General features: G+C 44.0%; 1 protein-coding gene and 1 non-coding gene across 2 annotated transcripts; one reads left to right on the top strand and one right to left on the bottom strand.

Moving 5' to 3' along the window:
• Window positions 1-39,433: 39,433 nt before the first annotated feature.
• LOC129406654 (small nucleolar RNA SNORA16B/SNORA16A family) lies at window positions 39,434-39,566 on the bottom strand. The gene has a single exon (XR_008631134.1). It is a non-coding gene; the product is annotated as a small nucleolar RNA SNORA16B/SNORA16A family (small nucleolar RNA).
• A 2,558-nt stretch (window positions 39,567-42,124) lies between these two features.
• EDNRA (endothelin receptor type A) lies at window positions 42,125-116,864 on the top strand. Its single transcript, XM_004606189.2, has 8 exons — window positions 42,125-42,288; window positions 47,843-48,327; window positions 85,015-85,142; window positions 102,728-102,926; window positions 106,429-106,581; window positions 112,007-112,140; window positions 112,557-112,665; window positions 114,109-116,864. The coding sequence occupies exons 2-8, from the start codon at window positions 47,905-47,907 to the stop codon at window positions 114,247-114,249; spliced, it is 1,287 nt and encodes a 428-aa protein (XP_004606246.1). The 5' UTR covers window positions 42,125-42,288; window positions 47,843-47,904; the 3' UTR covers window positions 114,250-116,864.
• Window positions 116,865-144,179: the final 27,315 nt, after the last annotated feature.

The raw sequence follows: 144,179 nt of genomic DNA, 5'->3' as shown, positions 1-144,179 counted from the left end.
ATGTGAATATTTAGCCAACTGGCATGTCTGAAACATTTATTCTCAAGAGCTACAGAATCATCACTTCAAGGAGACAAATATCATTACACTATTACAAAAATCATTAACACCACTGAGAACTGAATTAGAAATCAATTAAAATGCTGCATCTAGATACTTGAAGATCAAGAAATCCAAGGAAAGATCATCAGGAGCATGAGATGAGGAGAAGAATGACAATGATGATGACAACGGCTCATTTTATCTCTCAACCCAACTCCGTTATCAGTTTACTTTACAGAGGAGAAACCTGGGCCCTAAAATCTTCAATGACTTGTCTGGGTCTACAGCCAACACACACCAGCATCCAATTCATATCCAGCCAGCCAAATGTTTTTCTTCAGCTGCTAGACTGTTCCCCAAAGCTATTGTAGTTGGTAGGTCTGATAGACATAAAGGTACTAACTATAGCTAAGTTATAGTACAGTAGTTTGCCTATAGATGTCAGCTTTGGCTGCCTCTGACATATACATTCAACATTGGATTTTTCTTCTAGCTCTTTGCTTTGAAAGAACTGTTAATTCTATGACCCCTGAATATCCTTCTCACATTCAGAGCTGCAGCATCACAGCAGGGCCTGTAAAGAAAGTGGGTACAGTCCCCATTCATACCCCCAACCACCCCTCATGCCACAACTTCTAGTCTGTTGCTGCAGCTCTCTCTCATGCCTGTAAGAGGTGCCACTCTGCTGCCACTTTCCAAAGGGGATTTGTTTTCCTCTGAACCTGAAATTCTCACCAACTTCCCCCAAAATAGAAACAAAAAATCTGAGCAGGAATCTCAGAAACCTTAACCTTCAGTTTTCCCTTCTGTGCCTTCTTCATCCCCCACCGACCTAACCCCATGGCAGGCCTTGTAACAGCGGAAGCAGCAATGAACTGTCCAGTGTGTGTATGAAGAGAAAGGGAGCTATGAGAGAGCAGAGAGGTAACACAGCAGGAAAGGCATGTGCCTTACATGAGGCCGCCCCTGGGTCCACCTCTGGTACTGCTTATGGTCTCCCAAAACCTCCAGGATTGTCCCAGGCAGAGAGCTGGGAGGAAAAGGAGAAAGAGGAGATGGAGGAGGAGGAGGAGGAGGAGGTGAAGAGAAGGAGGAAGAGGAGGGGGGGGAGGAGGAGAAGGTGAGAAGGTGGAGGAAGAAGAGAAGGAGGAGGAAGAGAAGGAGGAAGAGGAGGAGGAAGAGGAGAAGGAGGAAAAGGAGAAGGTGAGAAGGTGGAGGAAGAAAAGAAGGAGGAGGAGGCAGAGGGGGAAGAGGAGGAGGAGGAAAGGGAGAAGGTGAGAAGGTAGAGGAAGAAGAGAAGGAGGAGGAAGAGGAGGAGGAGGAGGAAAAGGAGGAGAAGGTGCAGGAGGAGGAGAAACAAGAGGAGGAGGAGGAGGAAGAGAGGAGGAGAAGAGGAAGAAGAGGAGGAAGAGAAGAAAGAGTCGCTTTATCCTCTGCCTCTGCAACTTGAAACTCACCTCAGATCAACAGCCTCCTCACTCTAACCTCACGGCAGATGTTAGGGTTTCAGACACTGAGACCAGTGAAATACAGCTCGGCCATAAGAATCGATGAAATCATGCTTATGGCTACGTGGATGGATGCGGAGGGCACCCTGGTGGGTGAAGTGAGTCGAGGGAGATGCACAGACACCGAATGACCCCTCTCAGATGCAAGGTACCAAGAATCCTAGGAGGCGGGTAACAGATGCCCGGGGACAATGGGGAAGACCCTGAGAACTGGCCTCGGTAGGAAGCGGGGCACTGGCTTGGGGCAGAGGGCGGGAGGGTGGGATGGGGAACGCTACAGCGGTGCAGGGAAGTGGCCGCTCCAGAGGAAGGGGGAGCTGGAAGGTGGAATGTGGCGTGCCTGGAACCACACCAGTGACAGTATTGTCACCATAGAGACAGGCTGGGGAACAGGAGGGAAACTGAGGACACTGGTGGAGGGAAGTGGACACTGGTGTAGGAATGGGTGCAGGGACATTGCATGCCTGAAACCCCGTCACAAATAACTCTGTAAATCACAGTGCCTCCGTTTTTAAAAGGGAAGAAAAATGAAGGAACTCCTCTCAAGAACTAGCAAGTTAAATTTTTTTTTAAGCATCTCTTTCAAATGCTTTCCTGACCCCTCCCGCACCAAAGCGCAGCATTCTGTCCTCCACTGGTCAGGAAAACCTGGGTTCAGAAAAACCCTTTTTAAGTATTCATAAGCGAGAAAAGAACTCATCCGCCACTGCTAAGGACGTGAGCAAGAAATCCCACCAAAGGAGAAAGGATGACTCAGAAGGTTACATAATGTCCTCGAATCCCCGGAGGCTCCGACAGCCCGAAGCCTTTGCCCTCCTCGTGCTTCTCATTCCAGCCCAGACCATGAGCGTCCCGCCCGCCTTGGTGTGCGGCCACCCCTTGGGGCGAGAGATAACGGGCTGCCGCCTGGGCCACAGCTAACCAGGCAAGAAAAAAAAAAAAAACAAAAAAAAACGAACCTGGGCTGGGCGCCTAGCGTGGACTGGAGCTTGCACCCCACGATGCACAGTGCACAGGCAGAAGAAGGGGCAGCAGGCGGCTCGCGGTTGGACTCCCCACTCCCCCTCTGCTTAGCTGCGCGGCTTGAGCAAGCTGCCTACCCACCCCGCGGTGCCCTCTGCTCGGCTGTTACGTGGAACGGCTCATGTCATAAAGATGAACGTGAGGAGAGATGGAGCAGGGGGCAGGACACTTGCCTTGGCTGCAGCCCACTCCTGTGTGATCCCTGGCACCCCGCAGAGTCCCCTAAGGACCCTAAGGAGTGGTTCCTGAGCTCAGTCAGGAGTAAGCCCTGAGCACCACCGCGTGTGGCCCCCAAACAAATAAATAAAGGCCAGCTTGAGGAAGGCGTTCTGGGGGAGAATTCTGGTACAGGGGAAACGGCCCTTGCTTTGTGCACTGCCGACTCTGGTCCGGTCCTCAGCGCTGTGTATGGCCCTGAGCACCAGCAGGAGAGATCCCTGGCACAGCCAGGTGTGGCCCAAAAAACAAGTAATGACGATGATGAGAATAATGATAATAATGATGGTGGTGGTGATGATGATGATGATGATGATGATGATGATGATGGTGGTGGTGATGATGATGATGATGATGATGGTGGTGGTGGTGATGATGATGATGATGATGATGATGGTAGAGATGATGATGATGATGATGATGATGATGATGATGATGATGGTGGTGGTGGTGGTGGTGATGTGGCCTGCCAACAGGAAGTATCTCAGTGGTCACTAGGGCTCAGCACTCTGCTGTGTCCTTTACCTCAGCAATCTCTGCTCTAGAGTGGTCAAGACATGAGTCTCTTGGTTCTTTCCCTTCCAGCATTGTCGATGCTGTTATTGCTCTTGTTATGATGCTTGGGGGCGGCTCACATACCCAGGTGTGGTGTTCACACGTACCCAGGTGTGGTGCTCACACATACCCAGGTGTGGTGCTCACACATACCCAGGTGTGGTGCTCACACGTACCCAGGTGTGGCGCTCACACGTACCCAGGTGTGGCGCTCACACATACCCAGGTGTGGTGCTCACACGTGCCCAGGTGTGGTGCTCACATGTACCCAGGTGTGGTGCTCACACGTACCCAGGTGTGGCGCTCACATACACCAGGTGTGGTGCTCACACATACCCAGGTGTGGTGCTCACACGTACCCAGGTGTGGTGCTCACACATACCCAGGTGTGGCGCTCACACATACCCAGATGTGGTGCTCACACATACCCAGGTGGGGCGCTCACATACACCAGCTGTGGTGCTCACACATACCTAGCTGTAGTGTTCACATGTACCCATGTGTGCTCATATATCCAGGTATACTCACACATATCCAGCTGTGGTGCCCACGTATATCCAGGTGTGCTCACACATAATCAGCTGTGGCACTCACATATATCCAACTGTGCTCACACATATTCAGCAGTGACGCTCACATATATCCAAGTGTACTCACACATATTCATCTATAGTGCTCACACATTTTAGCTGTGGAGCTCATCAGGGGTTGCACACCGGGCTAGGGTGCTCAGGCACTCAGCCACAGTTGTACTCCGTGGGTTGTGGAGTGTGCTCACCACGGGTCCCACCTCCCGGCTGTGGCACGGGTGTATCTCTTTAGTTGTGGTGTTCATCGGGGACCCTGCCCCTTTCTGTAGGGTTTACATACAGCCGGCTGTGCTGTCCTCGGGAAACACTTGTCGCGGCAGTGACGGCATTCAGCAATGCTGCCAAGTTCAAATATCAAAGCTGCTGTGTTCATGCCACACACGTGTAGGATGCCAGGGATTTGAACTCATGACCACATGCTTGCAAGGCAGGAGCAGCATTCTTCAAGGACCTTCAGAGTTCTCTCCAACTGGAGTCGTGAAGACGGGATTCAGCCCCAATGTCAACTGTGTCGTGTTGCTGCGACTGTCTGTGAAGCAGTCAGGGCTGATGATAAGTGAGTCACTACCCACTCGCGGCTGAAAGGTCTGGCTCCCTCCTGCTGAGGGTCTGTACCACCTCTGCATGGGTGAAGAGCCACCGTTAGCATGGCTCACCAATGATGGGGCAGCTGAAATTCGGGCCCATTTTTAGAACAAAATTGAATCGGCCTTTGATGGTGGTTCAAAAGCAGACCGATAGTATCTACAATTATTTGCTTCTTTGCATTTACGGAATTGCAGCTCCCCAAAGCAGGTGGCCTGAAGCAAACTATGCCAGCTGCTTCCAGAATGATCCATATTTGTACATTCACTCTCCACATGTTATCCTCCACCCTCACCCCCCCAAAAAAAATCCTAGCAGAATCTAAACAGATGCGGAAACATGCCCAGAATAGGTCTGTGATATGTGCACTTTGGTCCATAGTAAGCCTAATTTCTGTTATTCCTTTTGTTTAATGAAATGGATGAAAAATATTTTTAGGGGTGGGGCAGTGGGGGTTTGTCTCACAGCCATCAGTGCTCAGGACTTACTCCTTGCTCAGGGATTACCCCTGGAGGGGCTCAAGAGACCATATGGGGTGCCTGGGATCGAACCCAGGTCATTTGCGTGCAAGGCAAGTGCCCTACTAGCACTCCAGCCCTCAGTGGACGACTTTTCATTCTCATCTTACTTGACTATTTTATGCTTTCTGGAGCAGTTCCAGGGCTCTGCAGTGGAATCTTTGCAGCATTCATGTAAACGGCCTTATCCTTGGTCCCCTATGTACCTGCTCCTGAGTTTTCTGGCACCTGTTAGCTCCTCAGTCTCTACCTCTGGTGGGTGCCTTTACTCTCCCTTGCACTTGTCCTGTGGGTCTTCTGGAAGGACCACCTTTAAGCCCCTCTCCTCCTTCTGTTCAGTACTTAGGAGATAGAATCTGAGTAATGCATTCTTTTCAGTAGGAGATCTTTAAACATATCTTTTAAAATCAGATATAAGCTTATGTTATTTCAAAGGCATTTGTATCCCCAAAATAAAGGGATTTAAGGTAAAGCCTTGAGATTGTGTCCCGTTCGCAGGAAGGCAGGGGAAGAGATGCAGACTGAACAAGTCAGGAACAGATGTCTGGGGGCTGGAGAGATAGTGCAGGGCTAAGTCATTTGCCTTGCATAGAGCTTATCCAGATTTGATTCCCCAGAACCACATATGGTTTTTCCCGAACCTCACAAGGAATGATCTCTGAGCAACACCAGATGTGATCCAAACCTTACCCAAGTTAAAAAAAAATCAGGAATTCAAAAAATAACTCAAGTGTTGTGGCATGTATAAAGCCATGAGTTTGATCTGGCCCTCTAAGTTCCATGGGTGTGGCCCAATTTTTTAAAAAGGAAAAAAGAAAAGGCAGAATGGAACAGGGGGCGGGGGGCAGGGAATTAGGGGAGTATGAGTGGATCTGTGCTGACACCTTGACCTCTGCCCTCTGATCTCCAGACTGTAAGAAACTTGTTTTGCCTCTAAACCACCCAGTCCCTGGGGTCTCACCAATGCAACCTTGACACACGATTATGTGCCTCTTTTCAGAGATGCTATTTACCCCAACACTCATGTGGCATGTTGGCTGAACTGAGAGACTTGCTTCCAAAGACTACAGAAGAGAAGGACTCTGCACTGCAGATCACTGGCAAGCACCACCCGAACACAGAGCTGGAGGTTAAGTCACACGGAGACCATGCCCCTAGGAGGCGTTGGTGGGAAGGGCATCTCACTGCTACACGGTTCTCCCAATGCCCCATCATCACAGTTAAAAGAGGAGCAAACACTGACCAAAGTCAAAGAGAGGGATACTCTGAAAATAGCTGCCAGTCCAACCAAAATTGTCAAGGTCAAAGAAGACAAAGACAGAATCTGTCTCATGCCATGCAAGACTAGAGAAGCATGATGATTAGGTACAGAGTGGTTCCCAGAATTACAGAGGTTTTTGCTTTAGGCTGGTTTTTTTTTTTTTTGGGGGGGGGGGGTGTTTTGTTTTTGTTTTTGACTTTTGGGCCATACCCAGCTCAGGGCTTACTCCTGACTCTGCTCTAAGAATTCACGCCTGGCAGACTGGGGCGACCATTTGAGGTGTCAGGGATTAAACCCAGGAAGGCTGTGCACAAGATAAGGGTCGTACTCACTGTACTATGACTCCGGCGCCACTGAATTGGATTTTAAAACAGAACCAGAGGACTGGAGGATAGGCCATTTCCCTTGCACACCGCCAACTCAAGGGTCAATTCCAGCACCCTGTGTTCAACCAAGCACCACCAGGAGGCGCCCCAGAGCACCCACGTCTGGTATGGCCCCAGAATCTTAAAACGTGTTTAAATCAATTAAATGAATGTTAAATATATGTTTAAAAAAACTATTATACTAAGAATACAGGGGGCTGGAGTGATAGCACAGCGGGTAGGGAATTTGCCTTGCACGCGGGAGACCCAGGTTCGATTCCCAGCGTCCCATATGGTCCCCTGAGCACCACCAGGAGTAATTCCTGAGTGCAGAGCCAGGAGTAACCCCTATGCATCGCCGGGTGTGACCCAAAAAAACAAAAAACAAAACAAAAAAGAATATAGAATCAGATTCTTATATTCCAAGTACATCTGACCTACCAAGGTTCCTTAGACCTTTTGTAAAATAGTCAGAGCTACTTGACTTCACCTGTGCGTATAAGTAGATTCATTATATGCTTGACCTCCAGAATTCTAGGTATGACCATTCAGCTGGTTCTCTTCCTTGGAAGATGCCCCATACATTTGGGCGAAAACAAACATGGCTATATAAGGATATGGAGACAAATGTCCAAGGACAGATGGTTAGATGTAGAAACTCTGGCATACATTCTTAATGGAGTGTTATTCCTGAGGGGAATAAAATTTGGACTTTTCTGCAACTTAGATGGAATTCGCAGACATTGTGAAAAGTGGAATAAGTCAGAGGGAGAAGGACAAACGCCACATGATCTCACTCACTGGTCACATAGAGAGATAGAGAAAAAAAAAGAAATATTATCTAATGACAACAAGCAACAGGGGTGAGAGAGATATGGGAAGAGGTGAAGTAGAAGTAACACCAGAACTTTGGTGGAGGGTTTGGACAATTTGGGGTAGTCGGGTGTAGTAACCCTGGCAACAAAATCATAAACATTAACTGTATTATAACTATGTTGGCGAAGCTATAATAGCAATTAATAATAGTAATCAGTATTACTAAGTATTACTTTTATTAATAATAATCAATAAGACCAAAAGAAATATTGCTATTTATTTTTAATTAAGTAGGATTTAAAATTCAGTTCCTCAGCTACATTAGCAATATCTTAAGTCCTTACAGCCCCATGTGGGCCAACAGCCACCTTACTGGAGAGTATGGGAGAGCCTCCCCATTACCATGGGAGTTCTAAGGAACTGCTCTGGACTGGAACTTGTATTGTCATCAAACAAAAATTTGAAGAATAAGGGATCCTTCACTTTGAATTAGTCAAAAGGCGCAATCTTAAGTTATTATGTAAAATTCTAGTCCCCTGTACTCAGTAAAGCAAAGAAGGTCACGACAACATAATACCCATTAGTAGACACTTACATTCCTTCTTCCCAGCAAAGTTCAGTACTGCTCAACCTCAAACTGAGCTTGACATTAACGGGCACAAAGGGAACAGAGAGTAACAGAGAACATCGACACTCAACAGAAGAGCCCCACGTTCCCAACACTTCATTCCAAAACCAGTTCCTAGTTCCCTTGGTTTCCATCTGAGAAACGGATCTGTCAGGAAAGTGAGGGAGGCTCACTCCACCTTTAGTGTCTACCTGAAATACTCCACTCTGACTCTTCAGTAGAACCAACACCAAAACAAGAAAAACAAAAGACCAGGTATTCCAGAACAACCGGGCTGGTCAGCCATACATGGATATAGATACAGAGATTTGAATTTATTGTAATAAATTGGCTCATGCAACTTTGAGGGTTGATGTTTGGACAGACATGTTGGCATTCCAGGGCAGAATCATATTGTGCTTTTTTTGTCTGAATTCTTTTATTAAAAATGCTTTATTTTTTCCATTATTGTTTATAACACCATGTATAAGTTCACTCTCCATTTCTGAATATACTTTGATTGTTCAAATACACACTGAATATGATGATTTCCAGTTCAGACCTATTTTTAAAAATTTTTTATTAGTGAATCTCCATGGGGTACAGTTACAGATTTACAAACTTTCGTGCTTGCGTTTCAGTGATACAATGATCCAGTATCCATCCCTCTACCAGTGCCCATTCTCCTCCACCAACGATCCCAGTATCCCTCCCAGCACCCCCTTTACTTCCCCCACCCCACCCTGCCTCTGTGGCAGGGCATTCCCTTTTGTTCTCTCTTTCCTTTTGGGTGTTGTAGTTTGCACTAGAAGCGTTGAGTGGCCATTGTGTTACATCTATAGTCTATATTCGGTTTGCATCTCCCAACCCGAACTGGTCCTCCAAATACCCTTTACTTGATGTTCCCTTCTCTATCTGAGCTGCCTTTTCCCCCAGCATGTGAGGCCAGCTTTCAAGCCATGGAGTAAACCTCCTGGTCCTTATCTCTACTATTCTTGGGTGTTGGTCTCCCATTCTGTTACTTTATATTTCACAGATGAGTTCAGTCTTTCTATATCTCTCCCTCTCTTTCTGACTCACTTAACATGATACTTTCCATGTTGATCCATTTATATATAAATTTCATGACTTCATCTTTTCTAACAGCTGCATAGTATTCCATTGTGTAGATATACCAAAGTTTCTTTAACCAGTCATCTGTTCTTGGGCGCTCAGGTTTTTTCCAGATTATAAACAGTGCAGCAATGAAGTTCAGACCTATTACAATTTAAACTGTCAAAACATCCTCATGCAAGAACTTTTACAACATAGATTTTTTAAACAGAGAAGAACTTAGGAGGAGAGTTGTTAGATTATAGATTTAATATTTGCTAACATAGGCTTAATGGCCATGATCCCAGAGACACATAAGCGAATCTCAGAACCCAGCAGCTTTTGGCAGAAATGCATCTGGACTTTGCATTAGGTTACCGGCACCAGGCCACCCCAGGTGGGAAAAGGTGCCATACCTCTGCCTATTCCCCCTGGCGTCTTGGTGGTCTTGGTGGCCACCACCTTCCAGAGGCCATTGGACAGTCAGGTATGGGCCTGTAGTGAAGAGAACAGTCCCTCCGGCGACTGATCAAGCTGCTTAATGGCCATGATCCAAGAGACACACAAGTGAATCTTGGAACCAGCAACTTTTGGCAGAAATCCCTCCAGATTTAATCATTAAAATTTCAGAATTTCCACAGCCATGCTACATCCTATGCTATTCATAATCATCAGTAGAAAACAAACTGTTTAATGTTGCCTTTTCAGCAGGTCTGAGTGTTGGGGGAAAATCCCAAATAATAATAGTGGGTCTGGTGTCAAAATATTGAATGTAATCAAAGTAGAGAGTGAACAGTGTGGAAATCATCTGCCACACAGGTGGGGGGAAGGTGCAGGGTGGGGGGCATGCGGGTTTTTGGTGTTGGAAAAGGTGCACTGGTGAAGGGATGGGTGTTTCATCATTGTATGACCAAGACTTAAACCCAAAAGCTTTGTAACTGTTCTCACGGTGATTCAATAAATAAGTTTATAAAAATAAAGAAATGAAAATATTTGCTAACATATTTTTAAAATCCTAGATGTTTGCCAAGGTGGTCATGCAGTATTTCATTACCATATGTACATGAATTATTTAGATCTTAGTTATTTTTTTTTTAGTTTTAACCTCTAGAGGGGTTATAGACTTAGTTGTTGCTCTATTGGTTTGGTTTTTTCTACCGATTTCCATTGTCACCAGGGTCGGGTGTTTTTATAGACTAATTAACATTGATTTGTCATGTGACGTTACCCATTTCTTTGCTTTTTGTTTATTGATTTGTTCAGCAGTGTTCATAACAGACAATACAAAATATATTCTTTCATTTGTGTTTTGGGACAGGGCTTGGGGCTTGGAATGGAAACAGCCCAAATTTGGTGGTGGGAAGGTGTAATGGTGGTGCGATTGGTGTTCGAATATTGAATGTAATTAAATATTGTAAAGCAACTTATAAAATAAAAAAATAAAACAAAATGTATATTCTAGTTTTAGTTTAGGTAACATAGTTACAATTGCATTATGATTTATGGTATTTATGTATAGTCACTGCACATTCTGCCACCACCGATGTACCTACGACCCCTACCACCATCTTTATGGGGCCACTAGTCCATCCTTCCCGTTCTCATGCCCTTTCCCACTGCTGGATAATCTCAGCTCTGCTGAGGGTTTGACATGGTTCAATCCTGCCTAACCCTTCCATGACTTGAGATTAATAGAAATTTCCTATAGGATATTAAAATAACACAATACACTGGGCTTTAGGATAATCAAAAATTATTGTTTATGGTTATGAACATTCAACGCCCAACAGAGATGAGAAGAAAGTATTTGAAACAGTCTTAAGAAGAATAGAGTAACATCATATTGTACTTTTGAGTCTGGGATAAAGTTCTACAGTCTGGAGGTAAAATTCCTCCTCTCAGGTGCCTCTGGCTGTGGGCAAGCACCAAGTCTCTGTGTGTTTTGACAACGGGGAGTTCATGTCAGTACCAAGATTGTTCTGGGATGAGCAGGGAGCAGAAAGCGTTGGTCTTTCTCTCCTGCCAAATTCCCCAGGTTGTGAAGTTTATCAACTTCTTAGAGCATCTCAAAAAACTAAAACAAACACTACTGGAGGAAAAGGAGTTGATATTGAGTCATTCCAGACATCTAAACTTAGTTTGAATGTCCCCCTGGGTCTGGTACATAAAAGAGATTTGCTTATTTTCTAGAGAAACAATTCTTTCAGGTCATGGTCTTCATGGTCCATGAAAGGAATCAATTTATGCTTCCCCATAAAAAGTTCCTTCTGCCTTTGGCTATTCCTAATTCTACATGCATAACTGGTGAATATATAGCCTGCAGTGGTGTTAACTTGAACAAGAAGAAATTAAACTACAAAGCTACAGAAAGTTTTCCTCCCATCACGGTATTAAATATTCAGGTAGCAGGCTGTGTGCTGATTTACTTTGCCACTGATTTCAAAGTCTAACCATGAACTTTGTAAATCACAAGAAGAGGAGACAACTACTACTTTCTCCCTTTGTCTTGGCAGGGTCCTTGGGGGCATCTTTTCCCTAAGCATCAGATACCAACTCCTGTTTTGTAATATAACACCCCCCAACCCACAGTCCTGCACACCCTACACCCAACAGTCTGGCAGTTAATAATTACCAGCAACTCTCGGGTCGTCACCAGAAATAATTTATTAAAAGTACAGTTACTTATATGGTCTTTAGTGGAAGCATATAATCATGGGGGTGTGGGGTAGGAGATGATGAGGGGGGACACAGGGATAAAGGTGGAGGGGAACAGAAACTGGGGTGAGGGGTGGTGCTGGAATGTGTCATGTATGAAACCCTACCATTAACAGTATCATAAATCACAGTGCCTAATTTTTTTTAATTTTAAGATAGCCATTTAAGGTACACTAATTAATCTTTTAAAAATGTAAATCTAGACTTGACATGTTCCCTATTATTTTTTCTGTTTCTAAAATAAAACCGAAAAATTATATAGCTATTCAAATCCATAGATTGAAGTGGTTATTGAAATTCATAAGATTATTTACACTTTCAATGTATATGCTTTCGATGCATAACTGGGATTTGATCTCATAACTGAGTTTCACAGGAAATATCATAACTGAGTTTCATAAAAATGTATAAGTTTTATGTACAACTAAAGTGACTTCGTTACTGTTAGTGTAAATTCAGATATGGACCTAGAAGACTTATTCAGATTGGGTGGAAAAACTAAAATCTGAACACATCCTATTGAAAAATAAATTAATAATATAGCTTGTTTATAGGGCTGGAGCCATAGCACAGCGGTAGGGCATTTGATTCCTCTGCCCCTCTTGGAGAGCCCAGCAAGCTACCGAGAGTATCTCGCCTGCACAGCAACGTCTGGCAAGCTACCCGTGGAGTATTCAATATGCCAAAAACAGTAACAACAAGTCTCACAATGGAGACGTTACTGGTACCCACTTGAGCAAATCGATGAGCAACGGAATGACAGTGACCTTGTTTATAAATAATTAATATACCTTATCCGCCTTAACACACCTCCTGCATTTCTCAGCTACCCTGTCTTACATCCCACCTGCTCAAATGCATTCCTTCCCTAAATCCAGTTTCCAGACCAATCAAAAGTCTTATCTTCAAAGTATTTACAACTCACCTCCCTCATCTTCCAAAAGTCTTGCCAGAGTTCATCACTTTGCCCCTCTCTGGACTTTCAGAATTCACTGTCTCTACCCTAATTAAAACCTTGATCACATTTTAGGTTGGGGGTACTGGAGTTTCCTGTAATTTGTGAGATGTGACTCAAACATTTATTTATTGTAGATCATTTTTCTTTCCCTGCTTTCTTTCTCTGCCAGAATCTAACACATACCACATGCCCAAATAAATGTTTAAAGTGAAACAGGGTGGAAAGGAATGGAAGTATCTCCCAGAGGAACCGTTTCAGCTGCAAGCAGAACTCTCTGAAGGTCTCCTGGTCCTGTAAGGGGCACTGCACCCAGTCCATGCAGGACAGGAAGTCCTAAGAGAAATTACTGGAGAAGTAGAAAAGCCAATGGGACATGTTACCATGAACCACTTTAGCTGCCCCTCTCCCAAATTTCAATGAAAATGTCAAGTTTTGGACAATATTAGGTTGGTTATGTTGTTGGGGTTTTTTTTTGGGGGGGGGCTTTTGGGTTTTTGTTTTGTTTTATTTTGATAATCTAGGCATCATGGCTATGATGGTGTTGATGTTACTGGTTTTGATGTGCAACATTACCACATCTTCATCACTACCAGAGTTCCCAAGGCCCTCGACCACTGACTTCATAAGTCACTTCTTGGACTACATCGACTTTTTAAGTGAGTTAATATTGACTGCCATCAATGCGTATATTTCAGGAGGCTTCCCACACCTCTCCAAAAGAGACTTGTCACAGCACACTCACCAGCATAGTACCAATACCCTGCCACCACAGACAGGGACCGGGACCCTGCCACTGTCTCAGCATTGCCAAGGCAGCCACACTCCCACCTTTGTCTACTGAGATTCCAGGCATAACTGCTCATTATTTCTACTGCAAACAAGCTGGGTTGAAGGTAGAAAAGGCAACAAACAGCTCCAGATGTAAACGCCAGGAAAAACTCAAGCAAAGCAAAGAGCAAGGCAGTGGGGAGAGACATAAGACCGGGGTGTTGGGTATCCTGTGTCAGAGGAATCCAGAAGCTTAGAACGTTTCCCTCTAAAAGCAGAAACTTTAAGATTTTAAAACAAGTCCTTCAAGTAGGGTGAGGAAAGCAAGTATTTAACATCATTCACAAATCCTGGAAACTGCCGCCCTAAGTTAGATGCTGTTTATTTAATAACAACGATGTTGCTCTGTTTCGTGTCACCTGGGGTTGCTTTTTCTCATCTTTGTTCTGAGGAAGTGATGTTAAGTACAATGGCAAGATTATCGATAGCACAGCGGGTAGGGCATTTGCCTTGCACGCTGCTGACCCGGGTTCGATCCCCGGCATCCCATATGGTCCCCCAAGCACCGCCAGGAGTAATTCCTGAGTACAGAGCCAGGAGTAACCCCTGAGCATCGCTGGGTGTGACCCAAAAAGCAAAAAAAAAAAAAAAAAAGATTTGAGGGGCCCCTCTGTTAACACTTTTTCGGGGGTGTAGAGAAGAGTGCATCCCCAGAAACTCCCCAGGACTCATTATCCAGCAAGGGCAGAGAATAGATGGTCAGTTCTTAGATAGGAAAAAGACACCATAGTTCTTCAAACTTGCATTTGGTCTCCAGAGAAACCCCCTCCTTGACTAAAGCTCCCAATTTTCCGCCACAGCCATCTCCCATGGACAAAATTCCTCTGACAAGTCTGATTGATTCAATGCAATGCTATGATATTTTGTGGGAATTACCCAAATCCAATGGTTCTATGCTAATGACAGACGTATCAGGAAGAACGTTTCAAAATGCAAGGCAAGGGGGGTTGAGAAATTTTTTTTTTTACTCAGAGATGACTCATTGGGCTGAGTACATGCTTTGTGTACTGGAGGTCAGACTTCAATTCCTACAATGCAGGGTCCCCAAAAGCCATCAGGAGTGACCTCTGAGCACAGAGTGGGGAGTAGCCCTAAGCACTACCCAGTGTATAAAGGAAAAATAAAACAACTTTTTAACTCTAGCATCTGGCTAGTACAGGAGGGGCAGGAGAAACCCACATACACTAAGCTCACCTGGAACAAAAATAAGTGATTCATCTGATGATGAGAGAACATTATTTCCACATAAAATTTCTATAGTATTGTTTCTATAGTATTCCTCCTGTGTAAGTGAAGGAAATGGAAATAAACTGAAAGAAGAACTCAAGAAATCCCCATGTTGACAGAAATTAAAAATCAAGACCAAATGATAAAGTTGAATAAAAACTGGAACAGAAAAAAGTTGCACTCTAAAAACTTCATCATTAACTGTCGCACTATCATCCTGTTGTTCATCGATTTGCTGCAGTGGTCACTTGTAAAGTCTCCACTGTAAGACTTGTTGTTACTATTTTTGGCATATAGAATACAACACAGGTAGCTTGCCAGCTCCACTGTGCGAACAGGATACTCTGGGTAGCTTGCTGAGCTCTCCAAGAGGGATGGAGGAATTGAACCCGGGTCTGCTGCGGGCAAGGCAAACGCCCTGCCCGCTCCAGCCCATTTTTATTATATTTAACGTAGGTAATAAAAGCATACTGTCATATATTTATTTTAAATATTCTTCCAATTTGTTTCAGTTTCCCTAAAATACACCAAAAATTTGATTTTTAAGTAACAAATACTAACATATATTTTAAGTATTTTACACACACACATACATTGAGATGTGAGGCTGTAAGCAATATTTAAATTTAGATTACTATAATATCATCTGATCATTCTAATAATGTTTGTACTTTTATATATAAAGATCTTATGTGTAAATTGAGATGCAAGGCAATGAAAAACTTTGAAGTTTAGATAACAGTGCTCTTTGGAATATGTATGATGAGTGTATCTTAGCTATATGTATGTAATGCATAGCATATAAATGCATACCACATACTTTATATAAGTAAAAATATAAACATACCTTCTATAAGAATACTAGAAAAGGGCCAGACAAATAGAAGAGATAGTAGAGCAACTAGAGAAATTGCCTTTCATGTAGCAGACATTGGGGATCAGGTTAGATCCCCAATACTACATATGGTCCCCTGAACACCACCAAAGGTGATCCTGAGCACCGAGCTGGGAATAAGCCCTCAACACCACTGAGTGTGGTAAGTATATATAAACTCACAACCTTAAGCAAGTTGTGAATTTGGCATTCACTCAGCTCAGTAGGATAACTTAGCTGAAGAGATCAATTGTTGAGAAGAATAAGAGACTAGGTTGCTAGGAGTATTTTCTCCAGGCGAGGTCAGAATGAAAGATTTAGAGGATAATAGGAATTGGAATTTTGTCTTCACCCTCTCCCACCCAGCTATTCCCTGTCCCTACCACAAGCTGTCAGGCACTAGTAAGGGACCTAGTAAGATTCCATCCTTTTGACTCTGAAGAGGAGATCATGGAAGGCTAGAGACCATGGTTAACTAAAGAGCCAGGAATAAAAACCACTAGCTCCTCTCTGAGAAAGCAAGCAATCAAAGACTTGGTGACACGATTACTATGTCCAGCTATATTTTAACGCAGAATTCAATTACTAGGGCCAGAAAGATAGAACAGTAGGCAGGGCACTTGCCTTGCATGCGACTAACCAGAGTTCGTCCCCTGGCACCACATTTGGCTCCCCAAAAACTTCCAGGAGTAATCCCTCAGCACAGAGCCAGGAGTATGACCTGAGCACAGCCAGGTGTGGCCCCAGAACAAAACTAAACCCCAAAAATTCAATTGCTGGAAGATAAGTAGAAGCCACAAGCAAATTTTTGAGTCTGAACAAAAGCCCAAGTGAAACTATTCTTTATGTGAAGTAAATCCTCCAATATTTATTTAATATCACTTCTTGCCTATTTGAAAAAGGGAAAAATGGGATTCTATAGAGCTTTCTGTTAAAACTGAGTATAAAGTAAGAGTGTGGAGCTAGAAATTAAAAATCAACAGAGGAGAAAAAAATATCCCAACCACAAAAGATAATACAGTTACTATGATTGAGCTGTACCCTTAGTCCTGAGCTAGTTGGCACTTAAGCCCAAAAAGAAAGCATGGTGGATTATATAATGTCAATGAAATAAACCTTCAGGGGGGAAAAAAAACCTTTGTTTCTGGTAATAAATTTCCCAGAAAGCATTCATCACTAGGTTGAACAGTAATTGATAACAGCTGAGGTCTCACAAGAGTTGCTTACATTTTTACTTCTTAAAAAGTATTCTATTGCATTTTGGTATGAATTTGTTATTAAACTCTTACTTATGGAAAGTTATACGTATGTAAAGGATGTTACCATTACACTCTTGACTGCTTGTGAGTGCATAACAAAAACGTATAGGAACATAGACAATAGGTTACTTTAATTTCCAATAGTTTTACTTTCTAATAGTTATTTATAAGCAAGCTTTACCATTTTAATCGAAGCCAGATCTCTCTTCAGAGAGGCATCCAGCAAAATCGGTTTTAATCTTCAAAGCTGTTAAGGGATATGAGGCATTAGCCCTATATTTATAAATAAGTGAGAATTCTCCTAAGAATAATAGTGCCAGTGGGATTTAAAGAGAGCTGGGTTATTTTCTGTATCCCAAAGCTTTTTGGAGTTCTGTGAGTTAGTTTCCATTGAAGTATCAGAAGTAGGATGATTTTTATTCTTCTTTCTTGGAATAATGGTGAGACTGTCTGAAAAAGTATCACACTGGTTCATAGACAAAGGTTATAAAAAGATTAAGAAGTGGAAGTTCAAATATTTTACATAGATATAAAAAAGGTATGAAGAGAATATGCATCAATAAACATTTATACAAGGCACAAGAAAATACGTGTGAGTTTTCAAGGGAAAAATGAGCTTTCTAAACAAACTGCTGAAAATACTGCTTTAAAAGCAAGACTTAGGAGGAAATAGGAGGGAAAAAGGACTACAGAAATTCTGGAGACTCAGGGGTCACTTAGAGTTCAAAAAAAGTGCGTAATTTTAAAACATATATCAACCTTAGGTAATATAAGAACAGAATAATTGTATCCACATGAGGATTCAAAGCCTGTGACTACTGCTACCATACCCCAAGAAAAAGAGGAGAAAATCACACGGTGGGCTAGCCATACAGATACAAGGAAAGACGGGAAAGGGGCTAAAAACAGCTGCAGAGATAGAGCTTCATTTGGGAGCTAAAGTCATTTGATGGTAATTCCTGCTTACTACTCACTGGCTGTGATGTGAAACACATTGCAGAGCTTCTCTGAGTCTGCCCTTTTTTCTATAGTAAAATAAAGATACCATCAGAATTGAAATGTGAACTGGAAAGTGAAATGAAATTACCTAAAAAAAAAGTAGCACAGTTCCTTTCATAATGAATATTGATGCATCGATAATACACTAGAGGAAGGAAGGGAGGAAGGGAGGGAGGAAGGAAGGAAGGAAGGAAGGAAGGAAGGAAGGAAGGAAGGAAGGAAGGAAGGAAGGAAGGAAGGAAGGAAGGAAGGAAGGAAGGAAGGAAGGAAGGAAGGAGGGATGGAAGGAGGGAGGGAGGGAGGGAGGGAGGGAGGGAGGGAGGGAGGGAGGGAGGGAGGGAGGGAGGGAGGGAGGGAGGGAGCAGGGCAGGAAAGCAAATCTAAGGACTGGGAAAAAAGGGAAAGGTAGGGAGCGCAGGAAAGAGTTGGGAGGGCAAGAAAGAAAAGGGGAAGGGATGGTGGGCAGGAGAGGGTAGAGAAAGAAAGGGGAATAGAGGGAGGGAGTTGAGAGCAAATGAGAGGGGAGAGAAGAAAAGAGAGAGGAATTTCTGCTTAGGGAGACTGTGAAAAAATATCAACAATAAAGTATAGTAGAGGAGAAACCCCAAGCTGCTATAAACTATTAGTTGTCTTATAGCGAAAATCCTCTTCAAGATAGATTATGGAATGCCACTCCAGCTGTATGGTAATTAAACTGAGATCCAGAATGAATCGGACTCCTGTTCACAGTGCAAATTTATAATAGATCCATTCTCTAGGAAGAAGGGGAAGAATTTGTTATGACTATTTTAGAAAAGAAAATTATTTAGAAAAGAAAGTCACCCAAGCAAGATTGGGTGATTTAATTATGGCCACGAATAAAAGATGAGTATTAGTCCTGGCTAACTTAAGTTTTGTAAAGACATAACTAAAATTTTTACTTGCCTGTGGCCTAGTCACTTGAAGGCACGCTCTTCAATTAATGTCTAGTGTTTCATTTTCTACTTCAATATAAGCCTAAAGAATCTATTGAACATTTTATGCATTGTAGGCTGCCAAGACTGAGCATGTAGCTCTTTGGAGTAAATAATTATTACCTCGCTGTTGCTTTAACCACTGACTCTGAAGGCAGTTCAGTCCAGACATGTCAATTAGGACCAGAATCATTAGTTCTTGGCAGCCAGAACTTCTTGATACCTTCGCCCTGCTTCTAGCCAAATCCTAGCAGCTATAATCACAAAGATCCTTTTCAATGCCCTACAACCTGGTTGTTATTTTTAAATTGTAGCCAGAAAAAAAAGAGTTTCTCAAAGGAAAATTGTTTTCCTCTGAGGGAAAAAAACTAAGTGTTCTGGCCAAAGAGGCATATTGTTGCATATTTGTAGAGTATAAGAGTATGTTTTAATTTTTTTCTTTCTTTCTTTCATGTTCAATTCTCATATGCACACATGCACACACACACAGCTTGGAATGGGATTTTTTTTTCATTTGCTTATTTTTTCAAATTCATATATGGCACAGAGTCATCATAAGAAAATAGGGGCAAAGAACAGCAGGTAGGACACTTATCTTTTATGCTACTGACCCAAGTTTGAGCCCCAGAACCTCATATGGCTCATCAAACCCATAAGAAGTGATCCTGAGCACAGAGTCAGGAGTAAGTCCTGAACACCGCCAGGAGTGGCCCAAAAATCCAAAAATAAAATGATGGAGATATAAATTTAGTGACTTCTCACTAGCAATCTCATTTCAGCCCACAAGTACTAGCTTCGAGATGTCTTCTACAGCTTTTTAAGTTTTCATAGAGGAGTGTCAGGAAGATTTTTCTATTCTGAAGAGCTGTAGCATCTAAAAGAGAAGATAATACTAAGTATAATATAAATATAACAAAGAAACCATTCTACCAACTACCAAATGAGTAATTTCGTCAATAAGGGTTTTAAGATAAGAGGATCTACAAGAGAGAGGATCGGGGAAGAACTGTATCATCACATAACATCAGATAAATACACCCTTATATCAACTATATCATCACCCTCACCACCAGCACCATCCCTATCACAACCACCACCATCAACATTGTCATTATCACCACCACCAACACCACCATCATTATTATTATCAGCCCCACTTACCTCTATTATATACCATATATAAAATTCTTATCATGTGCCACAGACCGTATCACTGTATCACTGTCATCCTGTTGTTCGTCGATTTACTCAAGCACCAGCAACATCTCTATTACACTCAGCCCTGAGATTCTAGAAGCCTCTCCTTACTCTTCTTTCCCAGTGATTGGAGGCTTTTTCAGGGTCAAGGGGAGAGACCCATCATTACTGTTTTTGGCATATTGAATACATCACGGGTAGCTTGCCAGGCTCTGCCGTGCGGGTGGAATACTCTCGGTAGCTTGCCGGGCTCTCTGAGAGGTATGCACACGTCTTCTACTTCACTTGAGACATGAATACGCCATGGGGAGCCTGCAAGGCTCTCCTTGTGGGCAATAGACTCTCAGTAGCTTGTCAGGTTCTCAAAGAAGGAGAACAAGGCTATTAGATGTCACACGGCCGCTTTGCGGCGGCATGCTTCTGGGAGCTTGGTGCTATAATCTCTGGATGCTCTAGTCTCTGTAGTCCCATTGGTGGGACTACACAGCACCAGGGGCAGTTTGTGAGTGGCTGCCAGACTACTGGAAAATGGGGCTTCTGGATGGAGAAGGCTCAGTCCCAATCTGAGCAGGCTTGGAGATCTCAGCCCTGGGTCCTGCACACCTGGGTTCCTCTGCTGGTCCCTTCATGCATGAGGCTCGTCCAGATGTGTGGAGAGTGGCCTTGAGCATGGCTGGTGCCACAGACTAGTTTAATTTTTGGTGGTTGTTTTTGGACCACACCTGGCAGTACACAGAGCTTACTTTTGGCTCTGAAGTCAGAGCCCATTCCTGGCGGGACTCAGGGGATCATATGCAGTGCCAGGGATTGAATGCCCATCAGCAGCGCGCAAGGTAAGTGCTTTATTTGCTGTACTGCTACACAATCTTTCTGGCCCTACTTTTAGTACATTTAATGCAGTAACTCATTTAATATTTACAAGACCTGTGATGTTTACAAAGTAACTTTATTGAAGTAACTCATTTAATGTTAACAAAAATGTACTTATTCTCATTTATACATGAGGACATTGAAACATTAAGTAACTTTTCAAATACCCTGTATAATACAGAGCTGAAATTTGAAACCACACGTTCTAGTTTCATAGAATAAATTCAAAGAAGGATTGTCACTGTCACTGTCATCCCGTTGCTCATCAATTCGCTCGAGAGGGAACCTGTAACATCTCAATTGTAAGGCTTGTTGTTACTGTTTTTGGCATATCGAATACTCCACAGGTAGATTGCCAGGCTCTGCCGTGAGGGTGAGATACTCTCGGTAGTTTGCTGGGCTCTTCAAGAAGGATGGAGGAATCAAACCCCAGTCGGCCGCATGCATGATAGCACCCGCTGTGCTATCACTCCAGCCAAAGAAGGACTAAAGGAAGAGAATTTTATCTGGGACTAAAAAGATGGATAACAGTTTATAGATGCAGAGAATATTGGTGGAAGATTCTGAGTAAAAACCAAAATCTGAAAGAAAAATTCACTATTTTCCTGGACTGAAAAATTATAAAATTAGAACATTGACTGTATATGAGAAAAACAAAACCACTGTGACTTGTTAGCCCGAAAAGAACAAATCAAAATTATATTTTAGGAAGATGAAACTGACAATAATATACAAAATGAATTCAAACAGCCAGAGGACTGCCTAGTAGATCTTCATAATAAACCAGGTTTGCACATATAAACTCTAAAACAAGTGATAATGGAAATAAAAAGGAGAAATGTCACAAATGTGATCTCAGCCACAAGGGTCAGGAAAAATTGAGAACCAAAAACAGCTCTGTATGATCCAGAAATAAGCCATGGATAGACATATATTTAAATATGAAAACAAATCTGAAAAGAATACAAATATGTGTCTCTGTGTGTAGCGCATTTGCCTTGCACTCGGCCAACCCGGATTTGATTTCTCCTTCCCTCTCAGAGTGCCCAACAAGCTACCGAGAGTATCCGCCCGCATGGCAGAGCCTGGCAAGCTAACCGTGGCATAGTCAATATGCCAAAAATAGTAACAAGTCTCACAATGGAGACGCTACTGGTGCCCACTCGAGCAAATTGATGAACAGTGGGATGACAGTGTTATAGTGCTTTATGTTCACAGAACTATTACTGACAATAGTTAAGTTATGAAAAAAAGCTAAATTCCCACCCATGGATGACTGGATAAACAAGATTTGGCTTATGTGTGGAATACTACTACTCAGATACTTAAAATGCTAAAATAGTGCCTCTTGAGACAATATGGATGGAACTTCCTTTGATTACACTAAATTAAGTAAGTCAAGAAATAAAAGCCAATTACCACATTTGGAATGTAAATAATCAACACAAATGAAACCAAATCCACACAAAAATTATTCTTAGATTCTGAAAACAGACAGTGGTTACTAAATAAGAACAGAATGAGCAGAGGGTTCAGCTGATAATCGGAACAGCACTGGGACATTGGTGATAGGTGCTTCAGAAATACACAAAGTGTGAAATTGCACTTCCAAATGTATAGCGTATTGTCAGCCAATGTAAAGAAATTCCATTTAGTAAAGTAAACAAGCTTTGGAAAATGAACAAAATAAATTATAGTCTGCAAAAGCATATTATCATCTTAAAATTTAAAATCTACATGCAATTTTTAAATGCCAGTGTATCTGAAATAAAATACAAAATTGTCAATGCATTTGTAGTTTACACGAGATTTTGGTTGAATTTTCTATTTGTTTAACTATGCTTCCAAGTTTTCTACTGCAATCCTGGGTAACTTATAGAAATATTAAAACATATATACACATATATAGCTGAAGTTATAAAATTAAATTTAATTTAAAATGAAGTAAACTGGACAAGAAAATATCACTATTGGCAGAAATTTTAGAGTTGATTTTGTAAGACAATAAATTTAATTGATTGCTTTTCTGAAATTATCAATTCTCCTAAAATGATCCTTCACTTCCTCTTGTTTCGCACAGCTTAGTCTCTTTGTGCTTTTCCATCCTTTATCCTACAGAGATCACCTTCATTCTCACGACTCCTGTGTCAAATTTCTATGTTCATCATTCCGAAATTCCTTATCAATCTCCAGCCTCAGCCTGTGAGTTTAATCTCTGTTTTTGTGAGCTAAGTTTTCCCCAGGAAGACACATCCACCATTCATACTTGCACACCCCCAAATAGTAAAGAAGGCAATGATGCTGAAAGGCAAGACTATACCAATTCATACAGACAATAGATTTTGATCTTAGAATATAAAACTAAACCAATTAGCAGCATTGAAACTGTACCCGTGGTCATCCCATACTCCTGAGCCTCTTGCAGAGGGTCATGACCTTCTGCATTTAAAAGCTTCCATCTGTCCTTCTGCTGGTAACCAAGGTTGAGAATTATTGAACAGCTTTAAGCTTGAGTAGCAGAACTGTAACTCAAGGTCTGTAAAATGAAATAAAACATTTGAAGTCAGATTGCAGATCAGGGCTTATATTTTTTGGATGAAGCAAATATGAGGTGGTGAAGAATAGCGAACTTCCCATATATAGAAATGGGCTATCAAGTCCAATTCTTTGTTGCATCAGGCAACAAAGTAATGAGAAAAAGAAGAGGCATTATGCTGGTCCGGGTTAAATCCCAGACATCGTTTATGGTTCCCAGGAGTAATCCCCAAGTGAGATCCAGGAGTAAGCCCTAAGTACAATCAGGTGCTTAGGTATGGCCCAAATCCTCCAGCCCTCCAAAAAAAAAAAAAGACTTCACACATAAATAACATATCTATTTTCCTAAGTTTACCAAAATTAACTTGAGATATAAAACTTAATATGCCACCTAACAGAAGGGGATACATCAGTAGGAATTCCATCCTTATGCGAACATCTCTTGCCCGAGCGCCTGTCCTGGCTGTCTTCCCCAGGGCCCCTCGGAGGGTGTGAGCCCCAACTTCCCTCCCTGCCCCAAGCATAACTCCAGTGGCTGAAGACCTCCAGAGCCTAGCCACAACCATGCTCAAGGCCCCTCTCCACAGTTCAGATGAGCCTCACGCATGAAGGTACTGGCAGAGGAATCCAGGTATGTGGGACCCAGGGCTGAGACCTCCAAGCCTGCTCGGATTGGGACTGAGCCTCTTCCGCCCAGATTTTCCATTTTCCAGTAGTTAGGTGGTCACACCCAGGGACTGCCCCCGGAACCGTGTAATCCCACCAATGGCCAACATCCAGAGACTTAAAGTCAAGCTCTCAGAAGACATCTTATAGCCCACTTCTCCCTCTGGGAGAACCTGGAAAGCTACTGAGAGTTTCCTGCCCACATGGGAGAGCCTCACAAACTCCCTATGGCGTATTCATATGCCAAAATGAAAACAATGCTGGGTCTCATTCCCCTGACCCTAAAAGAGCCTCCAATGCAGCATCGTTGGGAAGGACAAGTAAAGAAAGGCTTCTAAAATCTCAGGGCTAGGACAAATGGAGACATTACTGAGACCACTCAAGAAATTCAATGATCAACGGGATGATGGCATATATTTCAGAAATCTAGAGGATGTAGCAGAATACACGCCTGGGCAATATATAAGGATCATACTTCTGTATGTGGTTTACAGTCGACAAAGCATATGACTTATAAGCTTACAATCATAATAACAAGGATTCTAAAAGAGAACCTCAGGCTAGAAATAATATCATTTGGGAATTTGTTAGAAATGCAGATTCTCAGGGTTGGAGAGATAGTACAGCAGGTAGAGAGCTCTTTTCTTGCATGCAGCTGACCTGGGTTCAATCTCCAGCATCCCAAATGGTCCTTCAAGCACCACCAGGAGTAATTCCAAGAGTGTAGAGTCAAAAGTAACCCCTGAGCATCACCAACTGGGACCCAAACACAAAGCCCCCAAAATGCAGATTCTCAAGCCCCACTCATCCTTCCTGAATCAAACACTCTGGAGAAAGGTATAACAATCCCTCGTTTAACATATCCTTCATATGATAAAGTCCATACTATATAGGAGGCAGGCACTATTTCAGTTGTTTGACTCTCAGACTAAGACCAAAGTCCTTGCCGATAATGTAAACACGAATGACCTGCATAAGTGATGTTAGTAATAGTTATAGCCCTATGGTTTGTCTACACTAGCTCATTCTCACTTGTCTGAGCTATGGTATATCAGTCAAGTTTGCCGTAAAAATTGTACACTAGAGGAAAACAACCTTATCAAGATGTCAAATGGGTTCTGTGTTATGTTTAGAATGCAGGTGATTTGAAAGAAACTTCTACAATATGTTCACGTTTGACAGTTGGGCTCCTTTCTATGCCCTCTTGTTAGCTCATAAGGTGAGCATTTGCTCTGAAACTTCCTGTCCTTATAACAATGTGGTAGTGAGGAGGCAGAGGAATTCCAGACCCAAACTCGCCTCTCTTGGTAGCCACTTTAACTGCCATGAGGAATTTGGGCTGAGCTAGTTGATAGCAAGTGGATTTAAGAAAGAATGGGGAGTTCCCACCTCCATCCCAGCTGCCTTTTCCCCCAGCATGTGAGACCAGCTTCCAAGCTTAGGATGGGAGATATGTGCTGAAAGTCAACTATATAGAACAAACATGATGGCCACTTACTACCTGTATTAAAAACCATAACACCCAAAAGGAGAGAGTAAAACGAACTGTGCCTGCCACAGAGGCAGGGGTCAGGGGGCAACGGGGTGGGGGTGGCAGGAGAGTTACTGGGAACATTGGTGGTGGAGAATGGGCACTGGTGGAGGGATGGGTATTTGATCATTGTATGACTGAAACACAAGCACGAAAGTTCATAAGGCTGCAACTATCTCACAGTGATTCATTAAAAAATAAATAAATAAAATAAAAAGAAAGAATGGGGAAGAGGAAAAGGCAGTGGAGACAATGAGTAAGGACAAGGCTTTCAAGAAATTTCGTAAATGAGAAGAGATATTCTGATCCAGAACTGGTGGGGGGAAGAAGTTAACAGGATTTTTCCATTCTTGTCTCTAAGTAGTCAACAGAATAATCCTCCTATCTCCTTTCCTGTTATCTTTCAAATATTCTTCCAATACGTTGAAAATATCCCAAAGGAAGAAAAACTAGAATGTGTATGCTCAAATAAAACAGATCAAGGTGTTTCAAATTAATTCACATTCTTAATCTATTAGAGTCTATGTCTGAATGTTGCACACATGCAATCTATTTACCAACCCTAAGAGCTTGGCAAATTAGGAAGCACATTTAGACTAATAAAATCAGTTTTTAAATGGTTAGCATTTTAGCCACTGGAAAACAGGATGGTCTTTCCATCCAGCATCTGTTATTCTGTTCCACTTCTGTGAACACCTCCCCTTCAACCTCTACAAACAAACTTTCAACAGTATTTGTTCTTTGAAATGTTTTTTTTTCCCCATAACTGAAGGTCACAGGGAGGTTGGATAGAAGAGATGGGATTATTGTAAAGAATCCTACTCTTTTCCCAAGGCTTAATCCTGATCCATTAGAATGTTTAATTCTCTTCTGCAAGAATATACCCCAAGGTTATTTTCCTTGCTGAATTAGCCGGGCACAAATGATTCCTGAGTTTTCATGGCCTGACTTCAACATTTTTTTGTTTTATAATTCCCTGCCTGGTAGAATTCTCAAATTGAAGACTGACTCACATGTACTGCCAGATTCTGATTAAAAAACGAATCTCTTCAACTGACACAGATTATTCTCAAGCACAACCACAGCAAGGTGAATCCTAAATACCTATTCTACAGGACAGACTTAGCTAGCCAAAACGAATTAGGTGCACTAAGACCCAGCAGATTCTCAGTATTTCCGACCCACTCTCCAGATGTTTTTCTGAAAACATCTCCAAATTGGTTCTTCTTGGGGAAACATAATTTGGGAACACTGGTGAACACCACCCTGTATTTTCATCAGATTAAATGAATTGTCCTACTTTATTGAAGAATTGGCTCTTCTGCCTTTGTCATTTGCTCATACAAAAAGAAAGCCCTCGTTTCAATTATATAAATGACAAATATTTAAATTCAAATTGCCAGCATCTCTAAGGAAGTCAAAAAGTCTACAGAGTTTCATTTCTTCTCATTTTCATTCAAAACAGGTCACTGAAAAAGTATGAACTTACTTACCATTAATTTCCCTAATTTTTTTTCTTCTTAAAGGGTCTTCTATTTTTGTTATCTCAAAGCCTGAGAGAATAGGCCAGCCAGGTTTTCTTGCTGTAATTTTGCAGGTGAGGAAGGTGAGTTCAGAGATTTAAGGTCAACAGATAGTAAGTTCTAGAGATAAAACCAATCACTGGACCCCAAAGTCCAAACCCAATCTATCACTGACATTGAGTCCGAAGCAGCAGAAAACAATGTATCTATAAAATGTGTCTCTACCTCCAAAAATGTCCCTATTCATCCTTTCCCAGTTGATTTTGTAAGGGAGAAAAAATGTGCCAACGCCAAAATATGTTTTTGGCAGAAAGTGAATTTCGAGGTAGGGGCTCTAATAGCAGATGAAGAACTTGGAAGAAAGTGACGTGCACTCCTCTCATTAGAGGACCCTCCCGAAAGAGCAAATCCATGGAAAAGCAGAGCTTTTGGTTTACCACGCCTTCCTTTGGTGGTAGTCCTAAATGGCCTTCCCTACCTTCTTCCTGATGTCTTCTGGTTGACTAACCCCCTCAAAGACAGTGTCTCAGACCCAGTGGTGAGTTCCTCAACGTTGGTGAAAATATTGCTAGAGATTTTTAGGGACTGTTAGGACACTATAGAAGGAGGCAGTCTCTATGATGGGTGTGATGTTCCAATGATGCGTGCATGAAAAGTAGGATTAGTTGTATTTTAAATCCTACTACCTCAATAAAAATGGTTTTAAACAATAAGGCTTTGTAACTGAATAGGGCATACCCTGGCTTATCATTAAAAAATTAATTCAAGAATTAACAATATCAATACTTAAGAATCATTCAATAAATGGTTGTACATGCACACTGAAAAATTAAATCCATTTCCGATTCTTTTGTAAGTCTAGCTAATTAAGTATGAGAAGCAAGTGTCTTAACTTGTTAACGAGAATATATCTGAAACATAATACAAAAACTATTCTTAAGGATTAAAGTTAAGAAGGAATTAAGTCAAATTAACTTCACTGTTCAAAATTATGACGGTGAGAGAGAAAGAAGAAAAGTGCCTGCCACAGAGGTGGGCGGGGTAGGGGAAACTGGGGACATTGGTGGCGGGAAATATACACTGGTGAAGGGATGGGTGTCAGACATTATGTAAGTGACACCAAATCATTAACAACCTTGTAAATGTGTTTCTCACTGGATTCAATTTAAATTTTTTTTCATTATGATGGAGTTCCTAGATACTTTAATAAGACCAAAAACGTGGTTCAAGATTACCCATTGAAAATTTTTGTAATAAACAAATTTCCTGAGCTCAGAATGCTACTATCACAAAATAATTGTACAAATACTCCTTATAATTATCATTTAACATTATGTGTGCTTTAAGAATGATCAATCAAGGAATGTCTAAGAAAATTATGCAATATTTCTGAAAAGCCTTTTCAAAAACATGAGTGAATATAAAAATTTACGACAATGTTAATATTTCTAGAGTAAAACATGATTTACAAGTGTTTAATGTGATGTAAGACATTGTACACCTAAAATATTCACATTAACACTGCTGCAAATCCTGTTACCCTGGTCATAATTTTTAAATGATTTTTAATTTTTTTGAAGGAAAACTCTGAGAGTGTGTGTGGTCTCTTGCTGGCTGGCGCTGGATACTGCCACCACAAGTCTCTGCCGGTTCCTCTCTGCTGTCTGGCATTTTAACCACGCTCAAGCCAATCCCTCTCCCACCCCAGACACAGGACTAAAGACAATGGATTCACTCAAACATCCATCTTCAATTTCTGCTGAGGGCTTTGCTTGCTATTTCATTGAGAAAACAGGGGCAATCCGAAACCAGCTCCTCCATCTTTCCACCACATCTCCCCACATGCTTTCACTCTCTCCTCCTGCTGCAGTGAGCCACACCTCTGGCTATATTTGCACAATGATATTGAAAACACACATTACTTTTATTTTTTAAATTTATTTATTTTGTTTTTTGAGTCACATCAGGCGATGCACGGGGGATACTCCTGGCTCTGCACTCAGGAATTACTCCTGGCGGTGCTCGGGGGACCATGTGGGATACTGGGAATCGAACCTGGGTCAGCCGTTTGCAAGGTAAACGCCCTACCTGCTGTGCTAACACTCAAGCCCTGCACATATGCCCTCCATTTACAAAGAAATTCTGAATGTTAAGATTAGGGTCGGGGCAGAGAGCTAGTACAGTAGGCAAGACTCTTGCCTTGCATTCACCAACCCTGGGCTGATCCCTGGCACCACATATAGTCCCCAAAGTCCCACCAGAAGTGATCCCTGAACACAGAGTCAGGACTAAGCTTTAAGCACTACCAGATGTATCCCCAGAAGGAAACAAATAGCCAATGAAGCTATGGTCGTGGGGTTATAGAGATACTATAGGGGTTAAGATACTTGGCTTTGTGTGTGGCTGACCGGGATTGGATCCTGACACCATGTATGGTCCCCCTAAGCACTGCCAGGAGTGATGCCTGAGCTCAGGGCCAGTAGTAAGTCCTGAGCACTAAAAACCAATCACCAGAAAAAAATGGTACAATCAAATTGAAATTTTAAAAATAACCACAAGTTGTGGTCTATATGCACTATGGGCTACTATCAGTCATTCATAAGCAAAAATGAAATCTTGCCTTTTGCTATAACACGGATGAAGCGGTGGGGGAGGAAATGTCATGTTAAAGAATATAGGCCAAAAGAAGAACAAATACGTAATGACCTCATGCCTAAGTACTATATAAGAAGCAACGCAAGGGAAGAGACGATATCTTATCATGACAACCCCTTAGCATATGACAATAAAACTGAGGTTACTAAGCAGTGGTGGAAGAAGCTTGGGATGGAGCCAAGCATCACACTGGTATGAGGATGGTGGTGGAAGATCTTCAGCACATTGGCGGTAGTGAAGGCGTAGTAACTTCATCCACCACGAGCATGAACATCAACACCATAATCAGCATCTTTAACTACAACTAGAAAAGCAAAAAAAGGCTCCATGAAGTCTCAGGAGGAGAAGTCTAATGTAGCGCATGCTTGCTGAAGATGATGTCGATTTTTTCCTGCATGTTATAAAAATATAATTTTAGCAAAAAAAAAATATTTCCACTCACTACTCAGCAATGTTTCTGCATGTCTTTTTTGCCCTGTTTCTAATTACCAAGTTATTTGAATGTAAGTAAAGCAGAAGGTTCTGCCTCGGGGCCAGGCTCAGCATTCTCAGAACAATACACTCTCTATTGCTCCTCCGTGTCCCCTGCTATCACTCTGCATTCCCTTTGACCTCTCGTGACCACTCATTCCTGTAAGTCCCTTCTTTCTTAGTGTCCCCAGGCCAGCCTCTAGTGGCTCCTTCTCTAAGGGAATGCTTAGCACAAAGCTACTTCTGGTTCCTTTACACTTTCCTTTTCCACATTTTGTCACCCAATAAAATGCATCCCACTCATGGCTACCGTTAGTCTTGTTTTTAACGGAGTACCATTATTCCTGTGCTCCTGTTTCGGACCTAAAGCTTTCAGCCATCACTCCAGACCTTATAACAGTTCCATCTCACCAGGAGATCTCAGTCAGATCCTTATGAATATTTCCCAGTAGTTTAAAATTGAATGCCTCTTCTTTTCAAGATGCTCCTCTTGTCCCCAACCCTGGCCTCCCTGTCCAGGGACCTAAATGGATTCACTATTAACTTGTTTACCTGGCCACTTGGCTCATACAGTGTCTCTGGCCCATTTTGTGCTGACAACTGGCAAGCGTAGTAGTTGTGTCAGAGACTGAATGGTCCAGAGTCACTAATATTTACTAGACAGTCCTTTATACAAATATTGCCTCACCCGCATCTGGCAGATAGCTCTCTCCTCTCACTTCATGGGCAGGTTGTTTTAAAACAGCTTGCCTATCTCTTCCAGTATTTGACTCCAGTTTTCTTTCGGAGAGGATTATATAATATTCTTTGGGGTATTTTATCTGTACATCATAATACAGATCTGGCACCCGGTATCCACTCATAAAATTAGCAAACAGTTTGATACTTCCTTCAGGATATTTTCTATTAATTTTTTAAATTTTTTCCAGGATTTTTATTTATTTGCAGTTTGGGGGCCACAGCCGTTAATTTCCAGGGCTTAATCCTGGCTCTGTGCTCAGAGAATTTTCCTGGCAAGGCTCCGGGTGGTGTCAGTCACTGAATATAGGTTAAACACAAGCAAGGCAGATGTCTTACCCCTGTACTCTCTCTCCAGCTCCTTTCCAGGACATTTTAGAGACTTCTTTTTTTTTTTTTTTTTGGTTCTCATTACCTCATCTCTAGTCTAATCTACCCTAATCACAAAACAATTCTTGATTACATTAGACTCTTTGCACAAAAGTTTACGATAGTTCCCTCTCTCTCTTCCTTTGCTCCTGGTTAGTCCCCTCCAGAACTGACTCCGGGCTTGATCATGTTACTTGCTTTGTCTAACAGTCTGAGAACAAATGCAATGCACGTAGATACTCTAAAAGTCCTTGGTCACTAGAATTTGCCCTTCCTTGCTGCACTTAGATGACTGATACCAATAAGGAATGAGCCAGGCTCACCTGCTAGATCATGAAAGATGCATACTCTGATAACCCTTTATTCCAGCCAAAAAAAAACAGATACATGAATGGATATTGAATTTCATATTAAGTTGAATGCTAGATGACTTCAGACACATGAAAAAAACTCTATGCAGGAATGAATCTAGCCAAGACCAAGAAACAAACCAACGAGCTAAGTCTAGTCCAAATTGCCTAGATTATTTTTTAAGCTAGTAAATTGTAAGATATTTAGGGGTGGGAGCAGTAATATTACACAGCATTAACTAACTGGTATGTTGATTGTTTGTATTCTAAATCACTCTAGGATTTGTGCCTTAAATTTTATCTTAAAATCATCAACACAGTGGGGCTGGAGTGATAGTACAGCGGGGAGGGTGTTTGCCTTGCACGCGGCCGACCTGGGTTCAATTTCCAGCATCTCATATGGTCCCCTGAGCACTGCCGGGAGTAATTCCTGAGTTCAAAGCCAGGAATAACCCCTGTGCACTGCTGAGTATGACCCAAAAAGAAAAAAAAATCATCAACATAGTGCCCCTTACCACTTCATTCTTTACAATTTCATAGTAAGATAACATAGCCATCTATCCTTCTGCCCTAATTTCTATTCAAAGTCTTCCTTCAGATACATAGGTCCTTATGGCTACAAACTATAGGCCTTCTCAGAGTTGGGGTGGGCAACCTCTCCCCACCTCCCTCTACTTCCAGAAGCCCCAGTAGCCACATCTACATCCCACCATTGCACCACATACGCTCATCAACCGCCCTTGTTCCAGAGACTCAAATCTTGAAAGAGATCACCTAGCCTCAAAAATTTCTTGGACATCTGTTCCCAGCTGAGACCTCTGGGAAGCTCTTAAAGTGGGGAGGTCCAGCTTCCTTCCAAACAAAGCTCTAGCAGCTGCTCCCACACCCCAAAAGCCATCTCCCAGTGAAAAATTTAATTCCAGCTGGACTGTCCAGTTAAGAATTATAGATTTTCTGGAGCATGTGGCCACATTTGCAGCTGTTGGGATAGCTCCAATATCTACAACACTGACACCACAGTAGCAGCTGGATGGGATGTAGCATAGAAAGCAAGCAATCCCAACTAACAAAAACATTACCACAGAGTTTAACTTGCAACACGGCTTAGTAAAATCTCCGGTAAGGACTTCCTGTCCCCATGGTGAGATACAACAATTTTCACAAATGCTCCTCTACAGAAACATTTTTTGATTATTCTTTTAGTCATTTAGTGGTAACAAGCAATATAAAATAAATTATTGTCAGCCTGCCTCAGGGACAGACTTGAATGGTGGTTGGGAAAATGGAGACAATGGTGGAGAGAAGGTAACAGTGGTGGTGGGATTAGTGTTGGAATATTGGATACCTATGACAAATCATCATGAGCAACTTTGTAAACCACGGTGCTTAAATAAAGTGGAGAAAAATAAAAACAATGTTTTCCTAAAACTTTTCTTTCACTATATCCTTATCAGTGGTAGATAAAGACACCTTGTTTACTAAATATAAAGTCAATTCTCTTTCCTAAATCACTGTCATTGTCACTGACACTGTTCATCGATTTGCTGGAGCAGTCACCAATAACATCTCCATTGTGAGACTTGTTGTTACTTGTTGCTGTTTTTGGCATATAAAATACACCTCGGGTAGCTTGCCAGGCTCTGCCGTGCGGGCAGGATACTCTTGGTAGCTTGCCGGGCTCTCCGCGAGGGATAGAGGAATCAAACCCGGTCAGCCACGTGCAAGGCAAACACCCTACCCGCTGTGCATTTCCTAAGTATCTAGCTTATATCTAAAATATCCATTATGATCCTAAAACATTGTAAAGCAAACTCCATGAAAGATGAATCGTGGAGTCATAAAACATAATAAAGCCCGCAGATATATAATCTTACAACTTCCTCTTACAACACAGGGGAAAACTGCCTCTCCTGTGTCTGCTCACCATTGTACTTTGGAAGCACACCACTTGTCTGGTTCCACAGGTTCTCTGCCGAAGAATCCAGCCTCCGGATGAATCAGCCTGTAGATTTCTCCCAGGTCTGATTTAGATGACACTTAAATGAGACTTTGGATTGTAGACTTTAGAGTTAATGATGGAATAAGCGAAGTATAAGTCTTGAGTAGTTGGGCTACATGAATGTATTTTCATGCAAAAAGGATATAAATTGGGGGGGGGAAAACCAAAGGCAGCATTATATGGACTGAATATTTAGCTTTCCAAAAAAATTATAGGTCGAAGATTTAACCTCCAGTGTGACAGTGTCTGGAAATGGGAGCCTTTGGTAGGCAGTGCGCATAGTTAGAATTAGATGAGGCTAAGGTTTTCCTGATGGAATTATGAGGGAAAATACCAGGAATGACCTGTGCATGGTATATGTTCTCCCTATATTATCCATCCATCATGTATACCTACCCGTCATCTATTCATTCATTTATGTATGAATCCCTCTATCCTTTCACCCACCCATTGATCATTTTTATCTACCCATTCATCCCGTCTATCCTCTCTATCTCTCATCTCGCTGTTTTCTTCTGCCGTGTGAAGACACAGCAAGAAGTCAGCCATCTGCAAGACAGGAAGAGAGCCCTTCCCGGAACCTGAGAAACTGGTGGCCCAGATGTCCAACTTCCAGATCTGGGAGGAAAGGAATTTCTGTTGAGTAAATCACCAGCTGGTGGTATTTTATTATGGCAGCCTGACCTGACTCAGAGAACTGGTCAATGTCCACAAGACAAAGATCATTTATATGTCTAGCAGTGGAAACTGATTTTTCTGTCAGTGGATAAGAACTGCTTGTGCTGCCGTCCATTCCCTATTGTGTAATAGCTTCACGATGAGGGAAAGCACAGCTACCCCAAAGGAACGTATTAGCAAGAACTTCTAGTAATTATCCTGCCAGCTTCAACGTCTCTCAGAAGTCTCCCTGACTTACCTGAACAAGCACCTTCCATGTGCTCCTTTCTTAACCTCCCCAGCTCTGCAGTCACACCACACACAGCAAACCTGCTCACCTCTCAGCTTGCTTCTCTGTTATTCAAGTTGAGACTCTTTGTGCTTCATCACTGAATATGCAGCCAAACCCCTTCCAGCCTAAGGACCATTCGACAGGCACAGATACCCTGATGTTCTCTTCCCACCCATCCTCGCGTCTCATGAGCAAACTCTGGAATCCTTGGGCTCCCGCTCTCAGATAAAAGGCTCCCAGCTGTCATGGTCCCAAAGCTGTGTCATGCATGACTGTCCTGACAGGTCAATGCAAGGCCTCAGATCCACTATAGCTTTTACCCGGCAGCTCTTTGAATGTCACTGATCTCCTGACCTTGGGCATAATGCTGTGACACCTTCCTGTGGTCACCCCAATTGTCATGTGAAAGTGTTAGAGCCTCTTTGATGAGTCAGTCACCTCACTGACCACAGGGACAAATGAAAGTATAAAGCTATCATTGATGAAGCTGATATTGTGTGCTTAATAACAAGCTTTGGGGTACTTTTCCCTTTCTTTCAAATTCATGTCATTTTTGTTTCTGCCTTGATAAGTAAACTATATCACCCTCACAAGAAAATCTTTAAAAATATAAAACCACTCTCCTATAGGTCCCGAGTAATCGCACTAAATTAATTACGAATTTAACCAAATTGCTCATCCAAATCTGAATTTTCCCAATTGTCCAGAAACTTTCATTAACAGTTAGTTTACATAAACCACCTTCTGGTCTAGAACCTTGCAGCTGTTTGTTGAACTCCCACAGAACTAAAGAAATATCACTTTGCTGACTTATGGGAGAACCAGAACAAGTTGTTCTATAGCATACCTAATATCTTGTTGGTTTGCTTCTTCAGGTTTTAAAGGTACTTATGACGGGGACGTGAAGAATGATTAATTTTTCAGCCTTTCCACTAAAACTATCAGCAATTTACAAGAGCTTTTACTACATTTTGTCTTAAGATGTTTTGATGAGAGATACCTTGTAGTTTTGACCACTATAAAGTAAGAAAACATTTCAGAACCCTCTGCACCCCATCTACATGTTACCATTATAGAATGCAGATTTGTTCCCTGATGTTTGAAAATAGGAGACACCCATAAAACCTTCCATAAGCTGACTGGAATAAAGCAAAGAAATAATCACATTTGTTCACAAAAAAAAATAAAATAAAACGAGCATTCGCACACCTAAAACATAACCTACCAGATAATATCTAATAAGTTAGCATTCCTAAAATCCCATTCACAGAGAATCAAAACAGGGATGATCAAATAAATACTCGGCCTGCAGAAAGGAACTTGGTGGAGCTTCTGTCACTCCCTCTGGAACAGCTGCTGCAAAACAAATGCTGGTACAGTTTCTCTCTAGTTTCTTTTCATAAATGAAATCAAAGTTGTGGTCAGGGGGGCTGGAGCAAATGTTTTGCATGTGGACGCCAAAGGTACCCAAAACCCAAACACCATAGAAAGTGGACAAAAGTAAAAACAAAGAAAGACTCCCCCCAAAGCAAGAAAGTTTCTCTGGGTGTCTCAGTTACTAACCATGGGTGCCAATAGAAAGCTTTCCAAAAATATATAAATAAATAAAATACATGACAAAAAAATTTCACAAAGCAGGGGGCTACCAAACTTCCTTCTGGAAAAATAAAACTACCTATGGTGAATTGTAATGCTTTCAAAACCGACATTCAAGGGCTGGAGAGATAGTATAGCAGGGAAGTTACTTGCCTTGCACACCGCCAACCCACATTCAACCACTGGCTTCTCGTTGGTCCCCTGAACACCTCTAGAAGTGATTCCTGAGTGCTGGAAGTAAGCCTTGAGCACCACCAGGGGTGGTCCAGAAGCCAAATAAATTAATTAATAAACAAGTAAATAAATAAACAGACCTTCAGGGTTGTGCTAGGGATTGTAGCTTAGTGATAGACCGACCACATGTGATGCTTGTATGAGGCTCTGGGTTTGATTCATGGCATGTGTACACACGCACATGCGCATGCATGCACATGTGCGCACGCTATCACGTGCACACATACAAAATGAAAGAAGATTTTCAACTCTCAGAGTCAGTTTCGTCCTTCCCCTTAAAGGCCTGGGCCCCAGCATCCCCAGATTCAGTCTCTGGTGTAACATGCCCCACACTCTCCACCTTTCCTGTTAGGCCAACCAGAGCTTCAGGCTTTCTTATCATTTCTGTTCTTCTCTGAACCCTTCATGGTTCTTTCCCCTGGGGAGCTCAAAAATGAACACAAACACAACATTCCTCATGAATGCTGGGAGACGCCAGTGCCTTATGGCATTTCAAGTTTGAGGATCTTAAGCATTCTTGATTGCAAAAATGGACTTGCAACTTTGAGTCAAGAAGTCAAAATTCATAAGCACATTTACCCAAAGGATGCAATGAAAAGCTGGCTTTTAAGTGCTATCTGGAGTAGTGCTCAGTCTTTAGTGATTATTGTTCAAGAAATCAATAATGATAATACGTTGATGAGAAAACTCCCTGTAAATTACCATTACAGTAATGTTCCCCTTAATGAAAGCTGAAACCACAAGTCATGTGTGATCTTCAGCACCCCACATGGTCCCCTGGGACCCTCCAGGAGCGATCTCTGAGCGCAGAGTCAGGAGTGAACCCTGAACTGCTCTGCCCCTCCACTCCTCCACTGACACCCCCCAAAAAACTCCCTTAAGCCCTGAGATGCTGTGTCCAATTCATCTTTCAGGGGAAGAAATATCCCTGGGAGTCAAGCTGATAAACATAAATCAGATCTCTTTATTCCACACTCATTTAAAATATAAAGCAGGGATTATCGAGGTGGCGATGTACAGCCTTGGTTTGCAGGAGAGCTGTTTTAAGAGGGAGGTTGTTTGCTTGAAATCCCATTTAAAACCACTAAAATCATTCCTGAACAGGGGCCAGGAGAACTGGTCAGTGGTTGAAAGCTTGCCACAGTGTCTGGGGGACAAATGGCAGTTAGGATAGAGAAGGGACCAGTATGACAATAATAGATGGAAATGATCGCTTTGGATAAGCACAGTGTGCTGAAAGTAGGGAACAGGATATACACGATAACCTTTCAGTATCTGTATTGCAAACCATAATGCCCAAAAAGGAGAGGAGAGAGAGAAAGAGAAAGAGAGAAAGAAAGAGAGAGAGAAAGAAAGAAAGAAAGAAAGAAAGAAAGAAAGAAAGAAAGAAAGAAAGAAAGAAAGAAAGAAAGAAAGAAAGAAAGAAAGAAAGAAAGAAAGAAAGAAAGAAAGAAAGAGAGAGAGAGAAAGAAAGAGAGAAAGAAAGAAAGAGAGAAAGAAAGAAAGAGAGAAAGAAAGAAAGAAAGAAAGAAAGAAAGAAAGAAAGAAAGAAAGAAAGAAAGAAAGAAAGAAAGAAAGAAAGAGAGAAAGAAAGAGAGAGAGAAAGAAAGAAAGAAAGAAAGAAAGAAAGAAAGAAAGAAAGAAAGAAAGAAAGAAAGAAAGAAAGAAAGAAAGAAAGAAAGAAAGAAAGAAAGAAGAAAGAAGAAAAGTACCTGCCATGGGGAGGGGGGTGTGGGAGGGAAATGAGACATTGGTGGTGGGAAATGTACACTGGTGAAGCAACGGATGTTGGAACATTATATGTTTGAAACCTAATCATGAACAACCTTGTAACTTTGTATCTCAGTGATTTAATTTTAAAAGTAAATACTTTTTTTTTTGGATCACACCCAGTGATGCTCAGGGGTCACTCCTGGCTCTGTACTCAGGAATTACCCCTGGCCGTGCTCAGGGGACCATATAGGATGCTGGGAATCGAACCCGGGTAGGCCGTGTGCAAGGCAAATGCCCTACCCACTGTGCTATCACTCCAGCCCCCCAAAATAAATACTTTTTAAATAATAAAATAAAATCACTCTGCCAAAGTAAAGCAGAGAATAGAAATCTCCAATAACTAAGTTTTTCCCTGCCTAGAAATGAAGCCATCCCAATCTGTTACAAATGTACATCAATGCATATGACCTATGTCATAAAGACACTGATTTTAGAGTCTGAGAAGGCACGGGGATAAGGGAGCAAGGGACCCTGCCTTGATCCTTGGGGATTATAGGGGCAGGTAGTACCACATCCTCGAACCAGCTCATTCAACTGGCCCAGGAGAGTCCTCGGGGCCCCTGAGCACTGCTTGGGAAGCCCCACCCCAATATAAAACATATTTGTTTACATTTGAATGTAAATTCCTTGCATGCACATACAGAGACAATCAACAGATAATATTACAAAGGAAGATTTCATCTTGACACCAGGTGGAATTTTTTACTGCTGTAGGATGTGTATAATACAAAGGTGTCATACCATTGAGTACCAACACCATCACCATCCACCACCAGAGTGTCTGTCAACCAAACAGAAACTCAGAAACACTTTGATTCTGTTTTTCTCCTTTCCAGCAATGCCTGGAGTCTCTATACTTACTTGTACCTGTATGAAATTTGCTCTCTAAGTTCCTCGCATGACTGCAATCATATAATATCGGTCCTTTTGTTTGTATTTTTTATGTTTTATTTGTATATCTAAAAAAAACGGCATGCAATGGGAAGTGCTGTCTTTTCCTGAGGTGTCTCAGATTACTTACAAGAAATAGTCCAGGGACCTCAAGGAAAACTGTCACTCTGGGGTCTCTGTTGACCACAGCAGCTGTGCCAAAGCTGCCGAAGCTTCGATCTGGCCACATTATCAGTCCTTCTGTCTCTGGCATATCTCACTTAGCACGTGGACTTGAAGTTTCATGCATGATGTAGCAAGTATTGCTCCTCACGACTGAATAATATTCCACTCCATGTAATCATACTAGATTTTGGGTTTTTTATTCATCCATAGAAAGACATTTGTTGCTATCTTTCGCACTATTGGGGAAAATGCTCCTATGAACTTGGATATAAAAATGTCTGAGTATCTGCTTTCAGTTGTTTTAGATGCACATCCTGAAATGGAATGGCTGGATCATACGGTAATCCTACACTCAGAGGGGTTTTTATTTTTTTTTTTTTGGACATGTCATACTGTTTTCCATAGTGGCTCTATTATTTTATACTCCTACTGGCAGTGAGCAAGAGTTTTTATTTCTCCACATACTTGCCAACACTCGTTGCTTCTGCTTTTTGTTAATAGCCACTCCGGCATGAAGAAAGACTTTATTATTTAGACTGGGGAAGTAAGGGCTTGTGGATATGCTCTGCCAAACACAAGCTAGACTGATACGGCCAGTTGTGCAAGTTGTGCACTCTCCAAATGTCTGGTCACAGGTGAATAGGCCTGAAATCTCAGCAGACAATTCACATGTTCAAATGTGAACTTTGGTGTAGAACTGTCTCTTCTGAGAATATCATGTTTTCTTTACTTGAAAATATCAGATAGATCCCCATGTCTGTATCTGAGGGAATACGTTGTTGTTATTTTGTTTTGTTTGGGGGTGGGGGTGGGGGGCATATCTGGCTGTGCTCTGGGCTTACTCCTGGCTTGATACTCAGGGATCATGCTTGATCGTGCTCAAGAATAAGTCTGTGGTACCCTCAGTTGCATGCAAGTGTCTTAAGCCCTGTACTAGCCCAGAAATATCTTTTATTTTTAATGTACACTTGTAAAAAGTTATTGGTTATCTTGGCTGGCTAACTCCCCTTGGGGAAAGCTATAGATTAGAAAAGATTCTTGCATAGGGTAATAGGACAGGCTAGTTGGATTACATAAGTGTTCGTCAATCTCTTTACACCTGTGTGCCAGCCCCTGTCCTGCATAGTGGCCCTAGAACAGGCCATTAAAACCAAGGGGACAAGTAGTGGCCTTCAACTTTTCTCCACCTGCACACCTGTCGCAGTTCTGTTCCTGGACTAGGTGATATATCACTCAGATTCCTTTCAAGAGAACTGTTCTGGGGCTCTCTCGTAAGGTTTTCCAAACCAGTCCCCAAATTACATGACATTGCTTGCACTGAGGTTATCTATATCTGGAGCCTAACCTAACATCTGTGTCTACTGGGCGAATGGAATTCTGCAGAAGCGAGGGCTGTTGGGTTTCCAGAAATGACCAGTCTCTGCTTCCTGTTTCTGGAGACACACTTCTATTTTGGGGGGAGTTGGGGCAAAGGGTCGGGTTACTCCCTCCACTCCTGTCTCAGCGCTCAAGGATCACTACTGGCAGGCTCAGGGAATCACATGGGATGCTGCTTGGGGGGATGGTGAGGGAGGGAAACTGAACCCAGGAGAATGCGTCCAAGGCAAACGCCCTACCCTCTGTGCTGGGGCTCCAACCCCTGGAGACACAGTTCCTGGAACTCAGCCACTGTACTACGAGGACACCTAGAGCTTTGTAGAGATACCCACAAGGAGTATCTCAACATTTCTGACCACATAAGTGAGCACTCTCAGACATGAAACCCCTAGGGCCCCCCAAACTGAGCTGTGCCAGCCAAGCCCCACCCTAACTGCGGATTGATCAATCAGAGTTAATGGTCTTTAGGTTTAATCATAACTACAACAGAACCTCAGAAGAGTCTGTCAAAGAAAGCGCCACGGCCCAGAGCCCACATCACATTTCCAGAAGCCCGTTCAGGGTCCCCAAGGAGAGCCTTCTATGAAGAGTTCTGGGCCACTGGGCCTCCTCGCCTTCCCCACTCCTCCGTCTGGGGTTAAGCCCGTCCTCTGAGGCTGAGAACCCCTCGCTAGGGATCTGCACTGCTCAGAGGAAGCCGAGGTTTCCCGGAGCCCCCACGTGGGGCCCTTCCTCGGGGCTTGCGGCGGCTTCAGCTTGTCCGAGCTCCGTAGAGACATCTGGGGGTAGCGGGGTGGAGGGGAGTACGGGGGCGCAGGCTGGCAGGGAGCAGAGAGAAATAAAGTGGGTCCAATCAACTGCTCTGCACCTCGGTGGGGCTCGTGCATGCTCCCCCCCCCGCTTAGGAAGGTCCCGCCAAAGCACGCTAAGTCTCGGGGGGCCCAGGAGAACCTCTCTGGCCCCTCGGATCTTGCGTGCGAGCCCTCCAGCATCCAGCCCGGATGATGCGCGGGGCCTGCCAGGGTTCCGAGCCTCGCCAGTCCCGCCTCCCTCCCCGGGCAGGATTCCCACCCTGCCCCCCTCTTCGGTACAGGCAGGAAACAGTTAAAAGGTTCCTGCCCTTCAGGGCCAGAGAGGGGGCGGCTGCGTCCTGGGCGGGCGGCTGGGTCGCGGGGGCAGGAGTGGGGCGCTCCGGGAGCGCGAGGGGCGGACGGGCTGGAGGCGTGTCCCCCGCCACCCCGCCAGCGCGCACACAGCCCTCGCTCGGCTCCGGCGGCGCGCAGGCTCCATCCCACCCGCGCCGGGGGGCCCAGGAACTGCCCCGAAGCCCGAGCGGCGCCACGGCCGGGGACACGCTCGGGGACACGCACGCCACCGCCGGCACCGCGGACCCGCGCCCAGCTCCACGGTGGGTGCCGCTCTCGGCTCTCGGAGGGGGAGGGACACGCTGCCCGGACCCCCGAGGGGGTGGGAGAGGGAAAAGCAGGAGCCGGCCGCGTCCACACCCCGCCGCCCGGTGGCTTGGGGGACCCTGGGCACCAGGGCTGACACCCACCGACCTGCCCGGGCGCGCGAGGCGGGACACCGGGTGCGCGCGCCCTGGAAGTATTTAGGACTTGTGGCACTGATCCAAAAAAAAATTTTGGTTTTGTTTTTTGTTTTTAATTTTAAAACACCGCAATCTTAGATTGTAGTGCAAGGGAAGCCAGCAGTTCTTTCTGGGGCTCCCTTATTCTCCCCCGGGAGTGCGCGAACTTTGTGTGGCATCGCGCCTTTGCCCGCTGCAACGCTGCTTGTGAAGTTGCCGGCAGCCCGGCGGAGCCGTGCCGGGCTCCCGCACCCCCGCGCCCTGGCCAGGGGAGCCGAGGGCACCGGGTGCGGAAACTACCGTGCTGGGAACCCTGGTCCACCCCGAGGCAGCGAGCTGGAATCCCCCCTTCCGACGGTCTGGGCTACGCGGTCCCTGCTGCTCCTTCCAGGCACTTGTTGCCTTTCACTGGAGGGGGGACGTTTCTAGATAACCGGCTCTGTTTACACCATCCCCCGGGCTCTGGGTCGACTGGCTGGCGGAGGGGGTGGAGTAGGAGGTCTGTTCAAACCCCGCGTTGTCTGGAAAGAGGGTTGCTAATTTCTCACCCAGCCAGCAACAGCCGCAGAAAACTTGTAAAAGAATAATTCAAAAGTTCCCTGTTTGTTGCTTCTCTTGTAAACGTTTATGCCCACCCCACCCACACCCACACACACACATACACACACGGCTTTGTTTTAAGTGTTAACTAATTGAGAAACACCTTGGCCTCTGTCCTTTCTTGTAAATTACTGGCTCTAAAGCCATGTCATTTGGGTAAGAATGGAATTTCCAAATTACTAATTGCAGGTGAACCTTGATCCTGAAAGTTGGAGATAGAATTGGTTGCCGGTGATTTGGGCATAAACCTAAAGATTCCATCCTCTTTCTTACTAATAGCTGTTGAACCCCAAATCTGAAGAAGGGTGAATGTCCAAAACATGACCCTGAAATGCTTCAGCGCTGTGTCTAATAGTGACCGATGACTCTAACCGATTAAGACCAATAAATCTAAGCACAAAGGGACTGAGAGTGTTGGAAGCCAGCAGGATACTCGTCACTGGAGGAACATACATTTGAGAGAAGCCTTTCGATTAGTTTTGGGTTTTTTGTTTGTTTATTTGTTTGTTTGTTTATTATCAATGATGCCATGGGATTCCCAAGCCATATCTACCGCTTAATAGGTCTAGAGGGTTGAGAGAAAGTGCCCTCAGAAATTATTTCAGTGCTGATGCCTTGCTGGAGAAAATGGCAAATGTTTTGGCTGGGTCATGCCTTAGCAAGAAGCCGAGGTTGGCCTCCTGAGGACCACAGTGTCCACTGCCCGGCACACCAGTTTGCTAACGTACAAATACTGACAGCACCTCTCTCAAATGGGGGTGCCGCCTTACATAGCACTGTAGCACTGTCGTCCTGTTGTTCATCGATTTGCTCGAGTGGGCACCAGTAACGTCTGCATTGTGAGACTTGTTACTGTTTTTGGCATATCGAATATGCCACGGGTAGCTCTGCCATGCGGGTGGGATACTCTCGGTAGCTTGGCGGGCTCTCCGAGTGGGACGGAGGAATAAAACCTGGATCGGCCGCGTGCAAGGCAAGCTCCCTACCCGCTGTGCTATCGCTCCCGTCCCTACATAGGCAACCCAAAAATATACTCCTGGTGGCATCTGATGGCCCGAGCCCTTCCATTTTCTGAAAAGACTTCTCTTTCTGTCCTTTCCTTTTCTTTTTTTCCAGGAATCTCTTATTTAAATTTTTTTTTTTTTATGGTTTAGATGACATGGTGACAATATTGTTGTCATTTTGGTCTGGTTTGGTTTGGTAGCCACACCCAGCTCTGCTCAGGGTTGACTCCTGGCTCTGCACTCAGGAATCACTCCTGGGCGTACTGGGGGACCATATGGGATGCCGGCATCAAACCCCGGTCTGCCACATGCAAGACGCGCTCCCTAGCTGCTGTGCTATCGCTCTGGCCCCAGAGTTGTCGTTTTTAAGTTCTGATGTACAAAGTTATTGCATCGGAACTTGCAAAGTTATTGAACCAAAATGCCCATGACCCTCACCATTGTTTTCCCAATTTAATCATTATGTTTTAGGTCAGAGTGTTGGCACTTAAGGTTTTAGTATATTTGGTGTCCTCACTGCCACCCAGCTGCACAGGACCCTCCAGCAATGGCTTGTGTTTCTTCCTGCCCATGTCCTCCATCCCCCGCCCTTCTCCCCTAACCTGGAACTCTCAGTTCTGTAGTCCAGATCCACGTATTTGTCTTTGTTCATGACTGTTGATTTCCTGGACTGGAGCGATAGCACAGAGGATAGGGTGTTTGCCTTGCACGCGGCTGACCCGGGTTTGATTCCTCTATCCCTCTCAGAGAGCCTGGCAAGCTACCGAGAGTATCCCGCCTGCATAGCAAAGCCTGGCAAGCTACTCATGGCGTATTCGATATGCCAAAAACAGTAACAACAAGTCTCACAATGCAGATGTTACTGGTGCCCACTTGAGCAAAAACGATGAACAACGAGAAGACAGAGTTACAGTGCTATTGATTTCCTTGATTTGTCACTCTATAGCAGAAATAACGTAGTACATGTTCTTCTCCCTCCCTCATTTAACTCAGTATAATCCTCCCAGTCCCATCCAAGTTTCAGTGAATTGCATGATTTTGCTTTTTCTGTGGCTGCTGAAGGGTCCCTATACCAACTGGCAAATGGGGAGACTTTTGTCACGATACAGCACAAGGTACTGGAGGATTTTTTTCTCCCAAACATGGGATCTGAAAAGCAGGACAGTAAGCTTTATTCCTAGAGTTCTGGTCTTCACAGAGGAGTGGAAATTGTGATGTTTGCCGCTTCATCGATACTTGTTCAGATACTCCAAATTCTAAGCAATAGGGGGAAACTGTGAGGTTTTTATAATGATAAGCGAGTTCATCAGGCAAAACTGAGAGCTGCATAGCCTCGCTTAGACAATTAGAGGCTTGTATCATTAACCAGAGTTTACTCAAGTTTGATAAGCTAAGTCAAGTGAGGCACAATACCTGTCCCACCATTGTTCCTCTTTTGGGGGGATGCAGAGGGGGCACACTGAGTGGTACTCAGGGCTTTGTTCCTGCCTCAGTGCTCAGGGACCCCTCCTGGCAGAGCTTATGTGGTGTCAGGGGTAGAACCTGCGTCAGCCACGTGCAAGGGAAATGCCTTACCGACGAGCCCAGCCCTCTGTGTCCCATCATTTCTTGGCTTTGAAACTTGGATCAAATGGCTTGACGTTTGAGCAAATGTCATTTGATCAAAATTCAAGACTCCGTTCTCACCCATGAAATGGGCCCATCTATCCTGCTTACCACTGGTTGGGAAGCTGGGGTTAGAGAGAAAATGAATAGCAACAATATACAAAATCTTGTCTCCACTTTATTCTTTCCATAGAATTTGAATAAATTTTAATTTATCCGCACAGGGATAAACCCAGATTTTTATTCATTTCCCAGAAGACCAGTCAAAAGTCCTTAAAGTGCTTCCTTCCAACTTGTGAATACCCCAGAGGGAAGATACTCTCTCTGAGTTTCCCATTAGAGCCAGGAAGCATCATCGCAGACACACACCGACCTACCGCAGGAATGGGCTTACCGTCTTCACTGGGAGATTCTTAAAAACACACGGAAAGGAAAATACTATGGCAGGGGAGCCACTTTTACTGATCTTTGAGTCTTTTGAATCCTTTTTTCCTCAGCAGTTTTTCTTTAAGGAGTAAAGTAGAAACTTTAGACATCCTGAACACGAGAAAAATCCTTTTTTTCTACAAGTGTCTCAAAGGAAGCGATGAAAGAATAACCCTATGTTTCTGAATAGATGGATTTAATAAGTTCACCAAGTTGCCATGCTCCAATTTGGCTTTCTAGAATCTGATCCTCTTTTTCTGGAGACTGTCTCAAGAAAACCTGTGTCTATGCAGAAAGCAGGGCACTGAGGGAAGCTTCATAACTGTCTGTTGCAGGGGGGCGGGGTGGGGAGAGTGGGGGCTGGTCCTAGGGATACAGCCACAGCTGGTCAGGCCCAGAGCCAGATGAATGTGTCCCTAAGTCTATCACTGTCACTATCATCCCGTTGTTCATCGATTTGTTCGAGCGGGCACCAGTAACATCTCTCATTGAGAGACTTATCGTTACTGTTTTTGGCATATCCAATACGCACGGGTAGCTTGCCAGGCTCTGCTGTGTGAGCTCCATACTCTCAGTAGCCTGCCGGGCTCTCGGAGAGGGGCGGAGGAATCGAACACGGGTCGGCTGCATGAAAGGCGAAAGCCCAACCGCTGTGCTATCGCACTGCCAAACCCCACCTGTGGCTTGATAAGCTTCTTGATTTTGATGGGCTCCGGCTTCCCTGTGTATAGTGGAACTGTGTAGTGGCTCCAGGGGGTCCTGGGATGCACTGGCCAGCGCCAGGGTGTGGAGGTGCTCTGTATCGGAACTGGTCCTAATGCATGGAACTCCAGCAGCAGGGAGAGCTAGCCCGTGCGTGCCTCATGGAGCAGCTAGTTTGGGAGAGACCTTCTCCTGCTGTTACTCATGAACAGATGTGCCCTGATGATCATTTCTAAGCCCTCACAGAACATATAAATGGCAACATGCTCATCCGAGTTTACAATAAATAGTCCTCTTCTCCCAAGAAATGGCAATAATTGTCTAAGAAGGTTAACTCTAGGGACAGTGTTCACTGTGTTTTAAGTTGCTATTTGCAAGAAATCAGTTGCTCCTTTTGGCAGCGGTGGCATGCAATATGCCAAAAACAGTAACAACAAATCTCACGATGGAGATGTTACTGGTGCCCTCTCGAGCAAATTGATGAGCAATGGGATGACAGTGACAGTGATAGTTACTCCTGCTGTGTTCTAAGGCATAGCTATTGGTCACCATTAGCAAAACAGCACACATTTGGGACTATTGAATTATTAGAGAACTATAGCTGTTATGCAGTATATAATGCCTTTTGTCTTCCTAATAAAATTTTACATCTCAGACCCTTATTGTTTCTACAAGTCAGGTTCTATCAGCTTTGGTATACTATAGAGAAAGTACAGTTGTTGTTTGAAGGAAAAATCGACGTACAACCAATATATGTTACAATTCTTCTAATCTAGATAAAAAACATTGCAAGGGACAAAGATGTGTGTGTATGTGTGTGTGCATGTGTATGTGTGAGAGAGAGAGAAAGAGAGAGAGAAAGAGAGAGAGAGAGAGAGAGAAACTTGGTCTTTTCTGTATTTCACCATGAGGCATCCAGTTAGGTCTGCCTTATGACCAAATAGATCCTGCTTTTTCATTTAAATGGTGAATAAACATCAACCACAACCTTACTGGAAACTGGGTTTAACCAAAATTATTTTTCCTCCCTTTTCCAGGTGACAAAGAAGGGAGTGTGTCACATACCACCTCAGAGACATCTCCTCCCCCTTGCCTTGGGATGGGTACCTTTGGCCTCCAGGTGCCCTTTTGGATGGCACTGGTGGGCTTTGCCATCAGCGCCAACCCTGAGAGCTACAGCGTGAACCTGAGCAGCCTCGTGTTGGACGAGCTCACCACGTTTCGGGGGACCGAGCTCAGCCTCCCGGCCACCACCCCCAGGCCCACCAGGCTGGCCCTCCCCAGCAACGGCTCCCTGCACAACTACTGCCCCCAGCAGACGAAGATCACTTCAGCTTTCAAATACATCAACACGGTGATATCTTGTACTATTTTCATCGTGGGGATGGTGGGGAATGCAACTCTGCTCAGGATCATCTACCAGAACAAGTGCATGCGCAACGGCCCCAACGCCCTGATAGCCAGCCTGGCCCTGGGCGACCTCATCTACGTGGTCATTGATCTCCCCATCAATGTGTTCAAGGTAGGAAGGCGCCACGAGGGCATGTGTGGGTTGGAACGTGAGCTGGGATTCTGAAGAGGGTGGCCACGGATTTCTCTGACCTCTCACTCCTAGCCTGGGTTCTCACGGAGGACCATTTCCATTGTCCTAGAACTTGGGGGCAGAGTTTGTTCAGGGTTACAGTCGTGTGCTGACTGAGTTGCGAGCCAGCTCAGGGATGTTGGAAGTGCCAGTCTCTCCTCAGTGAGGCTCTCCCGCCAGCCCTGAACTGACTGGGTGGATGGGCAAGCTGGAAAAGATCTGAAAGTCGTTCAGAGGTACAGTTATTCAGGGGGACCTCCTGAGCCCTACAAGTGTTTCTAAAGAATAAATGCTTGGGGCAAAAGTGATAGCACCGTGTGTAGAGTGATTGCCTTGCAAGCAGCCAACCTGGGTTCAATCCCTGGCACTCTGTATCATTCCCCCCCCCCCAAGTGCTGCCAGGAATGATCCCTGAGCACAGAGCTAGGAGTAAGCTTTGAACCCTGCTCGGTGTGGCCCCAAAATTTTTTTAAAAAAAGGAGCAATAGCACAGCGGCAGGGCATTTGCCTTGCACGCGGCCGACCCCGGTTCAATTCCTCTGCCCCTCTCAGAGAGCCCAGCAAGCTACGCAGAGTATCTCACCCACACGGCAGAGCCTGACAAGCTACCCGTGACATATTCGATATGCCAAAAACAGTAACAAGAAGTCTTAAAATGGAGACGTTACTGGTGCCCGCTCGAGCAAACTGATGACCAAAGGGATGACAGTGACAGTGACAGAGTAAGAATAAATGCCTCTTTGATTTCACCTACAATTGTTTTGATCTGAGGGCACACCCAACATTGCTCAGGATTTACTGCAGGCTCTGTGCTTAGGAATTACTCGCGGTGGGGCTCAGGGACCACATGGGATGCCAGGGATCAAATCCGGGTCATCTACATGCAAAGCAAGCGCCCTACCCACTGTACTATCTCTCTCCTACCTTCATCAACAACATTTTTAAAGGGGATGCGTGAGGGGAAACACCAGAGCTCTGCAGTATGGCTTGAAATGCAGAGCCCTCTTTTCTCTCCACTGGCTGGCAGGGTGATTGAAGCCAAGGAGAGGGCTGGACTGCTCTCGGTTATCTGGTTCTGGAGATAAAAGGGTCCATGTAATGGGAGCCAGCGCTGACCTCGGGCTGCAGTACTAAGCCTGTTTAAAATGCTTCTGCCTTTCATATCTTCAGCTCAGTCTCTGAGTAGCCCCGTGTGTCCACCCCTGAGCTAGACAGTAAGATTTGAAGGACAAATCCATCTAGGATTTGGGTCCAAGTGGGAGAGGAAGAGAACCCACCATGTAGGGAAACAGCCCAAAGCCAACAGGAATGAAGCCCTTCGTCTCTGCCCCAGAGGCTATGAAGGGAAAATGGCTGCAAGAATTCAAATGAGCTAAAATTCAAATGAAATGACATGATCTATGCCAGATGTCTGCAAATATCTTTATTCTCAGCCTCAGGAAAGCACTTTCTGCAGCCTTTTTTCCCCCCTCTGTAATATCCCCAGAAATAAAACTATTAGAAGCAATAATTTTCTGAAATACAACTTCAGATGGCAAATGCTGTCAATTAAGACATGATAAATAGTAGCCTCTGAGTTTCCAAGATATGCACATTTCAGCTGTGCTGAAATGATACCAACGTACCAGGAAAATCTACAAGTAATGAAGACAATGATTAAGGGCTGGAGAGAGTACAGCAAGTAGGGCATTTGCCTTGTACACAGCCAACCAGGGTTCGATCCCTGGCATCTCATATGGACCCCCGAGCAATACCAAGAGTAATTTAATTTCTAAGTTCAGAGCCAGGAGTAACCTCTGAGAATCACCAGGTGTAACCCAAAAACAAACCAAAACGTTATAACTTTGAACATTACAAATAAAAAATACTTTTCAAAATTGCTTCAGTAATACTATTGGAAAAATTGGGGAAACTAGGCAACCGAGAGGTTTTTTTAAAGTCACATACCATCTTTTTTGTGGAGAATAGCATGAATACATGTGTTTTCTATTTGACTTGAAACAGGATTTGAGAGCACAACTATGATGCAAAATTGAAAATATGTAATTAAGTTTCAGTGTGTAGCATATGCACCAGAACTTTTTTTTTCTTTCTAAGTGTTAATCATTTTCTCTCCATGAAGCTTCAGGTGCCCAACCCTTGACTGTCTCATTTTCTCATGATCACTGTCACTGTCACTGTCATCCTGGTGTTATCAATTTGCTTGAGTGGGCACCAGTAATGTCTCCATTCATCCCAGCCTGACATTTTAGCAGCCTCTCCTTACTCATCTTTCCCAATGATTGGAGGCTCTTCAGGGTCAGGGGAATGAGACCTGTTATTGGTACTGTATTTGGCATATCGAATACGCCACGGGGAGTTTGCCAGGCTCTTCCCATGTGGGCGGGATACTCTCGTGATACTCTCATGATAGATTTGAAAATAGTGCCATGACACTGTATAAAAGTTGACTCTTCAGAAGTCCCAGTGTGAAGTACTGAGCATTGATTATTTGTTCTCTTTCTTTTTGTTTTCGTTTGGGGGCCACACCTGGCTATGTTCAGGGCTCTGTGCCCAGGGATCACTTCTGGCAGGACCTTGGGGACTGTATGTGGTATAGGGGATCAAACCCGGGTGAGCCACATCAGGCAAGCACCCTACCCACTCTACTATTGCTCTGACCCTAATTATTCATTCTTATAACTTGTTAGCCAGTCGTGGTGTCTCTGGAGGTATACTTACCCATCAGTGGGTTAGTACGTGCCATTTCACCATGGCGAAAGCGACTTTTTGACCCATCAGTATCTGAAAGTGCTTCTGTCTTGGGGTGTGACCTTCTAGTCATCAGGCTGAATTTTCTATCTATCTCATGCCAAAATTTTAAGTCAGAATATCTAGAATATCTCCAAGTTTGGTGAAAACTCAAATGAAACGCTATCAAGGGATGAAAATGTCCCTATTTGACCACAGACATCTTCCCTCACGGGAGTCTAGCATTTTTTTATTCCTTGTAGTTCTGAATCACAGGGACACTTGCAATGCTCCTACATCTCACAGGAGTACGTGTGTGATTCCTGATGTTCAAAAATGCAGGTGATGAGTAATTCAACCAGCAATAATTTTAGAAGTTAGAAGGCAAAACTTTGAGTCTCAGAGTGGGTGTTTTTTGAGTCTCAGAGAGAAAGGGGGGGTGCATGGGGACACACATACACACACACACATACACACACGTCATTTCAAGCTTCTAAGGAAAAAGAGGAAAATCACTGGCAAAAGCTGAGCTGAAAACCCCTCAACATCTCAATATTTGGGGGTTGCTTTGTTTCCTTCTCTCAGCCTTCTCCAGGAAGGCAAGAGATTGCTTTTCTTTGACCTCCACCCAGGATGGTCAAGACGTGTCCTTCTGGCCATGTGAGCCTCATACCCTCATGCTTTTCTTTCTGCCGAGACCCTGGTGTTTTGGCATCTCACATAGCTCACCTAAGGGTTCCTCCAGCTATGTCACGTTCCCCATTGTGCAGGGCAAGGTAGAAGCTGCTGTTTCCCGTGACCGCGATGGTGAGGTCCCTGTGGAGAGAGAATGCGTAGGCTCGGAGAACCTCATAGTGAGAGATTGCCTGAAAGTTTTTGTCTTGCCCCGCATTGCAATGAAAATTAAAGACGGACTCCGAGTAACTACCGTGCTCTCAAGAAAGAAGTGAGTTCCAGTCACTCGGTCATTGTGTGGAATGGTTCTGTGGTTTGTTGTGTGCTCAGTTCTGAGGCATCTCCGGCCTACAAGCATCGCATCAAGTCCTCTGAGAGTCTGTGGAGGTTGAGGTGGTCAGGGTGAAGCTCGTGTCTTCAGACAAGCGAGTCTTGCTGATTCGGCTGCAGGGTTGCTACGAACGAAAGGAGCAGGCATCAGCAGGGCTGGCTGAGCTGGGGGCATTCGCCTTGCCTGTGTGAGGCCCTGGGTTTGGTCCCCGGCACCGTGAAAGGGTTCCTTCTACTTCCATTTGTTCCCTTCTTGTCACCTGGGAAAGGAGTATGCTGGCGCGGTTTCATATATGTGATGTGAATCTCCACTGACAAGCACGGTGACAGGGGTCAGCCCCCTCGGCTCTTTCTGATTCTTTTTTTTTTAATGGAATCACTGTGAGATAGAGTTACAAAGCTGTTCATGGTCAGGTTTCAGTGTTCCAATACCCAGCCCTCCACAGTGTACATTTCCCACCAATGTCCCCAGCTTCCCTCCCGCAAGTCTGTCCTAGGGCGCTGTAGCACTGTCCTCCCGTTGTTCATTGACTTGCTCGAGTGGGCACCAGTAATGTCTCAACTGTGAGACTTGTTGTTACTGTTTTTGGCATATCGAATATGCCACGGGGAGCTTGCCAGGCTCTCCAAGAGGGCAGGCACTTATTTTCTCTTTCTCTTTCTCCTTCTCCTCCTCCTCCTCCACCTCCTCCTCCTTCTTCCTCTCTCTCTCTCCCCACCTCTCTTTCTCTATCTCTCTCCCCCTCCCTCCCTCCCTCTTGCTCTCTTTGTCCCCTCTTTCTTCTCCCCCTTTTAGGCATTATGGTTTGCAATACAGATATTGACAGGTTAGCATGCCTGTTCCCTTACCTACTGTCAGCACACAGTTTTTATCCAGAGTGATCATTTCCATCTTTGTCAAAGTGGTCCCTTCTCTATCCCAACTACCTTCTCCCCTAGCACTTGAGGTAGACTTCCAACCATGGGCGATCCTCCTGGCCCTTTTTTCTACTGTCCTTGCCACAAAGAGCCTGCAAAGAGTGAGAGGGGACTGAAAGGGGACTGAAGCTGTTTCTGATATTTTATTTTTTTGCTTTTTGGATCACACAGGGGTTACTCCTGGCTCATGTACTCAGGAATTACTCCTGGCAGTGTTCGGGGGACCATATTGGGTGCTGGGAATTGAACCTGGGTTGGCCGCATGCAAGGCAAATGCCCTACCCGCTATGCTATTGCTCCAGCCCCTGTTTCTGATTCTTATTTATAAAGTTAGCCCGTTGTGGTTCTGATGGGCTGTGGGCAGGGATGAGGTGATCATTCTACCCGTGAATTCCCAAACATGTCCTGCTCCATCTCCCTGGCTTCAAGATTTCTTCCCTGGTCCCATGCTGGACTGAGGGAGTGTCACTCTGTTCATGAGCATCCAGTGCTCCCCATCTCTTGCTCAGGCCCCTCCCTCTCTGGTTTTCTCTCACCTGCACCCTCTCAGTTCTGCGTGTTCAGCCCTTGCTGGAGCACCCTCAGAGCCTAAGGGGAGTGCCGAGCCCTCAGTAACATTCTCAGAGAGCCCAGAGATAGTCCTGTTGCTGCTGCTGAAACGCTCACGGACCCTGAACTGGGCTGGAGTTAAACATGTTTAACAGAAAAGAAATAAACCAAAAAGGAGAGAACTTTCTCTGATCCTTGATGGCATGTGTGTGCCATGTGTGTGCATGCACACACACACAGACATACAGACACACAGACACACAGACACACGCACACAAACACCCTGGTGACAAAATCAGACTAAGACAATAAAATGTAAAGCAAGAAGTATACCAGTTACTGCTTAGTTTTAGAACATAGAACAATCTTGTAGATGGAGATGAAGAGTCACTATTTATCAAAGTTAACTAATTTTTAATTACCAAAACAACACTAGTAAATTCAAGTGAAGACTGGCAAGAACAGCAGAGAGGGGAAAAAAGGAGTCAACAGACTCTTCTGACTGCCCTTCAGATAAATCTAAATCACTGATAAGATTCTACTTGTCAGGAGATGGCATTATCTGATATCCCAAAGTTTTAAGAAACGCAAAATCTTAGGTCAATTAATTTGTACCTAAAAAATTTCACTTCTTACAACAGGCAAAACAGTTAAAATAGTGTATTTGTTTGGGAACCAACAATCACTCCAGTTACTACATGATGACACAGATAGAAGCATTAAATTGAATCATTATTTTTTGGGGCTGGAGCGATAGCACAGCAGTAGGGCATTTGCCTTGCACACAGATTCGATTCCTCCACCCCTCTTGGAGAGCCCGGCAAGCTACCAAGAGCATCTCACCCATATGGCAGAGCCTGGCAAGCTACCCGTGGCGTATTCGATATGCCAGAGGAAAAAAAAAAGCAATAAGTCTCACAATGGAGACGTTACTGGTGCCCGGTTGAACAAATCGATGAGCAATGGGATGACAGTGATACGGTGATACATTATTTAATGATTCAGATTATGCCATGGAGTGTTGTGGATGGGGGTGACTTACCATTTTTAATACAGTGAAAAACTTGAAAATGATATTCAGGTCAAGGACTGGCCACCATGTGCTTTCAGAACAACTCAGAGGTGCTTACAGATAAGCCCCAGGACTTGCTATACCTTCATTTCTCGAGTAGAAGCAGGATGTGGGGAAGCAAATGCCTCCGAAAAGACATTCACACTGGAGGCCACGGGAAGAAGGACCAAGTTGAGTCCAATGACTTGTCATAGAAGTTCCTGGTGTGTATCAGGAGCTGACACCAGTGATGCTTGGTGTGACACTTGGGAGAACGCTGGTCTCCATGTGGCATGACGCGAGTCTGTGAGAAGCAGCTGAGCTGCAGGGACAGACTCCCCGAATCTGTTGGTTACTAATTCAGTCCACTCCGAGCAACCACCTCTTGCTGAGGACAACTGTGAAAAAGAAACAAATGCGATTTCTGTATGAAATTATCGGGAATATTTTGCAATGGAAAGTCAGAATTCCCAATATGCTGTTCTGGCAGCAGATCTGAGCCGTGTGGAAACCAGAGATGGTTTGCACAGGGCCAGTTATCTCCACACTCACACAGTCTTGTGTGTCTTGGACAACTGCGACCCATTCTGCTGGGGCAGGCAGAGAAAAGTGGTTTCTCAACATATCCGATCTCCCACAAAAGTTCTATCTCAGAAAAAAAATTGCTACCATATTCCATTGCCCTGTTGCATGCAGTAAATAGTAACTCAATAAGTGCTTACTGATATAATTTGATTTGAATAAGGTCTTTGTTACGATGATTAACTTCTATCAGATTTCTCTGAAATGAAAACATTGATGGCAATCATGATGATGGTGTGCTAGGTCAGAAGGATTTGTTTCTTTGGGATGTAGGACCAAATCCAGCTGTGCTCAGGGATTACTCCTGGCTCTGTGCTCAGAATTCAGTCCAGGACGTGCTTGTGGAAACATATGCAGTGACAGGGATCAAACCGAAATCAGCCACATGCCAGGCAATCACCCTGGACGATCTCTCCAGTGTATATTTTGAGGTTTCAGGAAGGCACGGGGTCTTAACTCTGGTCTCGTCTGCACATATAGCTCCCCCAAGATAAAACTACCCATCTGATTTGTAGTGTGATTAAGGAAGTCACTTCCCTTTAACTCAGCCTCACACAGAGACAACCCCTTCAACGGCATCCCGTGGCGATATGTGCTAGCATGCTAAGATTAGGAACTGACACTGTAGTCACTAAATTTGAAGAGAAACAGATTTTTTGTGTGTGCCTAACTCTTTTGTTTTTAATTGAATCACTGTGAGCTACAGTTACAAAACTTTCATGTTTGAGTTTCAATTATACAATGATCGAACACCCATCCCACTACCAGTGTATATTTTCCACCACCAATGTCCCCAGTATACTCCCCCCACCTCTCACCCCTCCCCCTGCCTCTATGACAATTTCCCCCATACTCTCTCTCTACTTACGGGTATTATAGGAGAAATGGGATTTTTAAAAAAATTTTAAATTTTATTGAATCACCGTGAGATAGTTACAAGCTTTCATGTTTGGGTTACAATTTCACAATGATTAAACACCTATCCCTCCACCAGTGCACATTCCCCACCACCAATATCGGGGTATACCCCCCCTTTCCCACCCGCCCCTTGCCTCTAAGGCAAACAATATTCACCATACTCTCCCTCTACTTTTGGGCATTATAACTTGCAACATAGACACTGAGAGGTCATCATGTTTGGTCCATTATCTACTTTCGGCATGCATCTCCCATCCCAACTGGTTCCTCCAGCCATCATTTTCTTAGTGATCCCTTCTCTATTCCATCTGCCTTCTCCCCTCTGCTCATGAAGCAGTCTTCCAGCTATGGGGCAATCCCCCTGGCCCTTGTATCTACCGTCCTTGGGTGTCAGCCTTCTGTGATGTTGTTTTATATTCCACAAATGAATGCAGTCCTTCTATGTCTGTCCCTCTCTTTCTGACTCATTTCACTTAGCATGATACTGTCCATGTTTGTCCGAAATAGGATTTTTTGACGGACGTCTCCGCCCTCCCTCTGCTGGTGCCTTGCATCTCCAGGTGCCTCTCTTTACACTTGCTTTTCTTCTGGCTCCAGAAAACCAATTCCATCTAGCAGAGAATACCAGCATATTCCATCTACCCACAGTACCACTCCCCTCTTTTCTGCTTTGTTCCCCTTCATTCCTTCTATCTCGACTGAAACGTCTCTTTGTCTGACAAGCTTCTGCAACCCAGACTGGGTTGGTGCCTCTCTCCTGTGCTCCCACGACCCCCTCTGTTAACCCTACCATTGAGGGGGAGTGGGGGGACACAGCTCTATTGTATTTGCCTGTCTGCTCCTTCCCAAAGACTGCAAGTTCCTGGAGGCAAACCCACCCCCATTCTCCCGGTATCTCCCATAATCCCCTTGTACCCAGCCTAAGAAAACTTGTGGAATGAGAAATGGATTATATGTACCTCCATAAGAATGTTTCCCTGGGGCTGGAACCATAGCACAGCGGGTAGGACGTTTGCCTTGCAAATGGCTGACCCGGGTTCAATTCCCAGCATCCCATATGCTCCCCCAGCACCTCCTGGAGTAATTCCTAAGTGCATGTGCCAGGAGTAACCCCTGTACATCGCTGTGTGTGACCCAAAAAAAAAATGAATGTTTCCCTCCACGGAGCAGACAGTGGGTAGGACACTTGCCTTGTAAGCCGCTGACCCGGGTTCAATCTGAGGCACTATATCTCATCCCCCAAGCCTCACAAGGAGTGATCTGTGAGCACAGAGTCAAGAATAAACCCCGAGAACTCTCAGGTGTAGCCAAAAAAAAAAAAGAATTTAATGAATTTCTATTTTTTTCCCTCTTGCACACCCACTTTGTCTCAGTGTTCCATAAATCTGAAAGATTCGTGTGCAGAGTACAGTGGCACATGATTACAGGGTTGTTTTCTCCTTCCCCTTTACAGATTAGCTCTTTTTCTGTGGTTCAGACACTGTTAGAGTCCTGAGTCTCTCTCTCTCTCTCTCTCTCTCTCTCTCTCTCTCTCTCTCTCTCTCTCTCTCTCTCTCTCTCTCTCTCTCTCTCCTCTTTCCCAGATTTCTGTGTCATACACATCCTTTGTCATTGTGGTTTATAATAAGTGCACAAGAGATTTGGAATATCAAAATCAACATCAGATCACAAGTGATTTTCCTTCTTCTTGAGAGAACAGGAGGTTCGGCTTGTAGAATCGCTCACACAGGAGCATCGCATGATTCATCGTGCTAACTAGCTGCTCGAAGACCACGGGCACGGATACAATGACAGTGAAACATTTATTACCCCATTGGCTGTTTGTTGTGAGGAAGTCGCTGTCTGGAAGGACTTCAGAAGCCTCTCCGACTCTACCTCCCCTTCTGACTTTTCATTTCCTGTGTCTGGGAACCTCATTGCTTTCTCTCATGGTCATGTCAAGTAATTATTCTCATGTGAGGTTACTCCGCTAACCCCGAGCATTTGGCTCACAGCAGAACGATTCCCACTACAGTGACAGGAGAGGGAGCTGCCCTGAGCCAAATGTTGTTTCTGTGACCGAGAGGGAGGAAACGGGTTTCCTTCAATTCTCGGAGAGGCTCGTGGCTGACAGTCCTCCCAACAGTTCAACTCACAGAAGAGGGTGCTGTATCGTGACGCCAACATAAAGTGATGAGGCCTAAAAGTTTGACTTTGGAGGACAGAGTTTCCACAAGACACAGTGCATCTGTCTGTCTGTCTGTCTGTGTAGGTGTGGCGCGCACACAGTTCCAGCCTTCTGATCCATCGGAGCAGATGTTCTGGCTATTTTATCTTGAAATGTTTCGGTAGTGTCATTGTGTAGTGAGCTAGGATTTGAGTCTGTTATCATACCCAGTTCATGTTAGAATAGTAAGCGTGCAATCTAAAAAGAAAGAAGAAGGGGGATCAAACTGACGGTCTCTGAAATTGAGCCTATGGCTAAAGTGATAAAAATACCAAAGGTTCTAGACAATTCTGTCAGAATTAATTTGGGTTGTGGCCAGATACTTTATAGTTCCCTTTTAGCCTCCCCGTATGCTCTTGGGATTTAGAATCACTGCTGTCTATAGCAACCATTTTATTCTTAACTAGCATCTAGTTTTTTTCCTGGAAAAAACATTACCATGTTATAAAGTTAAGAATAAATGTTAGGGCCGGAGCGATAGCACAGCGGGTAGGGCGTTTGCCTTGCATGCGGCCGACCCGGGTTCGATCCCCGGCATCCCATATGGTCCCCCAAGCACCGCCAGGAGTAATTCCTGAGTGCAGAGCCAGGAGTAACCCCTGAGCATCGCTGGGTGTGACCCAAAAAGCAAAAAAAAAAAAATGAATGAATGAATGTTAAATTCAATGGAAGAACGGAACATAAGTATCATACTCTGTCCATGTGAGGTAGTCGTATTTTTAAATTTGAGCCTCAAAAGATGTTGCAAAACTTCACGTTCTAAAAGTGTATTTCCACTTGTAAGGTCCTGACAAGTTCCCCCGTGTCCCTGGGCTCAAGACCCAAAACCCAACTTTGTCCTCAAAAGGGTTTTGCATTTTTTAAAAGGTTGATTTCTTTGATCTGTGTATAGATACATTGATTTTATTCCCTTACTACTCCCCTTCATTGTTGTTGAGGCTTGGTTGTTGCCTTGACCAGAGGTTGCACACAAACACACACACACACACACACACAGACACACACACACACACGCATACACGCACACACACACACATACACACACCAGGCTACGGTACTTATGCATTTTTGCATTTTTAGCTGTGACCTTTGCCGGGGCTTCCCAGTGGATTGCAGTGCTCACACACATGATGACAGTGCTCACTGACACACATGCCCCTTTTGTTGCTTGCACATGTGCCCCCCAGGGGTCACACTCTAAGTTGTAGCTCTCACCAGGGGCCACTGTGGTGCTCACACATTTTTTTTTTGAAGAGGCACTTCAGGCTGTTGTAGCTGTCGTGATACTGACAGGAAGTGGGGCGGAGGAGTCCTGTGGGAGAAGGGGCCACTCCCCCTTGGGGGGCACCGCACACACCCTGTAAATCGCTGTGGTATCGGGGATCAAAGAGGGCTGAGCTGTTAGGGTCCAAGCACAGAGCTGCCAGGATCACCCTCACGACCAGCGGGTGGTTTGTTCCTCCAGGCCTGTGACGAGTTGTAGATGGACAAATTCGAAAGGGACTGTGTGGAATAGAAACACGTCTGAGTTTCCTTAGCACCATTTGCTGTCACACTTACTAGAAACTTTCTTAGAGGCTTCTACCACGTGAGCCAATAAAATCATCCTTCTTATGACTCTTAAACACGGAGTCCCGTGATTTGACATTGAACGGTATTCTGGACGACACGGCAGCTGACTGCCACATCTGCTATTGCCGTCCTGTTTCTCACTGGTCAGTCAATAGGTATTTGTTAAACTTCAACTCTAAACTGTTTATTATGGAAACGTTAATGAACAAAAATTACATACACATCTATATGTGATTACATTCTTGTTGACGAGCAAAATAACAAACATTGATTAAGTGTGTCCTAGGTGAGATACGTGCCAGGGAGAAGAATATGGTGAAGATGAAGAGAGAGAACAGGGAGGAGACATTTAGAGAGAGTGGCTGGGAAAAGCCTCGATACAAAGTGACAGAAATGAAGGAGCAAACCACACCATAGTCTAAGGTGAGAGGACTGCAGCCCATGGGTACAGCCAGTGCAAAGGCCCTGCGGCAGGAATACGCTCCACAGAGTCACAGGCACTGCAAGGAGACCGTGGTAGATGAGTGTAAGGAAGACTGTGTTAACATAAAAGGTCACAGGGACATGGAGGCTGGCAGGAGAGAGGAGGGGCAGACAACACAAAGGATAATAATCATGTGAACCTATAATCTATTGTCCAAAACAGGAAATGTGGTCCACTACCAGTGTACTTTTATAAAGACCTAAACTTTTCCATCTAAGCAACCAAGGAAGCTTGAAGGATTCTGAGGCCATGAGCAATATGATTAGGTTTGCATTTTAACAAATGCATTGTAGCTAGTTTGTTCAATGCATTTCATCAATCAATGAAGGAAAGACCACAAATTCTTGAATTACGTTATTTATACCACATATAACCATGTACAACAGGACAATAGCATGAATAGCTTCATCCATGTTTCCACTGTGCCCAGCTAACTCATTTGCGCTTCACAGCGAAGTTACCACGCCTTTCCATCAGCTGTGTTCTAAAAGCGAAGAACCGAGGCATGCAGTGGTCGAGGCATTCCTTCAAGGCTAACACAGCTCGCCCGTGGCAAGGCCTGTCTGGTCCCCGCTAAGCCCCCACACGGCTTCTCTTCCATCTGCCCCTTCCAGCCAACTTTCCAGTTATCCACATAGGCCCCAGGAGAGAAATAGGTTTCCAGAGACTCTTCCAGAATCCAAATCATCCCCCTTTCCTTCATGAAGGCCGACAGCTGCTCGGACTGTTGGTTCGTACAGAAGTAGCATGCAGTACAGAGGAAAATGTGTATAAAAGATGACACTCCAGAGGAGCATGTACGTTGTAAATACTGAGGATTGAGCTGGGACATCTGGTGCACAGATTCTTGTGTTCGATACTCATTATCATGTTGGTAAGGCCAGCTAAAATGGAGCCAGGAAAGAAAGAGAGAGAAAGAAAGGAACGGAGGGAGGGAGGGAGGGAGGGAGGGAGGGAGGGAGGGAGGGAGGGAGGGAGGGAGGGAGGGACAGGTGGGAGGGAGAGAGGGAGGCAGGGAGGGAGGGAAGGGAGGGAGGGAGGGAGGGAAGGAGGGAGGGCAGAAGAAAGGTTGAATTATTTCACTGCCAGTTGCTGGCACATACCTGTCTCTGTTCAGAGGAATTCGTGTTACCAAGGGGGTGTTGGTATGGGATAATGGGATAATGCATCCCATTATCCCTGGAAAGTCTGTGCCTGTGACGAGCCAGCGTCGGTTGCCAGGTGAACTGATCCAGCCTGGGTCGGGGATGTGGCTCAGGGGCAGAGCACATACTTCTGCGCATAGAAAAGACTAATTTTATGAAAATGTAGGAAGTCTAGTACCCTGTAAGAACCGTATGTTTAGTCAGATTTTACTGAAGCACAATATATACGTGCCGGCCCAGTGCAGTTCAGCCCAGGACATCTGTGTCAGCGCAGGACACCAGGACTCGGCCTGCCCCAAAGGTCATTCCATGGCCGTTCCCAAGGCAGCTCCCGGCCTGAAGTCTAAGAGCGTGGCGTGGCCTGTTTTTGTTCTAGAGCCAGGGAATTCTCAGTTTTCTCTTCTCTTCTCTGAATCCTTTCGCTCCTCATCGCTTATGAGCATGCCGTGCTGGAGAGTTGCTGGACCCGTTGTCCATTCTCCTCCTAGCCTCCAGTGTCCCATCTGCACAGTTAGCGGGTGCAAGCTAGTTCAGCAGTGCGTCTGTGGACATTCTCTGATGCATATTTCTGGGTGCATTATATGGGATCACTGTCACTGTCATCCCGTTGGTCATCAATTTGCTCAAGCAGGCACCAGTAACGTCTCCATTGTAACGTCTCCATCCGTTTTTGGCATATTGAATAGGCCACGGGGAGCTTGCCAGGCTCTGCCATGCAGGCAGGATACTCTCGGTAGCTTGCCGGGCATTATATGGGGTAAAATGAATAAATACTTTTATGTGACCTATGTATACATATCTATGACCATTATGTATACAATTATATGGTATAGATTGAAATATAAATATATTTAGACTTTTGCATTATATATAATTACATATGTAATTTAATTTAATTATTCATTTCTAAATTAAAAATCAATAAAAGTTTTGCTATAATCCAGTATCACATTTAGAAATATAATAAGAATTATACTTTATATTGATATAAATATGAGTATAAATATATACTTAATAGAAATCTTGATATACGCTGTTTATATTTTTATCAGTAATTTTTTATTTGGTTTTGTTTTTTTGGTTTGAGGGCCACACCCTGAAATGCTCAGGGGCTACTCCTGGCTCTGCAGTCCTGAATTGCTCCTTGTGGAGTCAGGGGACCATGTGGGATGCCAGGGATCAGTCCTGGGTTGACCATACGTAAGGAAACTTCCTGCCCCATTGTACTATCTCTATGGCCCCTTTATCAGTAATTTCAGAGAGCAAGCTATATTAGGGTGTGGTACAGTAGAAGAAATTGGGAAGAATTTGTAGAACAAATTTTTCTAATTTTAAAAGCTCTGGGAACTTTCTTGAGTTACCTATGTATGAGCTTTGATCATTCTAATTCTTTGCCTTTCAAGCAAACCTGCGTTCTTAATGGATAATCACCAAATCAACCAAAACACTTACTAAATATAAAAAACCTGGAAATCTAGTTGAACCATGAATTATAGTTACTTCCACTATAAGCCAGTGAGGGTTCGAGGCTAAAATTCAGCGATTTAGTCCCAATACCAGGGAAATTTTAAATCCAGCGTTTTCATGAAATGTTTTCTACCCCTAAACCCACAAAAATTAACATTTTGAATATGACACACCAGCTATCAGCTTTTTTAAAAACAGAAAAACTGTATCTTATATCAGTTATAAATTACTTTTCCCAAAGTAGCACATCGATTAATATAAAATGAAGTAACCTGGAGAGAGAGTCTAAATTGGACTTTAGTATTTTCCATTACTACTAAAAGAAATGTTTATTATTTTAAAACTTTAAAATATGCCATGAAACATAAGGCAACATGGTGAGAAACAGTGAATGTCATGAGAGTTATAGTTATGTTGGAGAAATATCCTGTATAATCCCTGAGGTTATTTTTGGGAAGTGACATTTCTTGGGCATGCCAGTTGCTAGGTAAAACTTGTCACCTTGTTACTATGGGATGTTAAGGGAAGATTGATAAGGAAGGATTGTTCTAGAAATTTACCGAGTTATTGCTTACAAAGATATACCTACATACTCTGCTTCTGTAAGAAAAAACAAAACCATGCAATTTGCAGCAACAAAGATAGAACCAGAGCATGATATTGTACTGAGTAAAATCAATCAAAATGAAAGGGGCAGATACAGACTTTCTCTCATATGTGGAACTTAAAGATACACAGCAAGGTAGCAACAAAGATCCACAGGCAACATAACAGGAGAACTGACCCATTCAATTGAGTTTGTGGGGGGCAGTGGATGGTGAGAAGAAGGCTAAGGTCATTGGGGGAGAAAGACGGCTATAGGGGTGATGGGTGTGGTATTGGAATTAAGCCCATGAGAAATCATTATTAATAATATTATAAACAAAAAAATTTGCACTGTCGCACTGTTGCACTGTCGTCCCGTTCATCGATTTTCTGGAGCGGACACCAGTAACTCCCCATTGTGAGACTTGTTGTTACTGTTTTTGGCATATAAGGAATACACCACAGGTAGCTTGCCAGGCTCTGCCATGCGGACAGGATACTCTCAACAGCTTGCCAGGCTCTCTGAGAGGGACGGAGGAATTGAACCCGGGTCAGCCGCATGCAAGACAAACGCCCTACCCACTGTGCTATCACTCAAGTCCAACAAAAAAATTAAAAGTTAAAATAAATTTCTCCTGATAAATGTAAACACAATTTGCCTCTGAAGCAATTCTATAAAGGGAATTTTGCATTAAGAAGTCCAAATAAGATTGTAAAACTGTCTCAGAATTTATGACGTGATTGGTGCCCAGTCGAGCAATTCGATGAACAGTGCTACAGTGCTACCAAGAATATACTCCAAACTGTACTGAATGTCAGGGCACTCTATTTTGTTGTTTTGGTGTTGACTCTGATATGGGGGGTTTTACAAAATGCCCTGTGGTACTGGAAGTCTGGGTGCCACTCGTGGACTCCAGGAGATGCCCGGGATCGAACCCAGCTCTCCTGCATGCAATATGCTCCCTTAGTCCTTTCAGCCAGGACTCACAGATTTCATAGTCTTGGGATAATTTCTTTAGATGATTTATTGAAACTTCTAAAAAATTCTTTGTTCTAGGGAACTAGTTAGCTTTTAGTGATATTTTCACTGGTGTTGTGGCATGGTCTGAAACTCTCTTCTAGTTCCTAGGTCCGAGTAAAAGACAGGAAGTACACCAGAGATAGTATTCACTGAAATGACACCCAGCGTCTGATTTGCAAAGCCTGAGTGCTCACATCTCATTTCTTCTGTCAGATTTCTGACCCAATATCAGAGTGTGGCCACATCTACCTGTTGCTGTACAAAGAATTCTGACAATCACCAAATGGTCCTTAAGGCCTAAATTATGTTCTCTGGCCATGTACTGAAAACATTTGTTGATGTGATATCTCACCAACTGCCTAGTCCCTGCCACTAATGTACCTTTATTTTACCTCATAGAAGGTTAGAGTTCAAGATGTAAAATTTGAAAATATTTATATAACTTCACGATCATCAGTATATTTATGTGACTTATGTCTCCAACAACAAAAATGTTAAATGTTAAATGGCTTTAACCTCAGAAAGCAAATTAAATTTCTTTGCAAAAATGGGTTGCAACTGATCTTGAATAAATCACTTTCTCTTTCAAGATGTTATCTTTGTTTTGTTATTCTGTTTGGTTTGGTTTGGTTTGGGGTCGCACCCAGAATTGAAGTCATTTAATCAGAAAGTACTTCTTTGGAGAGACTGATTAAATTATATTGTCCTCACTAAACTAATTTTATTATCTTTGGTTTATAAATGAATTAAAGAACACTTCCTTGATATACAGACTCACAGAAAGATCTTGTCATAGATAAAGGGGGAATTAATGGAAAGACTAAGATGTTCCAGGTGGTGCTCTGTTTTGTTGATCTGGGATCAAACCCAAAGACCTACACTCGCCTGCTTTCTCTAGAGGTATTCACTCTACTGCTAAGCTACATTTCCAGACCCATATCCAGTATTTTTCTTTTATTAACAATAAATATAGGGCATGTATATAATGTAATATAACATATTATTAATATATAACAGAACCTCCTGCTCCCAAGCCAGGCAGTCTTCACCAGGGCTCCCTTGGAAGGGGCAGGTTGAGTTTCCCTCCCCATCCCAAGCAGAGCCCTGGCAGACAAAAACCTCCAGATCCCAGCCACAGCCATGCTCAGGGCCACTCTCCACACACTCCGACGAGCCTCAGGCATGAAGGAACTGACAGAGGAACCCAGGTATGCGGGACCCGTGGCTGAGATCTCTAAGCCTGCTTGGATCAGGACTGGGCCTCCTCCACCCAGAAGAGAGTGATGCAGAATCTCTCACGGCAGAGCCTGGCAAGCTACCTGTGGTGTGTTCAATATGCCAAAAACACTAACAATAGTGGGCCTTATTCCCCTGACCCTGAACATTACAGAGTCAAATGAGATGTTACTGGCACCCACTTGAGCAAATCGCTGAGCAATGAGACGACAGTGATAAAGTGATACAGTGATACAGTGAACATATTATGTAATTTTGGGTACCAATATTTTCTGTATATTTTCCTAAAATGTTGGGGGAAAGAGGTGGGAGTTACAGAGGATAGAAGGGAAAAACACAGAGTGGATGGTGGCGATGCATCTTTAGCTCCAGGAACTATGAAGTTCACCAAGTCACAGAAAATAAGTCATCTGTATTTAAAGACAGGAGAAAGAGAAGGAAGGAGGGAGGGCAGACTCAGAATCTAGCTCTGTGAAGCTGAGCTATTTATAACTTTACAGAGAAATGGACTCCGTTTGGCTCTACTTGTGGGCTGATACACTAAAGGCAAAGGGACTATCGTCCACCTCACCCATAGTTTGGAAATCCCTTACTTGTTTGCAAGAACTGAGTAGAAATTGGTTGGACAATGTCATATCCCCCCACACGAGCGCTCTCATTTCTGCACACTCCCCAACACTTACTGCTACACTTTTCATTCTAGTTTTTCTAATAATATCCTACTGTGGCTTAATTTGCACTTCCCTAATGACTAGTGATATTAAGCATTTTTAATTTTCATATTCATAGCCACTCATATTTCTACTTTCATAAAATAATTGCTTAAGTCAAGCTGTTTGATTATGTTATTTAGCTTGGTATTTTTAATTGTTAGTAGTTCTTTATATAGTCTGAATAGATCCTTCAGATACATGATTGCAACTATTTGTGGACTTTTATTTTATTATTGATATCTTTTGAAGAGCAATAAATTCTAAATTAGATCCAATGTGTCAATTTTTTAGTATATAATTTTTCTTATATGATATCTGTGAAATCCTTGCTTAAGTCAAGATCACACAAAAAATTATGCTTTCCTGTAATGTTTTATAGTTGCAGCTTTTACACTTAATTCTATTGTTATGAGTAAATTTAAACTAGAGTATGAGGAAAACTTTTTTTTTTGCTGTGTTTCTTGCAAAGCATAATTTGTTGAGACAACTATTCTGTCCTCACTAATTGAATCACCTTAGCACCTTCTTCAAAAACTCTACTGGCGATTATTTTAAAAGTTTACTTCTTGGTTTTCCTTTCTGTACCTGTGACTTATTTTGGTTGTGATGCCAGTATTTACCCTGTCTTGATTACACTGGTTCAGATGTAGATCAAAACACAAGTCCTACTTGGTTAAGCATCTTGGGGGAGGTGATGATAGATAGATAGATAGATAGATAGATAGATAGATAGATAGATAGATAGATAGATAGATAGATAGATAGATATGTTTGTCTAAATGTGCATATTATAATAGTACACTACCATTATTTTATACTTATGATGTTGTGACTAGGAGCGATAGCACAGTGGGTAGGGCATTTGCTTTGCACACGGCCGATCTGGGTTCGATTCCTTGGTCCCTTTCGGAGAGCCTGGCAAGCTACCGAGAATATCTCGCCCACACGGCAGAGCCTGGCAAGCTACCCATGGCATATTCTATATTCCAAAAACAGTAACAACAAGTCTCACAATGGAGACGTTACTAGTGCCTGTTCAAGCAAATCGATGAACAACGAGACGACAGTGCTACAATGCTATGATGTTGTGACACCATGCTCATACATGGGACACTTATAGTTTCCCCTTACCATTATCTGAATGTTCCTTCCCTACAATAACTAACACCCTTCCTTCCCAGCACCCTCAGATCATAGGTCTTACCCCCTAGCACCACTAATGCTGTTTCCATTGATGGTGGTCTGATACCTTGCTTTGTTTCTCTATACTTATGATTGATCGAGGGGCCACACTGGTTAGTTACACCTGAGTTACTCTCCACTCAGCGTGCAGAGGACCATTAGGTACCAGTGATAATACCCAGACCTCCAACATGCAAAGTGTGTTCTAACCCCTCTGAACTGTCTCTACAGCCCTTGGTTCTTCTGATTAAAAGAGAAAATTTTTGTCTATGTCCTTGACATTCCTACATAAATGTCAAGTTCAAATTACTAGTTTCCCTGAATTGATATTTCAAGGAAATTGTTGATGAATAATTCAGTTGTAGTGGAATTACCCCTAAAATTGAATTCAGGGTTACCGCATTAACCTGGAGGTATTATTACCTCTAAAGATTGTATTCGCTGTCTACATTAATTTGAAGAAAATAGTCACTTCAAACATATTGATCCTTTGGTGCTTTCAGTATATGCCTTGTACTTCTTTCATTAAATCTTTTCTAATTCAGACTTTTTGATACCATTTTCAGTGGCATTGTCTCTTGACTCTCTAGTTTTTCACTGCTGGTATATATAAATCACTTTTTATCTATTTCTCTCATACCTTAGACCATGTTGAACATATCGCCATGATTCCATGATTCACGCCATCCATCACTTTGCTTTCAGTGAGGGGTGGTGATGTGCAGGAGGGGTGTTAGGAGAGTCTAGAGTCTGCCCTGATGATCCCTGCTGGTAAAACTATATATACTTATCAATTTTTCCTCTAAAAAGGAGAATTTCAATCCGTGACCATAGAACTAACTAATTGGAGATCTTATCTTGCAACACCCCTCTCCCCGCTCTAAAAAGTTCTCAAGAAACCCCTCTCATGGTCCACACAACACTTAGAGAACAAACCAAGAGGATCTCAAAGCATCTGTCCCAGTCAGAAGTACCCTAAGGTTTTTAATCTAAGAAATTTTATTTATCATTGTCTCAATAATGTCTTCATATCAGAAGTTTAAATGTGGTGTCAGTGTTCCTTAGACCATTCTTACATGTGAAACAATATGCCTGATTCTTTGAGAGAGAGAGAAAGGAAATAGAGCATCGATGATACAAATAGCTCTGAGACTGGAGAGATAGTCCGGTGGGTAAAACATTTGCCTTGCATGCAGCAGTCCTGGGTTCTCTCTCCAGTACTACAAATGGTCCCCAAGCCCAGCCAGGAGTGACCCCTGAGTGCAGAGCCAGGATTAAACCTGCCTGTCTCTGGAATTTTAAAAAAAAAATCTTTACGTATTCAAGCACCTCTGTAAGGAATCCTGGCATTACTATATGCTAATTCTGTAAAACGAGTAAATGCATGTGTGCTTTTACTCTAAGTTACTCTAAGCAGAGTAACTCTAAACAAAATGTTTGCAGGGGACATAGAACGTACCCCAGACATCATAGGACATACCCCAGACTAACATAGGCTGAGATCTGTTGTTCTGGACTAAGGGATCTTAATTGCATTCCAAGGCAATAAACATGTGACCATAATTAAGAGATTAAGTAGTCAAACTTTTTTTCTAATTTTAAGTCTTGGGCTGGAGAGAGCTCTGTGGGCTGGGTATGAGAGGTGTGAGAGGCTGAACCCATTCCCCGGAACTGTATGTGTTTCCCTTCCACCCTTGGGAGCATCTCCCCAGCGCCAAGCCAAAAACAGCCTTGAGCACCGCAATCTGTGGCCCAGGAACAATTCCTCTTTAAGTCTTCATTTTAAATCATTCTTTCTTGCATACATTTGGCTTTCTATTTGTTCTGCATTTTACATATAGTCAGGATTATATTTACAATATAACACTGAGAGTTTACAGGGCAAATTTACATCATATATAGCTTTTTCCTGGAGAGGAATAAAATAGTGCTCATACATTCAAGGTAAAGAATTGGTGTTAATAGCAAGAGAGTAACAAAGGGCAAAAGGCAGCACAATGGGGGAACTTACCCTCGAAATTAATTTGGATTGGGTAGAGGGAAGATGGGGGGAAAGTTTGAAAGGAGCATTTGGGGTTAACGTAGGGGAGGGAGGTAGATACCCTGGTGAGGGGTGTGGTGTTGGAATTCTGTGCACAGGAAACCGTCACTGACAATATAGTAAATCGCAGAACCTCAGTCAATAAAAGAAGTTATTTTAAAAAGGAAATACTATGATGTCTTCAATCTACAGGATTTCACAGGCATTCTTAATCTTTTGGGGTAGGAAAAAAAGACAACACACTCATTGACAGGAACGACACAAGGGAAATTGGGAAAACAAAATTAGTCATCAAAAAGGGAAGGATTTCGATCAGGTCAGTGAGAAATGAGGTTAATCATGTTTGGGTTTTTTTTTTTTAATTGAATCACTACGAGATAGCCAATTACAAAGCGGTTGGATTTCAGTCATACAATAGTCCAATACCCATCCCTCCACCCATGTACGTTTCCCAGCACCAAGCTCATGGATTGGGGGCTAATAATAGTTTTCGAGAGACCAGTTACAGGCTGGAGCACTGCTCTGTTGAAAAATCATGCCATGTCAGAGCTGAGAGAAAAGTTGGAGCGCGCTCCCAAATTTAGGAGTGTAGCTACATTCAGCCTTCCTCATTTGACAGTGAGAACTCAAAACACAGCGACATTCCCCGGGACAAAGCGGGAAGTCAGATTTCTACCCACTTTCCAGCCACTGGGTTCCATTCATCCATCTTTGCACTCATTGTAACATTTGTAGTTTGGGAATTCCCTCTACCTCACTCTCACAGCGTTTCTAGAGGACATTGTCAAAACACCCCTCTGTGTCATGACCAAACTTCAGCATGTCTCTCTATTTTATTTATGCCTCAGCCCTGGGAAATGGCGAGTTTGTTTTCTAATGAACATGTTATTCAAGGTTAAAAAGCACTTTGACTTCTTTACTAGAACATCCACTTGAAAATCAATTGTCTTCTTTCTCCCAAAGACACATACCATTCCTTCATACTATACATCTGATCTTTTTTTCTTTTAGATTTCTGTTTTTATTTTTGTTATGGGGCCACACCTATCCTTTGGGCTACACCAGCTAGTGTTCAGGGACTACTCCAAGAAGTGATCCCCAAGCACAGAGGGGACCGTTGACACTCAAGGGAACCATGTAGTGCCTGGGATCAAACCAGGGTCAGCTACATGCTAACTAAGTTTCTTAACAACATCACCCCCACCCCATACTCACTCTCCAGCCAAGTTAATTTTTTTTTAATTGAACCACCGTGAGAACAGTTACAAAGCTTTCCAGTTTAAGTCTCAGTCATACAATGATCAAACACCCATCCCTTCACCAGTGCACCTTTTCCACCACCAAGAACCCCAGTATACCCCCCCCCATCCCATCCCTCCCCCTGCCTGTGTGGCAGATGATTTCCACTCTACTCTCTCTCCACTTTGATCACATTGAATATTTTGACAAAAGACCCATCATTATTATTTGGAATTTTCCCCAACAATCAGACCTGCTGAAAAGGCATCATTAGATAATTTGTTTTCTATTGCTGATTATGAAGAGCATATGATTTTGGATTTTTGGTATTTTAGTAGTAAGTCTGGAGGGATTTCTACCAAAAGCCACTGGGTTCCGAGATTGGTTTGTGGGTCTGTGGGATCATGGTCATTCAGGAGCCAGAGGAGCCATTTGTGGGCAGCAACTCGGGGCCTCTTCGGGGTGGGGAGAAGGGTCGGTTCCACCCCCCCATCCCGTGAGGCCCTGGGTGTCTCGTCATTGCAGTCTCATACCTGGCTGTCCAATAGGCTCTGAAGAGGTGGTGGCCACTGACCAGGGCGAAGAGGTAAAAGGGAAAAACATCTTTCCCCACCCGGGGTAGCACGGCACCATAGTTTAATGCTCAGTCCAGATGCATTTCTGCCCAAAAGCCGCTGGGTTCCAAGATTGGTTTGTGTGTCTCTGGGATCATGGCCATTCAGGAGCCGGAGGAGCCATTCGTGGACAGCAACTCAGGGTCTCGCCGGGGCGGGAAGAAGGCCAAGTTAATTTGTTTATGTTTATTTCTGTTTAGATAAGACTGTACAATAATAAAGTAATAACGATTGCAGGATCTTATGATATTGATATACATAATTACTGTCCCTTCACTGCCACCTCAATTCCTAAGATCCTCCAACAGTGTCCTACATCTCTTATCCTCACCTTCCCTGAGTGCTTGGTAATCTTAGTAATCAAAGGCAAAAGGTTAAATCATCCTTTAATACTGTCTATTCCCTTGTTTTGTTCCTCTGTTCTCTGTATACTACAGATGACTGAGATCATTTGTCCCTCTCCCTCTCACTTAAAATGATACTCTCCAATTCCATACAAGTTGCAGAAAATTGCAAGATCTCATTTTTTCCTTCTAGCTGTGTAATACTCTGCTGTGTATGTACCATAATTTCTCTGTCCATTCATCTGACATTGGACATTTGGGTTGTTTCCACATCCTGACTCTTGTGCTAAGCAGTGCAGTGAACACATCCTTTCAGATGAACGTTTTTGACACCAAGAAGTGGAATCCCAGGGTCATGTGGAAGCTCATTATTACTTTTTTGATTACTTCCATATTATTTTTGTAGAGAAAAAACAGACAGCAGGTTCATCACCTGCTCTTGGGAAGACATTTAATTACTATGTCAATTTCCTTACTCATTCTTGATCTGTTCAGATTTTTCTACTTCTTCTTGATTCAGTCCTGTGAGGGTTTATGGTAGTTAAAAACTGTAATTAAACATTCCTTACTCATCCTTGATCTGTTCATATTTCCTACTTCTTCTTGATTCAGTCTTGTGAGGGTTTATTATTCTAAACATGCATCCATTTCTTCCAGTTTCTCCAGCTTGGTGACATAAAGTTGATCATAGTAACTTCTTATGATCATTTTCTATTTCTAAGCTCTCCATTGTAATTTCTCTACTTCCATCTTTGATCTGATGTGTTTGGATTTCTTTGATTTTTCCTTCATGAGTGTAACTAAGGGTTTGACAGTTTTTATTCTTTCGAAAAAAGTCAGCACCTGGTTTTATTTACCTTTGAATTGTTTTCTGATTTTCTTATTATTAATTTCAGATATAAATTTTATTTCCTTCCTTCTACTAAATGATTCATATGTTATTTTTTTTAGTTATCAGGCTGTGTGGTGAGTTTATTGATTAGCTTTTTCTTGTTTCCCAATATGAACCTGTACTGATATTAGTGTTCCCCCTCAGGACTGTTTTGCCGGTTCCCATGTGTTCTTGTGTCTTCATTTTTGTTTGTGACAAGGAATATTTTCATTTCTTCTTTGATGTCCTCTTTGACTCAGTGACAATTGAACAAAGTGTTGGACAAACATATTTCCAAACACTGGCGCTTTACCTGGCTTTTTTGATAGCTAATTTCTGCTTTCATGGCACTGTTCTCTAAAACAATACTTCGTAGGATTTCTATTTTCATGACTTTCTGGACTCTTCAAACTGGGTGATTCTCTATTATAAAGATTTCTTTCAGATCATTAAACTCCGAGAGGGTTGCTCTAAAGTTATTTTCTGGCAGTGTAGAAAGATCTTCTATAGTGGGTCTAAGAGATAGTACAGAGAATAAGGTGCATATAGGCAGCTGGATGAGGCTCAATCCCTGATCTGCTGAGCACCAACCAGGAGTGACCCCTGAGCACAGCAACGAGGTGACAAACAAAAAAAAATCTGATTAAGGATTTTCCTGGACTTTTGTCACCACCCACTGATGTGGCTGAATTCCTTCATCTTCCCAGTATCCCTGGCAGTCCGTGGAAGTTAAGGATAGGCTGTCCTGAGCATCTGTTTGATACTTTTCTGTGTTAGCATTGTGGGGAGCCAGCCTGATGCATCTCCGGTTCCAGAGGTGCCTCTGCAGTTGGGCTGGCTCCCTTCCAGGGATGGGGGGTTGCAGACAGAGGCCCTGGATGGGTCAGCCTAGGGGTGTGGGAGTGGGGAGCGCAGGCCCTGTCTCCAAGTCCAGGGGCGCCTCTGCCCCCTACAGCCCATATCTCTATGGCTGATTGTTTCCTTCTACAAACAGATAATTGTGGCCACATGGCCAACTTTTGAAGGAAGAATGAACTCCAGTTCTTACCACTTTAGACATAAAATCCTGAACTCAGCTGGCTGCGTTCCCATGATGATTCATATCCCCCCTTTTCCTGCTTATATTACCACCTTCCCAAGACATTTTTTGGAACTACAACCTAAATCTATATGACCTGTGACTTTTGTTTCATTTGATCTTCTTTGGTTTGGCCTGCATGCGTCTTCTAAAGCAGTGCTCCCATAGACACTGCTGATTAGGACACACAATAAAACCTTTTCACTAGGTTCCAGGTCTTGTTGTGGTCCCAGGTCAGAGCGCCTCTTGCCTATAATTATGTCTGTATTTTGTTACAACAAAGTGTAAAGCTCCATTCATAACATGTGTGTGAAATCTAATTGCCCTTTCAAGGAAAGCAGTTTCTTCCCTCTCCAACCCTTTTTTCTGAGTCGAATCTAAAAGTGCTGGCATCCACCCGGGGGCGGGGGAGGAGGGTGGCGAGTGCACACCTATTCTTCGGTACACAGCATTTCTGGTTTTAAATAGCTCGATTATCTTTTTTTAAAACATCCAGTGACTCTGGTTTTATGCAAAGTTAGAGTTTTCAAGTCTCCCTTACAGGAAGCAGGGTTATTGAAAAGAGAATTTTTTTTCATTTTTATTATTTGCTTACCGAATTTGGGATGACAGAAATTACTACCAACCAGGAAGAAGAACATTTTCCTTTTTTTTTTTTAAGATTCTGTGATTTACAATGCTACTAATAATGGTGTCTCGTGGACATAATTCCAACACTGCACCCATCACTGTTGTATCCCCTCCCTCTCCCAAGGACCCCAACCCTTCTTCCTCCAAGCCCCCACAAGCTCACTTGTTTGGATCAGCTCTCCACTGTGCTGCCTTTGGCCCCTTGTTGCTACCTTGCCGTGTATCTTTAAGACCCACTTATGAGAGACAGATTGTCAAGAACATCTATCTTGGGTGCATAGCTTTCCTCTAAGGAAACGGCCTGCATGACTCCCCAACTCTGGCTACAAAAATGATTTTTCCTCATTGCTTCGTGCTGTCCTCCACCCGGGTGCAGTTAACGCCCGTCTAGTTCAGGGTTGAGAGGGTAGACCTCAGCAGGAACAGAGGCCTGGGCTCCTCCGCAGGAAAAGGTAAACCCTGACCTGAGCTGTGGTGACTCCGCCCCTCACCGGAAGTCTCTCCCTTGAGCTCAGCTCAGGGGATCAGCCCGTCTCCTCCTCACATCCACTTGGGAGCATCGTTCCCTTTGAGACCCCATAGTCCTTAACTTCCAGACCTGCTGGGCACAATGCACTGGTTCCCAGAGCCTGTTCCCTGTGCTTGGGCCATTCTGATTTCTCCTGAGTGCCCCTCCACACACCCGCATTTTTTTAAGTACCCATTATTTGAGTGCCTCTTCTTGGTAGTCACCGTCACAAAGAACAAGATCTTTGATCTTGCACCTGGGCACTGGCTGATCCTCCTTCACCAACGGGAGAAATAGGACAAGGCGAAGAGACTGGTAGCCACCAGCTGAGCAAATCCGTCACCTTTCCTGATGCCTGGACGCCCTTGCTGGACTCTGTTAACTGTCGCTCTGCTTACGAGGTCCCCCCAGCATCCAAAAAGAGAAAGGTGCCTACTTGGTATCACTCAATGGGTTATTTGGGGGCTTTAGGCACCCCAAAAATAACCACATGGGTTCATGGTATTGGTGTTCCTAGTATCCCAAAATAATCTACCAAGTGGGATGTTGAAGATTTGGAGTGCTCCCACCACTCTTTTCTCTAGAGGAGGAGACTGAGGGACCTCAACCAACCTGCTGAGGTCACCTGGGCTGGAGCATGTCGAGTTCCGATTCTCAGACTGGAGCGGTAGGTCCAAACTACATAACTTCTTGCTACTGGTTTTCATGCAGAGGAGGACCTTCTGCATGCCCCACCCCAGAGAGCAGTCGTGTCTGCATGGAGAACACTCATGGAGCTCTTGCTTTCGCTCTGCATTTGTCATATGCTCCAGTGTGGGTCAGGAAGCAAGAGGAGTCCGATGAAGGGAAAGAGGCCTGGACAGGGAAGAAGCCAAGGTTTCCATTCCATTTGTTTCTGTGAAAGCTCACTTAAAAAATAAAAATAAAATTATATATTACTATGTATGGATTAATTGCAGTCCTGGAGCAATTAAAGCAGAATAGAGGAGCAGACTTCATTCTCAGTCATGCAAAATAATTCCTTGGTTTTATTGTATCTGATTGAAGATTTGCAACAGCCAGAGACCATGTTTTCATTAGAGGCCTGTCCTGGACATCACAGACTTTATAATCATTTCAATCTGTGCTGTCAAGAGATGCTTTTGTTTGGGACTGACGTGATTATGTACAATTTCCCCATCCCTAGCCTTAAAGAAAACCTCAAAACCCCGCTTTCTGAGGCTTGGCACCTCATCCCTCGCATCCGATTCCAACAGACCCTCCTTTCATTTGGACTGAGGAGAAGTGAATATTTAATTTACTCAGAGGTTTTCAGCCATTAGGCTGTTCTCTAACCCCTTCATCCATGTCCAGGATGGTTGGAGCAAGATAAAGGGAGGAGGAAAATCCCTTTGTCGCCCCCCTCCCCACCGCCCAGATGGGGTGGAAGGAAAATTAGCACAAAGAAAAATGTGCCACTAGTTTTATTTCATCCCATTATTAAGATAATATGATGATAACAAAAGTGACTTCCAAGTAATTCATCCAAAGTCAAGAGATCTTAACATCTGGGATGGATCATGCAGGAGCGGGCAGGCGTTAGGGGGGGCGGGGATTCATTATTCATTTACATTCTCCTTTTTTCATTCAGTCATGTGTAAATGGTACATGCTGTTTACAATTTTAACTGCAGCAGTTCAGAATAACTCACATTTGTGTAATGCGTATTCAGTTTGCAGAATTCTTTCACCTGCGTAGTTCTCTGTGTACCTCCAGATAGTTATCAAGCCACACCACTTAATAAGTAAGGAAACAAGACTGCACACTTAATCATAGATTAATCTTGTCCTTGAACCTAAGTCCTACAAATTCACAACCTAATTTGAATATAGGGAAGCGTCAGCTTGTTTCATCACATCCTGCTAGTGAGGTTGAGTATTTGTATATAACATGAAGGATATACACAGGGTATATCCCTAAGTACTCTTAAATGGCCTCTGCATACTCTTGGAAAGCAGGTCTTGAAGACAGATAACATATAATGAAATCAATTCAACTAGAAACCAATGTATTTAACAAGAGGTAAGTTCCTACATCCTATTTCAGTTCACAGAACATCACCAAACTTATAAAGACCCAAGCATTTCTAATATTCACTTTCCATTTGTGTTCAGGGAGCATACTTTCATCAAGTTCCAACCCAGTTCTTCCAGCTTAAGATCGAGGATGTCCAGGAATCTGAGAGTCAAGCTTATGTCATAGGACACAACCCACACATACACTTTTTTGGGACTACAGAGACACACCAATAAACCTGCACATCCATGGCATATGTCCTAACTGGGGTTTCCCAGAGAAAATCTAAGCAGAAAGGGGAGAGAACATGCAAACTTAACAAAGAAAGTGTTCCTGACTGGGAATCGAGTTTTTTTTTGTTTTTTTTTTTTTTTAATAGTTTATTTTTAATTAGTGAGTCAACGTGAGGGTACAGTTACAAATTTATACATTTTTGTGCTCATGTTTCTCCCTTACAAAGTTTGATAACCCATCCCTTCACCAGTGCCCATTCTCCACCACCAGTAAACCCAACATCCCACCCCCCCTTCCCAGTCCCGTCTCCCCCCACCCCACACTGCCACTATGGCAGGGTATTCCCTTTTGTTCTCTCTCTCTGGTTAGGTGTTGTGGTTTGCAATAAAGGTGTTGAGTGGCCATTGCGTTCAGTCTCTAGTCTATATTTGGCCCGCATCATCTTTCCACCACATGACCAACAACCACATTTTACTTGCTGTTCCCATCTGTGGAATCGAGTTTTGTTCTCATCATCATTATAGCCAATCAGTGCTGACACCACTATTTGACAACTTCCTGGACCAGTTAGGCTGCTAGCTTTTAAATGTCCGGGCTCCTTTAAGCTAAGGCAGTAGTACTGTGGGTAGGGCATTTTTTCGCACATGCCTGACCTGGGTTAGATTTCCAGCACCCTAATCTGGTCCCCTGAGCCCTGCCAGGAGTGATCTCTGAGCACACAGCCAGGAGTTAGCCCTGACATAGCCAGGTGTGGGCCTCCCCCCCAAAAAATAATACATATATATGTGTGTGTAGATATAAATAACAGTTTTATATATTTATAATATAAATATTGATCGCACAGAGGATAGGGGGTTTGCCTTGAACGTGGCCGACCCAGGTTTGATTCCTCTGTCCCTCTCAGAGAGCCCGGCAAGCTACTGAGAGTATCGTGCCTGCGTGGCAGAGCCTGGCAAGCTACTGTGAAGTATTCGATATGCCAAAAACAGTAACAACAAGTCTCACAATGGAGACGTTACTGGTGCCCGCTCGAGCAAATCGATGAACAACGAGATGACAGTGCTCCAGTGTCTATATGGCTACAGGTGTGTATATATATATATATACACATATATGTATATATATGTCTATATACTTAGACACACATGTGTACAGATGCCTTTCAGAACTATAGAGGTGAGAAGGTAATAGGATCCAAACTGACTCCCAACATTGTTGTGATGTCCTTTGTATATTATTTCTTTCACTATACTAGCTGGTTCTCGGCCATTGCATTTTGCTTATCATGACACAGGCAGAACAATGGTTCTCATCCTGTGAGGGGTGGGTGGGTAACACTGGCATCTCCTGGGAACTTGTTAGAAATGGCCACTCTCAAGCGCCGCCCCAGACCTTCTGTGAAGGGGGCGCACCTACCTGTTTGCCCTTGCCCGAAGGTGACTCTCCTGCTATCACACTCTGCCCACAGCCAGGAATCTCAGCCTGGACTGCACAGGAACCAGCTGGGAACCTGAAGAACCACTATCCAAGCCGGAGACAGTTTCATGGGCTGAGGGCAGGCTTGCATGCAGGAGTTCGATTCCTGCCACAGAATGGTGCCCCAAGCATAGCACTGGGTTGTCCCCCAAACGCCTGAGAGCAAAGAGAGAGTACAGGTGCTTGCCCTGCACAGGGCTAACCCCAATTCAATCGCCAGCAGCACATATGGTTCCCCCAAGCATGCCAGGAGTGGTCCCTGAGCATGACCAGGAACAAGTCCTGACCATCGTCCATTGTGGCCCAAAGCACAAAACAAAAGAACAATAAAAAACTGTGCTATGAGTCCCGGCCCTAAAGATCTGGTTTAGTTGGTGTTGTTCAGTTTTCAGCCTCAACATCCAACATTTGGGGCTGCATGATGATTCACTGGGGTCCCTTCCTGTGCACTGCAAGATGTTTACTATAAATCTCACCTCTACCCAGCTGGTGGTACTAGCCTCTCTGCCAGTTGTAATGACCAAAAAAATGTCTCTTGATATCGCTAAATGCCTCCCAGGAACAAAATCACCCCAAGATGAAAAGCACTAGTCAAAGGGTAAGGCCCAGCCCTGGGATTTTTTTTAAAGCTCCCTAAGTGACTAGTTTATAGCCACAATTATAAACTCTGAGTCTTCAGGGATCCTACTAATGAGTAGCTTTGAGAGTGTAGTGGGCTAAAGAACAATAAAAGCTAAAGTTTATAGCATAGGGTGTAAAGTTAGAATAAAACAGCAAGTTATGTCGACTCAGGCAATTTGCCCCTGAGCTAAAACAATGTGAGCTTTGAGGCACAAATTGTGCATTAAACGCTTGGTTTTGCTTTTTTGTTTTTGGAATTTGGCGTTTTGATTTTTGTTTTGTGTTGCTTGCATTTTCTGCTTCCTTTCTCATTGATATATATGTTCTTGAAAACACCAAAAGATAGAGAGGACATATAAACCCCAAAGGTCCCAACTAGATAGATATTACTTTATCCCAAGTCTAGCAGGAGACAGATCTTCCTTTAGGATCTAGCTCCTCTAAAACCAGGCGCTTATCCGTGTAGCCCGGGGACTGAGTTCTTAGGAGAGTTATCTGGTTTTGATTGGTTGAGAAAAGGCAGCCTGCCAATTTTGTGATTCAGTTTTCATCCAATCCAAATCCATCCCCATAAGGGGCTGGAGCAATAGTACAGCGGGTAGGGCATTTGCCTTGCATGCGGCCGACCCGGGTTCGATTCCCAGCGTCCCATATGGTCCCCTGAGCACCACCAGGAGTAATTCCTGAGTGCAGAGCCAGGAGTAACCCCTGTGCATCACCAGGTGTGACCCAAAAAGCAAAAAAAAAAAAAAAACAAATCCATCCCCATGAATCATCACATGTTGCCTGAAGCACCAACAGGGACCACCCCTGATCTCAGAGAAATAACGCCTAAGCACTCTTGGGTGTGGTCAAACCCCATCCCCCCCCTCAAAAAAATTACTGTGATGCACTGCTCACTGGGCTTGCTGTTGACGACAGGTGACCTCTTCCGCTGCCTGGCCCCACTAGGCAGCACCATGTAATGGGGATGCCACCATCTCCATTTACATGATCGAAATCTGCAACACCCACGTGAGAAACATCCTAGTTCCTCACTATCGCTGTAGCTCATTAGTGGGTGTTTGCAGGCACCTGTGGCCCTCTGTAGTGCTTTGCTTTTCGGGTAGTGGCCAAGGTCGTCCCTAGTGAGAAACTAAGCTTGCTCAGATGGTTCTTCTGGGCACGGTCCCAGCCCCCTCCCACATGAGAGAGCCCTAGCCTGGAGTTCGGGTCAGCCGCTCCACCACAGGACCCATTTTTCTCTCTTTCAGTTTTGGGGTCACACCCAGCAGTGCTCACAGCAGGACTTACTCCTGGCTCTCTGCGCTCAGAGATCACCCCTGGCAGGACTCAAGGACCATAGGTGGTGCCTGAGCTCAAACCCAGGTCAGGCTCGTGCAAGGCACCCACAAAATAAACAATTCTTCTAATTTAAATAGAAGAAAGTAGATTACAAGATGATTATGAAAATAGTGCCGTAAGTTGGACTCATTACTTTACACAAAACCCACAGTGTGGATGGCAGGAAGGATACTGGGGACATTGGTGGTAGAAAATGTGCACTGGTGGAGGGATGGGTGTTCGATCATTGTATGACCGAAACGCAATCATGAAAGCTTTGTAATTATATCTGACAGTGGTTCAATAATAATTTTTTAAAAGAATAAATAAATAAATTTCCATGGAAATTTTTTTAAAAGACCCACAATGTGCTTTATGATATCTGGAAGTTATAAGTAGGAGAGTTACTTAATACTAGAGGCCTTTTGGTAGCAAAAAATCTCCGAGTCAAGATTCCAGATTAACTCTAAAGCAATTATTGTCAGACTCCTTCCATTTTCCTTTTCATTGAGTTGAAAGTAGCATATTAGCATAAGAAAATCAACTTGATCTTTTGTGCTAGGTTTTTTTCTCAGCCATTACTTATCTTTTGCTCTCTAAATTATTTTATTGATGTACTTTAAAAATATATATGTATATATACATATATGTATATGTGTATATATATATATATATATATATATATCTCAAAGCCTTTGAATTAGGCAATGGGGCTGCCTCCCAGTAAAGTGCTCCAGGAAAGAAAGCTCATAACCATAGGTGATACTATTACTAATACTACAAACAGATAAAATTGTCTATATTAGTTCCATATGTTCCCATTTGTTTTCCAGAATGACGTAGTCTTTCATGCCCCATGGAAGTTTTCTGGAAGAAAACACAATTAAGGTTGCCTTTGTGCAGGCATTTAGGGGCCTCGAAATGAAGAAAAACTTGGGTTTTATTAGTTTCTTTTTCTTTGCCATTTTAACCCCATATTTTCCGTTTTAGATGCCAGTAAATAACAAAAAGGATGAACTTGCAGAAACTGAAAACTGCCTCTTTTTTGTAAGACAGATAACAAATAGCTGAGGTGCACTCTGGCCTTTTGATGCCTGAGACCTTGGTTCTGTGAGACTGACAAGCAGGTCCAACTTGCGATAGGGAAGCTAAGGAGGGCCTCTGAGAAAGCCCCTACTAGCTGGAAAGCAGAGCCCTGCAGGGCCTTACTTCCCCCGGCTGTCCTGAAGCCATTCTCATCCCTTCATCCTTTCATCCCAACAGATGCAGGCTCAGGAAGGCCGCCGAGTGAGTCTCTTAACTCTTCCTTCAGTGATTCCTTTCCCCTTTGTGTCTAGATCCCAAGACAAACCGACCCTCAGTCCTGGAGCAGGACTGGGAGGCAGCAAGGCAGTCAGCTGGATTCCCAAGCTGGGCCAGCATCCCCTGGGTATCCCCCGCACCACAGAGCCCAGTGGCCTAGTGTCATTTGCATCCTGTGTGGAACTGTTGGCCCAGTCGACTTAGGATTGCCATTGTATCCCCAGATCTTCTGAGAACCACTTGGAAGCCTCCCCACACACACTCCAATAAAGGAAAAAAGTAAAATTAACCCAACAAAAACCACATTATGTGGGAACAGAATGATAGTACAGTGGGTCAAGGCTGACCTGGGTTTGATCCCCAGCATCCCATATGTTTCCCCAAGCACCACCAGGAGAAATTCCTGAGTGCAGAGCCAGGAGTAACCCCTGAGCATCACCAGGCATGACCCAAAACGGAAAAAATAAGAAGTATTTTGTGTCAAAGAAAGACAGTTTCTGTGGTCTCTTCATTGTCCACCAATTTCACAAACTCTTTTCCTTCTGTTCTTCTTTCACACCTTGTCGTAGTTAAAAGCTTGAGGAAATATGAAATAGGGGAAAATCCAATTGGATTAGAAGGACCTGGAATAAGACACACTGAGTCGTGTGTTTTCTTGCATCATTTTTCTTAGTCCTTGTCACATCACAGGATTTCAGAGGCTTCCCTGTTAAGCAAGCAGCGTCCATTTCTTTCCTTATTGGATGTGTACCTAGAAAATACATTCGAATGGGTTTCACGATCTGTTAGGAATGAACCAACCATAACAGCTCAGCTGCAGACAGCATGATTTAATCTCATCTGTGTTCATCTGGGCCAGATCTGGACCCCAACACTAAACTCTTATTCTGCGAAAAGTTGTTTTCAGGGTTTTCATTCTTAAGAGGGGGTAATTCATGCGCCCACATGTTTTATGTCTTGCATCCAAGCATTAATAACCAGTAGCCAGCCCTGGTGTAATTATTTGTTAGTTTCATGGAAATGGTCTGAGTGGAGGGCAGTGTTTCTGGGCAGAAGACCATACGTTATCCTTAACAAAGTTATGTAGAAATTCTGAGGAGACACCCAACAAGGTTGGTTAGAATAAAAGCAGATAGAGACCAAAAGCAAGGTTGAATTGAAGGAAACGGCACTTGTAGAGAACTATCCCACATGACTGCAAAACTAAAACAGAGGAAACTTCTGAAACTAAGTCACTCATGATCTTAGCCATAAAAGTAGAATTAAATGAGCTAGAAAAGGAAGCAAAAGGCTGTACTTTAGTACAGCTGATAGAGCACTTACCCTGCATGCAGCTGACCCAGGTTCAATCCTGGTAACCCATATTGTCCCCTGAGCCCCACCAGGAGTGATCTATGAGTGCAGAGGCAGGAATGATTCCTGAGCTCCACCAGGTGTGGCCCCAAAGCCAAAAATAACAATCATTAGAATTAAAGAGCAATAGAGTTTGTGATTTATCAAAAGGCATTGGTTCTGATTTTGATCTGTGAAGTCAGCCTTCCCAACCTCTTTTAGTGGACTCGTTAATATTTATTCTATTACCTAATCTTTTAGAAACAGTAGAGCAGAAATTTGAAGTTCAGTATAGAGTTACTATAGCAGTTATTATAGCAGTAGGTACTTGGCCAAACACAGACATACAGAGACACAGACATAAACACACAGAGACACACACACACAGACACATACACACACACACAGACACACACACACACACACACACACACACACACACCAGACAAGTTAGTAGGATAGTGTTTCCTATTGAGTGGAGGAAGTTGAAACTCACGAAGCAATAATTAGAAAGGAAATCAATACTATTTTTACTCTTGAAAAGGCATCATCTATTCCAACGGGACTTCCTTCCCCCTCTCCACAGCCCGGCTCTCTTTGAAACCCAAGCCCAAGCAAAATCCCTGATGAGATCAATATCAGCTGCTCTGGAGCTGTGTTTCTGCCCCGGCTACCACCCCAGCCTCTGAAAGGAGCACCTTCTTTTCCTCCTGAACTTTCTACAGGAGACTAGCACTTCCTGCAGGTACTCCTGGCGGTTCTCAGCCACCTCGGCACTCTGCTGTGGGGGTGTTGGAGCCTCCACAGAGATATGCCACTCTCCTCACCCCGCTAACGCCAGCAGCTCCTTCCACACGGGTTAACACAGCTTTAGGTGTTCACCAGCTGGCAAAGTCAGCAGAGCCTCCTTTGCTGCGTTTCCCTGATCCTCTCCCTGGCCTCTCCGTCTGTCAGGCAATAATAGAATTTTCCAATGCCAGGAGCTGAAAGTGACTTGCTTACAAATTTGGGGTTAAGAATAGGTGGGGAAAAAAATAGGTGAGTCAATGTCGCTGCTCAGCTAAGCTGTCATCCTTGGTGTGACTCTTTGAGAAGCAGGTGACGTGACTTCACCTGCAGTAAAAGTTTATCTCTTCCATGATTTTATGAATCATTCTCTACCCGCTTCCAAAGAAGACATGGAATCTTTCGATGATGGAGAAGGGCACTCGGCAGGTAGCTGAAAGCTAAACAGCACATCCTGTATCTATGAGGCTGAGTGGGGTCGCCAGTACTGCATAGCCCCCAAGCTCCACTGGGTACTGACCCTACTGCTCCCAGCAGGGCTGGGCCTGAGTAGCCCATTGGTCCATACAGCCCAGATAACCAAGTATCAGACCCCCAGATTTCCAGAGCGTTGTTTGGGAGGTCCAAGCCCCCCAAAAACCATCCCTTTCAGGACACTGGCGGGGAAAGAGAGCCATAGTCAAATGCTACCCCTAGAAGGCAGAATGCAGGGTAATGAAGGCTAACGCTTAGGGGTGCCGTGTTGGCCTGAATTGGAGTGTGCGTCACCTGGCACTCCCCTTCTCACCGCACTCTCTCCTGTTTTCCAGCTACTGGCTGGACGCTGGCCTTTCGATCACAACGACTTTGGGGTGTTTCTCTGCAAGCTGTTCCCCTTTCTGCAGAAGTCCTCGGTGGGCATCACGGTCCTCAACCTCTGTGCCCTCAGCGTGGACAGGTAATGTGTTTCTTTCCTTCTGTTCTTCTGGTGGGCTTAGGAAGGTCTTTTGGTGGTTTTTTGTTTGTTTGTTTTTTTTTTTTGCTTTTTGGGTCACACCCAGCAATGCACAGGGGTCATTCCTGGCTCTGCACTCAGGAATTACCCCTGGCTGTGCTCAGGCGAACATATGGGATGCTGAGAATCAAACCCAGGTCGGCTGCATGCAAGGCAAACACCCTACCCGCTGTGCTATTGCTCCAGCCCCAGGAACATCTTTTGTAAATGAGATGTGGAGAGAGGAGGAGGAGGAGAGGACCAGACACTTGCAGAGCTGGAGTCCAGGACAGCGGTTAGTTTCAGTCAGTAACAGCCTTGCTCTGCTGTGTAGAGTTGCTCCCCTCATTTAGCAGTGCTTAGCTATCTTTGGCCGTTTGTATCAAGGGCGATCGGCCAATCACAGTCATTTGGGTATGATATCAACAATGGGAAAATGGCCATATTCAGAGTGGAAAGGACAGCTCACTGGGCCGAACACATGCTTTCATGCTTTGTATTTTGGAGACCTGAGTTCAATTCCAGAAACTATATGCACTCCTGAGCATCCCATGTGTGGCCCAACAACAAACAATAGAAAGAAGAAGAAGAGCATATTCCATAGAATCAACTTTGGAAAAGGAGATTTCTAGAACATGCAAAGTCTCTATTTTTAACGGCATAATGCTCATTGGGTAAATAAGAAAGAAGTATTCCATTCTACTTATAATGCTTTTTTTACTTGAATTGACTGTTCTTTGTGCATTTGGGGGTATCTTAAATGTCTTATAATATTTTTTTAAAAGTAGACAAGAAGAAAATCAAAGCCTATTCAAAGTCTGAACAAGCTGTCTCTTAGTTTTGCCTCAATTCTCTTCAAACATGGAGGTCACGTCTTTAAAGCAGTCCTTCCAAACTCCATGAATTTCTGGGTCATGTTCCTTTCACCTTCTAGTTTCTGTAACAGAAATTAGAAAGGATAAAGTTAAGAACTTCATTAACACAGTCTCTGGCACTCTTTTGTATTGAATCTAATCATTTGTACAGACTCCTTAAACTCCTATTCAATGGGCTTCCCTACAATTTTATTTTTTCCTCTCACACTAACTCTATCAGGGAGCATGAGAGTTCATCATCTTAGAAACAAAAGACCCACTGTCTTTTTTTTTTTTGGAAGTAAAACAGATTTTATTTGGAGGTTTTGAAGGGAAGGAAGAAGAGAAAATGGGAGAGAATGGAGGGTAATGTGCTCAAAGAGAACCCAGGCTTCTCCAAGGGCAGGGATAGAGCCTTTACACACATCCCAGCGTTAGACATGAAAGCGTGAAAGTACGCATCTCAAGAGGGGAGATGTGGGCAGCACATGTGTTCAAGGCACCATATGTGCTTGACTGTAGGAACAACTCTTCAGTTTTGATCCAGACACTTCATTTCTTCAAACTGTGACTAAATGACTCTTATCATTGGTGACTCTCATCACCCCTGGACAGTGCAGGACAATTGGACACTTTACTACAAGCACTGCTCTGGGCCCAGGGTCGGATTGAAATCTTAGTACAACTATAAGACTGTATTGTGATTTGAAATTGTGTTGTGATTTGGAATTGTTCCTCATTTTCAAATTTTTGTCTTTTTGTAAAAAGGAAAAGGGGGATATATAGGATAATATAGCCTCAGGTAGTTTAGGTTTATTGGGTTACTCCCGTCACCATTCCTCTTTGTTTATTTGTAGCTTCTTTCTTAGTGCTCTGTTGACTTGTAAATATTGTTTTTCTCTTCTCCTTGAGTCCTTTGCATAGTTTATTCAGAGCCATGTCCTTTTTGTATGGACACAGGAAGACTTAGCAAATGCTATGCTTTTATAACCTGGGAGTCATTTGACTCTACATGATATTTTCCTCCTGGGCATCTGTTCTCTCGACCTAAGCCTCAGCTGCCCTTACTTCCTAGCACCCCCAAAAGCAGGGTCCCGGCGAGGGACGAGACGGACCCAGGGCAAGCAGTGAGTTGTGTGCTACCCTGGCATAGAGATGGGCCTGGCCAAAGTGCCTAATGCTTAACTATAAGAGCTTGATCATGGACAAATGTTGTCATGATCCAAACAGTGATAACTAGATTTGGACCCTGCTAGGGTGAGGAGTGATTAATCTGGCCTGAGTGCTGTGGTCTGAGTCTGTGGCAAGATGTTGCTAGGAGAGCTGCCTTGCAAGCCTCAGTGTATCTCTTGCTATGTCCATCCAAAAATAACTAGTGTTAAGATGTTGATAAGTGTTTGGACTAAGGAAAGGAAAAAAAAACCTTAAGAGTCAGGAAGGGCTTTGGAATGCCCTGCCCTCAGGAAGGGCTTTCTTATGTTGATTTTGCTACCTGGCTGGGTGTAGCCTAGAGGCAAGGTGGGAGAGACAAGTAGGAGGAGAGACTAGAGAAGCCAGAGAAGTGGCTGTAGATCCAGAGAGAGGACGAAGCTGGGAGTGCGGGAGATGAGAAAGATGGAAGATTGAATAAACGGTAACTAATCAGCAACCAGCTTGATCCTCGTTCTTCCTTCGCCTGTCCTTAGCCAACGGCCGTCCCGATCCAGTCCACACACAGAGGTTCCAGAGCACCGAACACGGGCTGTGCGACAGAGCCACCCGGAGAGCCCGAGAATGCACATGCCCCTCTGCTGCCTTAGTTTTTTACACTTGGCCACGTGGGCACAAGCAGCACGTGGGCGCAGGCAGTATACGCATCAAGGCCCACAAAGAATTTTCAAGTACTGACAAATATTCTGATATTTATCATTTACAATTAATTTTTCATTGTTGAAACACAAAATCGAAAATAAACATATGGCTGCAATAACTGTGGAACACAAAATGTTTAGTGGTATTATTGAATAATGTATTGCTAAAATTAAAACACAAAATAAATAAATTTCCATTAATAACTTAAAATGAGGTCATGCCGTTGGCACAGCTGGTGCCTTGCTGTGATAAACACAGAGACCGGAAGTCATTTCATCGCACAATGATAGATTCTTGGTGATTCTACTTGGTGAGTCACCAAGAATTAACAGAATCTTAGTTCTTAATATTAATTAATACTAATTAAAGCACTTGTTCCTTCTGCACCTGTCAAACATTAAGAGCTACTGATTAAAGTATTTCCTTACCATAGGTGGCCACCATATTATTCCCACTGATTATCATGAGACCATTTCCTAAAAAAACTGAATAAGCATCTATTGCTTATTTGTTATCAGCATTCAGTTGCTAATGATTTTCACTTTGGTTTTAATGATTCTCACCTGCTTATAAATATCCACATTACACCATGTCTTCTTAACCCAAAGTATATTATCCAAAAACAAAAGCTCTTAAATTGTATCTGTTACATTGCTAATACGTGTAAACTTTTCTTGTATTTATTAAGTTGTATATTTAGGGATATAACTATATGTCCTTATTACAATAGCCAATTAAATTTTTTATTATGACACAATTCTAAAATCCATGTGGAAAAAAATAAGAAAAACATCATGACAATTTAAGAATGAATTATGTGTCTTTTATATATACCCTTCCTGTGGGTTATTTTTGTTATAAGGCTGCAGTATTTTAATTATTTTTAATTTTCCTTTGGCGGTGCTGGGAGTCGAATCAAGAATCTCACACATGGAATCAAATTGCCCTACTACCAAGCCACACTTAGCAGTATGGCTTAGCAGTGCTTATAAGTTATAATCTTTTCAAATGATGTGGTAAACGCAGATGAATACACTGACAAACCATTTGAAAAACCAGACAGATGTTTGTATAAGTATGTAACTGTGACAGAAATTGTGTATAAAGAGGAAAAGATTTATCAGTAAATAATGCAAGTTAATCTGTGAGAAAAAACAAACATGGAAGTCTTATCTTGTGCTACGTATCAATAATAATAAATTTAGTAATGATTATGGATTATCAATATGTCTAGGCTCTGTTTAAAGTGCAAGAGCTGTTCTCAATCCTTCCACATTGTGATGCTGCTGTAATTATCTTCATTTCACAGATGAGGAAGCTGAGGTTAGTAGAGGTCAGTCAAGTCTACTCAGCGACTGACTGTTGGAGCCAGTAATCAAATATAAGTAGTCTGTGTTCTTAGCGACTATGCTCAGACATGTAAAAACTCAAGCCACAAAGCAGTAGAAGAAAATTGATGTGTCTTTGTGAATGCTGAAAGAAAAAAGACTTTATGAACTTGAAAGAGGTGGTCGGGATTTTTGACTAAAATGATTCATGTATTTCAGGGTACAAATTATTAAAACATAAAAGAAGACATTCATAAATTAAAAAAAATAAAGCAATATGTTGGGTAAACTGTTTACAGTAGAAGCTACAACATTTTAGCATTCTTAGTTTTTAAAGAAGCCATGCAATAGTAATTGAAACCTTAAGATTTCCATATAAAAAGGATGTGACCATAAAAATCACCAAAGAAAAAAATTAAAATGACTAATTTGCACATGAATAGTGTTCATGTAGTAAAAAAAATTCTAATTTGGAAACATGTTTCTCAATATCTGGTGGGAGTAGAGATTTTGAGAAGCTCTTTTGGAAAATAAAATCTTACAAATGATTACAGTAATTACATTCCCCTCTGGGCTGGAGTGTTAACACAGCAGGTAGAGCGTTTGCCTTGCACGCAGCTGACCCAGGTTCGATTCCTTCGTCCCTCTTGGCGAGCCCGGCAAGCTACCGAGAATATCCCGCCCGCATGGCAGAGCCTAGCAAGCTACCTGTGGTGTATTCAATATGCCAGAAACAGACTTTATAAACTTGAAAGAGGCAGTGGAGGTTTTGACTAAAATGATTCATGAAATACATGAATTAATACTTCTTCTCATTTACATATCTCTTCCCTAAGGCCTTTGCCATAAGTTATCACTAATTTTACAAGACCTAGCAGCTCAAACACAAAACCCCACATGAGTGTATAATCACAGGCTGCTCTGCATGGAGAAATGCACATACTTTCCATTGTATTTCCATCTCTGCTGTTGCCTTTACATGCTGCACTGTAAAATTTGGGGAAATGTCATTTTATTCAAAAATTTAACTTGCACATAATATAATAACTTAGGTTATCATCCTAATAACAAATTTTAGGAGCCATTCAGCTTAATTAAAGACTACCGCACCTCCTAGAAATAAGGAATCAAAAGCCAGACAAGAAGAGTATGCAGAAAACAAGAAGGAGAGAAGTAGGGCACGCAGACAAAGAAGGTGCTTGGCTCCTGGAGACAATAAAAATGTTTTATAAGGCAGTTAGCTATCATTCTCTGACAAAAGCAGCATTGAGGAGGAGAAGCCAGAAGAGAGAAAAGAATTTTCAGGATTGGGAAAGAAAGACAGGCAAATTTCCATCCTTGTAATGTCTTTTCAGAAAACTCAGAGAAAATTTTATAGATCCTGTTCCTTGGTTTGGTGTAGTGGCTGCTTTTATTGTTCATATAAATCTCCCTAGTACTTTTCTTTTCCTTGATACGAGTATTTTAAGGCGCTTGCTCCTGTGTAATGAAGACTTAGTCTGTGTAATGAATGATCCCAAGACAGACAAATCGAATTCATCACTGAGTGCAACAGAGGGATGTGGGCAGGAGGGGGATTGTGGACAAGCATGAAAATGAAACTCTGCTGAAGTCATTTAAGGGGCTTTTACAACTGTGAAAATTTGCAACTGACGGTGAAGGAGAACCAACGTAGGGTATGTGTTTTAAGCAATAGGATTCCTAAAATCACCCCAATGTCAAAACCCTCAATTCTTCCCTAAATCCAGATGGTTCTGACCCCTCTTTCTTCCCTGGGGATATTTCAGAGGATCATCTTCCTGGGCTTCCTTCTCCCCAGTAGAGTTCTTTGGGGGCAGGGGAGCAGACGGGGGTGGGGGGGTGGAGAGGAGTGATGAAGAATTTTGGTCGTAGGTTTCTATATCTGGTGTGGCTCTACTTCACCCATCCATACCATCTCCTCCTGTCTCGTAGTTGGAGGAAAATAAACCAAAGGTTTAATCCCAAGAGGTCAGTTATTTAGCAAATAAATAAAAATGTCCTTGGTTTAAACAAAGAGAGAGGAGAAAGGAAAAGTCAAGGTGTTTATTTTCTTAAGACTTAGTGTCCGGGCTGGGAGTGATAGCACAGCGGGGAGGGCGTTTGCCTTGCACGCGGCCGACCCGGGTTCGAATCCCAGCATCCCATATGGTCCCCTGAGCACCGCCAGGAGTAATTCCTGAGTGTAGAACCAGGAGTAACCCCTGTGCACCGCCGGGTGTGACCCAAAAAGAAAAAAAAAATAAAGTAAAAAAAAAAAAGACTTAGTGTCTATGTTAGAGAAGATGAACCATTTTAAAATTCCACGCTCCCACCACCCCAATGCCCATACTCTGCCTTTACACACCCCATTCTTACTCCTGGGAATAAGAATAAGTCTGTGCATCTCGTTTGGTTTGGACATGAAGCCTTGGTAGCAGAGGTAAGGACTCTATTTGGCTGTTTCTATGAAAGCAATAGGAAAAAATATTACACTGGAGGATGTTTCACATTAGAAAATAAATCACTCACACTTAATTCCTGAAGATAAGATACCATTTGCTCTGTGTTTTGATTTGGTTGCATCTTCGTCTACATTTTTAACAAGGTGAGGAACAAATGAGGGAAGTTGGAACCTGTTATAAAACAATGTGCTGTTTGGGAGTTCGGGCTTTCTTTAGTATGAGCTGGATCAAATTACAACTCAGGAGTCATTTCCATATGCTCTTAACTATTTTTTAACAATATATTTAATAAAATAGCCTTTTGGTTTAGATTTTTTGCCTTGAGGAAAATTAAGGAGAGTAAAAATACAACCAAGTTTGATGGCGTTTGCTCGTTATTCTATTAATGGTTCATGAATACGGAGAACTGATAGAAAGTACTAGAGCACTCATAAGGTTTGAATCTGAAAAAAGGCAGTAAGAGACAGTATATGTTTCAACAAGGAAGAGCTTTTCTTCACCAAGTCCTCATCACCATTTAACCTTTCCACCAATTACTCCCCACACCCAGCTTTCATAGATTTCTTTTCATGTCACATCCTTTGTCGCTTAAGAAAATAGAACACGGAACTCATGGTGGAAAAAGAATCAAGGGAAGTTAGAAACAAATTCAACCCATCCAGCTTCACCAATGAATTTATTTTTCCCCTTAATGCTATAGGAGTTTACTTCGAAAACAAGTTAATTTTTCCCAACAAGAACAACCATCTACTGTCAAGCATTGTGCTTACATGACATGTGGGAAGAGCTTTAGGTCTTACTACAAGTTGGTTTGGGAAGTAGCCCAGGAAATGGGAGGGGAGGGTCAGTGTTTTTTCTAAAGTTAACTGCCTAGTTGAAAGGGGAATAATGGGAGGCAGAGCAGTAAAAAAGGTCTGGGTACTGATCCAACATATAGTTAAAAGTTACCCCGGGGAGGTAAGCTGTAAAAAAGATAAAACTTTTTTAACAACCCCTCCAGAATGCTATGCCCTTAGATGTCTGGAAGCTACCAAGATCTCACTGGGGAAGTGTTGGCTGTGCCTCTGAACAGACCAGCCCATATCATTTCTTCACCCTATTAAAGAACTGCATTATAGCCACTATATGAGTCTCGGGGGTTCACCCTAAACTTGGAAGGGATTTTTCTGAACACCTTGGATTTTCTGCAGCCTGGAGCTTGGTTTCTCTTTGTTCTCCTGGCTAGGATTTTCCTTGCTGGCTGTCAGTCTCGGACACACGGATCAAACGGCTGGCCAGGGAGCCAGGGCTCAGAAAGTCCACCTCACAGCCCCTCCGGGTTCTTTCCTTCTTTTACCTCAATTCCACTAGATTGAGATCATCATTTTACTGTTATTTTTTCCCTAGTAAACAATCCCCAGATTTAACCATTTAAAGCAACCACCATTTTTATTATTACCATCATCATCATCATCATCATCATCATTCATATTATTATTATCTCACCACACATGGGGCAGGAATTTGGGGAATTTTGCCCTGTGTCAGCTGGGGCATCTTGGTGCATGTCGGCTGGAGGCTGAGCCTTTCTCTTGGGACCAGGACTCACGTGACTGTCCCCTGGCAGGAACAGTGGCACTCCATCATGGAGTCACTTGGAGTCTCAAGGCATCGGTTCTCTCCTGCAAACTCCGGCCTCTGGCAGGGAGAACTGGCCCCCTTGGAGGCCAGCATGAACGGGGCGCCGTGTCTATCCAGCTGAACTCACTTGGCCTGAGTAGTCCCACGCCAATCCCATGGAAGACCTTAGCCCAACAAGAGACAGCAAGCACAAGCTCTCTCGACCCACACAGTCAGGTCACTAAAGCCCCTGCACGGATTGTTGTGGCCCCAACTTCTGCAAGGCAGCTGCTTTGTGCACTCACACAAGAGGCCTTGTCAGAAACACACCTTGCAAGTGGTCGTTAAGGATCTGCAGAGATGAAGGTCAGGCGCTTTTTACCTTTGGAAGTGGGAGCGTTGAGGTGGAAAAATTAATTCTTCAGTAGGCCAGCACTGGCTGACACCCAGTGGAATCCTTTCCTGAAGCCACTTAAACTGTTTTCCTTTCCCCTGATTCATTAATCCCACTTGACGTCATGAATCCAGGAAAAGCAGAAGAAATATATTGAGGCATTTGATTCTCACACTTAAATGCTAGAAATGATATGACCATAGGAGATTTAAGTAAATTATATCAAAATATCATGGTATGGTGTAGCCATTATATTTATATTTATAGCCATTATATTTATAAGCCTGTGAAGAAATGAGAATTGTTTTTGGTGTGTGTGTGTTTGTGTGTGTGTGTGTGTGTGCGCGCGCGCGCGCGCCAGTGTCAGTATTAGTATGTCTGTGTCTGTGTCTGTGCATGCTAAAGCAAGGTGGCCATAATCAAACCCAGGCCCTTACCTACAGCAAGTGCTCTGCCACTGAGCATATCCCCAGTCAAAATATGAGTGTACTTTTTAAATAATGAAATGATAAAGCAGCTAAAAGTAAAATTGTAGTGAAATAAGACTTTTTTACATATGTAATATATGAGTATGTATATTCAATAATGTATATGATTATATATAATATAGCTATTGAGAGTATCCTACCTGCACAGCAGAGCCTGGCAAGGTACCTGTGGCATATTCAATATGCCAAAAACAGTAGCAAAAATGGGCCTCATTCCCCTGACTGGAAGAGCCCCCAATATGGCAAAGTTGAGAAGGACAGGCAAGTAGAGGCCCTGATGGTGCAAGTGCAGAAGATCAAATACGACGTCATTGGATTGACCGAGATGAAAAGGCATCAATCACATGATGCCGTTTTGACACTGGAGAAGAACTGTTCCTCAGAACATGCAACAGTAGAGGCATCGGTGGTATGGGTGTCCTCATAAACATGATCTTGGTCATGAGCATCGACTCATTCAAATGCCTAACAACCCGAATCAGACACTTAAGTTTGAATAGATGTGGCTCATTGGCAACAGTTTTTATCTTCGTCGTCTATGCACCAACATCCAACTACGATGAAGAAGAAATTGAGAAGTTCTACATAGAGCTGGAGAAGCTCTATAAAGAAGACCACACCCCAGAGCTAGAGTGATAACACAGCGGGTAGGGCATTTGCCTTACACGAGGCCAACCTGGGTTCGATTCCCAGCATCCCATATGGTCCCCTGAGCACTGCCAGGAGTAATTCCTGAGTGCAGAACCAGGAGTAACCCCTGTGCATTGCCAGGTGTGACCCCAAAAAGCAAAAATAAAATAAAATAATCTTAAAAAAAAAGAAGACCACACCTCCTACAAAGTCACTGTCGGTGGTTTTAACACCAAGATAGGACCAAGAAGATCGCCTGAAGGACTCCACATTGGGACCCATGGCCTAGAATGAAGCAAACAGGGTGAGAGACTGTCTGAGTTCATCATGTTGACCAAGACCATCCATGGTAACTCGCAGTTCCAGAAGGCCAGATCTAAATGTTGTACATGGGAGTTTCTCGGTGGACAGTTCCACAACAAAATTGGCTGTCATTTTCAATCAATGGTTTTGCCTGACCAATGTCACTGTTGTCCCAAAATTCCAAACAGGATCAAACCACCATCTCCTTTGTGCGAAATTCTACTTCACGGAGCGGAGAGAAAGGGCTGCAAAGTTTAAGATGAGAACTCCCAGAACGACCACCAACTGGGAGCTCTTTGGCACTATTGCAGTAACGTGGGAAGATGCTGTCATTGACAACATCAACAAGGAATATGATTGACTGATTCAGCACCTCCATGACTGTTCAAGGAACACTAAGAGAAAAAAAGCCACAAAAAGACACCTGTCTTCGGAAACTCTTGAGCTCATTTGCCAACATGGTTTGGCGTGAGCCTCAGGCAATCACAAGCTAACATCTGAGCTCACAAAGCCGTGCAGAGACTCGATAAAGGAAGACCTCAAAAAGAGAAGAGCAGCAGTGTTGGCCAGTGTGGCAGAAGTTGGGAAAAGTACTTGCAATGCCTGCCTGTCCTTTGCCAATTGTAAGAACAAGATGACTGCCCTCTGATGTCCTGATGGATCTATCCCATCTTCCAGAGGGCAATGGAAAAGGTTATCCAGGACTTCTACTCAGATCTCTTCAATAGCCACATCCACCAGCCCACATACCAAATTCCACAGGATGGATATGTCTTTCCCAGCGTTCTCCCTTCCAAAATCCGACACGCTATTTTTTCAGTAAAGAAGCATACAGCACCCAGTCCAGACAAGGTCAGACCCAAACATCTAAAGAATCTGCCACCAATACTCATCAATACACTGGCTCAGCTTGTCACATGCTACCTGTCTGAATACAAGGTTCCATCCCAGATGAAAACCAGCAGGTCTGTTCTGTTGTACAAGAAGGGAGACATCCACGACATCAGCAACTATTGCCCGATCTGCCTGTTGTCCATCGTCTACAAGTTGTTCACTCGAATCATCCTGAATAGGATTGGCAGAACACTAGACGAAGAACAACTGTGCGAGCAAGCTGGGTTCTGAAAAGGATTCAGCATGATCGACCATATCTACATGATGACTAAGATCATTGAGGTTTTGCGAGAGTTCAATATTCCGCTCTGTTTAACGTTCATTGATTTATAGAAGACCTTTGATTCTGTTGAGACTGAAGCAGTCATCGAAGACCTACCCAAACAGGGCGTTCAAACTCAGTACATCAGGATCCTCCGTGAGCTGTATTTCGGATTCACCACCAGGATCTCACCATTTGATAAGGAAGTGATCATCGACATAAAGAGAGGGGTTTGGCAGGGCGATACCATTTCACTGAAACTCTTCAGTGCCATCCTCAAGAACGTCATGTGATGACTGGAATGGGAAGGAATGGGAGTGAAGATAGGCGGTCGGCAACTACACCACCTCCGCTTCACTGATGACATCGTTCTAATAACACCAAACATTAGCCAAGCGGCACAAATGCTGGGCAACTTCAACTGTAAGTGTGGAAAGGTCGGACTATAGCTGAATCTCACAAAGACGATGTTCATGAGAAATGGACTAGTTCTGGACCTTCCATTTTCTCTCAATGGAACAAACATCTCCGAATGCAGCAGTTATGTGTACCTAGGTTTAGAACTCAACATGACAAAGGACCTGGCATCTGAACTGCGCAGGAGGGAGAGAGAGGCGTGGAACGCCTTCAAGAGCGTCAAAGAAGTTGTTAAGAGGATGAAGAACCTCCAGCTTCAGGCACATCTTTTTGACTCCACCATTCTTCCTGCACTAACATATGCCTCAGAGACATGGGCCCTACAAAAATAGGATGAGAACATTATTCAGGTCTCCCAAAGAGGAATCAAAGAGCTATGCTTGGAGTATCACATTGCACTCAAGTGAGAGAAGGAATCCAGAGTTGTGACTTCCTTCGATGATCGAAAATCAGGGATGCTGCCTCATTTGCCAAGGCATCAAAAATCAAATGGGCCAGACATGTAATGAGATTTGGAGACGACTGCTGGACTAGAGCTGTTACTGACTAGATTCCATGGGGTGTCAAAAGAACACCTGGCTGCCCACTTACGAGATGGTCAGACCTCTTCATCAAGACCCTGAATGAACGGTTTGAGGCTCTTCATGTTTCTGGAACAAGCAGACGCCATTGGGCTATACTAGCACTCGACAGGGACAAATGGAGATGTTACTGGTGCCCACTCGAGCAAATTTATGAGCAACAGGATGACAAGTGATACAAGTGATATTATATTATGATACATATTATATATTTTTTGAAAAAATTAAAAAATTTTGAAAAAAACAAAAATCAAAAAATATATATCATAATATAATATGTGGGAATAAAAGTGGGCAAAGATTAATAAGTAAGTTGGAATGATATCTTCAAAGGTAAGTTTTTATTATCTACTGCTTTCAAGTGCATTCAATAAGATTTTTTCAATGTAATGACCTCTTCAGATCATCACCTAAAGGTGTGAAAGAGTGCATTAAATTCCCCTGGGCTTAGAAACATACAAAATCTATAGAAAGACAGTGGCAAACCTCTCTCCATAATTGAGATGTGTTTGACTTTGGCATATTATGACAGGGCACAAGAGGATGTCATGGGAGAAGACCAGAGCCCACTCAGTCTTAATCAGGCTTGGGAACATGTTCTCCTGAGCCCATCAGAACAGGAGAAAGATGAGCCCAAAGGTGCCTCCTGGTTTATGAATTATCTGATGCTAAGATTCTCCAAGTATTCACTTTTTAAAACTCCTGTGAAAAGTTACTTCAAGGGTTGCTTAGAAAAATCAGAAAATGTTCAAAATGCACTGTACTCTGAGATTTGGCCAATAAAATCAGGTGTACAGTTAAGCAAACAAATAAGGATGTATAGTTTTGCATATATGGATTTGGTACCTGCTGTTCTAGGTATTGTGACCAATCTACAGATGTGGGTTGGTGGGGATCAGTCCCAACAGGAGGGAGTGTTGGCAAACAAAATAATACGTGAAATTGGGAGCAGAGATATAGTACAGGAGGTAAGGTATTTGTGTTGCATGTGATTGCCTCAGCCAGGACCCTGGTTAAAATCCCCAGCATCACATATGGTCCCCTGAGTACTGCCATTGGTTATTTCTGGGAAAAGAGCTAATAATTGCCTGAGCATCACCGGATGTAGCCCAAACCCTCCCCCCACTAATAATAATAAGAAGAAGAAGTGAAATATTGGCGTGTTCCCAGGTAAGGTTCTTGCCTTGCACATGACTGGTCCAAATCACTCCCTAGCACCCCATATGGTCCCCCGAGGTCCAACAGGAGTGATCCTGAGCACTAATAGGTGTAGCCCGAAAACTAAAAATCAGTCAATCAAGTGGAGAGACTGGGGGGCTTTGGAAGGAAAGGGTTTGGGGTTTTAAACAGGATATTCTGGAAGACTGAAAGACAAAATTGAGGAGAGAAATAAGGACAGTTTAGAGGCACTGCAGTGGGAATTCTTCACAGTGGGAAAGTGGAGATTAGGGCAGGGTGACATGATAGACTTATGCTTGGAACTGGCTCACTTTAGTGACTGGGCTCAGGGTCAATGGCAGTTAGGGCATGGGGAAAAATGGCCATAGCAAGACCAATCCTGAGACTACTCTAATAATCTAGGCAGAAAGGTGAGGAAAGGTGATGTTTCTTTTGGAAATCTTACAGACGGAAGCGGTCGCAAGGTGTGCTAATAATGATATGACAAGTGTTGGAAGAGAAAAGAGGCGATGAAGGCTCTCTTCAGAGTTTGGAGCCCCGCATAATTGAACATGGAGAAATGACAGGTTTGGGAATAAGGAGGCCCCTGGGAATGGTGTGCATGCGTCTGGGTGCCCATAGCTTCCCACGTGGGGACCACAAGGATCCAGTTAGATACACAAGTCAAGAGCTGGCAGTGAGATTCTAGAGTTCTGAATTTTGAAATTTATGACCAGCAGGTAGATCATTTAAATAATACTAAACCACCAGACTGGACCAGATCACTGAGAAGTTAAAAATCTAGACAGAAAAGAAATACAAAATGGAGTCTGTCTTTTGATTTGTTTGATTCAGACATGTATTTTCTCTGACTTTGCCTGGCTGTACTGGCCAGAACTATGCGCTCTACATGTATTCGCGTCAGCAGCATTTGTCAGAGATCCTCAAAGCCAAGTCCAAGAAAACCATCTGCCTTTGCCTGTGAAAGAAAAAGAAGCCCTAAAGGACTCAGAAGATCCAATCCAGGGCTAGGATCATGAACACTGGGCAGGACCCCACCAAGGAGATGAGAGGGATGGCCTGGAAATTAGAGAATCAGGAGAATGAAATGGAAGTCAGGTGAAAAAAGGCATTTCAAAGAGGAATATTGCTTCTGGAATGTTCTGGAACATCAATCAGTGGTTGTTTCTATTCTTACAAACTTTCTGTGACAAGTCAAGCTAGTACACATGACTAGGTTGAAGGCAGGGTTTGAGGATACCTAGTGAGGGAGTACATGTTTGTATCTACATATGTTAAATTATAACGGACCAAACATGATGACCTCTCAGTGTCTGTATTGCAAGCCATAATGCCTCCCATGGAGGCAGGAGGAGGGTGGGAAAGGAGGGGGTATACCGGGGATATTGTAGGTGGGGAATGTGCACTGGTGGAGGTATGGGTATTTGATCATTGTGTGTTTGTAACCCAAACATGAAAGCTTGTAACTATCTCACAGTGAATCGATAATTTTTTTTAAAATCACTGCATTCAAAATAGAAATCAATCTTTAAGACATAAGTATTTCTTATTTTCCAGACCTTTCCCCATTCTCACGTTGACAAAGGGCTTTTTTTTGTCATTGCTTTATGATTGTTTTCTCATCTCATGGAAATGTTATCAAGATTGCTGTGAGGATAAATGGGAAATAGAGGCTAGAGAGATGCTACAGGAGTGGAGATGCCCACCTTGCTTTGTGGGTACAGTCTGGAGGCCCCGAGCACTGCCAGCTGTGGCCCCAAAGGTCCCCAGCAGCCTTAGGGTACCACGGAGACCTAGCAGAGCCATATTCTTGGGTCTCACAATGAACCACTGGCCTTAGAATTAGCAGGAAGAACCCTCAGACCCCGTGAGCACCACTTGAAGACCCCCAGCCCTCACATAAAAAAGAGTAAATGGAAATATTCTAATTTTTAGTCATGAGCTAACAAAGGAGTAGACCAATTATGAATCATCTGCCATTCAAGTTACTTCTATTTATTTAAAATGTTGTATTACCATTAGGATATATCTATGCATATATGTAAGAGTCTTGGAACATTATAAGAAGTTAGTCTGTGACACATTCATCCCAAGATCATGTCAACCACATTTTCTCACTTCAACCATCTCTAGTCTTGCCAAAGCAATCTAGATTCTTTTTCCCTTAAGAGGGGGCCCTGTACGTCAATCACCTTTCCTGGTAACTGAAGCAGGAGGGAGAGAAGGCAGATAATCATCGACAGCTGAGGGATTCAGACTTCCCGTCTCCGTTCCTCTTAGTTTTTACTGGACATCAAGCTGCCAGTCCAATAAGGCAGCAAAGCAAAGAAAACAGTAATGGAAAGCAAAATAAATAGCAGGCTTTATCCCACTGGGAAGAGCCATAAATTTAAAAATGCAATCTTGGCCGTGTGGCAAAGGGATTGTCTTTGTCTGTTTGCGTAGCTGTATTTTATTTCATTCTGAACTACGCTGGACCTTTCTCAGCGACTCTTAGTGAACACCTATCTTCTTTACCCTAAAATTCTGAGAAACACGTCTGCAGAAAGCTGTGCTTTATCTATGCTTGCGGCATCAGTAAACCCACGTTGTAGCTCCCCACCGGCAGGCAATTCCAGCGAGAAAATCAGACGCGCAGACCCCAGCAGTTGTGTTTTCAACGTGTACCTTGTCTATGTATGGAGACATCACACTAAATGGGGCTTATCTTAGTGGGTGTTGGAGAGGGTCTCCTGCCTTACCTTTATTGCCGAGCCCTCCCTGCAAGGCGAGGGTGCACCTGTTTCCAGTGGTATGGAGATGGTTTGTTTTACAGCCACCTTCTGGCACTAATGAACACTATAAAAAGTAAATAAAAGTGTTTCCTTTCCATTCTCCCAGCAGCAAAAATCTCAATAATGAAGCTGAAGAAGTGCCCTAGCACCTTACAAGTTCCTTTTTCATCAGTCTCAGAGCAGAGAGCACCAGATTCTCAATCCAGGTCAAAAAGAAACCAACCCGCTTTCGCCTTCCAGTTTTAGTGGGGTTGTTTTTACATAAATATAGGAGCAAAAAATAAAGCGCAATTTCTTATTAAGTGTAGCTTCTCATTGAAAGTTTTTCAGATGTATTTTTCGCCTATAAGTACTGCATGCATGATACTTTTCTACTAGAATGTAAAGCACAAAGATTAGAAACTATGGCATCTTTTTGAAATCATACCATTTCGTACAACTTGTATGGTATAAGTTTTGGGGCTAAGAAATAAATCTGAGGGAAAAGAACAAATACCAGATGTTCTCATTTGTCTGTGTAGAGAAATAAGACAAGGAAATGGAGGTATAAAATCATAGCAACCCTCTGGCTGTGGATATAGAAATGGGAATGCCACGGAAGAAGGGGAGAGGTCTGGAAATAACATTGGTCCAGGGTCTCAGGCATTTCAGTGATGAGGAGGTGAGGTTGCCATGTACATCCAGCCACAACTGTCAACAGTCGTGGAAGCATGTGACCCAAACCATAAGTAATTTTTTTTAAATAAGTTTCCCAAGGCAGTGGGGTGGTTACCAGAAGGACCTTGGATCATTGGTGGAGGGACCAAAACAGACGGTGGGGTTGGAACTGGAAAACAAAATGCCTGAAACTCTGTTATCAAAGAGTTGTCAAAATTGTCAAAGCTTTAAAAATTACTGTACCTAAGTTTTTTTTTAAATGAAAAGAATAAAATTAAACCAGGGTCTCTTTTAACTCGGTTTTATGTCCTCTGACTTATTACGAGAATGGGAGAGATAAAAGGTCTATTTTTTAACAGGTACCAAAAGACTAAAAATATACTAAAACTGCCACGTGGTACCAGCCCAGTGTAATCATATTTTGAGGGCAGAAGAGAGCAACTGATAAGCTATCGCTGTTCAGTTAAGGATATCTAGGTCAATTCCACAGTCCTTCCAGCTGTATAAGGCAAGTACAGTAGTCCTTACAAGTACCAGCAGCTTTTTCTGTCCCTTACATCATTCCCTTTTCCTGCAGCCTAAAACCCCTGGGCATTGATGCGGATGGTGCCACTCTAAGGTCACAGCACTGTACCAGACCCCAGATGGAGATCTCAGGCTGAACCCTGCCTGCCCTGCTCCTGACCTCCCAACACTCAAAGCTCTCAGTACCCCGCTGACGTTTCCACCAGAACTCAGAGTTCCTGAGAAGTTAGTGGCTGGTCACTGGCCCAACAAGGAAGTTTTCACCATTCCTCATTTCTGTTTCATTGAAATACACTTTAAATTTTCTAACCTCTTCTGTCCTTCTCTTTTCCCACCTTTTTTTTCTTCCAGGTACAGAGCAGTTGCGTCCTGGAGCCGCGTGCAAGGAATTGGGATTCCTTTGGTCACGGCCATCGAGATTGTGTCCATCTGGATCCTGTCTTTCATCCTGGCCATCCCTGAAGCAATCGGCTTCGTCATGGTGCCCTTTGAATATAGGGGTGAACAGCACAAAACCTGCATGCTCAACGCCACATCCAAATTCATGGAGGTACAAAGAGCCCAAAAGAAATTTATGGCAGGGGGGAGGAGCCTTCATTTGTACTTTTCCCATCACCCAGCCTTATCACTTTCCTCTAAATTTACTTGAATATTCTTCAACTGCATTGAAAAAGGGGGCATGAAAGCAGAATTTAGCATTTGGACAACCATTTTGTTCTGACTCTTGTATTCTCGCACAACTTGTAGGCGCAGCTGTTACGCTCCACCGAACAATCCATAACTCCAAAATCCGGTTAGAGTGATAGGCAGTCAGTGTATGGTTATGTATGTGCAGACGGTGGTACTTGCTTTTGACAGAAAGAAGTAAAAGACAGTTTTGAAAGAAAAAAAGTAAAAGACGGCTGAAAGACATACTGATATTTTTCACTTGGGGAAATGCATTATTGCTCATACATTTTTGTGAGTGTTTTTTGTTTTATTTTGTTTTGGGGTCACACCTGCTGATGCTCAGGGGTTACTTTTGCCACTGCACTGAGGCATTATTCGTGGCAGTAGTGCTTGGGGGACTATATGAAATGCCAGGCAGGTACCAGACCTGGATATGCAAAGCAAATTCCCTACCCACTATCTTGTCTCTCCAGACTTTGCTCATACATTTTTTGGGCAAACAGATGTCCTAATTCCAAGTAGACAACCATATACGTGCTTGTATTGGTACAGATTCTATTTCTAACTACAAATTACACTTTTGCAGAACATTCGTGTGTGTAACAAACTCAATGGTTGTTTTATACACCTGACCCCATTAAGGTTGCTCTGCAGGGTTTAATCACAGGAATTAGTCAGTGCCTTGGGAAGCACGGTTTTTTTCGGGTTTTTTGGGTTTTTTTGTTGTTGTTATTTTGTTGTTGTTGTTGTTGTTGTTGTTTTTGGGAAGCATGTTTAAAATGCATATTTCCTCTGCAAAACTAGTCGTGTGTGGACAGAGGAGAAAAACCAAAAGGATCACTGTTTCTCGTAAATAAGCATAATTTGGTGCTTTGATTAAGTTTCATGCAGCTCAGATTCCACCTTTAATCATTTACAGACATCTCAAGGTATGTTTTCCTAACTTGCAAAGTTCACAAATTTTGCGGTTTTACAGTTGACCAGTTATCCCGCTTGGAAATTCTTGTTTTGAAGTTAAAAGTGCCTGTGAAGATGGCAAAGTGGCAACCTCCAAATGAAGGCCTTGTATTTATCCAGGCTTCTTATCTTTATGAAGCCAGTCTCCACGATGAAAAACAAAGCAGACAGAAAAGGATAGCAGAATCTGGGCTGTGTGAATCAACAATCTGGATGTTTCTGATGAAAAGCTTAGAGTTAAAGGGACTCAAGAGTTGCAAGAGCTTATTGATCATTCGAACTGAACCAAACGAGTAGGGTTATTTCTCAATAACCGGGACTCCCTTAGAGAATGTGCTGGCCAAAGGAGATCACGCCCTGCGGAGGGAGAAAGGGCGTGAGCTTGAACTGATGATTGTTCAGAACCCATTGCACATGGAGACTGGCAGTATTCGCTCCCTCCTGTTCTTTTTTCTAATTGTATTGCCCCTCTTTGTTCTACTCTTCTCTCATCTCTGCTCCAACCTGGCTGCTGACATTAGTTCCAAAGGAATGTGTGACCCCATTTCTGCAGACCTCCGCCAAGGAGGGGGCAGGGTCGTCATCTAGTCCCCTCGGGGCCAGCTTCCAGACCCTCCACAGCTGCTTTGGAACATGCCCACCCCCCAATCTGCCCCAGCCAGCATTGCCCAGGAAGCAAGAGTATTCAAAGGGGTAGTTGTGTTGCTTTTTAAGTACACACACACACACACATATACACACATACAGAGAGAATGAGCTGTTTTTTTTTTAAGTTCAGGACCGCAATCTTTCTACAATGTGATGTCAATGGGGAAGTATTTGTGTAAAAGAAACTGAATAAACCAACTCCCTAGGGAGTGCGCTTAGACCCTGAGGACAGGATTCAGGAGTCTGTAAACTTGGGTAGGAAAAAAAAAATCACATGTTTATTTTCCTTACTTCAGCTGAAATTTATCATTTTCTGCAATTAGGACTATAGATGACAAACCACAATCGTTTGAACGGGTACCTTTTGTTTTCACTAGCTGAAATTACAGATATTTTTATGCTTCATAACAGTTGCATACTTTCCAGATATTGTTAATGCTCCTGATTGTTTTGGAGCTGAAAGTTATTAGAACCACCATTTGGTGTGTCATGTCACTTGATGAGAGACATATTTCTTACTAAATCAAAATATTCTGTGATATTTTGATATCTGTTTCCGTATGATTTGTTTCCATAGAATCTTATTTTATACATGTAAAAGATTTTTGTTAACGATTACTGTCTTTACTAAACTGTCTACCAACCTAAATGGTTAAGAACTCCCGCCTAGGATTTTCTTTCCTCAGGAGCCATTTATAGGTTATTTTAATAGACATGTTATAAATGTAGCCCACTGGCCTCTTTCTATATTCAGAAACTGAGATGCATGGTTATTTTTTTTTTTACTGTGGGAACTGAGAAATTATAGGAGGCCGCATTATCCTTAGTAAATAAACAAGCTGGCGAATAAGGGAAGGAAAAGCACTTCCTCCCAGGCTGGTGATTAATTTCATGAGAAGAAGACTGCAGATGTAATGTTCCAGTGTTCATTTTTATAGAGTATTAAGTTTTCCCCTTTAAGAAGATGTAAAAGTGTTGGGATGACATTTAGAATCGCAATCAATTTTTTTAATTAATAAAAATTTAGAAGACATAAAACTGAATTATCATAGTATTTACCAATCCTGTCCACGAGGAGATAATGCTAAGCATGCTTTCAGATTAGGTAATCTGCTTCTATAGTTTCCAGGTGGTAAATATTTTTTGGAAGGAAGGAAAGAAGAAAGGGAGGGAGGGAGGGAGGGAGGGAGGGAGGGAGGGAGGGAGGGAGGGAGGGAGGGTATGGTTTTGATGGCTGCAAACGCTGGTCTCCAAGGTCTAATAGCAGGCATACCGGGCAGAGGGTTAACTTCCAACCACAGAGCCACACAGACAAGCTATTCATGACTTTCTCTGTTTGCAAACAAGATATTCACATTAAGCACATTTCCCACAAGAGCCCATGGAAGTCAATCACTAGCAAAATGTTGAAATTTATTAATAAGTAAAGATAACATATCTTCTGTACAAGCCCATGTTTCAGAAATGTTTGGAAAGGACATCTTATAGGCAATTAAGGCTCTTTCAGATTGTAATGAAAACCATCTTCAATTTCTGAGCAGTCTGTGCCAGAATCACGTCTCCAGAAATGCAGCTTCTTCGTGTTATCAGAAAGCCAGAGAAACTTCTGAAGTTTCCAATCAAACAAATGATGAGCCCCACCAAATCCATCACCACGACCAGGAAGCAGGGTGTCTACAATGATGCTTTCAGGCAGGAAGAGTTCAAGCTCCTGGAGGCAGAGAGTTTATTTTCATTCTAAAGACTCTCTGTGTCTCTCCTTTCTCTTCACTTCCCAGTTCTACAAAGATGTGAAGGACTGGTGGCTGTTCGGGTTCTATTTCTGCATGCCTTTGGTGTGCACTGCCATCTTCTACACCCTCATGACGTGTGAAATGCTGAACAGGAGGAATGGCAGCTTGAGAATTGCTCTGAGCGAACATCTAAAACAGGTAAGCATGATGCCATCTTAAAACTCTGGACAAGAGATTTTAACAAGAGCAGGTCTACAAAGAGTGTGCCGAGAAGGATTCTGGCCTCCTGGAAATGTATTCCTTCTTAGAAATGTTTCAGTTAGAGTTGTCGTGGTAGTCATCTCCTCTGTCGGATGGGAAACCTAGCCAAAAAACAGGGTCAACCTGGGGCCTCAAGTGAGAGGACTATCTCTTTGTTCTGCCATTTCTACATGTATGTTTATGGCTCTCTTCATTGAACTGGGCTTGGAACTTGCCAAGCACAAAAGAAGCAAATCACCTTTCTCCTACCACCAATTTTTCAGTCCTGTTGTGGAAAGAGAATGTAAATATGAAACTACTGTCACTGTCCCTGTCATTCCATTGATCATGGATTTTCTCGGGGGGTGGGGGGGCACCAGTAACGTCTCCATTTGTCCTAGCCCTGAGATTTTTTTTCTTAATACTAGTCTTTTTTATTTTATTTTATTGAATCACCATGTGGAAAGTTACAAAGTTCTCAGGCTTATGTCTCACTTATACGATACTCAAACACCCATCCCTTCACCAGTGCCCATATTCCATCACCAAAGACCCCAGTATACCTTCCAACCCCCGCCCCCTCACCCCCCATCCCCGCCTGCTTAGTTGATAAATTTCACTTCATTTTCACTTTACCTTGATTACATTCCATATTTCAACACAACATTCACTATTGTTGGAGTTTTCCCCCAAGAAAGACAGCCCTACTGCCAATGAAGCATTTGATAGTTTTTCATTGCTGAGACTGGAGAGATATGAAGTCCCGCTGTTTCAAGTACATAGAATTTCCCCCCCTCCTTCCCTCGCCACCAAGTTCATGCCTGCTTAGTGAATAGTCCTCATATTATGGCTGACACCACGCCGCCCGACGAGAAAAAAAGATATTTTTCATCCTCGGCTGGTGTAGTATAGCCCTGAGATTTTAGCAGCCTCTCTTTACTTTTCTTCCCAGCGGTGCCACATTGGAGGCTCTTTCAGGGTAAGGGGAATGAGACCCATCATTGTTATTGTATTTGGCATATGAATACGCCACGGAGAGCTTGCCAGACTCTGCTGAAGACAAGTACAGGAGGAAAATAAACACCTTTCCATAGAGACCATTAATACCTCAGAGAATAGAATTATGTAGTTACAGTCATCCACCTACGAAGCATATGGAGATATTGTTCTTGGAAGGGTTGAACTCTTCATGCAGATAACAGCCTTGATGGTAGGACAAAGAGTGGGAGGACAACGTGTCCTTAGAAACTGAAATGGGGACGATACACTGGGGCATTGGGCAACAATGAGGAACCTAATTAGGATAATATTTAAGGTAAGATTGTTAGTAGGAAATGGAGTTGGGTCAATTTCTGGAGGGCCCAGATTTCCAGAAGGAATTTGAAAGTATCACTAGGAAACTACGGTTGGTCCATCACAGGCAGCAAAAAGAAGAGATAAGGCTGTGGACTTCAGAGATAAAACTAAACTCTTAAATCTGCTGGCTGTGCGGTATTAAATTGATTGGTTTATCTTACTCAGCTTCTGGTTCCCTGGAAAATGTCTATAATTGTCCCGCACTGGGACTGCCCAATGGATATAATATCTTTTAGGGCCCTTGGTCTTGCTTACTGCATGCTTTTCTCAAAATGTTAGTACACATTAATGCAAAGAGTAATAGTAATACTTCAGGTAAGTTCATGGTCTCAACAGAGAATGGCAAACCCAAATGCACCAAAATTTTTTATGAGCTATTGACGGAGGCTTCAATATGGCCTATGTAGAAATATTCTTCTTCATCTTTTTTGATGACAGTCCTGATTTCTCTGAACTTCATCCTAAAATTGGGCTTAATAATCGGATCAATGAAATTATCTGTAAAATATCATTTTACAGACAACAATTGGATCTGTAAAATCAGGCTTAAATTTGGATCAATGTTATTACAGAAATCAAAGGAATAGATGGGCCTATATGCACTTTGTAAAATCAACTGTATGATAGAAATGGCACCTATTGTTTATTGAAAGTTAATAGGACCATTATGTTGAGAAATTTTATTATAACTATGTTCAGGTATACCTACTTCAAGTATTCCAAATATGAAACATAATCTGCCCTTATTATTACTCATTTCTATAATAGAAGTAATTCATTACAATGAGTATGTGGAAATGTTGGAAAGATTTTTTAAAATGCCTCTTTTTGCCTTGCCTCTCATTGCTTAAGCAATGAGTGGAAAAATAGTCTGAAAATAACAGTAGGGACTGGAAGCAATAATAATGGAAAGTGCTTCTGCTGCCTGTTTATAAAAATTTGAAAATTTGGGGGGAACATTTTTATGTTATTTTGTTCTTGGGTTCTTCTCCTAAGAAGAATCGGCAGCACCCCTATTGCACAGGTGATTAAGAGATTGACTCCCCAAGGGGCCTGGAGAGATAGCACAGGGACTGAGGCATTTGCCTTGCATGTGGCTGTTCCCAGTTCAATCTGCACACTATCAAGTGGTACTCAAAATCCAAATGAGAAAGGGAGAAACAGACAGAGGATCAGGGAGCAGGGCAGGGGGGTAGGGGAGGGGGGAGGGGAGTGAGTGGAGAGAACTAGGTCTTGGTCCTCCTGCTGGAAGTTCCTTTGCATCACTGTCAAAGCAGTAGCCTTTGGGAACAGCACAAGACTAACCAGGCTGGGGGCTCTTCCAGTGCATGAGTTTTTTTCATGAAAGCCCCCGACCCCCGGGCTTTGATGAAGACCCTCTCAGGCCCTCGGTCTTGCTTCTTGCTTGGTGTCTCAAACGTCTCTTCATTAGAACTGTCAAGCATTTCCAGTTGGTGTTTATACGCTGGTAGCAAAATAAACATGAAACAAAATAACACTGGGTAGACGGAGATAAGCCCCCGAGAGGAGGTTATCTTCCTCACACAGCGAGAAGTTTGGATGCCATTGGCTCCGTGGCGGACTCAGAAGTGGGGAGTCTGCTCTGTTGGCGCTTCTCCAGCTTACTCTAGGAGTTCCCGGCTTCCAGGCAGAGGAAGAGGAAGAACAGAGCTCAGAGGAGGGGGGACGGGGCGCGCTCCTGTGGAATAGCTCCTCCTTTCGAGTAGCTTTTCTATTAACTCCTACCATGGTTTCTACTTAATCTATTTGCCTGAACTGTGCCAAGTCGCGAAGCAGACCCCACTGCCATAATAAAATCAGTGATCTGATTGACAGGGAAAATGAGGAGATGGACATCACCTGTTACACCTGAGGGGGGATGTGGAGGAGGGTCTCGGCGGGGAGGGGTCCAGTGGGCGGGTGGTGGTGTATGGATTCTTTGGTGGGAGTCATCATACAGTCACATACACTTTGACGAGGCATGGGATGATACCTCTGTACGGTTGTTAAATTAGTAGTCTCTCCATTTTTTGAAGTTAAACTTAAGGAAATTGAGGGTTAATATTACCTTTCAGAGGGCTTTCCTTTTTGAGGATTTATTTAGAGGAAACAATCTCTCCCCTCACGCCCTCCCTTTCCAATGTTCTGACCATACTTTTTTTCTTTTGGTTTTGTTGTTATTTTGTTTGAGGGCCCCAGTTGGGCGGTGTTGAGGGCTTAGTCCTGGCTCTCTGCTCTGGCTCGCTTCTGCTGACGCTCAAGGGGGCCATCTGTGTTACCAGGAATTGAACCCAGAGTGGTGGCGTGCAAGGCGAACGCCTTATCAGCTCTACTATCACTCCAGCCCAACACTGGGTTTTTGTGTACACAAAGGGATCCCCCAACTTAGAGATGGGACCTTGTATTTTTCTCTGGATGGCTCAGCTGATAGATTTTCAGAAGCTGCAGCCCTGCCACCAGGTAGCCCGGAAAGCTGAGAGAGCACCCAGTTCTTTGCGGGAAAGCAGCAACGTGTGACCACGCTCCTCAGACCATCTCCAATGGCTGTCAGCTGAGCTTCTTGCGAGTAACGAGGCTTGCGGATGTGTGCTTCTGGGAGAACTCGCAGTACCCTTCCATTCTATTTTGACGTTAGCTGATGCCGTTTACAGACAAGTTGCATTTTCTATTCCTAGTTAGGCTTCTAGCTGCACACGCTGCAATGCTCGAGCCTAACGCACACCCGAGGCTGATTGCAGATAATCCCTAACCTACGGTTTCTCTGATCCCGTGCAGACTCCAGAGCAGGGAGCCCTGCCATTGACGTCAGCCTGAGGTCAGCATGTCCCCACTACTCTAATCACCATTGCTGATAATCTTTTACCCTCCTGCACCCTCGGCCCAGTGTCTGCAGGCAATATATCTCTGGAGTCTCCGTGTCATTAGCAGAAGAATTCTAAAACATCTCCACGCTGGCTCTCTTCAGGATCAAGAAGTAGAAAAAAACACTTGATTTTTCTTGGAGTTTCTCACTCCTGTTTTGTTTTCCAAATGTGTTGCAGACTTGTCCTTTATCGTGCGAGGTTTAGTCACCTTGGCTGCGGAGTTCTTCTTAAAGCTAGATAGTTCCAAGTAGCTGAGGCTTTTAGTCAATTCTTTCACACACACACACACACACACACACACACACACACACACACACACACACACACACACACACATACACACACACACGACTTCAGTTTTGTTCTGTTTGCTAGTCTGAAGCCAGAGCAGTGGCTCTCTGTGTATACAGGTATCAAGTCTCTATGCTGAATCGTCTAAAACAAATTCAGTATTGCCTGCCCCTTTCTCCTGAAGAAATCAAGCGTCTAGGACTGGAGTGATAGCACAGTGGGTAGGGTGTTTGCCTTGCACATGGCCGACCCGGATTCGATTCCCAGTATCCCATATGGTCCCCCGATCACTGCCAGGAGTAATTCCTGAGTGCATGAGCCCTGAGTAACCCCTGTGCAACACCGGGTGTGAGAAAGGAAGGGAGAGAGGGAGGGAGGGAGGGAGGGAGGGAGGGAGGGAGGGAGGGAGGGAGGGAGGGAGGGAGGGAGGGAGGGAGGGAGGGAGGGAGGGAAAGCAAGCATCATTATCAGTTCCTAACCCAGGGAACTGACAGGCTGGAGTGATAGCACAGGGTGGGGTAGGGTGTTTGCCTTCCACTCGGTCGACCCAGGTTCAATTCCTCCATCCCTCTTCGGAGAGCCCGGCAAGCTACCGAGAATATCCTGCCCGCATGGCAGAGCCTGGCAAGCTACCCATGGTGTATTTGATATGCCAAAAACAGTAACAGCAAGTCTCACAATGGAGACGTTACTGGTGCCCGCTCGAGCAAATCAATGAACAACAGGACAACAGTGCTAACAGTGCTAACCCAGGGAGCAGGTAGTTCTGACTGGACTTCAAGGCTTGTTTTCTAGACTTCTTCCTTCTTGCACAGTTCCCTCATGAAATTGAAAAGCACTGACCTTACCATTCTCCTCTCCCTTTCTTCTAGCGCCGAGAAGTGGCCAAAACAGTTTTCTGCCTGGTTGTGATTTTTGCTCTTTGCTGGTTCCCTCTACATTTAAGCCGTATTTTGAAGAAAATGGTATATGATGAGATGGACAAGAACCGATGTGAATTGCTTAGGTAGGTGTCCGTGTGCCAGGCAGGAAACTGGCATTTCTCTGATTTTCATGTTTATTTTACTCTTCCAAAATCAACTTAATCTACACTAGTTCTATAAATTTAAACTGCAGAGCTGATTATTTTTTACTGTAATGCATAAATAAAATGTACAGCCATGTCTGTAATCCGTTTTTCCTCTGTGGTTGGCTCTGCTGGTTTGCGCTGACCTTAGAATGGATATATCTGTGTGTTCTTCAGACGCAGAACTGAAACTGCCATTTAATCAAACACCTATCAAAAAAACATTCCTGACTGCCACCTAGAGGAAATGACTTCTGGGCAAAAAAAAAAAAAATGCTTATTCTGGGATATACACTAGTTAGCAGATTTTTAAATATTATATTTTAATTATTCAATTTCTTTTTCTCTTGCTCTAGTTTCTTGCTGCTCATGGATTACATCGGTATTAACTTGGCAACCATGAATTCATGCATAAACCCAATCGCTCTCTATTTTGTGAGCAAGAAGTTTAAAAATTGTTTCCAGGTAAGATTACTTTGCAAGTATTTGCAGGGTTTTTTTTTGGGGGGGGGGAGGAGGTGTTTGTTTTGAGGGGCGGGCCACATACCAGTGGTACATAATGACTACTGCTAGCTCTGGCTTGGGTTCTACTCCTTGTGTTCAGGGAATAATAAGATTCTGGGATTCAAACCCAGGCTCCTAAGTGCAAAGCTTGTGCATAGCCCATTGAGCTCTCTCTCTCCTGCCCGACAGCATATTTAAAAAGAACCAAACAGGAAGGCAGAGGGAGAGATGCAGCACGTAGGATGCTCATCTTGCACACAGCTCACCTGGTTCAATTCCCAGCACCCCTTATGGTCCCCAGATGACTGCCAGGGAGTGATCCCCAAGCACAGCTGGTTGTAGCTCAAAACAAAACAAAAAAAAAGCACTCTGAAACAGTAATCAGTATTCTGATGAGCTTCTTCTTACTAGAAATAAAGGAGAGGAAACCTATAGGTCCTCATGGAATAGCCCATCTAAAAGGACACGAGCATCTAGTAAACAAAGAATCACACAAAAAGATGAAACCTAGGGGCCAGAGCAGTAGTACAGCAGGTAGGGCATTTGCCTTGTATGCAATCTACCCGGGTTCGATCCCTGGTATCCCCCATGCACCACCAGAAATAATTCCAGAGTGCAGAGCAGGGAGTAACCCCTGAGCATCGCTGGGTGTTATCCAAAAAGCAATAAATAAATAAATACATAAATAAATACATAAATAAATAAATAAATAAATAAATAAATAAATAAGCAAAAAAAAAAGAAAGAAAAGAAACTTAGAAAGGAAATTCGAGCAGCCACCTTTTGTGGTTTTGTTTGATGTTTACCAGTCACAGAATGCTCTGCCCCAAGAAAGATCGACTGACGGACAGGTCACAATTATCTCCTTATATAAGCTATAGGTGGTATCACTTACTACTTATTAAGTAAAGGAAAAGAAAACTCGGGATATCAATCCTCAGAAATCGAGCACTTCGGGGCTGGAGTGATAGCACAGCGGGTCTAGGGCGTTTGCCTTGCATGCAGCCGACCCGGGTTCGATTCCCAGCATCCCATATGGTCTCCTGAGCACCGCCAAGGGTGATTCCTGAGTGTAAAGCCAGGAGTAACCTGTGCATTGCCAGGTGTGACCCAAAAAGCAAAAAAAAAAAAAAAAAGAAGAAAAGAAATCGAGCACTTCTGTTCGTCCTCAAAACTGATCTTCAGGGCTGGAGCAAGAGTACAGTGGGTAAGGCACTTGCCCTGCAAGCATCTGACCCCAGTTCAAATCCCTGCACCGGATATGTTCCCTTGAGCACAGAGCCAGGAGGAAGCCCTGAGCACTGCCAGGGGTGACCCAAAAACAAAGTAAATAAATGGTGATAAACCAGAGTCCCCCGTTCTTCCTGTAGGCTCCTGGTGTTTAGAATATGTTTTTCCCCCCAGTCTTGCCTGTGCTGCTGCTGTTACCAGTCCAGAAGTCTGATGACCTCCGTCCCCATGAATGGAACCAGCATCCAGTGGAAGAACCACGAGCAGAACCACCACCACACAGAAAGAAGCAGCCACAAGGACAGTATAAACTAGACGTGGCCGGAACCCCTTCAGCACCACCTTCAGCCCGGCTGGAGAAAACAGTGTCTCGGCCGCTGTGACTCTGAGAAGCTCTTCCGTCCTTGTCCCGTAACTCAGTCCCACCCCTGAGAAATGCTCCCCACAAGATCGGAGGGTGCAGTGGCCACCAGCAGTGCCCCGGATTGAACCCGAGTTATGCTCACAAACACTCTGACTCTTACTTCTCCCACGGATCCCGTTTATGTTCTCTGCATGTTCTGTCCAGCACCAAAAATTAGGGGGAGCTGGCAGAGGGGACAGGAAGGTGTTACGTGAGACCGAAATGTTGACCACTTTTTGCATGGAAACCGTTTTCAAGTATTGTCACTGCCTTTCATGGGAGTTCTGCCCAGTGGTGAACAAAAACTGGTCACTGCAAAAGTCCAGAGAAAACGACGATGACGATGATGACGACAAAGATTTCTATTGTCAAGTGCTTTCTTTTTGGCCACAGAGGTGTGTCACCTGAACCTGAAATATTACTCACTGAGTGCCAGTATTTTTCAGTTGCATAATAACCTAAAATTAACTATTTGAATGTTTTGAGAAAAGAATGTAAAATAGTATTTGGATGAGCAGTTAGATTGACATTTCGCGGGTCACTGTTTTGTTTTGAAAACATACGTTCTCCAGCCACAACAAATACGGGAACTTCAGGCACAAAGTGACAACTGTCTGTGGCAGATGAGCAGAACCACTCTTCAAAGGACTTTTAAGAATCTCTCTTCGGTGTGCTATTTTTTAATGGTGTTTCTTTGCAGGCGGCCATTAACTTGTTTTTATGTTAAATTTTAAAATAATGCTTGAATCAAATAGTTCTGTTTTTCTCAAGCCCATCCCTTTTTTGTAACGTCATTTTTGTGTGAAATTTGCACCAAAAATCAAGATTTAAATGTGCATGTCATTTAACTGTGCCTGAGACTCAGTGCAATGCATAGAACTCTATAGCATACCTAGGATAAAAGGGTTGAATAGTTTCAGAGATTTGAAATTTTTCATTTTTAAATAAAAATTTGGTAAGAGTACCGTGTATATGTTGATATGCATATATACATGAATACGCATATGTGTGTGCATGCTTATATGTATATACGTGTATATATGATGCATATGTGTGTATCACATCTGTGTACACGTGTCTATATGTACATATATATGCATTATAAATATCACCTCCTATTTTCTCAATTATTCTGAAAATGTTAACCGGCAGCAAGATATTTTTGGTCAGTCTCTCTTCCATATAGGAAGCAGAATTTCAAAGTGGACAGCTGAGTGTGTTCTATAGCAAAATGTAACTTCATCCTCTGTCACAGTGAACTTGACACTTCCTGTCTCTGAATTTCCAGTATCAACTTCACCCTCTTCACCCCTTCCTTGGTCACCATTTCAAAAGGCCCACAGTTACTTTTACTGGGCATTTTCCAAGATGTTTACAGACTGTGAGTATAGCAGCAAATCTTTTACTGTGTGTATATAAATATATATATATATAAATTGTACATTTCTTGTAGCCAGTTTTTCTGTGATTGTTTCGATGGAATGGATTTGTATGTGCTATATGCTTATGTGTGATGGCATGGACGACTTCATGTAATCTGATAAGAGTGCTCTGTAGTTCCAAAGCACACAATCTGAGTACTATCTAGGGAGCTGTTCTTCACCACCTGTACCTCAGTCCACTGTAACTGTTCTGGGTTCATTCGTCATGTGGCTGTGCGACTGTTACAAATATGAGAGGCCACTGAAAAGGACAGAGACGTGTTGGCAGTAGGGCTAGGTGGGTGGGCCGGTTGGCTGTTTGGCTGGATAATACAATATTTGAAGTGCATTAGTTTTTTTTGTGCTGGAGCCTAAGTTTTTTTAAACTTTTAAGTATTGTGTTATCCCAGTCCTCCCTTCACACCACGTGCTGATGGATGGACAAGCAGTCTGATGTTTCCATCCTGCCTCAAAGGCCAGATGGCTGGTGATAAATAGCTAAGCCGGTGTGTTGGTCGGTTTAGCACAGTCTAGTATACAATATCTGGTTCCCATTGTCCCAATTGTAGGCTAAGAAATACCACTTCCCTGAGTTCACAATCAAACTCTACTACTCCACAGTTCTTTGCCTGCGGGGAGACAAGCCTCTAAAATAAGTCAGAAGAGGCTGGAGAAATAGTATAGCTAGTAGAGCTCTTGCCTCGCACACGGACAACCCCGGCTTGACCCCCGGCATGCCATATGCTACCCCAAAGCACCACCAGGAGTAATTCCTGAGTGCAGAGTCAGGAGTAAGCCTGACTCCTGGCTTCATCACCTGGTAGGGCCAAGAAAAATGAAATAAGTCAGAAGTTCATATCATTCTGTATAGACAATTTTTTCAATGCTTTGTTTCTTGCATACAAAATAATAACATTTTATAGTTTAGAACATCATAGATTTCCAAATAATCACACAGGCTGCCATGTTCTTTATATTTCTGGACCAATAAGTTACTAGGATTCACCATAGGACTACTTCCAGCTTCTAATTGTGTCACAGCTTCCCACGTACATCTGTGGAAATGAGCCAGAAGCCAAGGTCCTGCACGGGTAGTGGCCTCTGAGTATAAAATAAAAGTTTACAGCAGCCTTCTGACTGTCTCTTCATTTTTCTGTAGTGATTCACTTAAAGAAAAAAGGTTTTTAGGGCCAGTAAGATAAATACAGGGGTTAAAGACTTTTGTATACAGCTGAGTTCGACCTCTGGCACCACATATGGTTCCCTGAGCACCACCAAGTATGGGCCCAAAATGAAAACTATCTGCTATGTGAGATCGTCACTAACCTCTCTCTAGGAAAGCAATTTTACTTTCCAAGCAATTGTTTTTGCAGTGTGGGACACCCTGCCATGCTCAGGGCTTACTTCTGACTCTGCACTCAAGGAATCACTTCTGCCAAGCTCGGGGGACCATATACAGTGCCAGGGATTGAACCTGGGTTGGACACATACAAAGCCAAGCACCCTACTCGCTGTATTATTGCTCCAATCCCAAACAATTGCTTCTTAACAGTACTCTGCTCTCAACCTACTTTGTAGTACTGAGCACTCTCTACGCTGAACTCACTCCTTTCTTCACTTACCTTCCAACACATTTTGCGGAGCCCTTAAGTCGGCGTCAGGAATTCTGTTGGGTAAGGGGCATACAACAGTGAACCCAACAAGGGAAGTGCCGGCTATCCCGGACTTTTCATTTTGCAGGAAGGAGTTCCACAGCAAGTAATTAAAGCCAAGCCTCCTCAGAGTCCAGGTGACCTCCCCTCAGCCGCTGTACTTCCTGAAGTGGCAGCCACACCCACTTGGTACCACTCCCACCCTGTAAGGTCATCTGTCCTCGGCCCTGCTTCAAAGACTCAGGAATGAATCTCAAATGAGATCAACTAGCTGCAAACATTTCTCAATACCCCAACCCCAACTGAGACACAAGGTGACCTTGTGATGGGGGGGGTGGACAAGGGGTGGAGTGGGCAAGTTTCTGCCCTGCGGGATCCCTGGCAGCCGCCCTCACACCACTGCGGCTGCCCCCATGCCTATGGCTGGACTCCACCACCTCACCACTGAGCTCCACAGAGAGGCCAAACTGCCAAAAATTTCAGGAATACCAGAGTTTCTTGGCTGAAGGCTCTGGGCCTTTTCAGAATTGGATTGGGCGTCTTCCCACTGCCAGCCCCCAGACTTCCAGAAGCCCCCACAACCACACTCACATTCACCACCAGCAGCATGTAAGCTCGCTGCCCAGTTAAATATTCTGGGTATTCTAGAGCAACATCTTCCAACTCAACCATACTCACAATTCCCAGTAGGAACACACCGGAGTGAACAGGAATGCAAATGTAGAAGCCGGCTTAGGCTTGATTAAGAAAACGTGAATGCAGAAGGCTCAACTAGCAACAGCAGCTTAGTAAACCCTGAGACAAGGACTTCATGTTCCCATGGTGAGAGACAACAATTTCCACAAATTTTCTTTTACTGAGTCAATTTTTTGATTATCCCTTTAGTCATTTAGTGATAGCAATATAAAATGTAACAATATAAAATGAAGTGGTGTGGGCCTGCTACCAGTAGCAGGCTTGAGGGATGGGTTAGGGAAATGGAAATGGTGGAGGGAAGGTCACAGTGGTGGTGGGATTGGGGTTGGAATATTGAATGCATATAACAAGTACATCAAGAACAACTTTGTAATCCACAGTGTTTAAATCTAGTGGGACCCAGGGGGTGACGGGTGAGCCCAGCTCTAACCCAAAGAGACGTGGCAGCTGAAAATCTCCACACTCCACAAACGCCATCATGTACCTGGCCAGACTCCACTGCTTAGGACGAGCCTCGTCCAGAAATGAATTTGTTGAAAAACTCAGGTATGCGGGTTTTGTGATTGAAATCTCCAGGCTTTCACAGAATTGGGGATGGGCCTCCTCCACCATCTCCCTGTACTTCCAGAAGCCCCGGCATTCACACACATGACCCAGGACCACCACCTCGTTAAAAATGTATCTCCAGCTGTTTCGTCCCCTTACACATTTTGGGCTTCCTGTAGATCACAGCCTTGACATTTCAAATTCTACAACACTGATAAACCAGGAATCACACATAAGATTGGATAGGATGTAAGATAGAAGGCAACCAATCTTGAGTCACAAAATATAAACACAGGAAGCTTAACCTGTAACAACATGGACAATCTTCACTAACTGTCTTCTAAGGAAACATTTTTTGATCATTCTTTTAGCAAATTATTTATAATAAACACTGTAAAATAAATTATTGAGGGTCTGTTATAGAGTTATGCTTAAGGGGTGGTTGGGAAAATTGAAAATAATGGTGGTGGGAAATTGTCATGGTGGTGGGATTGGTATAGGAGTACCGAAGGTCTGTATCAAATCATCATGAACAACTTTGAAAACCAGTGTTTACATAACGTGTAATGGGAAAATCTAAATAAAATCTAAATAAGTTTAAAATAAATAAATAAAGTGGGGGGATAATTACAACCGATAAGCTATTATGACAGGTGACCATTTGCAAGCAGAAACTCAAGTATATCCAAGCACTTATTTGATTTTATCACTTTGACCACCAACACACAGACTGTATTAAAAACCACACCCCTGAAATCCCTGTAACTTGGTCCATAATATTCTGCTCGTATGTTTTCAAGATCCTCCAGAGTAAACCAAATGTCATATATAGTTATGAGTGCTCTCATGAGATTGATCCCAGCGAGTAGGAGGCTGAGATATGCCTTGATTGTCTGTCTGCCAAGGCACAGAGCAAACTGAGGTATTGGACCTCCTGAGCCCAGAGGCCTGAGCGCTGAGATGCTAACTTTCAGCCTGGGGCAAGAAGTGTGAGAACTGAGGCAGCTGGTTGGTGCAAGTCCTAGATCCAGACACACTAGAAACAAAAGAAAAAGAAGTGGGTATCCCAGCTCCAGGAAAGAAAAAGTTATAATGCAAAGTCACTTCAATGGAGAGATAGAAAGAAAAAGAGAGGGGAAGAGGGAGAGGACCTAGAAGAATAGCAGTGTGACTTATAGCACCTGCCTTGCAAGCATATGGTCATGAGTTCAAGTCCTGTCTGATTAATCAAATGGGTTAACCCATGTTTTGTATGCAGGGGACCCAGGTTCAACCCCTAGAATTGCTTGGTCCCCGGAGCACCACCAAGAGCAAACCCCAAGCACAGAGCTAGAGTGGTCCCTGAGTACCACCAGGTGAAATACCCTCCCCTGGGAAGTCCCCTGTGCCCCACATGTAGCAAGCATGCCCCTGGCAGCTCTGCTGTTTGAAGCTCTCTTTGCAGCCACATCTCATCCAGGCATGGCTAAGCTCGACCAAAGGACTGCAGTGGGGCCAGGCCGGGAAGCCAGTGCAACTTTCATGCGACTAGCCCAGATTTGATCCCCATCACCCTGTATGGTCTCCTGAGTCCCACCAGGAGTAATCCCTGAACACAGAACCAGGAGTACTCCCTGAGCACCACTGTGTGTGGTCCAAAAGCCAGAAAGGTGAGGGTGCAGTGCTCAGCAAGCATAGCAACACAACATCACAGCCAGGATGTGTGACCTCTGTGTGAGCCCCACAGTGACCACCAGCAAGCGCAACCACCACGGCTGGGTGCCAGCAAGTATGTGTGTGAGCACCACAATTCTAAGGAGCGCCAGCCTTAGTGAGCACTCTCGTGTGAGCACCACAACCTGACGTGTGACCTCAGTGAGCAGGACAGCCACGCACGCATGCAACTCCCGCTCATTGTGACATCAACTACATTATGAAGAATGAATGAATAGATGGAGGAATGCACAAATGAGTGAATGTATATTTGGGTGAATGGATGAATGGATGGATGAATAAATAGACAAATGAATGAATGGGCATTCACTTACCTACTTTTGTTGTTCTGTTTGGCAGTGTGGTGGGTTGAAAGACGCCCACCCATGTTGGCGAGGGTGGGTCTGCTTTCCTCAGTCTGCTAAACATGCAAGTTTCTGCCAGAAAAGCCCACACAGACACACCCAGAAATAATGATGTATTATCTCTCTCGGCCGCCCTGAGCACATTCAAGTTGACACATAAAATGAATCATTGTTCAGTTTTGTTTTGTTTTGCTGTTTTTGCTGTTTTGTTTTGTTTAGTTTTGTTTTGTTTGGGAGGGGATGTTTTTTGGACCATACCTAGCAAGGCTCAGAGGCTACTCCCAGCTCTTATACTCAGGGGTCACTCTTGGCAGTTCTCAGGGATTCATGCGTAATTCCTGAAGGCTGAACCTAGGCCTCCTACAAGCAAAGTGACCAAATAACCTGACCACTTCTCTCTATCTCCCTCTATCTCCCTTCTCTGAACCAGCCTCATCTTTTGCCAGGATCACAGTGGTAGGCCCCTAGCAGGCTGGCTGTAAAGACCAAGTTCTTGGAGCTAGAGCAATAGCACAGCAGGTAGGGTATTTGCCTTGCACGCAGCCGACCCGGGTTTGATTCCTAGCATCCCATATGGTCCCCTGAGCACCTCCAGGAGTAATTTCTGAGTGCAAAGCCAGGAGGTAACCCCTGTGCATTGTAGGGTGTGACCCAAAAGAAAAAACACGTTCTTTACTGGTTAGAGGGGTGTGTACTGGTGGAGGGGATTGCATTCCCCAGGGCGGCTGCCAGCTCTCCGGACATCTTGCTAAGGATATAAGCATAAAGGAGCTGGAGCGATAGTAAGGGGTAAGTCCCTTCCCTTGAACACCTAAGGCTGACCCAGGTTCCATCCTGGGACTGTAAATGGCTTCTCTAAACACTGCCAGGACTGACCCCTGAACACAGAGCCAGGAGTTCGCGCTGAGCACTGCCAGGTGTGGCCCAAAACCTAAACACAAAAAAATAACATAAATTAAGAGATGACCCTCTCCCGCGTGGCAGGTGTGGAGCTTTCAAGCATGGGTACTGCTGCCCTGGCACTGGAGCCTCTGGAGAAAGTCAAATTCAAGGCTCACAAAGACAAGAGAAGCTTTAAACCCAGGAGCACCAGTGGGTGTAACCCTGAAACAAAAAAAAAAAAATGAAATGAAAAAATAATCAGTTTGTTCTTCAAGCCATGTTCTCCTTTGCTTATTTCTTCTTTATTTCCTTTTTGGGTCACCCCTGGCAATGCACAGGGGTTACTCCTGGCTCTGCACTCAGGAATTACTCCTGGCGGTGCTCAGGGGGCCATATAGGATGCTGGGAATCAAACCCGGGTTGGCCGAGTGCAAGGCAAACGCCCTACCCGCTGTGCTATCGCTCCAGCCCCCACTTTGCTTATTTCTATGTATCTCTGCTCGCCCATTTCCACTCTGGTCCTGGTTCCCCAGGTTCTCTCTTGAACATGTATTTCCTTCTCTTTTCTCACATTTTTCTAAGCGAGTTTCATTCCGTGGACACTAACTGGCAACACAAAAATCACCATCATCCTCATCTAGTTTGGACCTGAATATGTTTTTTTTTCTCCATACTTCAAAGTTGAACCAGAGTATGAACCCGTCATCGGGAATGAATTGTTTCTCAAATTCCAGTGGGGTCCTCACAATTTTTATACTTAATTTTTTTGTCACATGAAATAACCCTAAATTACACTTGGAGGAACTCCTCGCACACTTCTTTCCAAGAACAACAGAGACAAGCCCAAGTCTATATTTGGTCAGTGCTGATCCTCTGACTTTTCCTTTTACAACCCAAAGGGAGCAAGACACAGTTCTGGGAATAGGGGAGTCATCAAGAGCCGGGGACAGCGGAGCCGGGGGACGATACCCGCAAAGGCAGGCTTTGCCCCACGATTCAAAGGAACCAGAAGTCCTCCTAGCTCCTGGTTTCCCGGGCTTTTTCCTCCTTTGGGTCTGCTTCAGAAGGTCCCATATTTCTTCCTGGGAAGGAACTAGAACCAGCAATGCCACATTTAGATATAATCAGACAGATCCTGGAATCTTTTTTTTTTTTTTTGGTCCTAAACCACAGTCCCCTTGTCTAATTTCTCTACATCTTTTATTTGAATTTGATTCTGTGATGGTAGCTGCAATGTATGTTTGGGGTGTGTGACAGGCCCAGCCGGAGGGAAGGAAGCAACGGCCCTGGCCAGACTATGGAGTCTCACAGCAGTGACCACATCTCAGGCCCCTACAGGGCTCAGCCCTGGCTCACTGTCCCCACGGGTCCCGTGTATTTCTTTGTAACTCCATGAAAAATAACTAATAACTATATAAACTATATATAACTATATATGGGCTGGAGCAATAGCACAGCGGGTAGGGCATTCACCTTTCATGTGGCCAACCCGGGTTCAAGTCCTCCGTGGCTCTCAGAGAGCTCAGCAAGTTACCGAGAGTATCCCACCTCTGCATGGCAGAGCCTGGCAAGCTCTCCGTGGCGTATTGATATGCCAAAAACAGTAACAAGTTGCACAATGGAGACAGTACTGGTGCCCGCTCAAGCAAATCGATGAGCAATAGGATGACAGTGATACAGTGATGTCAGTGATAACCATATGTAATTAATTACTAAAAATTTCTAATAATTCCATGAAAAATACCTAAGACTATAGATCTTAAGGATTTTCTCCATAAATAAGTAGTGAAAGTTGGTGATGGAGATAACTAACCCTTAAATATATGCCAATCTGGCCATCACATTGTTCATCTTATTATCATGCTTCTATTTGGGGGGGAGGGATAGAAATGGAGGCCACAGTTGACTGTGCTCAGGGCTTACTCCTGGTTCTGTGCTCAGGGGTTACTCCAGGTAGTGCTCAGGGGATCCGATGTGCAAGGGATAGAGCCCATCTTGGCCACAGCAAGACAAGTGCCTTATCACCTGTATTGTCCTCCTGGTCCCACATTGTGCATTTTGTGCATTTTAAATGTGTACAAAGCTCCGTGCCTGTCATTGTGTGCCCCCAGTCACAGGCCCACATCGTTCTCTCTCACTGTATCTTGGCTTCACTCATCCAGTTTTGCCCCTCTCAGATTCCTGCCCAACCAGTCAAGACACCTGCCACTGCTTCACACACGTGTGAGAGAGGGAAATGAAATGGCACAAGTGTCCAGCTGGAGATACACCCACAGGGAGGATTTCACTCCACTACAGACACTACAGACCCTTCAGAGAGTCTCTTGCCCGCGAGCCTGGCTGTCTTCCCCAGGGCCCCTCGGAGGGGATGAGCTCCAGCTTCCCTCCCCGCCCCGAGCAGAGCTCCCGGCAGCCAGAGACCTCCGGAACCTAGCCACAGCCATGCTTGAGGCCCTTCTCCACACATTCAGATAGGCCTCCTGCATGAAGGTACCGGCAGAGGAACCCAGGTGTGTGTAACCCCATCAACGGCCAACATCCAGAGACTTAAAAGCAAGCTCCCAGAAGCAATATCTTATAACCTACTTCTCCCTCTGTGCGAAACTGGCAAACCACTGAGAGTTTCCTGCCCACATGGGACAGCCTTGCAAGCTTCCCATGGTGTATTCATATGCTAAAGCCAGTAACAAGCTGGATCTCATTCCCCTGACCCTGAAGGGGCCTCCAATGTGGCATCGTTGGGAGGGCCGAGTAGAGAGAGGCTTCTAAAAACTCAGGGATAGGACAAATGGAGAGGTTGCTGAGACCACTCAAGAAATTCGACGATCAACGGGATGATGATGACAGACACCATCACTCCAGACCAGATGGCTGGAGCATTTTCAGAGACCACTGGTTCTCACTGATTCTGTGAAATTCAGTGGCCCCAATACCACAGGGTGGCCTGGTAGACCTCAGTACTATTGAACCCAAACAGCACCAGGCCCAGTGTTTCCAAGAGTGGCCTCAGGACCCCCTGAGAACTGCTATCCCGCCCAAAATTAAACACAGATGATGAACATTCTGTCAATTCATCCACAAACCGGTCCAACGTTCTCCTTTCTCGGGTGGTCACAGCAAAGCCTGTAGAGAACTCTGGGCGAGCAGAGAAGCAGGCACGGGAGCAAGAGAAGTGGGTGACATGGTTTCCAGGCCACTCGATCCAGAACCGATTTGTGCCCTCTGACCAGTTCCTGGCTGTGCAACCTCATGGTCCACTCGGTTCTGCTATGTCTTACTTCTAATGTTGGGAAGTGGGGCTCTCGATCATGGCAACGTTTCCCATGCAAGGTTGTCTGACATTCCCCCTGTCATACATCATCTCACTGTGATAGGTTCAGGTGCTGTTCTTCAAATGGTGATTCTCTACCACAAAACTTGGTTTGGGTTTGGGTTTGAGGGTTTTTTGGCTAATGTTGAAGTTCTTCCTTGAACAGAAATTTCCAAAGAATTCAGTTGCTCTTCTTATCTCAAGTGGCTGTATAGATTCCACAGGCTATGTTAATAGTTAAAGCAGAAAAGCACCTTGCACCACAGCTAGAACCTGCCTCTGAGTCCTCTCCTCTGAGCTCTACTCAAAATATAGTCTTCCGGGGTCCGAGTAATAGTACAGCAGGGCAGCTGAGCCCTGCAGGGAGTGATCCCTGAATCCAAAGCCAGGAGTAGACACTGAAGGGTGTGGCCCAAAATAGCAAACAAAAAATTTGCCTTTTAACCTGCCTCAGACATTGATCAGATATTCCCAAGTAGCATGTGTACTACTTCCGAAATCTTAAAGACCTTTGTAACTATGCCTTTGTGTTCGTGGTAAAATCATAGCAAAATGGCATTTCCTTTGCTTTAGAGGGAATATCCCAGCATAGGTCAAACCACTGAGTTCCTAAAGACGTCAGAGATATAGCAGGTCCCTAAATCCCTGTAGGTTCATCTCACAGGCTCAGGCACACACGCATCTTGCCAGGGCTTTCAAAGACTTTCTATTTTGTCTATACAAACCCATTAACATAACATCACCAATACAGAAAGTACTATGATGTTTTATGTAAAATAATCAAGGTCCTGGTGAGAGGAAGCATAATTGATGTAGCCTTTCAGGTGAAATATAGAGAAATGGGGAGAGAGAGAAAGAGAGAGAATCTGTCCTTCTTAGATGGATGTTCTCTGTTTTGACCCACTCTCTAGAAGGGAAAAAAATTATATTTAGTAGATCAACAGCTATACCCCAAGTTCTGGAGCCCAGACCAGAGCTGTAAGTCATGGAGAAACACTGCTTTGAGGCATACTTGTTCCTAAAGCTCCAGAATTCACCGTTGCCCACCCATCTTGGTCCACCTAACTTTTCCAGCAGTGACAGTAATTAGCTGGAGGAGGGTGTGATGACAACAGCCACTTCTGCATTCTTTAAATACTCAAAAATGGCATTCGTGATGTGGCTCCACCCAGAACACAGCATTCCTTCTGGCTTACTGTCTTTGCCGGGGAAAACAACTTCAGGAATGATCGAATTCCAGAAGCACACGAGTTAAGTGGCTGCATGGAACCAGCGAGTCCCTCCTATCATCCTGGTTCTTCCTCCACAGGTCAGGGGAACTGTGTGAGCATTCCCCAGTTGCTAAGAATGTCGATCCCAGTGAGTCACAAAGGGGAACTGGGCCCACAGGCGAGGTCTGCGAAACCACTGGAACATGGACCTGAGCCAGAATTCCATCTGTCACCTGGACGCCATATGTCTCTACTGTAAGTATAGGACAAGAAGGCCCCTTCAGATTCCATGATACATGTTGGTTCAGACTCTGCCTTCAACAGTCTTCCCTCGTACAGGGAGTATACAGGAAGTACAATTACTACATTAGTTAGTCACAGTTCCCTTTGAGAGAGACTTGGGAGAAAAACATATTGTCCCTGTTGCAATGGGAGCGAAAGTGCCATCCTTAAGAGGTCACAGCCACCTCTGCAATTGACTGACAAAGGTATGAAAACTGACCAAGACCTGGGTAAGAGGTTGTGGTCTTCCAAATGACAGCTGGTATCGGTGTTCTTCTCAGTAATGCTTGATAGTTGGGGGTTGTAAAAGTCAATCCCTGATCGCTCTTCGGTTCATTGGCCTCCAAGAAAACCATGATTCATGAGATGTCACTTGTAGTTCCCTGCAGGTCTCTGTGACCTGGCTGTAGCTCTGATCTTTCTGCCTGGATTAAGAAGTCCATGTGCTGTGCCTTTGAGAGGATCGTTGACGTTCTGGCACCATCTTTATGCAGCACAGCGCCTAGGAGCACCACCATGGGATGTCATCCCTCCAGCCTCCACTCAAGTGAGAAATTGCTATCAAGCGTGTAGTTAACTGACAACCATCAGCTTCTTTCCTACAGGGCAGCTTCCAGACCTGCCACAGAATTCACTCCAAGATCACACTCCCCAGCTCTTCCCAAAGGTGAGCCAAGTTCCTAGAACTGGAAATCTTTCTCTTGCATCTTTACCCCAACAACCTCGTCCAGACTTTTTCAAGACTGTTAAATTAGTATGATGTTTCTACCATTTGCAATGAGTCTTGATTGCCATCTACTTGTAGACTGTAACAAGCTCATTCTACTCTCTACTGTCTTAAAGCCTCTTCAGTATTCCTTGTCTCAGACACACATGTGAGGGAAGGAGGAGGTAGTTTATTTAGGAAAAGAACTTAAGAAGAAGGGTAAGAAAGAGGGAGTGAAGAAGGAAATGAAGAAAAGTCAATTGAGGGTACAATTTTGGCTGGTGGGTAATCAGTGCTGAATACTGTGCATTCTCAGAGAATTCATTACAAATGCGTATAATTTTGAAAATTATTCTCAAAAAAACAAATTGGAAGCTGAGGTGTTTGTGTCTCAGCTCTCTTCTTCTCTTTTATTATTTGAGGGTGGATCCCATTGGTGTTTATGCTTCTGGTTCTTAATACTTGCTTTGAACTTATCTCTATGCCTGAAAAGTACAAACCCTTCCAAATTTACTATTCTGGCTTTTTTATTCTGAGAGCTTCTGGCAGGATATTGCACAATGGCGCCAGAAGCTTCCCAACCTAAACCCGTCCCACAGCTTGAGGATGCCAGAAACAACCTGCACTCAAAGAGTGGGACTTGACATGCAAAATCCCAAGGACAGGAACCTGTTGCCCCCAGCCCAGTGCTTAAACAATCTGGAAGTAATCCTAAAACAAGAGACTGGAGAGACTGCATGAGAGAGATTAGTTTCATCTAGGGAGTGGAAGAAATCTCAGAAACTAGTAGCAGGAATCGTTAAAGGTTCAGTATTAGTATCCTATGGCTGCTGAAACAAAATACCATAAATGCGGTGATTTAAAACTACAAAAGTATTACTTGCTGTAACAATCAAGGAGGATGAAGATGGTTGGTTCCTACTGAAGGAGGAGCTGTCCTGCGCCACCTCCTAGTTTCCTGATGGTTGCCAGCATCTCTTGGCCTGTCTATCCACACTTCACTGCCTCTGTCTTCACAGTGTTATAACACCATGTCTGTATTTCCCTTGTATGGTAAAGACAGTATTCACTGGGGCATGGTCCAACCCAACCCAATATGGCTTCATCTTAATGAGACTGCTTCTTTACACAACCTCACTTGCACATAAGGTCACTTTCTGACCTGGTTGGCCTGGATTTTAAGAAACTTTAAGAAACGCAATCCACATCAACATTGTCTTCAAGGACAAATGACTAACCACATTGCTCTGTCCTTCGGTCACATGGGTAATTGTCCTCAAGGCCCAACACTTTAGCCCTCACTACTTGCTTGTCATGGTCTATCACTGTATCACTGTCATCCTGTTGCTCATCAATTTGCTCGAGCAGGCACCAGTAACGTCTCCATTGTGAGACTAGTTGTTACTGTTTTTGGCATATTGAATACTCCACGGTAGCTTGCCAGGCGTGCGGGCAAGATACTCTCAGTAGTTTGTCAGGCTCTTCGAGAGGGGCAGAGGAATCAAACCCAGGTCGGCCACATGCAAGGCGAACAACCTACCCACTGTGCTATTGCTCCAGCCCATCATGGTCTATATCATTCGATAAATAGTCAAGTCTTTCCTGACACGTCAAAGTATACAGTAAACCAGGGCCAAGAGAATTCCCATTCAGTGGTTTCTAAATTCTTTTTTCATGTGAAATTTATGTAATTGTGTTCAGATATATAAGATGGAGCAAACTATTCTGGTAGAAGCAGAACTGAAAGAACAGGGTTTTGCTCCTATGTCAGATTATGAGGAACGGGACCATGTATTACCAGATGTCCACCCTTTTATTTAGTTCAGAGAATGCTGTTTAAGCCCAACTAACATAGAGAAAACTATAGGCAGAGGAGCTATGAGAAGAGGTAGAGTGAAAATGGTGAATTTAGGAAGGGCTACAGAGGAAATGGTTCGACCATCTTTACTACTTTGGGTACAAGAAGAAGCAAAGTCCTAGAATGACCGTGCATGGCATCCTGTCAAGCCCAGGGGATAGGGTGGATGGATAAAGGGAATAAAAGGAAGGGACTCCGTGCACAATGATTCCAAGTAGCTGTTAGCGTATCTTATGATCCTATTATGGACTCATGGATGAAGCTCTAGCATTTCCTGGGCCAAATCTGAGGCAATTAGTTACATAGGGCAGGCGAGTTTACACTGAACGACTCTGAGATCTTCTATTTCCCAAATAAGTAGATAAACAGAAGACTTCAGTCTCCAGACTCATGAAACTAATACCTTCTGTAAGCTCCCAGCATCCCCCCATGGCCAAGGAAAAGCATTCAATATAAATAAATCAATAAAACTTTATATATTTTGATCTCTCCAATGAGAAATGTTTATGTGTGGAGAGAAAAATAAACAAAATGACATTTAAAGGAAGAACAACCATCTCTCCCCACAAACACGGGGGGCGGGGTGGCGCCGGGAGTGAAACATTAAGTCATCGGAGGTATCTTTCTTCTTCGCCAATGTGGGGAAATACCTGTCAGGACACCAACAGAGGACCCGGGAGATGGCCCAAAGGGCTCGTGTGCGACCACCGTGTGTACAAGGTCAGTGTTCTCTCTCTGGTACCACATGGTCCCTGGGCCTGAAATAGCCCCTAAGCACTACCAAGTGCAGCACCACCACCACTAAAAAAACAAAACCTACAATAACAACAATCAAATTTGCCAAGTTGGGAACAATTCTCATACCAAAAGGTTGTTAAGCAGTATTGTCACAGTCTTACGGAGGACACGGGTGACAGGTGATTTGTCCAACCAACATCACCCATGCACAGCTGAAACTGGGTTTTCTCGGTGTCAGGCTCTCCTGTCCAGGGACACTCTCTTCCATAAGGCTGGTAGAACAAAGGGTTGACCATCTGCTTCTATTGAAAAGGAAGGGTCGAGTTTCAAAAACAAGCTATTTCTGCAAAGCTGGGACCTCGGAGACGCTCATGAACTCGCTGTCTATGAGGATCCTTTTCTACTTTGCACCAGCCACCTTCCTCCTTAGCCTCACAGAAGAGAGGGGTCCAGGTTCTGAGCTCTTTGCTTACAAAGGTGTTAATTCCACTATGGGGACTCCACTTTTAGGGGCCCCAAAAGACCTCACCCTGAGTACCATGACCTTGGGAATGGAGCACTTCCACAGCTGACTTTGAGCTGACTTGATGCAAACATTTGCATGCCAGGAGGTGCTTTTTTGGGGTCATGGACCACTTGTGAAGTTTTAAAAAATAATATGATTGGGAGTGGAGCGATAGCACAGCAGGTAAGGTGTTTGCCTTGCATGCAGCTGACCCGGGTTCGATCTCCAGCATCCCATATGGTCCCCCAAGCACCGCCAGGAGTAATTCCTGAGTGCAGAGCCAGGAGTAATGCCTGAGCATCGCCGGGTGTGACACAAAAAGAAAAAATAATAATAATAACATGATTGATGCTTTTTTAATACATAGAATAATGTCAATTACTAGAAAACACCATTATATGGGGCTGGAGAGAGAATCGTAGCAAAGGCACTTGCCTTGCACACAGCTGGCCAAGTTTTGATCCCTGGCACCCCATTTGGTCCCTCAAGTTCCACCAGGAGTGAGTCCTGAGCAAAGAGCCAGGCTGATGTCACAGCAATGTGAGGAATCATATACTCTCATTATTTCTGCAATTGCCTATTACTTAAAATGGTCTTCCTTAATCAATGACATAAATTTCAAACTGAGTTTCAATATAAGTTTTAGTTCATAAGTTATGTGAAGCAAAAAAGCTCTGTAGCATTGTCATCCCGTTGTTCATTGATTTGCTCAATCGGGGCACCAGTAACATCTCCATTGTGAGACTTGTTACTGTTTTTGGCATATCGAATATGCCACGAGTAGCTAAAATTGCTTTTTTTATTGAATCACAGTGATATACACATTTACAAAGTTGCTCATGATTGGATTTTAATCATAGAATGTTCCAACACCCATCTGTTCACCAGTGTACTTTTCCCCCCACCAATGGTCCGTTTCCCTTCCACCCCCACCCACGCTCCCCCACCTCCCCTATGGCAGGCTCTCTCTCTCTCTCTCTCTCTCTCTCTCTTTCTCTCTCTCTCTCTCCCCTTTGGGGCTTATGGTTTGCAGTACAGATATGAAAGGTTATCAGGGATCTGGAGCAATAGTACAGCAAGTATGGTGTTTGCCTTGCACATGGCCAAGCCGGGTTCAATTCCCAGCATCCGATATGTTCCCCTGAGCACCACCAGGAGTAATGCAAAGCCAGGAGTAACCCCTATGCATCCCCAGGTGTAACCCAGAAAAAGCAAAAGAAAGAAAGAAAGAAAGAAAGAAAGAAAGAAAGAAAGAAAGAAAGAAAGAAAGAAAGAAAGAAAGAAAGAAAGAAAGAAAGAAAGAAGGAAGGAAGGAAGGAAGGAAGGAAGGAAGGAAGGAAGGAAGGAAGGAAGGAAGGAAAGAAAGAAAGAAAGAAAGAAAGAAAGAAAGAAAGAAAGAAAGAAAGAAAGAAAGAAAGAAAGAAAGAAAGAAAGAAAGAAAGAAAGAAAGAAAGAAAGAAAAAGAAAGAAAGAAAGAAAGAAAGAAAGAAAGAAAGAAAGAAAGAAAGAAAGAAAGAAGAAAGAAAGAAAGAAAGAAAGGAAAGAAAGGAAAGAAAGAAAGAAAGAAAGAAAGAAAGAAAGAAAGAAAGAAAGAAAGAAAGAAAGAAAGAAAGAAAGAAAGAAAGAAAGAAAGAAAGAAAGAAAGAGTATCAGGTATACCCTATTACCTACTTTCAACGGACTGGGGCGATAGCACAGTGGTGGGGCGTTTGCCTTGCACATGGTCGACCCGGGTTCGATTCCTCTGTCCCTCTCAGAGAGCCCAGCAAGCTACCGAGAGTATCCCGTCCACACGGCAGAGCCTGGCAAGCTACCCGTGGCGTATTTGATATGCCAAAAACAGTAACAACAAGTCTCACAATGGAGATGTTACTGGTGCCCGCTCGAGAAAACCCATGAGCAACGGGACGACAGTGCTACCGTGACAGTGCTACTTTCAACACTCAATTCCTGCCCAAAATGATCAAGGATATCTCTCCTTTGTTGTTCCTGCTTTTGTTGCTCTGGGATTTGGGGTTACACCCTGCAGTGCTCAGGGCTATCCATGGCCCAGTGCTCAGGGGTTGCTCCTATCAGCTGTGGGGAATTGAACTGGGGGTTCCCACGTGCCAAGCCTGGGCTCAGTCCTTTGACCCACCCCCAGCCCGCACTGAGGTGCATGTTAGGTTTTATTCCCGAGAGGTCGCTGCTGCTGTGCTCTCCTTTCCCGGCAAGCTTGTCCTCGACTCCTTCTCCCCTAAATGGCTTCATCATACGGGTGTTCACGGAAAGGATTTTGCTTAAAATAAAATGCTCTGTTTTGTACATTTTTAAGTGCTTTTTCCTGTTTATACAAACTGGCTTATTACTGGTGGGGTGGGGTGGAGGGGAGGATGAAAATTCCAGAGACAATGCATAAACATCGAAACAAATTTTTATACTTTTCAATAAGTTCAATGTGCGTCCTTGTTTTATTTCTTTCTTGTTCTGTTTTGTTTTGGGGTCACACCTGGCAGTCCTGGGCGCTACTCCCAGTCCTATGCTCTGGATTATTTCCTGTGATGCTCAGGGCACCCAACCGTGCCAGGGAAGGAACCCGGACCTTCTACATACAAAGAGCCACACCGCCCAGTAAGACATCAATATTCTTTCTGGGGGGAGAAGGAGATGGAGCTACCCTCAGCAGTGCTCTGAGATTACTCCTGACTCTGTGCTCAGGGATCACTCCTGCAAGGCAAGCACCTTACCTGCTGTACTATCTTTCGGCCCTCAACATTGTTTTGAACAGATTCATTTTAGCACTCATGCCCCCTTTGGTGGATTCACCAATACTGACTTCTACTCTGCAAGGTAATTACACCTCCCTGATTTAAAAATAGGTGTCAATGATCAACTGTACACCCACAATTTAAAACATATGCAATGACAGGCGTGATTAAATGATCAAAACTTTGTACAAGTTTGTAGCCCCTTTTCTTTCTATCAAAACTGAGACTGGAAGAGTTACTAGGTAAAGTGCCTGCCTTGCACATGACCAATTCTGGTTTGCTCCCAGTTCCATGTAGGGTCCCCAAAAAAACACCAGAAGTGATTCTAGAGCACAGAGCCAGAAGTTAGTTCTGAGGGGCTGGAGCAATAGTACAGAGGGTAGGGCATTTGCCTTGTATATGGCCAAGCCAGGTTTCATTCCAGCATCTCATATGGTCCCCCAAGCAACACCAGGAATGATACCTGAGTGCAGAGCCAGAGTGACCCCTGAATATCACTAAGTAAAAAAGAAGAAGAAGAATGGGGCTGGAGAGGTAGCACAGCGGGTAGGGCGTTTGCCTTGCACGCGGCCGACCCAGGTTCAAATCCCAGCATCCCATATGGTCCCCTGAGCACGTCCAGGGGTAATTCCTGAGTGCAGAGCCAGGAGTAACCCCTGTGCATCGCCAGGTGTGACCCAAAAAGCAAAAAAAAAAAAAAAAAAGAAGAAGAAGAAGAAGAAGAAGAAGAAGAAGAAGAAGAAGAAGAAGAAGAAGAAGAAGAAGAAGAAGAAGAAGAAGAAGAAGAAGAAGAAGAAGAAGAAGAAGAAGAAGAAGAAGAAGAAGAAGAAGAAGAAGAAGAAGAAGAAGAAGAAGATGATGATGATAAAGAAGAAGAAGAGCAGCAGCAGCGGCACAGCAGCAGCTCTAGGACTTAGAAGTCAAAGAGATAGTCTGAGGCTTGTTACTGGCAATGTGACAATCCCTCCCTGGGAGCAATGACATTGTCACATTCTTCTGGCTTTGACTGGACCAAGCCTAACTACAATCTCTGTACTGGTAATGGCTCCTGCACTGCGTTATCCTCTGAAAACCATTAGGAATGGCCCCTGAGCACCAGGCTGGGAGTTGCCCCTGAACACCAGAGAGCATGTCTCAGAAACAAAAAATACAGCGACATATCCAATTTCAACATGAGCCTCCACCTTCTTTCCTCGAGACATTGGTCGTGCTTCCGCCAAGGACGGCCTTCCCAGGGGTTCCTAGTGAGGCTCCTCATTCCATCAGCCCTGTCTCCAGAAGCAACCTCGGCGGTGCTGTTTCCAGCCTGCACCCACAACTCCAGTCTCCACCTGAGACCCAGTTCCAAAGCTGCTCCCGCTTGGTCAGGTTATTTGTTCGAGCTGCAGCTCAACTTCTCAGGAGGAAAATCTGTCTCCTTCCGGGTTCCCCAGGCAAACGGAAAGGAATAGGAGATGGTAATGAGGGAGTTAGTTTCAGAGAGAGGGGGGGAGGGAGGGAGGGAGAGGGGGAGGGGAGAGAAAGAGGGAGAGAGAGGGAGAAAAGGGAGGAGAGGGAGAGAGGGAGAGAGAGAAGGAGTGGGAGGGAGAGAGGGAGAGGGAGAAAAGGAGAGGGAGGGAGAGAGGGAGAGGGAGAAAGGGAGAGGGAGGGAGAGAGGGAGAGGGAGAAAGGGAGAGGGAGGGAGAGAGGGAGAGGGAGAGAGGGAGGGAACAAGGGAGGGAGAGACAGAGCTGATGGAGAGTGCAGAGAGCCAACAGATTCATAGCCACAGGACACAGATGACAGAGAGGGGCAGACCCCAGATCACAGCACCAGAGATAATGACAGAATGATAGACAGAGACAGAGAAATAGCCAAAGAGACTTATTTGAAGGAATTGACCTGCACAGTTACAGAGACTAGAAACAATCCTATCTTCAGGAGGTAAATTGAAAACACAGGAGAGGAAATTATAAGTTCTGGCCCAAATCTGAAGGCAAAACAGCCACTGCCCCAGACAGTCAGACAGAGGGCAGGAATCCTTGCTTGACCTTTTAGTTTTTTCAGTTCACTAACTTCTATGAGTCCCTGTCACATGGCGGGGGGAGGGGTGGGGGAGGCAGGGGGAGGAGCAGGGAAGAGTAATTCCTTCTGTTTGACCCAGCAATACCACTTCTGGGAATATAACCCGGAGAGGCAAAAAAGTATAGTAGAAATGACATCTGCACTTATATGTTCTTTGCAGCACTGTTTACAATAGCCAGAATCTGAAAAAAAAAAAAAAAAAAACCCAAGTGCCGGAGAACAGATGACTGGTTAAAGAAACTCCGGCACATCTACATAATGGAATACTATGCGGGTGGTTAGAATAGATGAAGTCATGAAATTTGCATATAAGTGTATCAACATGGAAAGTATCATGTTAAGTGAAATGAGTCAGAAAGAGAGAGACAAGCATAGAAAGATTGCACTCATCTGCGGAATATAGTAACAGAATGGGAGACTAACACCCAAGAATAGTGGAGATAAGTACCAGGAGGATTGCTCCACAGCTTGGAAGCCGGCCTCACATGCTGGGGGAAAAGGCAGCTCAGATAGAGAAGGGAACACCAAGTAAAGTGTTGCTGGAAGACCCGCTCAGGATGGGAGATGTGTGCTGAAAGTAGACTTACAGATTGAACATGACGGCCACTCAATATCTCTATTGCAAACCACAACCCCCAAAAGGAGAGAGATAACAAAAGGGAATGCCCTGCGGCAGAGGTGCGATTTGGGGATGGGGTGATGGGGTGGGTGGGATACTGGGACCATTGGTGGTGGAGAATGGGCACTGGTGAAGGGATGGGCACTCGACCATTGTATGACTGAAACACAAGTACAAAAATATGTAAATCTGTAACTGTACCTCACGGTGATTCACTAATAAAAATTTTTTTAAAAAATTCTGGGCTGGAGTGATAGCACAGTAGGTAGGGCGTTTGCCTTGCACGTGGCCGACCCGGGTTTGATTCCCAGCATCCCATATGGTCCCCTGAGCACGGCCAGGGGTAATTCCTGAGTGCAGAGCCAGGAGTGACCCCTGAGCATCTCTAGGTGTGACCCAAAAAGAAAATTTAGAAAAAAAGAATAATTCCTTCTGATTTCAGAGAATCTTGTCCAGAAGCCTCCTCCAGGCATGCCCAGAAATATGATTGACCAACTCTCTGGACACCTCAAGGTCCAGCCAAGATGACCCTTAAGTTAACTTTTGTCCTCTCCCGAGCTCTCATCTGTTCATCCTCCTTCATTGTCCCAGCTTTGCCTGTAACCATCTTGTTACAGAGGCTGCTTTAATCGCCCTGAAATTACTGCAGCTATTGATGAGTGCAAATGACTTAACAGTTACTTGCTCATGAGCCCTAGTTTCATTTAATCTGTTCCTTTCTTCACCAAATTTACTGTGGTAAAATAGTGCATACATTTTCCAATTATAACTATCTTAAAATGTAGTTAGGGGCCGGAGAGATAGTGCAGTGGGTAGGGCACTTGCCTTGCACCTGGACAATGGGTTCAGTCCCCAGCACCACATATGGACCCTGGAATCCTGCCAGGAGTGATCCCTGAATACTGCTCCATGTGGCCCAAGAAACAAAATAATACAGAGTTTATAGTGTAAAGGGGTCACTGGCTTCATCTTGCTGAGTCATCACCACTCTAGTCTCAGAGCTTTTTCTGCAGCCCCAAATGATGTCCCTGACCAGTCACTCTAAGGAAAGGTGGTGAGGGAAAGGGCAGAATCCGAGCCAGAGAGATAATACAGTCGGTAGGGCACTGGCCTTGCAAGTGGCCAACCCAGGTTTGATCCCAGGCACCCTATATGGTTTCCTGAGTACTTCCAGGAGTGATCACTGAACACTGAAGCTTGAGGAGACCTGGCATGCCTCCCCACCCCAAGAATAGGAAAAGAAAAAATGGGAAGGGGAGGGGAGAGAGAGGGGAGGGACAGGAAAGGATGGAGGGGGAGAAGGAGAGGGAGGGGAGGAGGAGAGGGAAAGAAAAGGAGAGAGAAGAGAAGAGAAGAGAAGAGAAGAGAAGAGAAGAGAAGAGAAGAGAAGAGAAGAGAAGAGAAGAGAAGAGAAGAGAAGAGAAGAGAAGACAAGAGAAGAGAAGAGAAGAGAAGAGAAGAGAAGAGAAGAGAAGAGAAGAGAAGAGAAGAGAAGAGAAGAGAAGAGAAGAGAAGAGAAGGAAAAGAAAGGAAAGGAAAGAAAAGAAAAGGAAAGGAAAGGAAAGGAAAGGAAAAAAAGAAAAGAAAAGAAGAGAAGAGAAGAGAAGAGAAGAGAAGAGAAGAGAAAAGAAAAGAAAAGAAAAGAAAAGAAAAGAAAAGAAAAGAAAAGAAAAGAAAAGAAAAGAAAAGAAAAGAAAAGAAAAGAAAAGAAAAGAAAAGAAAAGAAAAGAAAAGAAAAGAAAAGAAAAGAAAAGAAAAGAAAAGAAAAGAAAAGAAAAGAAAAGAAAAGCATCACAGTCTACTTTGCCCTGTGCACATTCTGGGCTCCGCTCTCAGCGGCGCCCGGGCCGGGAAGCCAGCATCTGTAACCCATCTGCCCCAGACATTCGGCTCCGTCATTCTTTCTTTCCATGGACGGTTGGAGCGGCCCAACACCAGCTGGCAGGGCCCAGGGCAGACAACAGGCAGCCTTCGGGGACACGCCCACCCCCTGCAGCTGGAGAGCTTCCTCCTCTGAAAGGGGGTGACCCTGTCCTCGGCACACGCACTCTGGGGTCTGGACCGAAGGTTGGGAGGAGCCAGTCACCTGTGGGCGGCCAAGTCCGTTATCCCTGGCCACTGCATTCCAGAGAGACCAGATGGAGGGGGCACGGAAGTAGGGTCGCCGCTCCCGTCCCAGTGGCCTCTGCAGAAGGTGACGCGTGTCCACCTGCGGCGCTGCTCTGCTCTGAGGCGGCCAGGGCCGGCTGGAAGGACATCCTCTCGGTGGGAACTTAATGGAGCTGGCGGTTAGTCAAATGGGTTGGAGCTTTGGGGCCGTGGGCGGCTGGAGACACCGTCCAGGCTTAGCTGGCCGCCCCAGACAGCGTTACATGGTCCAAGGAATGTACGGGACGAGCCCACCGTTTTGATTTTCTTCTCAGGTCCTTTCTTTGCTCCATCATCTACCAATTTCCCCTTCTCACGAGTAACCCAACACAGACTAAGTCGCCTGTACTGGGTCCTCCTTCCTCTCTGTTCCTATTTTTAGGGTGCTGAGCTCACACTCCGCGGGCACCCTCGAGGAGGGTCACAGCGCTTTCCTGCTTCTGTTTCAAACTAGGGCCCACGTCCTCTTTATGGTTGTATTCCGTGATGACTCGCCGCGATTTAATCATATACACAAGCACTTCAGTTGTTCCCTAAACAGAGCCATGTGAGGATAAAAGGCAGATTCCAGGCCTGCTGGGGGCACAGAGGCCGCGGTATTTTTCCCGTTTAGAAGTTTCTGGAGTTGTAACGGGACACAGCAGAATCTGGTTAGAGATCCACAGTGATTCCTCATTAACTAATAGCATTTGTGTTTGGATGAGGCCTGTCTGCCCAGAAGGATCCCGCCCTCCGGCCCCTCCCCTTAGATGTCTGCATGAGAAAGAGAGTGGGGCCAGGGAGCTAGTAAGGCAGGAAGGGTGCTGATCCTGCTTGCCTTCAACCCAGGTTTGGACCTGAGCACCATGCAGGGTCCCCCAGCATCAGCAGGGGTGACTCCTGGGTGCAGAGCTAAGAGTAAGCCTGAGCACTGTTGGGCGTGGCCCAAACTAAGTTCCCCCCTCCAAAAAAGGAAAAAATCCCGAAAAACAAAATCCCAATTAAAAAAAAATCCCAAAAAAGGGAGCCAGGAGGTGGCTAAATGACAGTGACCGGGACCTATAGTAGTAAGGCCCTGGGTTATGTTCCCAACACCCTAAGAACAAAAAACTGAAGGTTCTGGGGACAGTAATGGGATATTGAGACCTTGGGAGAGCAGCATTGTTTCTCTAGATTAAATGCAACTTTCAACCACATTCCACAGTCAAATTAATCCCTAGGAGGTAAGGCCACCAGGATTTAATAGATATGTATGAATCTGCCCATAGAAATGAATGTTATCCTAAACAAAGAGCTGTAACAGGGGTCTGGCCAGGTAACAGGGGACATCAGTGGTGTTGAGGTAAGGTACATACATACATCTAAACTACAGAACTAACAGCACCATAAGCATGAAATGCAAACTACAGCAATAAAACTTGAAAATGTGCCTGTCCTGTATTTAACTGTGACTTAAACCTGAAAACTTTGTAATTTTTTTATGGTGATTCAATAAAATATTTTTTATAAAAAAAAAAAAGAAAGAAAATGTGCCTGTCCTGTTGGTGGGAATGCCGACTGGTCCAGCCTTTCTGGAAAACAATTTGGGCAGTCCTTCAAAAACTAGAAATTGAGGGGCTGAAACCATAGCACAGCAAGTAGGGCATTTGCCTTGCACATGGCCGACCCGGGTTCAATTCCCAGCATTCCATATGGTCCCCCAAGCACCGCCAGGAGTAATTCCTGAGTGCATGAACCAGGAGTAACCTCTACTGGGTATGACCCAAAAAGCAAAAAAAAAAAACCTAGAAATTGAGCTTCCATATGACCCCGCAATATCACTTCTGGGAATATATCCTGAGGCTGCAAAAAAGCACAATAGAAATAACACCTGTACCTATATGTTCATTGCAGCACTGTTCACAATAGCCAGAATCTGGAAACAACCCAAGTGCCTGAGAACAGACAACTGGTTAAAGAAACTTTGGTACATCTACACAATGGAATACTGGAATACTATGCAGCTGTAAGGAGAGATGAAGTCATAATATTTGCTTATAAGTGCATAGACAAGGAGAGTATAATGCTATGTGAAATGAGTCAGAAAGAGAGGGACAGATATAGAAGCACTGTGGAGTATAAAATGACATAATACGAGACCGACACCCAAGGACAGTAGATAGAAGAGTCAGGAAGATTGCTCCATAGTTGGAAGCCTGCCTCACAAGCTAGCAGGGAGAGACAGCTGGAATAGAGAAGGGATCACTAAGAAAACAATGGTTCGAGGAATCAGTCAGGATGAGGGATGTGTGCCGAAAGTAGATAATGGACCAAACATGATGACCTCTCAGTACCTGCATTGCAAACCATAATGCCCAAAAGTAGAGAGTGAGTAAGGGGAATATTGTCTGCCATGGAGGCAGGGGGAGGGTGGAAAAAGTGGGGATACACTGGGGATATTGGTGGTGGGGAAAGTGCACTGGTGGAGGGATGGGTGTTTGATCATTGTGTGATTGCAACTCAAACATGAAAGCTTGTAACTATATTTCATGGTGAGTCAATAAAATGAAAAAGAAAAGAAAATGTGCCTGTCCCTTCTCAGAGTCAGGGTGGGCAACCTCCCCCTAACCCCCAAACTTTCATAAACCCTGGCAGCCACACCCACATTCACCACCGCTGCCATATAAGCTCACTGCCCAGTTAAATATCCTAGATTTTCTGGAGCAATATCTCCAAACTCTACAATACTCACATCCCAGTAGGAGCACACCAGATTGGATGGGAATATAACCTAGAAGACAGCTAAGCTCAATTAACTTCACTTGTATCACTTGTAGACCCGTTGATCTTCGATTTGCTCAAGCGGGCGCCAGTAATGTCTCCATTTGTCCCTGTCGCGTGCTAGTGCAGCCCAATGATATTTGCTTGCTCCAGGAACAGGAAGAGGCTCAAATCGTTCATTCAGAGATTTGATGAAGAAATCTGACCATCTAGTTGGTGGGCGGCCACGAGGTCTTCTGACGTCCCGTGAAATCCAGTCGGTAACAGCTCTAGTCCAGAAGTCATCTCTGAATCGCATTACATGACCAGCCCATCTGATTTTTGATGCCTTGGCAAACGAGACAGCATCCCTGATTTTTGACCGTCGATGGAGGTCAGAACTCCGGATTCCTTCTCTCACTTGAGTGAGACATGATATTCTCAACATAGCTCTTCAATTCCTCTTTGGGATACCCTAATAGCATTCTCATCCTGTTTGTGTAGGGCCCAGGTCTCTGAGAAGCTCAATTAACAAAAGCTCAATTAACAAAAGCGATAATACAGAAGACTCAACTAGCAACAACAACTTAGTAAACCCTCAGACAAGGACTTCATGTTCCCAGAGTGAGATATAATAATTTTCACAAATATTTTTAAAAATTTTTATTATTGAATCACGGTTAGATACAGTTACAAGCTTTCATGTTCGAATTTCAATCATACAATGATCAAATACCCATCCCTCCACCAGTGCACACTCTCCACCACCAATGTCCCCAATATACCCCCCCTTTCCAACCTTCCCCCTTCCCCCATGGCAGACAATTTCCCCCATACTCTCTCTCTCTACTTTTGGGCATTATGGTTTGCAGTACAGATACTGAGAGGTTATCATGTTTGGTTCTTTATCTACTTTCAGCATACATCTCCCATCCCGAACGATTCCTCCAACCATCCTTGACCTAGTAATCCTTTCTCAATGCCAGCTGACTTCTCCCCCAGCTCATGAGGCAGGTTTCCAACTGTGGGGCAATCTTCCTGGCCCTTGTGTCTACTGTCCTTCGATGTCCGTCTCATATTATGTTATTTTATATTCCACAGAACCAATGTATTTATTGGTTCCAGAGCGATAGTACAGTGGGTAGGGTGTTTGCCTTGCACACAGCTGACCCGGGTTCAATTTCTCCGTCCCTCTCAGAGAGCACAACAAGCTACCGAGAATATCTCGCCCGCATGGCAGAGCCTTGCAAGCTCCCCATGGCGTATTCGATATGCCAAAAACAGTTACAGGTCTCATAATGGAGACGTTACTGGTGCCTGTTCAAGCAAATTGATGAACAACGGGACGACAGTGCTACAAGTGCTATATTCCACAAATGAGTGCAGTCCTCTATGTCTGTCCCTCTCTTTCTGACTCATTTCACTTAGCATGATACTCTCCATATCCATCCACTTATAAGCAACTTTCATGACTTCATCTGTCCTAACAGTTGCATAGTAGTCCATGGTGTAGATGTACCAAAGTTTCTTTAACCAGTCATCTGTTCTCGGGGAACTCGGGTTGTTTCCAGATTCTGGCTATTGTGAACAATGCTGCAATGAACATACAGGTGCAGATATCATTTCTACGGTGCTTTTTTTGCCTTCTCTGGATATATTCCCAGAAGTGGTATTGCAGGGTCAGATGGAAGCTCACACAAATTTTCTTTTACTGAAGCATTTTTTGATCATTCCATTAGCCATATTGGCAACAAATAATATAAATTAAATTAGCTTGGGCCTACTATGGGGGTAGGCTTGAAGGGTGGTTGGGAAAATGAGGACAATGGTGGAAGGAAGGTGACAGTGGCGGTGGGAATACTGAATGTCAGTTGCAAGAATGGCATGGCCAGGAATGTTAATCGCTGCAGCTGAGTGGGCTTTAATACCACTGAGGTGGGGTTTATTTATTTATTTAATTTTATTTTTTTGCTTTTTAGGTCATACCCAGCGACGCACAGGGGTTACTCCTGGCTCATGCACTCAGGAATTACTCCTGGTGGTGCTCGGGGACCATATGGGATGTTGGGAATCGAACCCAGGTAAGCCACGTGCAAGGCAAAGGCAAATGCCCTACCCGCTCTGCTATCACTCCAGCACCCACCACTGAGGTGTTTTGTTACAAGTGGGCTCACGCTTGGCCGTGGGTACCCCTCTCTGCGATGAAGGGCTGAAGGAAATCGTCCGCACTGCGTGGGCACCTATTGCACCCCAAAGAATGAACACATGACTCCTTTCATGCTTCCCCCCAGCTCTGAGCTCAATATTTTCATTTCTATTAATAGAGATGGGAAATGTTCCAGCCACTGGGAAGACAGAGAGACCAGGAGCCCAGACCTGAAAATGCTGGAATCAGGGACTCCGGCACAGAAGGCGCAGGCCGGGGGACCTGTGTGGACAGCACAGATTCCCCCCCGTGCTTCTCCCGGTTCGCACAGGACAGGAAAGCAGGGCCGACAGGGAGCTGCTCCTAAGATAGTTTACAGAACTGAAGATGCTGGGGTGGCCACAGGAGGATGCAGGGTGCTAGGCGGGGGTGGGGGGCGGGGCCGAGAGGGGTTGGAATAAACGGGAGGGACCCACCAGGCAGCTACAGCACACATATGAAACAGCAATCTTGATTCTGTTGCTCAGTAACAAGTCAAAAGATGTTTCTGTGTTGGCAGTGATCTGATATTTTGATTGCCCTCTGTTTCACCCCCTTGGAGAGACACTCTTCAATTTCCAGGTTCCTATGGGGACAGGTGCTTGGCATGATCTGACCCACCCCTTGTCACCTATTCCTGCTTTGCTTCTGGTCACTCCATGGGTGTGGACAGGTCTTTGGTCTCCACCGAGCTCCAGGATATGGAGGACATTCTCAATGCCACCAGCTCGACGATGCTCATTTGGAAGCATTTTTATTTTTTTCCTTTTTCTGTGCATGGCGAGGGGAGGTCGGGGCCATAGGGGCCATATCTGGCGGTACTCAGGGGGCAGTCCTCGTTCTGTGCTCAGGAATTGTTCTGTGCTCTCTGTTGTTCAGAGACTATACACAGTACTCGGGAATAAACCAGGATCAGCCTTGGGACTGGAGTGATAGCATAGGGGGTAGGGCGTTTGCCTTGCACGCGGCCAACCCGGGTTCGATTCCCAGCATCCCATATGGTCCCCTGAGTACCTCCAGGAGTAATTCCTGAGTGCAAAGCCAGGAGTAACCTGTGCATTGCTGGTGTGACCCCCCCCCCACAAAAAAAAACCAGGATCAGCCAATGGGTTTGCACGCAAGAAAAGTGCCCCACCTCCTTACGTACTATTTCTCCAGTTCCTATTTTTTTTTCATTTTTATCATTAAAAAAATGCATTTTTGTTTAAAGAATTCAAACTCTTTTGCTTGCTCTTCAGGCCCCTGTCTTCCCAGAAGCACTTGCTCGCTTTCTTGTTTTTTGACTCATGATCTCTCTTGAATACATCTCCGCTTTTTGTTTTTCACGTCTTTCTAAATTTCAATTTTAAACAAAAGAAAGAAAGGAAAATACAAGAATTTAAGCTTTAGGGAATTCAAACACTAGGACACTGGCACAGCAAATGAGAGAAATGCACTAGAATGAGTTGCCCATAGGAGTAGGGAAGGGAAAGGTTGCACCCACATATTGAAAAAAAG

The sequence above is a fragment of the Sorex araneus genome, chromosome 7 (assembly GCF_027595985.1).
Source record: "Sorex araneus isolate mSorAra2 chromosome 7, mSorAra2.pri, whole genome shotgun sequence".
NCBI lineage: Eukaryota > Metazoa > Chordata > Mammalia > Eulipotyphla > Soricidae > Sorex > Sorex araneus.
The sequence above is the reverse complement of the archived record's forward strand: the minus strand, read 5'-3'. Positions and strand labels throughout refer to the sequence as shown.

Coding starts and splice junctions, on each gene's coding strand:
- EDNRA (XM_004606189.2), top strand. CDS start 47,905: ATGGGTACCTTTGGCCTCCAGGTGCCCTTTTGGATGGCACTGGTGGGC. Junction 48,328..85,014: donor TCCCCATCAATGTGTTCAAG/GTAGGAAGGCGC, acceptor CCTGTTTTCCAG/CTACTGGCTGGACGCTGGCC. Junction 112,141..112,556: donor AACCGATGTGAATTGCTTAG/GTAGGTGTCCGT, acceptor CTCTTGCTCTAG/TTTCTTGCTGCTCATGGATT.